At 42.6% G+C, this 144,179-nt stretch overlaps 1 protein-coding gene across 1 annotated transcript; it reads left to right on the top strand.

Moving 5' to 3' along the window:
- The first annotated feature begins 54,329 nt into the window (after positions 1-54,329).
- SHB (SH2 domain containing adaptor protein B) lies at positions 54,330-129,704 on the top strand. The gene is made up of 6 exons (XM_032206389.1): positions 54,330-55,043; positions 76,224-76,341; positions 95,647-95,862; positions 105,438-105,609; positions 109,884-110,003; positions 126,902-129,704. The coding sequence occupies exons 1-6, from the start codon at positions 54,450-54,452 to the stop codon at positions 127,083-127,085; spliced, it is 1,404 nt and encodes a 467-aa protein (XP_032062280.1). The 5' UTR covers positions 54,330-54,449; the 3' UTR covers positions 127,086-129,704.
- Positions 129,705-144,179: the final 14,475 nt, after the last annotated feature.

The raw sequence follows: 144,179 nt of genomic DNA, 5'->3' as shown, positions 1-144,179 counted from the left end.
TCTTCATTTAAGGGCTACATTAAAGAACATGACAAGATCAATGCCTAACTTATATAATATTTCCTGCAATTTTGCTTGACTCATTTTAATATAGTTGACGCTTCTCTCTCATATTGACTTAGAGGTTAAACATCATAAAGCTTCATGTCTCCATTCTGAAAATATCTTGGAATTAGATACTTTCTATGAATTTGCAGTGTTTTTTGTTTGTTTGTTTGTTTGTTTTCATGAAAATGAGAATAATATGGATTTTATAAAAAGCTACAGAAACAGGGAGAATTTAAAATCTGTAATGTAAATTTTTCACCCATACCTAGCCAAATCATATTTTCACTCACTTTTAATCCTCTGAATTTACATCCAATCAAGACACAGGATGGTCCAGTTTTTGTTTTAGAAGCTAATAGGCACAGCTGAAATGATAAGCTAAGTCTATATGCATGCTGCATTTTTTCAAGGATCTGGCAATCTGCCCAGTATTTGAAAGTCAGGGAGGATTTCAATAAGTAGCACAATAAGTAACACAGCATAATAGCACCAGCTACTTATCACTCTGACTTTTGGCAATCTCTCCTTCCTGGGAAAACTAATTGATAGCCAGCTATAGCACTCACAGCTGAGCTGGGGTAGCTTGTATTAAAATTCAGGCTAAAGCTTCTTAGCACATTAGATCACAGAGGGAAGGAACAGTATTCCAGTCCATAAACAGAGTGGAGAACAGAAATAAACATCAGAGGAGCATTCATCATTCAACAAGGAACAGAACTGTTGTGCTGTGCTGTGTGTACCAACTGACAGAACCAGGGAATAGAAAAGGTCAGCGAAGGCACTGGGCTCCTTATTGCATGGCAAGTGGAAGAACTGCAAATCAGAGAGCAGTGTTACATCAAAATTGGCCTTACGTGACATTATTACAGCTGATGAACAGCAGCTGGGACAAGACTATCCCCAAGAACATGCTGACATTAAATATTAACCAAAATACCAGTTCATCATGCTCTAACCACTCCAGCAAACTTCTGTTTACCCCATAGCACACGGACAGTCCTTTCCTTGGGTAGTTGAGCCAAATTTGGAATAGCTCTCTCTTTCATTTCTTACTAGCATAGGATAGAGAGAGGCAGGAAAGTAGTTTTTTACTTGCTTTGCATTGGAAATTTCAGGATAATCTTGTCAGGCATTTATTATACCATTAGCAATGTACTCATTAGCAGAGTAATAGTAAGATTAAAATCATGTACTTTACCTTGTTTTTTAACGGGGAAAAAAAAAAAAAAAGGCACAAGACTACTTAGAAGGAAAAATACAAGGATGCATGACTCCTAAGGTGTATCTCCAATTTACAGATGTAGGGCTCAGATAGCAGGTCATGGTTTAGTCCCAAAGAGTCACTTGTAAATTCTCCTTATATAGTCTCTTCTGAGTTCCATTCCACAAATCATCTGGAAAATTACTCCAGCACGCTGGAAAAGCATGAGAAAAGACATTATGAACGTAAAGGAGAAAAGTGTTAAAAAGCATTTGATGATAGCAACTAATGTTTCACCCTAACTGCACTTCACACACACACACAAATCTGTTCATTAATTTCCTATTTGCACAACTTCAAGGCTTTTCTTGAGAAGTTAATCATCTAGTCAATGGGTCTTAAATGAAGGCAAGTATCTAAAAGTATCTAAGCCACATACTTTAATTTCCTACCACATCCAATCCAGTTGCTGAAAAGACTAATTTCATGCTGGACACAAGAGGGTATTGCAAGTCACAGGTGAGTACTAAGAATTCAGAAAAAAAAAAAAAAAAAAAAAAAAAAAAAAAGTATTCTGCTGGAAAAAGACTTTCTCATTCCTGGTCTTCTCATTCCTGATATTTACAAAATCTTGTCTCCATTGAATGGGCAACCACATAACCCTGCCACCAGCTGCTCCAGCTGTGAGGTTATGCCAGGACTTAGCTGTTTACTCAGCTCTATCTGCAGTGCAGTGTCAGGATCCCTGGGAAGCTGCTGGGAACCACTCCCAGAACTACTTCTGCTTTTCATTCAGGAAGGTTCATGGTACTTTTCAGGGAATTCTTGGCTGCATGAAGTTTCTACAATCCAGCTCATGAGGCCAAGAAGATCAAATACCTTTGCCTGATATATATAAATTTTTAAACCACCTCCCTAGGCAACCTGTCCCAGTGCCTGACTGCTCTTTCTGAGCAGAAATGGCTCCTCATTTCCAACCTAAACCTCCCCTAGCACAACTTGAGGCCATTCCCTCTGGTCCTATAACTGGTTACCTGTGAGAAGAGGCTGACCACCAGCTCCCCACACCTTCTTTTCAGGCAGCTGTAGAGAGCAATGAGGTCTGCCCTGAGCCTCCTCTTCTCCTGACTAAACAGCCCCAGCTCCCTCAGTCACCCCTCACAGGACTTGTGCTCCAGGCCCCTCACCAGCTCCATAGCCCTGCTCTGGACACGCTCCAGGGCCTCGATGTCCTTCTTGTAGTGAGGGGCCCAAAACTGAACACAGTACTCGAGGTGCAGCCTCACCAGAACAGAGTACAGGGGGACGATCACCTCCCCGGTCCTGCTGGCCACACTATTCCTGATACAAGCCAGGATGCTGTTGCATTATGTTGCAATAATGCCTGGAATTATTGCCTGATTTTGCCAATGAAATAATATTTCTGCATTTCTTTTAAAAAATAAATAAATGGTTTTTGTTTTTTGTTTTTTTTTGTAAATGAATCACATTGGGCATGTCCATCTTTTTTATTTTATACTGCAAGCAGGAAGTTCAGCACGATATTCTCTTTCTTATATTGACTTTTAGAGTTATATAAAATGAAAAAGACTTAAAATTTTCTCTGGCCTGATTTGCATCTAGCCATCTTCAGCTTCCTACCTACAAAAGGGTATGAAAAAAAATAAGAAACAAATAACCTGAGGATAAGGGACAGCACCCAAGCAAAACACTCAAAAAGCTTGCCTTATTATTATTATTACTATTATCTGTATTATCTCTATTACTATTAATAATAATCTTATTAATTTTGTGCCTAATAAGTAACAATTCAGTGAGTCCTGAGAATCAGCTCACTTGCACAATACCAATCTATACTTTCAATACTTGCTTTAGTTTTCAGTAGAGTAGTGGAGCTCTGCTACTGATCAGCAAGACAAGCTGAAAATACCTATATCCATCAAAAATATTATTTAAAAAATGTACCTCCTGCAATGTTAAAGTTTTCCCTTCACTTCACAAGAACCAGAGGAATTCCTGTCTGGTGTTTCCATATTCATCATCCCTTTGATCTCCACAGCTGAACTTCCAAGACCACACTGAAAAAAAAAAAAAAAAAAACACAGACAAAACATAGTCTGAGACCTCATCACAAAAACAACCAAAAAAAGAAAAGCTTCAGTGCTAAGATGCAGTACTGAGAGATGGAATAATTCTCTAATACCTATGTCACAGGCATATTTTGTTGAACCCTTTCAACCCTGTTCAGCCATTTGCTGAAAAAGGGCCATGACCAAAAGACACAATTTTTAAAGACAATAGATAGAGCCTTAAAGCTCAGTTTTCAGAGGGATCTGTATAGACTGTGACCAGTGTGCGCTGATACATTACCATATTTCTGTTGCCAGAAATACAACATGGCTGTTGTGGTTCTCTGAAAAGGGACTCACTTTAATGATGAGGTCAGTACGCAGTGCATGGTGGGTTTTCTTTACTCTTGAAGGTTCACTGTTTCCCTTAAATGCAGCTTGTTATTTTTCTCTCTTTGTCAAGTTAAACTTACCTCCAGTGAAACAAACAAACAAACAAACAACTGGTTCTGGTATTCCATAAATTGGAGTCCTGGTTTCAGCTGAGATAGTTTTCTCCCTAGTAGCTGGTATGGTGCTGTGTTTTGGATTTAGGATGAGAATGATGCTGATAAAACAGGGATGTTTCAGTTGCTGTAGAGCAGAGCTTGCACAGTGCCCAGGACTGTTCAGCTCCTGGTGCTGCCCTGCCAGCGAGGAGACTGGGGGTGCACGAGGAGCTGGGAGGGGACACAGCCAGGACAGCTGGCCCAGAGGGATGTCCCATGCCATGCGGTGTCATGCTCAGCAATAAAATGGGGGGTTCAGATGGGGAGGTTGCCCCTGCTCAGGGTCTGGCTGGGCATCAGTCAGCAGGTGCTGAGCAAATGCATTGTGCATCACTCACTTTATATATTCTTTTAACATTATTATTACAGATTCACAGATTCACAGAATTTTCTAGGTTGGAAGAGAATTTCTCTTCTTTTTGTGTCCTATTAAGCTGATTTTATCTCAACCCGTGAGTTTTACCTTCTTTCTGACTCTCTCCCCCATCCCATTGCAGGGCAGTGTGGTGGTCAGCTGGCTGGTGGGGTAAACCACAACAGTTGGGTTCAGGATGTACAACTTCTAAGCACAGAGTATCTGCATTTTCCCTGAAGCCTGCAAGCATCCACTGAAGGACAAGCCAGGCGGCTGGCAGTCTGAAAATCTGGAATACAAGATCTGCTTTCCAAGCTCAGTTCCCATAGCCAAAAGTGGAAAAACCTCTTCTATCATTATCTCCACAAGACTGTGTTTTGTCTTCTAATAGTGTAACTTACTGCACTGCTGGCAGGCCTGGAAGCTACACAGTGAACACAAGCAAATGGGAAGTCAGAGTCTATAAAATACAATGGGAAAGTGAATTCCAATATACTCGATGTAATTTCTTAAGAGATCGATTAAAAGTAGATAGAGGGATAGGCAAATCAAACCAGTTGGTATATCTGATCATGAAAAATCTGCTTACTAGGAATGAATTGACTACAGATTCTCAATAACCTTCTCTAAAACCTGTCATCTGAACATAATTATTGGATATGTTTGGATGCAGATGCACGTACCAATTAAAATACACATCTGCAGCTTAACATTTGCTGGAGACTGAAAGAGGAAAGTAACTGCATATTTATTCTGACATACTAGAAGGATACAGAAGAATCCACATTGTCAGCACTTACATAAATGGCACATCTGGTATAACTTGGACAACTGCCACTGTAACATTCCAGTGTCTCATGAGCAGATTCATGATACATCTCAGGCTAGAACTGTGAGAAGAGTTAGACTCCTAGATATAACAGTTCAGGTCATGTTGTACATCTTTTGCTTTTCATAGCAGTTAATCTGTAATCTGATTTTTGATAATATGAATGTACTCCACATAAATTTATCAATCCAAAATCACATTAGCTTAGAGTTTCAGTTTGTTCAATGGAGCAAGCTCAGCAGTAAAATAAAACAGTAAATTAAAGAAAAAACTTGAGGTGATACAGAGAAATCATGTAACAGAACAAGAATGCTTATTAACTGATAAAAGGAAATGAAAGTAAAGAGGAAACTGATTCCTGGTTTGTTTCAACAAACAAGTCTGTTTTGGCTAGGCTGTTTCAAAAGTCATCACTCTGCATTTCTGTAGTTGAACTTCCTCAGGTAGTGAAAAGTTCTGCTGTGTAATGTTTCCTACCTCCTTTCATAGGAAATTCTGGAGCATCTTCAAATTACAAGCTTCCTAAAATAGGAAAGCATGAACTAATCAAGTAAATTAATTTAAATTGCACATCAAATGTACATGTTGTTCAACTAGTCAGAATTATATCAAAAGCCTAAAGCACAAAAGCATACATGTAGAATGAAAAATAATATATATATATTAATATTTTGCAGAAGAAAAGGGTGTTTGAAGCATAATTACTCTCAATTTTGTTGGGCTTTGCAGAGCTTTTGTGGAATTTAGACCTGGTAGACTAAAGCATGGGTAACTGGCATTATTTAACTGCACAGTTAATTCTGGGGAAAAAAAAAAAAAAAAAAGTTTGTAATAATTATTTCTAAATTTTATTACATTTTGCATTGCTATTACATAATGCTACATTATGTGTAGGTGTTCCAGAACTTTGCAAACAGATAGAAATTACTACTATATATTACAGTTCTATTATATAAATTTGTGTTTTACAGTACATATGAAAAACAGGTATATACAGCTCAAGTTATTAAAAGCAATAATTTAGTACTATCATGCTCAATGCCTTTGTTATGAGCTGCTTGTTATTTTACCCAAAAGCACAGTCATTCATAATACAGAGCACTAAAATTACTTCTCTCATATTTCTTTGTAGTGATACTGTGATGAATGCTATACAGCTAAGACAGCACTACAGAAATAATTGACACTAAAACGTTGCCTGTGGGAAGCTTCATTTGAGAATTCAAGAATATTTTGTAACTACTAATTAATAATTTTTGTGCCAACAGCCATGCATATTGGTTATATTGCTAACATAGTTTTTAAAGAAGGTAATAAATGCAGTATTTTCTTACACAAATACACTTCAGTAATCTAGCAACATTCAGTGGTTGTCAGGTATTGATGAGAAAGAATCCAGTTGTCTTGAAAATTATGTCAGTGTTGAAAGGAAATAATGACCTCAGTTAACTACATCTCTCGTACCAGTTTAGATAAAATGAAAGAACAATTATGTAATTTTTTAATAGAAAAGGAGGTGCTTGATAACTGAAATAAAAAAATGTTAGTTACTATCAGATATCTGAAATTGATAGAAGGATCTGTTCTCACTTTTTTAACGGTTTCTGGAAGCATTCAGTTTTAATACAAAAGAACAAAAGCATGTTGGTCCTTTTCCTTAGGTTTATATAAATAATATCAGTACTAATATACTAATAAGGAAAACCCTTTTCACTGTTAAGACAGTCAATTGCAGCTTGTCCAAAGGGGCTGTACTGATCAATAAACTCTTAAAATGGAAGAAGGCTCAGCAAAGATGGGCAACAGCACATTTGTATTGTGACTGAACTGTGCATAGCAATCGCTGTATTTTGCTAAGTGTACTTACATTTGTATTGTGATTTCAGTGTATTTTGTGTCACTGCTAAATTAGGAATCCCATAGAACATCAACTACCATCAAATAAATAAAATTGGTATTAAACTTTACACACTCTATGCATGAAATATGTAAAATAACTTGGTCAGAGTACAGGGCTCTGACAAATCTCCAACACTGGTGAGTTTCAAGGCCAGACTGTCTGAAGTCCTGAGCAGCCTAAGCAACAGGCTTAGGCTCATTCTGCTTTGAAAAGGGCTTCAAAGAAGATTTGTGACGCCCTGTAGTCTATTCCAACCTGAATTGTTCTACACGTCCATGATTCTAATGGTTTAGTCCTAACAACATTATGGTACTTCATCCTAAAAGAAGGTACATACTACAAGAAACTCAAATTTTATTCCTCTTCTCCCCCATTTAACTTTATTCCTTGACAATCTTCACCTTCAGAGAAATCTGGTTAGCCTTCCACTCTCGGCCCTATGAATATACGGAGGAGCAGCTTTGGAAAATTTAGTGCAGAAGGTTTTTAACATGACATCTCATTTTGCATGAATTTGAGTGATTTGCTTATAAAACAGAGAATAAGCAGATTTTTCTTTTTCAGATGTTTTGAGAATTCCAAAAAAAAAATGAAATGAAAATCAGGCATTATAGGAAAGGTTTTTTCTGTGGAAGAAATATAATTTGTCAGGGGTAGAAGATTTAGTTCTCATCAAGCTAGTACCATGCATCATCAGTTTTAATATTTATGATCCCATTTGCAGGCTGGCTCCATATCTGGCTTGTGCATTAAAAGGGGCCATTGGAATGAAGCACTTCATCTGACATTATTCCAAGTAAAAAACCGAATAAAGCCTGTCCCTGTTCTTAGGGGCTGCTCTATCTCTGTGTTGCCTCTTGCACTCTCTTTGAGCTTTGCTGCACAGTAAATTTTGTCTCCGCATTTGAAAAGGATGTAGGACAAAGCTCATTCTAAGCTCTCTATTGTAATTTCAGGTCCCACGGTTATGGGAATTATGATTAAGATCAGTCCTTCATTAATTTTATTTCAGTATAATTTTTCTGCTTAAGTCAAATCTGGACTCAGTGTTTTCAATGACTGAGAAAAGGATGAAATACATAACTTTGTAAAAAGAAAAAAAACAGAGCTGTCAAAACTATGTTTTAGAATTAAAAATATATATAATTTTACAACTTTCATTTTTGCTTTAGACCTTTAAAGTCAAACAAGTGAATAATCTTCCACAGAATCCTTGACCCTTCTAGACTGTCAATGAAAGCGAAGGAAACAAGGCTTGGGAATAAAGTATAGGATTAAGGAAATAACATCAGTTAACACAAATCTCGCAAATACTTAAAAGTGTGCTTATGTGAGAACCTTAGTCTTATATTAAATAAAGTTTCTACTTTGTGCGAAAAGATGAACTTCAATGCACTCTGAAGTATGAAAGGTTCAAAGAGAGAACAATTTGTTAACATTAAAGATTTATAGTACAGATACATTAAATTAAAATTAAGAGTCTAATTCTAAGTGCTAGGGTCAGAACAAATGTGAGGAAATGAGGCATCCAATCTAACAGTTTGAATGAGGTACAGACCAAAATATTAAGAACAGTTGAAATCCTATTGTTTTCTGCAAGGTACTCAGATATTTCAGGTATAGCAGGCAGATTGATGTTGTAAGGTCAAAATGTCTTTCCTTGATATTATGGACCATGTAGTATTGGCCTTTGTTTCAAAAGTTTTTCCCCAAAGGTTTTCATGAATTTAGAACAGAATAATAATTCCCGTGGGCAGAATTCTGTGCTGCCACTTGCCAGAGGGACCAAACCTGATCATTCAGTATAGATTTCAGGTAATGCTGGAACAAAGCTGGCAAAAGCCTTAAGACACTGAAAGCATGCACTAGGCGGAAAGCAGGCAAGCCCTGCGGCAAGCATGGGAGCCTGCCAATTAGCAGCTAAACAGTGATAATGTCTATACATTTTGTCTATCAAGCTCCCACACTGCAATCAAATTTCTCATCAACTCAAACACTTCAGGCTCCACAGTGGGCACTGAAGTACTGCTGTGATTTCACCCTGGCAGGCAGCTGAGGCCCTGGCACACAGCTGCTCATTCACTCAGCACAGGTGGGATGGGGGAGAGAATCTGAGAGGTAAAAGTGAGAAAAGCTGTGGGCTGAGATAAGGACAGCTCACTAGGTAAGCCAAAAGCCACACACAGAAGCAAAGCAAAACAAGGAATCCATTTGCAGCTTCCCACGGGCAGGCAGGTGCCAGCCATTCCCAGCAAGGCAGGGCTCATCACATGCAGTGGTTTCTTGGGAAGACAAACACCGTCACTCCAAAAGTCCCCCCTTCTTCCTTCTTCACCCCAGCTGTTACTGCTGACCATGATACCACACGGCATGGGACATCCTTCTGGCCAGCTGTCCTGGCTGTGTCCCCTCCCAGATCCTGCTGCATCCCCAGCCTCCCCAGGGCAGTATGAGAAGCGGGACAGTCCTGGGCTCTGTGCAAGCACTGCTCTGCAACAGCTAAACCTCAGTGTGTTATCAGCACTGTTGTGGCCACAAATCCAAAGCACAGCACCATGCCAGCTACCATGAAGAAAATTAACTTTATCTCAGTCAAGACCAGGCCAAGAGAGAAAGAATATAGTGTCCAACAGCAGCACTGTCTGGCATAGCCAAACTTAACTGCATTAAAAAATAAATAAATAAATAAATGATATGAACCAGGTTCCAAATGCTTTTTTTTTTTTTTTTTTTTTTTTACCAATTCTTCCCTTGTACAATGTGATACTGTTTTACAAGAAATGATGAATTTGGTATCTTAAAAAAAAAAAAAAAAAAAAAAAAAAGAGAGAGAGAGAGAGAAAAAGTTTGCACTTAATGTTGAAAATATCTATCATTAGGTCTAATTTTTTTAGATAGTTTTAGATAGATTTTTTTGAATAGTTTTCAGCTCTCTGATGAAAGATATTAAGAAATTACATTATGAAGTTACTGATTATTTATGTAGAAACTTCCAGTGCATTGAAATATCTTTTGATCAGCTTTATGTCCTCCATTTGATGACTTGATTAAAATCAGGTAGAAGCAGAGCACAGCAGTTGCTTCCAGCAGCTGACTACCCCTAGACTGCTCATATTTCCCTAGATTGCCTTTTTCCATTGGGGTGCCCACACCACTCCCCCACTGACAGTCAGTATTTGGGCTCTTAATAGAGCATCCATTAGATACAGCATCTGATCTCTTATGATAATCCCTGTGACCCATAAAGGGACAATGGTTCTCTAGGTCCTTGAGGGAATTTTTTATCCAACTATGCTTCATTTTAAAATTATCAGCCTTTTACTGTTTCAGAGGCAATCTTATGTCCCCTTCCCCCCACCTTGAAAGGGGTGGCAGTCTATGTTGGTTTGAGGAGACTTCATGGTCTGTGTCATCTACAAACAAACAATGGTTCTTTTGACTTGTTACTTAGTTTTTCATATGTGAAGCATGGAATCAATCTACTAGCTTGCAGGAATTCTCAGAATGTGCAAATAACAGGGCATTGCATTTCTTCTTATTAGAGTAATTCACTTTGAAGATTGACTTCTGTAAGCTCATTCTTATGTGACTAGGAAAAAGAGTACAACATCACCAAAAAGGAAGGAGAGTTCAGGCCTATCAAAGTTGCCTGAAACTGTTGCAGATGGTAAAAATTTTTGGAAGGAAGCCTGCAAACAGTGAGGAGAAACTCTAAAAAATTAAATTGTGGTCTGAAGTAGAGAAATAGACAAATCAAATGGAAAGTAAAGTAACCAACTGATAGCCTATACCAGGAAGTTCATTTCAACTTTGCCTTCTCAAAGAAATTTCCATTACAATATTTACATTTCTACTTTGCCACTTGGATAGAATTTTCATCATAACTTTCTCCTGTGACTAAAAATAGCAGTATTTATTGCAAAGAATCAGTATAGGTTGGTATACAGTATGAAGAATTTACAATATGACCGATATAATGAATTGTTTCATTGGTATCTATCTGTCACCTCTCAAGCAAAGCCAGAATGACGAGGCTCTGAAGGCAACATCAAAGTAATTGGACTTTTGTAAGCAGTGGTAATTTCACTGCTAGTTTATGATTCTTGGATCACATGCTGTCAGTCTGCCAGTTGAGACCATGTCACATCTCAAGCTTCACAAAAGCTTCAAAAAAAAAAAAAAAAAAAAAAGAGACACAGAGACAGAGATAGGATTATTTTCCATATTTTCCAAACTTTTTATTGGCAGAACTTGGCAGAACTGACATAAGATCACAATACAATATACAGGAACATGCAAAATGAGTGTGGGGAGGATAATAGCAGCTCAGTACAACATGCAAGGAATTGTCCAGCTGGATGTGTGCTGACTAAACAGATAAGTGAAGGCATGTCTTGAACCCTAAGTGTTTTCCTTCCATATGAAGTTCCAAAAATTCCTAAGTATTTTCCTTTCATTTGAAGTTCCAGCAATGTACAGCACCAAAACACACTATAAGAAGCAGAAAAGGTTGAAACTGTCAATTCACACATGGAAACACATGTACTGGTATAAGGTATATCGGTGGTATACTGGTTTCCCACAGTCTTACACTAAAGTTATTTCCCTGTAACAGAATGATTTGCTGATGGACACATTTATCAAACTTATTCACAGCCTCCTTTTACTACCTAAAGTTTCATATTATCATGCTGTAAATCTGGTAGTAAAAGTACAAGTAAATTCAAGACACTTTTTTTTTTTTTTTTTTTTTTTTTAATGAAGAATTCTCCTGAGGAAGAATGGCTGCTATTATCTTTTATAAATATTCAAGGTATCTCAATTTTTCATTTCATGCTCAGTAGTCAGACTGTACTCACACAAAAGAGCATGTCAGATAGTTCAAGAGACAAATTAAGTAATAATTCATATGGAAAATTTCCTACCTTATTAATTCAGCATCATCTTTGCTGTTTGCCAGAGCCGAGTAGGTCTTTCTCTGTTCAGCAACAGATATGGACAATTTATATGTATTCAAAAGAAAACTCCAGCCAGCAGCTGAGTACACACTTCAAGGACATCAGAGGCAATGTTACTTAGCAGAAAAGACAAAAAAATGAAATTTCATTTGGAGTTGCAATAGTGTTTTTGATTGCTGAACAGTGCAAAAATGTTAATCATAAGGAACTAAATCTTCTGCAGAGATTATGTAATTGTAATGTAGGGGAATTTTGTGCATTCTCAAATGTCATTGATGTTCTAGTTTTAAAATAGTCTTGTTATTAATATGCATGTCATGACATAAATGTACGTTAGTATTTCACAGATGAATTTATATCCTGAAATTACACAGTGAATGGCCATGATTCTGCAAAAAATCATGATTTTGCCCAACCTGACACATTTCTCAATTCAGTTATAATTCCCATTGCATGCAACACAAGTGAAAAAAGGACTAAGATACGAACAAATGTAGTAGGGACCACATGAAAAATCTGTTGATGTGTATCAACCACATTAAGTCATAGAATAATGTAAAAGATTCAGCTGGTTTTCTCTTCCCATTGATACATGAGAGAATATGGTAAGAGCAGTGATGAAAGATCAACAATCATCTGTCACATATATTCAGAAATAATGGGGGCGGGAAAAAAAACAAAACTGTACAGAAACAACAAATCCTGATCTAGCGGTCCAAGTAGAACTCTTCTTCTTTGTCACTCACTTGAAATCAGCAGAACCATATGGACACAAGGGCCTGCCATCCTGGTGCAGCATTGCAATCATCCTGGGCAAGTTTTTCAGTACATAAACTGATGCCTTATCTGTGTTTGCTGAACACTTTTCACACAGTGAGTCATACCGGAATTAGAAAGGAGTTTCAAAGGTTAGGTTAAGTCTTCTTAAAGCTGAAGGAAGTAAAAATATCATCTACCATTTTAGAAGATGGCAGTTCCATTTAGTGGGAACAATTAATTATCTGTATGTAGGAAGGTAGCTATGAAAATATCATTCTATGTTATTTCTGGAATGGTGATAAAATGAAGTCTCCTGTTATATTTTTCCAATAGTAGGGGCAATAGGACTTTGTAGGTAAGCAGCATATTTCAACAAAAGGTTATTGATTTACTCAGTAAGTCTCCATCTTTCAAGAAGGACAATGCACAAGTTCAAGAACAAGACGAGCATTCACATAATGAAAAGAACGGAGTAGGAGGAATCAACTGTAACATATTTGTATGGCGCTGCTGTGGTGTAACACCTCTTGTGTGTTGTCAGTTATTATAAAACCAAACCCAGAAATTCTAAAAATAAAGAGTTTGTCTCTGATACTGAGTTAAAAAACTACAATGTGTTACTAACATGGCACACCTCAACTGGGCATCTCAAAATGGGAAAGAAAGCCTCAAAGTGAAGAATGGGGAACTATACTGAATAAATGTATGTGTAAATGTATACTCAAGAATACATGGCTTTCCAATACTGCTTCATTTCCAGTAGAAAAAGATTTTCCATACATCTTACAGGAAACTACTTTTCCTCCTCAGTTCTAAAAATTAAATCTCAGGGTAAAGTAAAAGAAACATAAGCAAATGTAAAAAGAAAAATAAATCATTTATTTAATCTTCACACCATCTTCCATCCACTTGCTCATTTGCCTTCTCGATACAAGGAAGATATTGAAGGCGACATGCAATCTGCAGAAGATCTGAAGGAATCATTCTTTTGGAAGTGAAGTCCTCATTATTCCAGGTCTTCTTGTCTATCACTGTTTTAAAATACTGCAGCAGGTAATGTTGTACATTCTACCTATTGTAAGCACATTTTTGGATTTATTACAGGCAACATTTTCTGAAGTGCAGAGAATTTGCAGCTACCACAAAGCATCAGCAAAAGCAAATGCAGACAACATTAATGGCTAAGTAAACAAATGAGCTAATACATGTATAAAATGTCATATGTCCAGTGCAATATAAACCTGGAGACTTGCTGCAACATCAGAAATACAACTTCACTCCACCATGGGGTAAGACACCTTCAGATTGCTCAGACCTTTCTGGCTTTATAAGTCCCCTCGATTTTCACTGGAATAGCTCTACACATGCTTGGCAGTAGGCCTTAGACAAACCTATGAGAGTACCTGTAACATGACAAAGGTGAAATACATTTACTGTAGGAAAACAGAGTCATGCTACATACAGAAGAACATGTTATTCTCCTAACTGTACACAAACTTTATGTTTAACTAAGGAGCAGCTATTAGATGAGATTCTTTTGTATGCTTTGGCTCCTTTGCAACACACTAAAGAAAGTAGAGCAGCTATAACCTACCTTAAGAGACCAAAGCAGCAAAACAAAGGAGTCAGAATGTAACAGTGAATCTATCAAAACAGCTTAAAACCTGAAAGATGCTGATGTTGCCAAAAAGGCTGGTAGCCCTACAGCCACAGTTGCTATTTACCACATTGTCTTAAGGAGTAATGCCTTCAAAATAAGCTTGAACCTAATTGTCTTTCCAAACATGTTTCTGGTAAAGTTCTTATTTACAAACTTCATAACAGTTAGAGAAGATCTGAGATCATGGTTTTCCCTACCAAACTGGAAAAAATGCACTGAATCATAGTATTATAGAATGGGCTTTATTGGAAGGGACCTTAAGGACCATCCAGTCATGGGCAGGGATAACTTTCACTCGATTAAGTTGCTCAAAGTCCCATCCAAACTGAGGCTTGAAGACTTTAGAGAATGGGGATCTACAGCTTCTCTGCACAACCTGTTCTGGTGTCTCACTATCATCAGTGTGAAAAATGTATTCCTCATCTCCAATGTAAAGTTACTCTCTTTCAGTTTAAAGCCATCAGCCATTGTTCTGTCACTACAGGCCCAACTAAAAATTGTCATCTTTCTTATAAGTTTTCTTTAAAAATATGGGAGGCCTCTGTAAGGTCTCCTGAGAGCCTTCTCTTCTTCAAGCTGAACGTCTCCAGCTCTCAGCATGTCTTCATAGGAGAAGTGTTCCAGAACTCTGATCATTTCTGTGGCCCTTCTCTGGACCCACTCCAACAGGTCCATGCTTCTGTTGTACTAGGGACCTAGAACTGGACACAGTTCTCCAGGTGGGGTCTAATGAGAGCAGAATAAAGGGAAAGAACCACCTCCCTCAGTGTGCTGGCCACACTGCTTTTGATGCTGCCCAGAATACACCTGGCTCTCTGGGGTGCAAGTGCACATTGCCAGCTCATACCTAATTTTCATCCACCAGTACCCTCAAGTCCTTGTCTGTAGAGCTGCTCTCAATAAATTCATCAAATCTGTACTGATACCGGGGATTGCCTCAGTGAATGTGCAGAATCCTGCTCTTGGCCTTGTTGAACTTCATGGGCCCACTTCTGAAGCCTGTCAAGGTCCATATGGATGGACATACTTTTGTCACTGGTGTATCAGCTACACCAGTCAGCTTGAAATCAGCCACAGCTTTGCTGAGGGTGCACTTAATCCCATTACCTACGTCATAGAATCTTTGAATATCCCATATACTCTCTTTGTGGACATTAGTGGCACCAAGATGCTATCTCAGAAGCTTTTCCTGTGTCTGTGACTTCTCGGTCACCTTTCTGTTAGGTGTGGAGGCAGTTAGGATAGCCCAGAGAAAAGCTATGGTACAGCATTCCCACCCTATCACACGTGGTTGCAAACCAACCTCTGTCACCTCCTCTGGCTGCATCTTGCATTGCCATGTCTTCTCTTAAAGCAGTGCTATCCCAGGAGCTGGAATAGTTGGGGAGTAAGACAAAGTTTTTCTGTGGAGAGGAGAGTCAGAGTCTTGGCTTTTGTGTCTGGGATCCGGCTGTTCAGGAGATATCTGAGCAAGAAGACTGTGTGGCCCCCATGTGGAGGTCTTCTCCACAGCAGAGAGCTGTAGCTGGAGATCAGCAGTGGGAGAAGGAGCGAAGTGCCATGTGCTGAGTGGGGCATTGCAGGTAACCAAGATCCCAACTACCATTTGCAGTGGAGTTACTGGAACTCCTCCTCTCTTTGTGAACATTAGTGGCACTAAGAGGTGACCCCAAGACCTTTCTCCACAGCTGTCAGTGCTTGGACTGCCACAGAGCTCCTATCATCATTCACCACAGTCACCATCTGCTGCAGATTATTGCCACCTGGAAGTTTATCAGGAGGCATTACTATCTGGGGCTAAACACTGTGCAACTAGCAGAGCCCTGTCCTTCCAAAGAACACATCAGGTGGCAGCAGCCACCTTCCCATAAAAGCAAATACAGCTCCAGAACAGGGTAGACAGGCTCCAGGCACCAAAGAACTTCAGGTCTGAGTGGCAGAAAAATGATTCCCACTTCACCAAAATGAGGCAAACATACACATCACACACATCATTTTAATGAGAAAAAGGAGCCCTGGATGGCAGCAGCTAAGCTTTTCCCTCTCTGGGTGTCAATAAACACTACTGGTATATCCCCTAACACCTGTATTTCCTAGGATACGATGAAGAAGTACACTCCAACTCCAGCAAAAGCAACAAGAACCACTCTGAGCTGCACAGGAATGATAATGCCAGGGAAGACATTGCTTACTTCAGTAAAGACAAATGTTCATTGCAGAAGAGCTCATTTTGTAGCTCCTTTATGGGAAGGGAGTGCTGCAGGTATTCAGAAGCAGAACTAGTACCACCCAAAGGCATTTGCAACTAGGTGAACATGAGTGGGTTAACAAGGAGCAGTCAGCCTCGTGGACCAAGTCAAACGCTTTCCTGAGAAGAGGAATTATTATGCAGGTAGGAAGGACTGGACTTTGGTCCAGTCTCCTGCTCAAAGCAAGGCCAACTAGATCAGGATGCTCAAGGCACAGCCTCTCTGGTCCTGGTCTCATCTTTGATCACTCTTAGCATTAAAATATTTTTCATAAATCAAACTTTCCTGTATCATTGTGTCTGTCTGTCATCTTTCATGCTATTACTGCCTATCTTCATGAAGGCTCTGCCTTCTCTACATCTCTTCTGTGCCTTCACCTTGGGTAACTGCAGGCAGCAATAAGATTTCCTGTTCACCTTTCTACATCAGGCTGAACAAATCCAGTTGTCTCAGTCTCACTTTGAACATCCAGTGGCCCAGCACCCTTTCCCCCTTCTTGGCCTCCATTGGATTCACTCTGTGAGTGGCCATGTCTTTCTAACCCCAAGCAGGGCACAATATTCACATATGTTCTCACAAGGGCTGAGCAGAGAAGAAGAATCACTTGATTCTGGAATTTATTCTGGAATTAATCTGCTAAGAGAGCCCGACCAGGGTGTGGTTGTCCTTCATTGATGCCAGAAGTTCATTGCTGACTTACATAAAATTGGTTGTCCCCAGGCTGCTGTTCCCTACAATGTTATTTTTTCTCTGATGTGTCTGCATGGGCGATGTGTCCCATCATCCAAGCAGTTAATAAAGGCATTAAACAGTGAATTTTGATCACCTAAATATTGATCCCTGAGGGCATACTACAGCCTTCCTGAAAATGCATGTTGTGGCATTTTTCTGAGCTCACAGAGGCTGCAGAGCTGCAGCGTGGGGCCTCCGGCTGCTGCCGAGCGCGTCCTTCCTGCAGTTCCCACTCCTTCAATCACGGCCCGGCCGCCACCCAGCGGCTGCTGCAGGAGCGTGGTGCACCTGCAAAAAGAAGCTTTCCCACGTTAACCACCACAGCAACCAAGCCCAGAGGAGTTATAGCAGGGACTACTGTGATTTTTATTATTGTTGTTATTTTATTTAAGCTTAATGTTAACTTAATATTACCATATTCCATTTTGTCTTCATGCTGAGTTTTCTCATTACTGAATCCTCGTAATTTGGTTATTTCAACAACAGCAACAAGGAAAATGGAAACCAGCCTGCTTGTCGTCATTCCAGATTTTGTAGTTTGTCTCTCTGGCTGCATTTCTCTTTTCCTTTCCTTATCTTAGTTTCATACTTCCCCTCCTTTTGCCACTGACTGATTTAAATTGTAATTGTTAGGAGGTAGTAGGAGAACGGGATCAATAATGGCAGAAGATAAGCAAGAATTAGGTAGGTTAGTTGAAAGGCAAATAGGTCATATTAAAGCATTGGATTGAAATAAAACATTTCATTCTGTGTGAAAGAAAAAGTTGTTGGAAGTGGTTAAACGTCTCTGACTAGAAACTCTTTAGTCTAGAAACTAGTCTCTGACTAGAAACTCTTGGGGTAGAATACTGCAAAAGCTGAAAGCAAAAGTCTGAAATGTGAGCATTTCAATGATGAAATATATTATTAAGACTGAAAGTATATGGATAAAAATAAAATAAACATACTATTGCTGTTGTTGGTAAAGAGGAAAGATGAAATATTCCTTTTATACCATTGGGATATTTTACATATAGCAGTAAGGGATATGGTTTAGTGATGGGAGTAGGTCAGGTTTGATGGTTGGTTGGATTTGATGATCTTGATGGTTGTTCCCAACCTAAATGATTCTATGACTCTATGACTGGAAAAGATCAAACATAAACAAATCATAATTTGGTTTGCACTTTGGAAAGTGAAACAAACACACGTGTTTTAATGGGAGAATGATAATGTTGGGTTTTAAGTAATTTTGTCTTCTTGAGACCATCCTGGCACGGTCTCACCCAGCCCACCTGGTGTTGGTGGGGTGAGCCTGACCATGCAGCCCCCTGAATAAGGTCCCTCCCAGCTCTCGGGAAGTTCTGGCTCAGGCTGCATGCTCTGCCTGGAAATGCTGATGCTTTCTAAGCTGGAATGAGCCAGGCTGCTGGGCTGCAAGGAGAAAGCGCTGGAGAGAATCCAGTCTTTGCCAGCCTGGAGAGGACTGGGCTCACCCAGCTTGGCCAATGGGGGACCCCTGTCTGGGGCAGAATATGAAGAAACTGCCACAGGCATCAAGCCCCTGCCCAGGCAGTCTGTCCCCCCTGACTCCCTGTTCCTGTCCTGTAACCCCATCCCTGAGTGTCCATGGGCACAACTGGGAACTGTGTAGAGACAGCCCTGGACAGGGTGTGCAGGACAGAAGGGAGATTGCCCCAGCCCCAGACCGGTATTTACACTGTCCCCAGCCCCATTCAAAGTCTCTAGGGCAGATATAATCTGGGGATCATCAGAAGCCTTTTGCCCTGGGAATACATATCCCCCATGGGACAGAGTTCAGCAAGGTTGTCTTGAGGACCTATGTCCAGCTAAGTGGATATAGATGCAAAACTACCCACACCAGGCTGGCCTGAGTGCCATTACACTTGGAAGTGGACATAACCCTCCAACAACAACAGAGGTATGACTGGGAGAAGATCCCAATCTTGTGAGAAGAGTGGATGGGGAGAAGACCTCTAGAACCTGCTGCTTTCCAGGAAACCCAGGTGTCCTGCTAAACCATCATGTCTGCTCTGCTCTAACAGCCTGGCTGTTTTCACAACACTAAAAAAAAACACATGTTTTTGATTCTTCACTAGCTCCTAAGGCCCTGCTACTTCAGCAGAGAGATCTTAATTGTTTAGACTCACACCCCTACACCCTCCTTCCCACTTTGCATTGTAGGGAACCTGGGTGTCTAGGACAACCTGCTCTAAAACTTAAATTCCTTGATATTACCGGTGGAAAAGAAACCACAGTGTCCAGGAACCCCACCCTCTGTTGGATGTCCTCAGTCCACATGTACTCTACTTTCCAGAGAAACCAGGTAGCCAGGATCTCCCACCCTACACTCTTGTTTGCACCCTGACTTTGTTACTTTCCCACTATTGCAAGGAAACCAGATGTTTCAGATCACCCCATTCTATGGAGACATCATCCCACCTGGGACATGACTTCCCTTAAACTGTCTAACGGAGAGTGCAAAGCTCTTCTTGACAAGGCCATGAAGTTGTGTGCAAGAAGAAAGTTCCTGTAGCAGAGGACAATTGTTTAGATCTCATGTATGGGGGTTAGGTGGCAAAGTTTTGGTAGCAGGGGGACTGCAGGGGTGGCTTCTGTTAGAAGTCTAGAAGCTGCCCCATGTTAGGTAAGGACCAGTTTCAGGTGGCTACAAAGTCTGTTTTTTCCTGTGACATTAATTGTTGAGTGATCTCCCTGTCTTTATCTCAACCTTTGAGCCCCTTTCATTGCATTTTCTTCCCCCTTCCCTTTGAGGAGTGGGACTGAGAGAGCAGTTGTGGTAGAACTCAGCTGCCCAGCAGGGTAAAATCCCCACAATTCACTACTCCAGTCTCCTGTCTTGAATCACAGTTGTTCCATAGTACTGCCAGTTGTAAAGAGTGGCAGCCTGACTGTAATGAATAAAACAGGGGAGAACAACACAGAGTTGCATCTATAATTTAGAATCTCTAGAAAGTATCTATTTGAATGCAAATAACCCTATCATTGCTTAGTTATCTTGCAAGTGTTTCTCAGTGTATTTCGAAATACCAACTGTAAGGTCCTGTTAAATGCACCTGAGACTGCCTCCCACCTTCAAGATCAAATGTAGCTTAGATTTCACAGATGTAAAAATACACAGGTGTTAAAGAACCTGTAAAATAAGCTGAACACATACAGAGTGTTTTTTTCCTTGACACGGTTTCTTGGTTTCCAGCAAGTAGAGGTTGTGAGTTTCTTTGGGGGTATCGAGAGTTAATTCTGTCATTTTCAGCTCGGAAAATTGATTTTCAGCCTGAAAAATTGATTGCAGGTACATATTGAATTATAATCCATTTCCTCTGCCCATACATTTTTTTTTTTTAATTTTTCTAGGGTTATGATGTCTGTAATAGGTATTAGTGTATACTCCTAGAGGTAAGTAAGTAAATAAATAAATAGAGAAGCTGTCTAATAAAACTCGGGGAAGATAATGAGGACATGAATAACATCATTTTCTTTTGTCAGTATAAGAAAATGTTTGCCTTATACTGAAGTAGAAATCCAGCAATTTAATCACCATTAAAATTTACCTGTGTTAGCTCTGATGACAGTGAGGTCTAAGGTGGATTTGGTTTGTGTTGAATTTATCCAAAGTTTTTTTTGCAATTTTGAAAGTTTTTCCAAATTTTGCCTTTGATCCAGAACCAAAGGAGAGCATTCTTCTTTCTTTTATCTCACTGACTACACTGACTACACTTTATCTCTTTGCATTCCTCTTTCTTTTATCTCACTGACTAGACTGGAGAGTTTTTTCTAGACACTGCAGACAGTTCCAAGAAACACCAAGGCTGTAGCAGCAGACCACTTTTACGTAAGCTCGAAAGACCACATATAACAGCGCTTTTGTGGTACTTTTTCCTATCCAGAGATAGGAAATTATTCCATGCTCGACCAGCAGGTGGAACCAAGAGATGGCATGTACTGTCTCTCTTATATTTAACTGCAGCATTAGTGAAATATAATTATCCAGGTCTGTAATCAAGAGAGGAAATGCTCATGACACTCCTTTGTAGGGCTTTTCATTCCTTAGTAGGCTTTTGTTGCATATTTTCATTATCTAGTTTCTGTGTGAGACTATTGCTCTCTGTAGGGTCTGCTCTGCTGTCATCTTTTCTTTCCAAGCCCCCAGCTCCAAACAGCAACAAGGCTGAGCTGATTCCCAGTACAGCATTCCCATACTACACATACATATAACGCTGGCCACCCAGAACACCACAAAGCACAGAACACACACAAACAGCATCAACACACACGCACACTCTGGAGCACACACAAAGCTCACCATCACTCCCATGGTCCTTCCAGCAAAGTAAAAGCACAGAATTACTGCATGGACTTGTAGACCTCTGTAAATTAAAAGATTATAGCGAAAGGAAAAGAAGTTTTTAGAATGGGCAACACATATTAATTAAAAAAAATAAAATAAAATAAAAAATAAAAAATAAATTAAAAGAGGAGAAATTGCCCATAGAATTAGAAGCTTTGCACTGCTGTTCAGTCAAGCTTATTTCTATCTTAGTTACTTGTATTTATATATATATACATGCATGCATTCATATATGTTATATTAATGAGGATATCTTGATTTCTTTAATAACAATAGAGAAAAGTGCACATCAATGGTTGGACTTGATGATCTTGATATAGCTGGACTTGATCTTGAAGGTTTTTTCTAACCTAAATGATTCTATGCTTATATGAATTTATGACATTCATGGCAACATTTTTCATTCAAAATCAACAACTTACTTTTTATTTGCCTTTTCATTTATGAGTTCAGGTGAGTCATAAGCATCATCCAGAAAAAAAGCAAGACTATGTTAAGAACATGATTTTCAAAATATCTAATTTAAAAATCTTGCTAAACTTAGTCTTGGCAGTATTTTATATAATTTATACTGTTGGAACTGTGAAATATTGTAATGTTGCTATAATAACCAACAAGATTATGGAATTCTAATATATGCTTGAATTTAGACGGCATTGATTTAAATGTTTCCATTTTATGTAAATAAAATGTAGGCAGTTGTGAAAAAATATGCATGTAATTTGAACCTGAAAATAACAAAATGTATTTTTTATATTGCTTCTCCATCCTGATCCACAGATTCTCATGTTCCTTGGTCACTTCTTATTGAATATTTTTTTTTTCTAAACTGAACTAGAAGAACTTTAGGTGTGGTAGAACGACACTAGCTAGAAACTAAATGCTTTCCTAGTCATTCACACAATCTTTTTCCCCCCACTACATTAGGAGAGAGAGTCAGAAGGGCAAAAGCAAGGAAAAAAAACTCGTGGTTCAAGATAAGGACAGTGTAATGAGGGGGAGCAACGAAGGACTGGAGGGGAGAAGGAAAAATTAATCAAGCAAATGAAACAAAAGCAATCATTTATCACCTCCCACCAGTACACTGATGCCTAGCCATGGTGTGGTGGGTTGACCTTTGCTGGTCACCAAGTGCCAAGCAATCCATTCTCTTACTCCCCCTCTTCAGCAGGAGAGAGGGGGGAAAAAAATGGGCTGGGATGGTGGACCAGAGGTCTCTGTTGCTAGCAACTGGAGAGACCATTGTGAGAGAAAAGAAATGCAAACCACTGGAGTAGGACCAGGGGACAGAGGACTCATGTCCATTTTGTCAACAACTGGAGGCAGTGAGGATGTGTGAGGGTGTGACTGTTAGCGAATGTCAGGTCAGTCAACCTGTTACTGGGTGAAGTGGCCTTGGAGCCAGGTGTGTGTGTGTGTGTGTGTGTGTCTTTTTTTCAGGTTTGGGCCCCTCACTACAAGAAGGATATTGATTGCTCAAGAGTGTGTAGAGAACAACAATGAAATTGGTGATAGGACTAGAAAACAAAACATATGAAGAGCAAATGAGGGAATTGGGGTTGTTTAGTCTGGAGAATCGGAGGCTGGGGTGAGACCTCATTGATCTCTACAACTGCCTGAAAGGCGGTTGCAGAGAGGAGGGCATTAGTCTCTTTTCTCAGGCATTTTGGAAGCAACAGCAAAATGCCTAGTTAAAGTTTTATCAGACAATAAAGGGCAACCCAGACCTCAAAGCCTACCATTTACAGCACTTAAACATAGTTTCCAGTAGGATTTCAAATGTCAGGGCATGCAATTGGCAGCAGAGAAGGGTGAAATTCATAACCTAGAGAGGAAAAGAACAAGGTAGCCTGTACTTCTCTTTATCAGAGAAATACTCAGGAAAACATTGCACAATGGATAAGCATACAAAAGACCTCATCATAAGTGCATTAATGTTGATAAAACAGTGTTTACATTAGCATAAAAATAGCAGCAAAGACCACCCTGAGTTTGGCAGTACTTCCTTTCAATATGTTCATCAATATTCTCATTTAGAAAAAGCTGGGAACTGCCAAACTTCAGAATCTCTTTCAAGATATTTAGGAACAAAAAGTGATCTCAAAAAAACCCTCAAATTTCAAAAGGCAGATAAAAACAAACAAAAAGCAACAGAAAAACACCTCTTAATCCTCATTTACAAAGCCTTCCATGAGACATCAGGCTTCAAGGTAGATGATAGCTTCAGTGAAACACACTGAAGCCTAGCAAGTATAGCAATACAAGAAAGTGTCATGACAAGTTTAATCTAAACTGCCACACTCATCTATAGATAGTTCAGTGGCAGGGCCTAAGTATGGTATGAGTCATAACTCACATTATTTCCTAACTTGTAGAAAGTGTGATGAAGTTTTCTCCACTCATGGCCCAAGGTAATCTTACTGACTTAGCAACAGGCAATTTGTCAGATCACTGAAACACTTCTGGAAAAGCCCAAAAAGCCCCCACAGTTCCCATGAGGATGAGGTATTTCCAAAATCACTAAAAAAAAAAAAAAAAAAAAAAAAAAAAAGAGGAGTTTGGATGTGTAGTGGTTTTCCATGTTTCTTTCTTAAGTAGCTTGGAAATAATGGATAACATGGATTATTGTCTTTAGATAACATTTTAATATTTTGAGATTTTGTTTTAACCACATCTATCAATTTCAGCTAGGTGATGACAAGCTGAAAGCTATGTCATTTTCTAGTTTTTAATTAACAGAATCTTTCTCTACCTTTTTTCTCCAGAAAAGACTAGTTTAAAAAAAAAAAAAAAAAAAAAAGTACTTTTTTCTCTTTGTGTTGCTCTGACTCTTGGATTACTCTTCAGGAGGAGCAGCCTGAAATTAACACAACATTTTTGAAGTCTGCTGTAGCCCATGTAATTTCCAATGGTAGGGAAATGAAATATAGTGTTAGTGTATGGTATTCCTCAGTAAACCCAGAAATGGGTGTGTGATATTTTTAGAGATACACGTGAAAGTGAAAGAATATAGATTCATATACATACATACACATAAATGCAGCAAGAGAGAGAGAAAAAAATGGAGAAATCATTGTTTTTAATAAAAATACAGCAATGCTGTTGATAATGCCAAGCTGCAGGTAATGGACAGATTGGTAAAATATTAACTAATTAATTTTACTAAGAGAACTATACATCAGTATTTTATTTGTGTGTATGTGTGTTTAAGTAACTTACCTTGACATAGTTACCCATTGTTTCCCCCGATTGATTTTTTCTTAATAAATTAGAGAAAATGAGTGCTATATATATTTTTGGATGTTTAATATAAAGCAAGCACTTTATATGTGTTATATATGTGTTTATATGTGTTGTATGCTGGTTTATCCCATGGCAAAAATCACCTGCTCATCCTTACTGCCTACATTCTGGTTTTGCATCTCTCTTCTAAGACAGGAAGGTTTGAGGCTGTTGAACAGGGCAAACGTAATGGAGGAGACAGATACATCTCCTTTCACTGCAAGAGTATTCCAGTACTGCTGTCCATAGCATTTGAAACAAAGACTCTTTGTTTTTCTTGCTCTCCACTTCTCACCTGAAAAGATAATTGCAGGTTGTTAAATAATATTGCCTAGCCCTTGACTAGTTACAAAGGGGCAGGTTTGGGACAACACCTTAGTGTCACAATTTGCATCATTAACAGATTATTACAAATTGTGGTCAGCCAGCTCCAGACAAATTCTCAGAGGAATGAGTAGCACATACAGGCCTCCTAGAAAACACAGCAGTGACAGGCATCACTCCTTGACCACAGTTATGTGACAACTTTTCCTTGCAGAGTTCACTGCCCCACTGAAATTGCTGTAAAGGCTTCTGTTGAAACAGAAAATGTCATCTGAACCATGGTGGTGGATTGATCTACAGACATTCAGTACAAGAGTCCACGCAGTTTGACTCTTTTAATTCCAGATGGTGAAAAAAGTCTGGACAGTTGAAAGTAGCAGAAGTGTAGGATAAAGGGTTATGACTGTGGTAAGTTTGCCATGCACAAGTGACACTGTATTTGTAGTTAAAAAGTGCTGCACTTCCCTTACATTTACTACAGAAATAGAGGTGGTAAAAATATCAGAGATAATACTGATTGCATTTTATATGCATTTATACATACGTATATATGCATATGGATGTACCTGCATACATAAATATGAGAAGTTTTACACTGAAGGTTGATTGTGACTATGGCAAAATTTTCTTTGCCTTAGGTGACTTTTAGTGCTTTCTGGCCTCTCCCCCCTGCAATTGCTTCTCATGACACCACCCCCATCACAGCATCAGTGCTCCAGGACCAGTGTAAATATGTGCCTGTGTGTATATTAATACACATATCTACATCCACACAGAGATATATATATAGCGAGAGGCATATACCTAGGTGAATATATATAACTGGAGGAGAATTTTGAGTATCCTGCAAAAACAAATCTCTTTTTATTTTTCTCTAGGAACTGTTACAGTCAACTTCAACTAGTTGATGTGATGGTAGATTCTTATTTCACATAATAATTTCAGTAAATGACAAAAGTTAATTGTATGAAAAGCTTGCACACTTTTTCTTTGTTCTTTTAAATTATTGCCTGTTGCCTGACTTGAAGTGCATGAAAGCTCATACCTCATGTACCATACAAAAAAGGAAAGGAAGAAGGGAAAATCTCTCCTCAGTTATATTGCTTTTCAGCCGATTTTTGACATTTCACTCAAAGAAATGATTGTTCTTGCCTCCAGCTTGCTCTGTCAAGTATCATGCAGGAGCACAGCTGCGGGTGGTAGAAATAGAGGTGTTTATAATGAACTTTTTCCATCCTTCATATGCATTAACAATGATGCTTCCCAGAGTCATCCTGGCACTCAGAAATGTTATTTCTTATCTCAAAATGCCACCCACTCTTGTGGTTTTCTATTGGGACTATCAATCTTCTCAACCACACTTATTTTTTATGCCGTGTGTGTAAGTGATTTGTCAACAAGTTTGAGTTATTTATTATGTGTAGAGTTATGATAGGTGATGGAATTAAAAGAAGTCATGCTGTATGTTACAAAGACGAAAGCAACAGCAGTTGCATGCATGCAGTGAAGGCGTGCTGGAATGTTCCTGCTCCCCAGCAAGCTAAGCAGATAATCTGTTAAAGAGAGAATTTCCTAAGTAAATGTGTACATGCATACAATCAGCCTATCTCTCCTAGTCCTCTCAAATGTGTGGCACAATCAAAAAGCAGACTTTATTCTGAAGTTAATGTACACCTAATGCAGCATACAAGACCTATCTATTATTTGCCCTCAGCCTCCCCTTTGTCCTTACTCAGGCACTCTATGCTCATGCCCACCTTGGGGCAGCCCATTAGGCTCCAGCCCTGCGCAGAGTGGCTGGCCTGGGTGATGGGTTTTACCTCTGCATTTCTCCTGCTCCACTGTCCCTCCTGTCCTGGCATCCTTCTGGTTCCTCTACCAACTCTCCTCAGAGCACAGACATTGAATGCCAGAGACCTAATCTGAAAAGGAGTAGTTGTTTAATGGCACAGGTGTTATTCACAGACCATCTGGGTAGTCCATGTATTTGTGAGCTTAGGAAACTCATATGGAGTGGGATATGATATGCTTTCTGATGCTCAGGACAGAGAAAGGCTTCCAAGCTCAGTGCTGAGCCTCTTGGCCACACAATCAGCACCCAGACTGACATCGTAGGTTCCCATGTCTAGCGGTAAGACCTGCAGGCTGTGACAATCACTCACGGGTCTTCCCCACTCACAGCAGCGAGAGGCACAGGTGATGAATGAGGTTGCAGCAGAGCTCCTTCACGCTTTGTTTCTGACACAGTACAGCACGTGGAGGTCCCACACTATGCTCCATTCTGTCCTGAAGAACCCACACGACAGGATGTCTTCCTTCCAAAATGACCAGTCATTTTGTTCTGAAATATGGTGAAGTGCTGTAACCCAAATAACTTCTGCAAAGCACTTACTTATTGCTAGTGTTGTAGAACAGTAAGAATTTTAGCATACCTAAAATAATCCTGTGGCCATCAGCAAAACATAGGTTACAAGATTAAAAGGTGGGTAGGTCCCAGATTGTGAGCAGCTAGTCTGAGAAGCCTGGTATAACACATAGAGCTTCTCCCTGAACTCATTCCCATTTGAAACAATTTCTGAAAACAAAGCAAACAAAAACCAACAAAAAAATGTCAGGGTGAATTTTCAAATAGGAAGATGTTGACATTGTCATAGCAAGGTGCTGCTAATGGTTATGTGCTCCTACAGTTAAAATGGCTTGCCCTCAACTCCACTCAAATTTCTTCTGCCTCAGCGTTCACATGCATATCTCCTTCAGATTTAGTCTTTATGATAGCAACAGAGCCCAGTTGTCTTTGTGGTAGGGAAAATGATTTTTGTCTCTCCAAAACAGGCTCATTTTTCACATTAATAAAAAATAATAAGATTAAATTGACTGTTGCTCTGTCTCATGTCTATTTTCAAGTTCTGCTCAGGTCATGCTAAGAGAAACAGTGACAAGCTCAGTTCTATAGCTGACATATAAAATACTGATTTCTTTTGCTTGTATTTAACAGATTTTCATGTGTTAAGATTAAAAACAAACAAACAAACAAACAAACAAACAAAAAAACAACTCCAAGACAGGTAGACAGGTTCATTTAGAAAATAAAAATAAAAAATCCTCCTATTCTTGAAATTATAATCACAGCATGGCAAAGCCTAGAATAAGTATTGCCTTACTTACTCTGTAATACTATTTTAATCAAGATGGCCTCAGTCATTAAGAAACTACTACACATTTTACTGGAACGCAATTACTATTGCTGCTGCTGTCTTTGCTTCGCTGTAATTTTTGTGTGTAATTAAGCTTCTCAAGTATCAAGATGAGATGTTTTCTGTTAGTATTCTTTCTATCTCAGTGGTTTTCTCTTTCAGTAGAAAGATTACTGGTATTCCGGAGCAGCAAATCTGCCACTGATAAAATAAATAAATAAACTGAAAGTATTCACTGGGGATACATGGCAAAGTTTTAGTATCAGGGGAGCTGCAGGGGTGGCCTCTGTGAGCAAAGCCCCATGTCAGAGTAGAGCCAGCTCCAGCTGCTCCAAAAGGGACCTGCTGCTGCAGGTGAGTGAGAGGGAAGTTGTAGTGGAGCTCAGCTGCAGCAGAGTAAAACCACTACAACGTAAAATCAAAATTTCCATCTTCAAAACTTTGTCTTCCTCAGAAAAACTGATAGGAAAGAAGAATCTAAGAAAAGCTTTGCAGAAAGGTATGTTTTCTGATAGTTCTGTATCTAGTATAATTGTTTTTTTGCTGCTTTGTACCAACCTGGGATTAGCGAAAAACCCTCACAATTTTGTTGGGCCGCTTTTTGTCAGTCATGTATCCCGTGCTGTTCATTGTCTGGATGAGATCAGCTGCCAGACTGTCCGTACTGAAATTTTCCACGGAGCCCTTTGTAACCGAGGTAAGGGGAATGTAAATTTTGGGCTTTAACTTTTGGTTGTGCCTACAAAAACAGGCTTTATGAAATACATTTCTGTCCTTGAATACTGTTGTCCTTTGGGGACAGGTCATCTGGACCACTGATAGGAATCAATATGCAAGAAACATTAATGTGAATGTGAAAAATAAATATCACTGTGAATAAATCAATGTGTGTCTCTTTGTAGCAGAGGAAAACACATTTCAAAATGTGTTTTTTACACTTCAAAAACATTAATTTATTTCTAACAATGGCTATTCAGGTTCTTTTATAATTTTGCTCTTCAACTCACTCACTCCACAAACTTTGCTGTGCTAGAGGTATAGGAGAACAACAACAGTAAGTATTACGTTCTTCTGGTGCAATGTTTTGATTGCAATATAGCAAGTATTGAAGTCTCTCACATTCCTCCTTTACCACAAAAGCAGAAAGGAAGTGCCAGAACAAACACAAACTTTCTTTCAACATGGTGCACAGGAACAGTTGCAGTGACATTTGTTAATTCTGTCTTGCCAGTAATCATAATTACTTCCCACAAATAGTACTGTGCACTCTTTAAACATTACCGGTACACATTTTGTAATGCATTTATTTTCACTGATCCAATAAAGTAAATAAATGAAGTTCCTGAACAGTCACTGAAACATTTATGCCAGCAGCACATCTTTCTCCTAAGCATGCGCAGTTCAGGCCACTGCAGCGAGCATTTATCTTCCAGACATTATCAAATCTGTCTCTGCATCATTCTAGGTAGTGTAGACCAATAATCCTATTTCACAGAGTAGAAACAGGAGAAGAGGAGCAAAATGCTCTGAGATGGACAGGGAGCTTTTAGGCAGAGGTGGGAACAGATGGCATATATTCCACAGGCATTGAGTCCCCCCATATTGCAATAGCTTGGGTTCCTACTCATACTTGAGACATACAGTCCTTCCCACTGTCACCAGGCTGGTTTCTGCTCTGCCTGGGACCCAGAGAATAATAAGCCAACTTTCAGGAGAGGAACTGGGCTTAGACCTGAACCTGATTTTACTTTCCACTCTGTATTGCTCTGAAATTAGCTGTGACTAGATCCTAGATTGCACTTGCTCACAGCTCTGGTACCAACATTGTGCTTGGATTTTGTAACAATTAAAGCGATAACAGAAGTGATTTTGATTTTTGGAAGATATGTTCAAGTATCTTTGCCAAAACAAATGTAAATCCACCTATGTCCCTCCAGTCATTAGTACCCGGGAGTGAGGCTTTGTGTCTTTTTCTGTGCTTTGATACAAAGAATAAACACTTCTCTGTACATGAAGGACCCATCATTTGCCTTGGTACAGCAGAAGTGAGGCCACATTTCCATCCTGAAATAACACTAGACTTTTATTTATTTATTTATTTTTGTCATTGTAAAGGCTTTTAATTCCTCAGCAAAAGTAGTTTTTCCACCAGTATATCTTGTTTCGACTCTTTCTGAACCCAGATAATTGGCTTATGTAGGCTTTTTCTGGTGATTCCAAGTTAACTTAATCAGTCAGATCCTCTCTAATAAATAAGGTTGAGCCCAGTCCCATTCAAAATTAAAATGTGCTTTTATTGTACACTCGGAGACCCTCTGCGTATATATTTAACATATGAGGCACTGGACCTTGACACATATATTTTGGCAAGAGAGTGTAGCACATCTCTGAGTTGCGTTCCCTGAGGAAGACACTTGAGAGGCTTCTCAGGCATGTTATTTATTCTCTGATAGTTGGCAGGGAAAAGATGCCTTACTTCTGTGTTGCTTCCTGTCAAGTCCAGTGCTGAAGAAGCCTGAAGGAGCTGTGCAGGTCTCAGACTAATTTTTCAGCAGAGTCATTGATTTTAGACATGGTAATAATGAAAATGCTTGAGAAAAGGTGGCCAATCCAGAACACACTTGAAAGAAACACAATAACAAACTGTTGTGAATTACAAGAGGGTTCTCTCACATTGTGCATCTCATGCACAGTTAAAACCATTTCACATCCTGAGCAGCCACTTGGCTCTGTGGTGAGTGTCTTAAGCCAGGACAAGCACTGTCTTCTCCATCTCAACCTCCTACTCTGCTCAAGCAGACTGGGAAAGTTTCAGCACTCAAAAAAAAAAAAAAAAAAAAAAAAAAAAAAAAAAAAAAAAAGGAAGGACCTTGCTAATTCAGCAGTGGCTCAGTTTCTGAACTCCAGAGACTCCTGCTTCAGTCCAGCAGTAATCTTCTCACTGGCTTATGCATTTAGGAAAACTGGAACACAACATAACTCTTTGACACAACTAAGGTAAAACCAAAAATTCCTATTCCCATTGCACCGTATAACAGAATCCTGTTGGAGAAGGGAAAAAGTACTTTTTACCAATGATAGCCTTTGCTGGAAAATGTTAATCTGAGGGCAGAAGGAATTGTGGGAGAAAGGAAAGAAATTCTACTAGCTGAGGTCATCAGACAATATACTCACAAAATTCCTGATTAATTTCCAGTCCTATATAGAGAGATTGGCAATAGCAGAATATTTGCTTTCTCCATCTACCTGGATCTAGTTTAATTTACCAGCATGTTTAGTACTACATGACTCACAGGATGAACAAAGATTGAGGAATGAGAACACCCAAACCTGGCAGCTCTGCTCACCCATCCCCATGCAATCAAAAAATATTATTGCTTAATCCATGCAAAAAGATTTCCTGTGGGGGAGGAACTGTCGGCACTTTCCCATGCTTCCAGCCTTGGCGTGCAAAAGAATTATTTCAGAATTCCTACAGTCCCCAGTGAGGGTGGCAGATGGACTTCCTCCAGGACAGTAATTTCCTATTCTGCATTGATAGTACGAGTCCTTGGTGGAGCTGTTGCTAACCGATGCTCCATTGCTAACCGATGCTCCATTGCTAACCAATGCTCCAGACCCTTGCAATGCATGACAATGACAGTGAAAGCTAATGCTTAGCTCTGATGGGACAGGGAAAAAAAATAAGTTCTTAATAATGAACAATGCAGCATGCATCCAAGTTAAATGAAGGCACAAGTGCAGAGATTTGATCCATTTTCGTTTTGGCAGCAGTAGCCCAGATTTTTCTGTCAGTAAAGATAAACCTCAAATTATGTCAAAAAAAGATAAACCTGGGGAATTTCATTCCATGTCCATTTTCATCTGTTTACAGTTTTCCTAGAGATGTTTGTGTGAATGAGAGAAAGGCCAGGACCATACCTGTGGAGCTGATAAACAGCTGAGGGCATCTGAACCCCCTGTCTGAAGGGTTATCCCTGATTAGTGAAAGACAAGGCAGTTGTCTTTCTGAGGGGGAATGAATGTCTTGGATACCTTTTTGTGGATTTCTGACAATTCTCATGAAGAGAAACAACATTATCACCACAGTTCAAAATAATAAGCACCGTGATCACTTAAAGGAACCTGGTCATTGAGTTAGGTTATCACACATTCATCTTAGGGTAATTCATTAAGATTTAAATAACTATTTTCAGTTCCCATGTAATATCTGGGATGAGATCTGAGAGATAATATGAATTCTGCTGTTTCAGTTGGTATGGTGACTTTGGTCCATGTAGAATTTGTTCCTCAGAGATGGCCAAAAGGGGCAATTTAATGCCAGGAAAGCTCTTCCTAAGGGCCTGAAACCCATCCCAAAAAATTCTGCAGCTAGTGCATGAGCAAACACATTTTAGTTTCTACTCTGTAGGATGTTTTCCTGGTTCCAGTATCAGTATACATAGGTAAATAAATAAATAAATACTAGGATTAAACAGAGTATCTAAAAGCTAATTTCAAAATAGGGAGACGTGGGAAGGACCAGCAATCAAGTGAGGAAGTGGTGAACCAGATAACCAAGCAAAGCGTGTGGAGCAATGTGAGCAGCTAGGCTCTTCTAATAAATAAAACAAGGTTTGAGAGGACACACTCCAAGTATATGTGCATAAATAAGGAAGTGGCTACAGAGCAGTACTTTGGGAAAAACTCTCATACCTTGTCTGTGAAACCAGCATCAATGTGTGCCTCTCTGAAGTTTCTGTATGAAGTTTCTGTCATCCATGCAGTATGAGAAATAAGTATTCATAAGAGTTAGAAGAAATAAACAGAAGAATGAGAAGTTTATGTGCAGTTGCAGGGTTATAATGACATTGGACTCAAAGATTCACATGGGTATCTCACATTAATTGGAGTGGTGCAGCGAGTGGATATAGGATCTTTATATCCCTTTTTTTCTGACTATGTCATTTCTCATTTACACAGATTACACAGTTCTTTGGGTTTGGGATTGCTCATAAAATAGAAATCAGGGTCACGGCTACAGCTGCAAATGGGAAGGTGATCAACATGGAATAGTTATCTGCTGCCTGCGCAGTTCTGAACAAAAGTAATTAGTGTAGCTCTAATGAAGGTGAGACATGAAAGAGGGAAGCCACCAGCTGAGACACTCATGTCACTAGCCACAGGAAATACCTGCTCAGGAATGAATCAATGCTTTCAATCAAAACAAAACTTTGGTTTGCCATGCAGAAACTTCCCTGGATTAAGGAAAAGGAGATTCAAAAGGGCTCTGCCAGACTCTTCTGAATCCTGGGACACTCCCAAACTTTTCTGCCCAAATTACCACAGTGGATATCAAGGAAAAGAACAAAGACCAGTAAAAGATAATTGGTTGACTCCCAAGGTGACTCATGACAACAGAGATATCCAGGCACAGACATCGGGAATTCACTGTTCTACCAAGCAGTCATTGGGCCCAAAGGACCTCCAAACAAAAACAAAAAGAACTTCTGCTCTGCCTTAGTGGTACTTGGATTTTGATCATTTATGTGCTAAACTTAGACCCTAACTGAAACATTTGTAATAATAAAACAACTTGGTGATTTAAAGAGAAGGACAAATCTTGTTCACAGAATCCCTTTTCTCTATATAGCACAAAAAGCATAATTCATTTCAAATGCTATGGAACTTCTGCAAGATCCATAAATCTGTTTTCTTTATTGTTTGTAGCCAAATAGAACTGTACAATCAGAGAATGGTTTGGGTTGGAAGTGACCTTTGAAGATCAGCCCGTCCAACCCTCCTGCTGTAGGCAGGGACAACTTTCACTAGATTAAGTTGCTCAGAGTCCCTTCTCAACTGAGTCTTGAACAATTCCAGAGAAAGGGCATCCACAACTTCTCTGTACAACCTGTTCCAGTGCCTCATTATCATCAGTGGAAAAAATGTATTCCTTATCTCCAGTGTAAAGCTACCCTCTTTCAGTTTAAAGCCATCACCATTTTTCTGTCACTACAGGCCCAACTAAAAATTGTCTCTCCATCTTTCTTATAAGTTTTCTTTCAATTTTGGGAGGCCACTGTAAGGTCTCCCCTGAGCCTTCTCTTCTTCAGGCTGACCATCTCCAGCGTGATAGGAGAAGTGTTCCAAACATCTAACCATTTGAGTGGCGCTCCTCTGGACTCACTGCAAGAGGTCTCTGTCTCTCTTGTACTAGGGACCTAGAACTGGACACAGTTCTCCAGGTGGGGTCTGATGAGAACAGAATAAAGGGAGTGAGCAGTGTGCTGGCCTCACTTCTTTTGATGCAACCCAGAATATGTTTGACTTTCTGGGGTGCAAGTGCACATTGCCAGCTCATATCTAATTTTTCATTCACCAGTATCCCTAAGTCCTGCTCTGCTGAGTTGCTCTCAATAAATTCATCAAATAATCTGTACTGTTACTGGGGACTGCCCCTACCCAGGTGCAAATGCCCAGTGTGTTGCAATGCTGAGAACCCCTAGGGACCCCAATTGCAAGAAAACAAGCCACCAACCCAACAGCCTCTAACTCAATAATGGTACCTAGTGTTGAAGCACAATGCTGTCCTCCAGCAGAGGCACATTCCTGTAGAAAGTATGATTGCAGAGTTGCAGAAGTCCATGTTCTAGTAACAAGTAAGATACCACCAGTCCCTGCTTGGCTTCTCTTCTTGGTGCTGTGGTGAGTCAATTCACCCACATGGGCAAACCTGTTGGCCTCAGGACATTCAGTGAGCACAGTCTTTCATCAGGGATAATAAAGAACATTCAACATTGGTCAATATATTTAATTTTATTATTATTATTATTATATTTGAAACTTATTGATCTCTAACATCAGAGAGGATAGAGAACAAATCTACCTACATGTCATGTATTGTTTGCCTACAAGATTATTAAAACATTTTTTGAAAACCAAATGGAGGAAAGCCTTAGATAAGTGTACCTCTTCTTTCTGAATCTCTTTCACATACTCATCTGTGTACCCAAAGAGGATCTACACCTGTGGTACCTAAGTCCACGTATATGCAGTCAGCTTGCAGTTGCATACACTTGAACTTCAGCTTTGCTGACTGACAGATCAAAAGATTAAGAATAAGTTAAAAAGATTTTATTTTGGATTAGAGAGGGGGAAAATCAAGTGTGGTATTGCTCCAATACAAAGGATTAAACAGCTAATGAGAAAAGGGCTTAGAAGTGCAGAGACTTTCATTTGATGTTGTTTGCCTCTTTTAGTCTGAAAATGAAATTTCCCTGTTCATCAATAACAGTGTGCCAGGGAAAATCTCAACAGACGTGAGTCATATTCATTGCTTTCTCTGACCTTTCAATACTCTACAGAATGTTAAAGTGCTCTATTTGAACAGTATTAACTATTTTTACAGATGCTGAAGTTAGATGATTACAGCTTTTTATCCTCACTACTGTATTTTGTTCCTCTTACTCTGGTCTTTCCAGCACACAGAACCACTGTAGGACTTCATTCTTTAGCAGCTTTATAAATTTCCAGCCAGTATAACTAAAATAAATAAACAAAAGAAAATAAGAAATAGATAAAAAACAACAAGCAAATATATGCTGCACTCAGATAGTAATTTAAATGCATAGGATAACCAAGATTCCAGGCCACAGGGGTCAGTTGTGACAGCCCCTGAGGGAAGATAGAAGTCATACCAGTGCATGTAAAAGGGTTCACACAGTGATCTCTGGACCATAGGGAGATTAAGGTGTGGCATTTGGCTTTGATGTTTACCCAACAGTAAGTGACAAAACAGTCTTCAGACACATCTCTGAGAGATGGAGTAGATCGCAAACCTATAACACCTCTGCCCTCTGTGTAGATACCTTCCAGCTAGCAAGTTCTCTGTGTAATGCTTTGACATCCGAGCTCCTGTTAAGGCTTCCCTCCCGTGCAGAAATTACAATGAAAATACTGGGTGTTAAGGCAACTTCACGTGTGCAGAACACAGAACACATTCAGTTTCCTTTGAGGAAAATGATTCATCTCTACTTTATGCATAATGACAATTATCTATAGTCAGCCTGCATATTATTACGGCTCTTACTTAAGGAAGTATGTTTTTTTCCTGATCCATCATAGCATTACCTGTATTAATCACGTATCTGGGAACTCTCCACTGACCCTACTGTGATAACAGACCAGAAGGGACAGCTGTGGAAAATGAAGGCTGAGAAGTCTTTCCAGTCAAGCTGGAGAACCAGGGAGCCATGGTCCTTTTCCCACATCCTCGTGGCCAAGAATGCCAGCAGTATCTGGGCTGAATTCAGAAAAGTGTTGCCAGCAGGTCAAGGAAGGGGATCCTCTCCCTCTGCTCAGCCCTGGTGAGGCCAACCCTGGAGTATTGTGTCCAGTTCTGGGCTCCCCAGTACAAGAGAGACATGAAGCTACTGGAGCGAGTCCAGAGGAGGGCTACAAAGATACATGTAATTAGAGGCCTGGAGTACCTGTTGTACGAGGACAGGCTGAGAGAGCTGGGCCTATTTAGCCTGGACAAGAGAGGCCTGAGAGGAGACCTCATCAATGTATATAAATATCTGAGGGGAAGGTATTGGGAGTGTGGAACCGGTCTCTTTTCAGTTGTGCCTAGCTACAGGACGAGAGGCCATGAGCACAAACTGAAATACAGGAGGTTCTGGATGAATATGAGGGGGCACTTCTGTGCTGGGAGGGTGACAGAGCACTGGAGCAGGTTGCCCAGAGAGGTTGTGGAGTCTCCTTCTCTGGAGATATTCAAAACGTGCCTGGATGCCATCCCGTGCAATGTGCTCCAGGTAATTCTGCTTGGCAGGATTACTTAATGGTAATGGTACTAGATGGTCTTAAGAGGTTTTTCAACCTTGGCCATTCTGTGATTCAGTGCTTCTGTGATCATTACAGTCACTTCAGGACTGTGTTTGGGTGGCTGTGTGACCCATGCCGTAACGCAGTACAGCAGCTCACTATCACGAAAGTTTTTCTAGAGAAGGGGCACAGACTCCATTTCCAAAATCCAGTAATCTTCAGTTCTCTGGGTATGCCTGTGAGAGATAGGAATGCAACCTGCAAGACCCTGTCTCCAGTCAGAAGTCTTGTGTCCTGCCTACTACAGATGACTTTGACTTTTCCCTGCACAGCCAAATCAAGTTCTTATCACTAAGTGTTCAGTAATTCCTGCACACTGGTGGTATCAACCAGACTGGAACTGGAGGGGAGACACAATATGATGCCACCACACAGAGGTGAGAAATTCTTATTTCAAATTCTCTTTTGCATGTAGTTTTATCCCCTACCATGTCTCCTAGCTGGGCATCACATCAGCAGTAAGCAAACTCCTTGTTATTTTAGGTTGTTTTTATGACATAAAGAGTAGGGGAACATTAAGGGGAAACTGAATTAAAAGTCATTTGTTTATTTAACTGAATGATAGTAGGCTAAGTTTGAGACTTCTGAAAGCTCAAACCAAGCTCCAGAGTCATTTTCAAGACTGACAATGAGCTGTCTAATTTATAAGCCCAGGTTTTGAGGTGATAAAGTTAAAGCTTTGTCTTCTCAGAGGCATCCAAACCTCTCCTGTACTTCTTCCATGTACAAGCCTCAGCTTCGTGTTTGCTCAGCTTTGCAAGGCCCCAGAAGCCCAAGGTAACAGGTTTTGAGAGCTTTTGATTTCAAGGGAATAAAGTCAAATCTCAATCTTCCTGAGGATGCTCAAACTTCTCTTTCTATCTTTTTGCTGTGAACTCAGAACTTTTTGCTCAGTACTCCCTCACTGAGAAATAATACTCCCTTGCCTTAGCTTTGTACTCCCTGACTGAGAAAAATCAAAGACAAATTAGGAAAACAAACAAAAATTCCTCTTGTCTGGATCCTAAAAGTCATTACATTCCATGTGCCATGATTATAGCACGTGACTGGGAAAAACTGTGATCAATTTGCCCAGCAGTGGAATTGTTATATTTATCCTAAACAACTGTAATTTCCAGACATAGGAACCTTTGACATGGATAAATAAACTTAGTTTCACTATTACTTGAAAGAAAATAAATAGATAAAAAGCGATTCTTGGGTTTTGTGGTACAAAGAACAAAAAAAAAAATCACCATCAGAAACCTATCATAGCTAGCTTACAGGACAAAATGCAAACAATGAAGAACCACTGAAAAAGATGAAAATAAGTTAAAAAGAAAAATAAAAATCACTTTAAAACTTCACATCTAAAACTTCACATGGCACTTACATCTCCATACTAAAGCTTAGTATTTCACGTCCTTCTCATTTTAGACATGTTTTCAGGATGGATAGATGTTTTTTCCTGTAAATATGCAGACATAAAAACTGTTGGGAGGGAAAAAAAAGAAAAATAAAAAAAAAAAAGAGGTTTCTGGAAGAACATATTTCTGGATGTGGTATTCCTCTTACACCAGATATCATTCCCTTGGCACATTTTAACTAATGCAGAAAATTCACGCAGCCCTACAAACAGACCCAAAGTGTTGTTGTGTCTATCACCGCCAATCCACTGGGGTTGTAGAGTGGAAAAGCTTTGGTTTGAAAACTAAATTGTCAAGGATTTTTGGAGACACATCTGAAATGTCCAGCTATGTTATCTCTCCCATTAATTAAATATATAAGAAGCAACATGAATAGAAATTATGGGTTGTCACCTCAATGACATTTTAATGGGCAGATCCATGTGACTGTCTCAAACAGCACTCTCAACTCCCATACAGTCAAACCTAAAACTGGCAGATATCAGTCTTCTATAATATTGCTGGGTGTTACTGAAATGTGCTAAGACTCTCCACAGGCCCAAAAGAACATTTTCCAGAAACCATCACTGAAGTGTGTCACTCCTTGAAAACAGGAGACTGGATCTACATTAAGATGTGTCAGCAAAAACACACACTTTATCTGTGCTGGAAGGGACCTTATCAAGTTCTTGTGATGGCTAATACTGTGTTAAAGTGCAGGGACCTGTTCAGCTGGATCTGCACTTCCCAGGGCAAAGGGATCATGCCACCTTCAGACACAACGCAGGGTGTATCACCTGTCACAGCAGAGCTGAGTGATCCATAGGAACATCTTTTGATCAAACCTTGACGACAGTACAATTTACAACTCTGCAAACAGACTTTGATGACCCTACTGATATCTACAACCTCTTGATTGTTTTTAGAAATTGTAGCTTTGTTTGCCCTGGGATTTTGCATTGTGTTTTTATTATTACTGGTCATGCACCAACCTGTCAGAATTGTTGTATGATCAGGCCTAAGGGAATGAAGAATTACAAGGGTATATGGCTCAAAGGCCATAACATACAGCCTGTTAATTTGACTGGCACTTTGTACATTAGGATGTTGTGGTTTTTTTTTGTTTTTTTTTTTTTTTCCTGGCATGTTAGCACATTCAGACCTCTTCTGGAATAACAGGGAAAACTTACCCAATGCAATAAAGTACAAAATGCTCTGTGAAAAATCTACTTGTTATTTGATGAACAGGCTTCCACCAGATCTCTCAAGCATTCATCTCCTGACTAGTAGCATCAGAATTAAAAGAGATGGGTAATGTTTTGTGTAACACAATTTCAGCCTTGAATTAGTAGTAAAACAAGCATCTCAAGAAGCCCTGCAAAAGAGAATGACATTAGATTATGTGTTTTTCACTCAAGAAGGTATCCATGTATTAGTTAACACCATTTGCTGTACAAATGCTGACCAAGATCAGACAATTGAAATGGATGTATATAATATTCAAAGTAAACTTCAGACAATGTATGAAACACCTGGGGAAAAACTATTTGTCTGTTGGGGAAGGCTCCCAGACATGGAAAGATGGTTAGGAAAAACTATATAGGATAGCATTAAAGCATATTTTGTTGAGATTATTAACTTTGGTGGTCATATATTGGTTCAGTTGATCTTACATTGCAGCAGTGGTATGGAAGATTATTGAATGAGACACAGTGCAAGCAGAGACCAGAACAGTGATGCTGAATATATTAAAGGATAAGGAAGAAGAAAAGGAAGAAGTGCTTGGACTCATGACTATAAATGATTAAAAAATCCAGTGTCAAGAACAGGGGGTGGGTCAGCCAGCCCATGTGGTGTTTGGTCCTGGATTTCCAGGAGTCATGAGAAGGATGTCTGTAGTCTTTCTGCCATACTCTAGATCTTTTGCAGAAAGGTGTTTTGAAACTCTACATCTTAAAAAGTCTCAGGCCTATGCAGGCTTCAACTGTTAAAAAATATTTGTAACTTGTGGTCTTGTCAATCAGCACTGTTTACTTAAAGGAGTGGTTTATTTGCAAATTTTCAACAGGGAAGTATGGATTAAGACTGTTCTTTTTCTCTCTGTTTTTCTTGCAGTGATTATTATCACTTTATTTTTTTTTTAAACTCATTTTTATGACAACATCAGGAGATGGAGTTTATTTGGTTACTTCATTTACTATTTATTTACATATGTACTGCACTGTACGTGTATTGTATTATACATGTATTTACATATACTCGATTATCCTTGTGGGTCCCTTCCAACTCAGAGTATTCTATGATTCTACTGCAAAATAAGTGATTTACTCTACCTCCGGTATTTAGGGTATGCTTTGACTTTTCTCTGTGATTCATGCCACAATGCAATGGGGAAATTGCACTGTTTCCTTTGAAAGGAAAATGCATTTTTTTCCCTCACCGGCTCTTCTATTGCTAGAAAAACATCAATTATAGTATTCTGATTACAGGAACAGTTATGCTATTGTCATTTTGTAACTATGTAAGAATCGTTCCTCTCTTCTTGACATCATAGGACAATTTGGAAAAGCAGCAGATGAATACACAAGATTACAATGAGACAGAAATTTCTTGCATTCAATGAAAACATAAACAGGCGGGCTACATTATCATTAGCAGAAAATTAATGGCAATTAAGGACCATAATGGCTATTCCATGCTTTGTCTCTAGCAGGTTAATGGAACACAGATCCCTGTACCTCTTACACAATAACCATCTGGGCTAACAATCAGGAGTTCAAAGAATATTAAGCTCTGGCACTCCCATTAACGATCCTTTATCGAGTTAGTGTAAAAGACCAAGTGGCATTTCACAAGGAAAGGAGTTCTAAAAGGGTGATAAACAAACTGGTTACCATGTTAAAGGTCCTCCCAAGTCACTATCCTGAAAGATAGACATGCTTGTATTCATTCCTGTTCATTTTGGTGGCAAGACTTGTCCTTCGCAGCAGGATTCTGTCACTGGAGGCTCACACATAATATAATGCTTTTTCTGTGTGTCATTGTGAAGAGGTCTGTGTCAGGAACCTCTGGGGGGGACCAGAATCCAGCCCCGCTTTATAATCCTCTCAAGATCTCCTCTTTTACTGACAGCAAGCAAAGTCACAAGCCCAGCCACTACTGCTGTGCTGTTAAAGCTTTTGGGCATGTAGTCAGTCAGCTTTTCGGTGGCCTTTGAGGCGAAGCCTTTTGCTGGGATGAAAAGAGGTGCAGTGTGATGCACACCATGCCAAGCGTCACCCAACCCATATGTTGGGTTAGGCATAATGCTCTAAGGATATACTGCAGATGTATTTTCTTTAAAATAAATAAATAAATAACATTGGATGGCAAACCTGTATTAAGCACTTAATTATCTGCCACTAAGAAATCTTCTGGTCAGGTATGCTGGGTTATTGAGGTTTAATGTTAAGGTATATAAAAGGTAAATGACCTGCCTGCAAATTGACTGAATTGAAAACTGCCCAGGTAGCCAAAGCATAAGTTAGAGTGCTGTGAGCCAGATCATCAGCTAATGTAAATTACCATAGGCCTCTGGTCCGTTCATGTTACCTCCTTATCTGCTTCACTAGAAATAAGCCTGAGTACTTGCTCACAGTTATTTCTCAGGAACTGTCTATATAACTGATAGAAAAGGGAAAAGCTTTACTTATGTTGTAACACAAAAGCAAATTCTGCCAACCAGCAATGAAGAATGACTGACAACACAATTTGTTTTCTGGGATTTGTGCAGCATTTGGCTTCTGGAGGAGATCAGAATGGATGAGAAAGAAGCATTCCCCCTTCCCACTGTCTCAGACATAGTCTTTCTCATTGTGTCTAAGAAATCTTTAACTTCCTTCATGAACAAGAACAGGCCTTTTTTTGGACTTATTACTGATGTATGGATGTGATATTAATGCCAAGCAGATAGGTCTCAAAGCTGTTACTGATCCAAAATTGTCTGCTTTCTTCATTTTTTTAAGCTTCTGCTGTCTTCTTTGCAGTGGTGGATAATTGCCACACACACAGAAAACTAATGCCTCAATAACTGAAAACATTCTTGTCCCTAGTCAGAGCACTATATCAATCAGAATCATGTCAGGAGAGGTCAAAGTATAAAGAGAGGAGACGAGAAGAAGAATAGGCATATGCATGTGGGAGCACTTTCGCTGTGGGAGTTCCTGGGTCTTGAGCAATCTATTTTTGGAGTTCTTAAATGCACAACCTTTTTCACAGCCTCAGCCTTGGCTCTGAACATGTTACTTTCTCTCTTTCCCACTCTCCTTGGGAAACTATATCTTTGAATATCTTTGGCAACATGGTGACAAAAAAAAGGATAGAGGCTGCCTGTGCTTGGATTTCAGAAGTGCAGAATGGCATTACCATCCAGCAAAGAGTGTCAGCTGATAAAATCTATTAGCTCTACCAGTTCTGATGGGAAATGCATATACAGCTTTTCCTGCTTTAAAAATAAAGGGTCAGACAGCAGGGAGTTCAGAAGTCAGGAAGCATCTATATATTGAACATCCCCCTTTTCAGGCCCTTATGTTACACATGGAGTTGTCACATTTTCTCCCTTGGGCAACAAATGGCACATTTTGTGTGTTTGTTCATGTGGGGAACAGCAGCAAATTATATTTTCCTTTATTGCTGCTTGCCATTCTTCCAGCAAACATTTAGCAATGTGAGAATAAATGTCTGGAGTAGTGTGGAACAGAGATTATCCTCCCCAAGACTTGCAGTCTACAGAGAATGCTTCCCTTCCAGTTGACTTTGGGAATTTCTGTTCCACAGTGCTCCCCACTCTTAGAATACAAGTGGTTGATCATTGGAGAAAGCAAAGGTAGGCAAGTTATTTCCTGCTTAAAAACTACAGAGTGCATGTAGGCTCATCTCCTGCTAGTTTCTCTCCACAGAACCTTAAGTCTCATGGGTAATGACAGGTAGGAATAACCCTGCTTCTGGCAGGTCTGTGCCTTAAAAGCAAATGGCTGTTAATACCGACAGCTGGAGTTTTGCCAACACTGTGACATAATAACCAACATAATACCGATTGTCTATTGTTTCATTGCATAATCTTTTCTAAGTGATTAGGCTATTTAATGAAGTATGATCCTCCGGAAATCTTTTGCAATCACTAGTTTTGTTGCCTCAGTTAATTTCAGAAGCTGTCCTTTATGTCGAGTTGTTGAACAAGAAAGTCTGATCTGAATTCCTGCAGAGTATAATTTGCCCTTGTTAAAGGAAAAGTACACAAGTTCCTTAAAAGCCTTTTATTATTATTATTATTTTTACACAGCCACTGTTTTTCACTGTTCCCTATTAAAAGAGACCACAGACACTACCTGACATGCCTAGACATCTTCCATTTGAACTTGTAGTGAGTATTTTAAAGAGAGATACTGAGAGTCATCAACACTTTTTCTCCAAATAACTCTTTTCCCAAGATGGATGCACATGCACATGCACTGAACACAGCAGACTGTTATGAGGTCTTCAGCAGACAATCAGTAGACACTGTTCTCTCCAAGGACAGGCCATAAATACTCTTAAAACTTTGGTGAACTCTGAGGGCTTCAAGGGTCTCTGCTAAGCCTGCAGTAATAGTGTGCAAAAGGATAACCTCATTTCAGTGAGTTACAGTTTTTGGGTGAGTAACATTGTTTTAACTGAGAAGTCTACCATTTAACTGCATTTGAACAATCTGGCTGTGTTAAAGCTCTTTTTATGGTTTACAAGTATGAAAAATGCAAATCTGTGTCTGGATTAATAGTCAGGCCAATAGTCTTACATTGTATAACATGGCCAGGATTGGGCATCCATAAGCCATCAGACGCTAGATAAAAGTAAGCAGTTAACCTTGTACAGAGTCCGAAGGAATAAAACCTCTGATAGGAGGGCGTTGATTCAAGGCATAGGAGTCATATTAAAGGCATATTAAAGGAAGAGAAGGCATATTAAAGGCATATTAGGAGGCATATTAAAGGAAGAGAAGTGCTTTAGTTTTCCTAGAGCATATGCCTATGTACAAGCCACCAAACCATTTTCTACTTTTCTGGAATCAGAATTTCAGGCCTCTGCAGTTGCTGTGCACATGCTTTCCTGGTAGGAGCTTGAATATTGCAAAGCACCTTGGTGCTACTTGCTTATGGATTACCCTCCTCTCATGTACAAGCTGAAGCAGAAAGGTCCTCTGCTAAATAGAACTGCAGGAAAATGTTGGTATTGAGAAGCAACGCCAACGTGGTGCAAACAGGAGCCACAGAGATGTTTTCTGTTCCAGCTGGGTTTGTGGACATGACTGAAAAGCTGTGAATCAGTGAACGCACTAACGGGAGAAGGGTTTGTATGGACTTTGACATCAGCATATCTTTCTATATGTGACTAAAACCACAGGGCAATGTCCTGTCATATGTCATGCCACTGCCAGTCTGAACTTGCTCAATCCATTGAAGTCCACCAGGCCGGACAAATTAATGGCAAATGGCTTTTGCTGCCTCTTATAGCAGCACCTAATCAGGATTGGCGGGAGAAGTATTCTTCTTTCTTAGATCCACAATGCACAGGAAATGAACAGCAAAATCTGCAGGCCCATCTCCCAGCGGAGGTATAAAGGCAGATGTGTAGCCAATCTATATAATCAGCCTGGAGAAACTGTAGTCCCTCTTTCCACGACAACTGAAAATAAGGTGGCACAAGACCTCAAGAATCATTAATCCACTCTTCTACTTGAAGGAAGGCAATGTTAAAATGGGAGCAATAACAGAATATGCCATTTGTATTGTAGAATTGGGTAATGCTAGAATTAAAGTTGCATGCAGAAACTTAACATAACAACTTACTTGAAGGTGTTATAATCCAGCCTTTAATTACAGAATTGTGCTCTGTGTTTCCATAGAACTCAGACTTTGCAATGGCTGCTACGTGTATTTTCTGCTATTAATTCTCATTTTTCCTGAGGTACTGAGCAGTGTTTCTGACCAACACTTTCTCTAGTCTTGGTAAGGATTTTCCTGATGCTGTTAACTGTAGAATGCCTGGGCCATTGCATCCTTCCCTATGCTTTATTAAGAATTTCCCTATCTATTGGAAGAAACCTTCAATTTCTTCCACGATGACAGTACATGCAAGTTTATAAAATTAGATTAACTCTTATATAAGTCTGTCAAGAACACTGCAGAAACTTGGGCTGTGAGGAGTGTTAAATCCACAGCTTGCCGAAGAGATGCACAGTGAAGGAGAGAAGAGGAGGGTAGAATTTCATGTCCAGTGTTTTGAAACGCTCAGAAATATCAACCAAAAGCAGTGTGTACCTTCATGCAAGGTAATGTTAGCAGTTGTGACTGAACAGACCTTCTTACGATGGACTCAACAGGTCCATACTCTGTAACTCTTATATCATACCTGACAAATGAATGAGAAGAGAAATTGGGGCAACAGCTCTCCTCCTGTGTATTTTGGTGCAGTTAAAAAAAAGATCTGAAATTACCCTCCAGCTACTTGTAAGTGGTGATGCTCTGTTACCACCTGATCCTTCTGTTAGCCTAAGTTCCACATTTCAACAGCAAAGATCCTCCAGTGAAACTGCCTTAAGCCTGGCTGGAAGCAAGCAGACTTTCCCGTTTTGTAACCATTCATTAGCAAAACTCGCACACCAGTGATTTGGGACAGCTAGTCTGTCTCCCTCCAAAGATAGGTGACACATTGCTCTGTTGCCGAGGGAGTAGTTGCATCTGTGCACCTCTGCTTTCTCCGGTTGTTTCATATCCCTCCCTTGACATCTGACTAGAGTAGGTATGGCTAAGCATAGACAGAGGTCTCCAGGCTTTACTCAAGGATCTTCCTGAAGAACCAGAACTTCCTGGGAATTAATGCCAGAGTCACATTTCTTCTTGCATTCTGCAACTGGTCTTTTAAGGTAAATGTTGTGGTTAATAACTGGTTGGTGCTGTTTCAGACCACAAGAAAACCCTACTGAGTTGATTGCATCCTGAATCTGTGTTCTTTAACATTGTTTTTTCCATAAGTTGAATGGTCTGACACTGGTTTACTACTCTCTTTTCTAAAACCTAAAACCTTTTACATGCCAATATCATGTGAATGATGTTCCTTGCATGCAAGATATTGGATTTCCTCCCCCTTCACAAATCCTCCTCCAGCTTAGTTCACTGTAGACTGCACATAAGCAAGCTTCTGATCTGCGTGGTCAGGCCCTGCTTCTGAATGCAGTCATTGGAAGGCCTCTGCTCTATCAGCTGGCCTGTCTGTCCTTGTACAGTGGACCTTTGTTAAAAGAACAACACTGATTAACCTGGTGAACACACTGCTGCAACATATTTTGTCCGATTTACTTGGGCTTCCTGTCATGCTTTCCCTCCTCCTATGGTGCTATTGCAGTGTGTTGACTACTTAGTAAGCTAAATTTCTATCCTCTCCTTTAATCTTAAGAGCACATTTTGATTTCTGAATTCCATCTCTCAGCCCTTTTTTTCTCCCCATGGCTTCTCATTTGTGCCATTGCACTAGAATAACATGGCTCCACTCCTCCTTTTGAATGGTGAGGGAATAGTTCCTACCCTCTGTATTCACCTTCACCAACACTAGAGGCTAATGTCTACAATGCATTCACTAAACCACATACATGGCCAAGAAAATTAAACAATTTCATAGTATTGCACACATTTTCTGATGAAATGGAGATTTAGCTAGAATAATAATGAATACATAATGCAGAGAAACAGGATAATCTATTTTTACCAATAACATATTTCGGTGCAAACAATTCCTGTGCCACTACAATGACAAACTGTATTATGGTGTTACTGCTTACTCTGCATATCTCCCTGACTGAGCAATAGTGCACTACATGAGGTATTGTTGTCAGAATTTGGTGTCCAACACATCTCTAGTGCTTAGGGGTGCAGCTGACATCGGGGATTGTCAGTTCCAGCATTCGATCTTTGCAGCAGCCACATATATATGGATTTAAAGGGGAGAGATGTCAACAAATCTGGCTTCCTTTGCCTCCTTTTTTTTTTTTTTTCCTCTTCCCCCTCCCACCAACAGTTGTAAGTGGGTGGGCAAAGCTTAGGGATGAATAGCGTGGAAGAATTGAGACACATTTTTCTTGCCTTAGGCTAGACTGGTATATGTTACAAGTGGTGTGCAGTCATAGCTGTGGTAGCTGTGTTATCCTAGAACTAAAACCAGGATAAAACTGTAGCTGGAATTTTGAGATACGGTTAATTAGTTCTTGTTTCTCTGTCTGTCATTGAGGGGGCACACTCTCAGATATAGCAAAGAGTGGCCTTCACTGTCATCTCCAGTATGGTGCAAACGGCAGCTTTTTTACATGGACTGAATACTGCACAGAAAACCCAGTACTCTGCTAGGCAATACACGGTCTCATTCACATTGTAACCACAAAGGTGCTCCAGTAGAGGTGATGTGTTTTTTGGCTTTTGTAACTCACCAGGCTGCAGAGAATTCTGGTAAGTTCCTTTGAAAACAGTGTGGTCAGGAACAGCTAAGTACCTTCAAAGCCTGAAGTGCATCACTTAACACGAACACACGTGCAGAGCCCATGGATCAGTGTGAAGATAAGGTTTGGGAGGTGAAGCCATGCCTCATTACTGTTAGAATTAAATGGAAAAGATAAGGTAACTGATTAAGCACAACCTAAGGATAGGATTTAGTTAGACTTTTGAAAGGCTTCTGATGCTGTTTCCCACAGGAGCGTATAAAGGAAAAGAAGTAACAAAATAATAGTAGTTAAAGTTCTGTGAGGGATTAACCACTGGTTAAGAGGTTGGAAATGAGGAGAAGAAATAAATGGCCAATTCTCACCTCTGAAGGAGGTTAATAACAGCATGCCTGTGGAGTCTATGTTAGGACTGCTGATGCTCACTAATAATTACCTGGAAAAGAGTCTGAATACTGAGATGGCAAAATACATGGATGACTTAAATTTATGTAGGATACTCACAGCTAGTGACTAGTTTGAAGGCCTCTCAGAAGGATACAAGAAGACTAGGTAAGTGAGAAGCATGGACAAAAAAAACTACAGTCAACTGTAAGGCAGAAATAATGGGAAGACTCAATGTAGCACAACAGCTTTGAGTTCAGTAAGAATAATGACAACTCAGCAGGGCAGCCATCAGGTATATCCACCTGGAAGATCTGCCTGCTGTGCCAACAGAGGTTTCCAGGTCAGAACATGTTCTGTCGTATGCAGCAAAGGAGCACAGGAGCTGGGGAGTACATGCAAAGGAGAGGAGCTTTACGGGAGCACAGAATAATTTAGGTCAGATGGAACCTCTAGACCCTGCTGGTCCACCCTCCTGCTCAAAGCTGGGCCAGTAAAAATCTGCGTATTTAGGGTCTTCTCCAGCTGAGGTCTCAATTTTTGGCAATGGAGATCATCATGCCTCTTTGGGCCCCTGTAGCAGTGCCCAGCTTTCCTTCACTGGGCAGAGGTCCCATACCTTCCATGAAGTTGTGTGCAGCACTGGAGCTCAGAGCAGAAGCCAGAAATTTTGAGATCACTGCACATTACAAGATAAAGCAGGGAAATATCCTTGCACCATAGTGGCAGAGCTCCTGTTTACCCAGCCGAGTACAGTTCACACTTGAGCCATTTAACACTCAGCCTCACAGGCTGAACAAGGCCTCAGCCAAATTTTACAGCCCATGAAGAATCCTCTGCTGCTGCAGCTACATCTCTGTTAGACCTGGTTGTTTTCTGAAGGGTTGCTGGGACTGGAAATCTCAGTTCCTCTTATTCCAGAGTGCCCATGCCCAAAGTATTTCTATGATGCAGCCCATAGTGGTCACCTGGGCCAGAGATTTTCAGAATGCTTGCAAACACACTGTATCTTAATGATAGATGGCTTTATGAGCTGCTTTTGCAAGTTCTACAGAGCATCTATAGGTGACAAAAAAAAAAAAAAAAAAAAAAAAAAAGACTTCAAAATCTGACCTTGCCCATAAGATACAAGAAAAGTAAGGATAAATGGGTATGAACCACACTGGCTCTTGGAGGAAGAGATCATAAAAAAAAAAATAAAATACAAAAGGAATAACAACTGCCTTTCTTTTCCTGCAGCATGACAATGTGGGAAGAATTGGTTTACTTAAATAACTATAACATGATGACAGCATGAGCACTCCCACCTACTCAGGAGTAAATCAGTTTCCACAGGAGGTCTTTCTGGAAGGCAGAAATATCAGATCTTCCAAGTAATTCCACATTTAGCCATACACATACACAAAAAATAAAATGTTCAGAATTTTGATGGGATGTGGGTCCAAACTGATCCAGAATCATTACCTGAATGTGGTGCAGTATGCACAACTAGGAGAAATCCAAGTGCATTATGGATGCTACACACCCTTTCTGAAATAGCCAACATTAGTCACCAAGAAAGAAGCATATCAAGAATGAGAACATTTCTGTGTTTTGTGATGGCAGTTCTTAACATGTTGAATGCTTGTAACTCTTTGCCTAGCCCAAAGCCACAAAAGCCAGAATCATTCCTACCTTCCAACCCTCTTGTGGGTATTCCAGTGAGAAGACCCGGTCAACTTAGAAAAATAATGGACTTGCTTTCTTGTATAAAAACAGAGGAATTATGTATAGCAACACTGCTTGCATGTTTATTAATCCAGAAAGTTACTTGCTCCGCATGTCCCTTGCTCTTTTTTCCTCTTTATGTTAATTAGAAATGCAATTAAAATGTACAGCATATTTATTACACATGGAAACCAGAAGCATGTGAGGAAATAAATGTCTTGTAAATTCCCAAGAAGTTGCTCCTTAACTTCATTATTTAACTAAATTAATATAATTAGCAGTGTGCACACTTAGCACAAATGTAAAATAATATACGCTAGCATGTAGTAATATACATGAATCAAATGCCAGCTCTTCTTTTGGTCTCAGTGGCAGTAAGAATCTTGGTATTACTCATTCTCAAAGTTGGAACAAACTGCAAACCCTCTCCTGGTGTTTCTGCTTCGAGAGACGAAGAGCCAAGCAGAAGCAGAAAGTTGTCTCACTGCTAATCTTCCATTCTCATAGCTGTAAAAATGAATCATAAATAAATAAAGAAATAAATACAGAAGCTAACCAACCAGGACTCATAACCCCATTGAAAGAGCTATGAAAAGATGAAGCCTGGTTCCTCCAGAGAACCATGAGACACACAGCTGAGACCAGGAGTGCTGCAGGTGTACGTGTACACCCTGCATAAGCAGACTGGTGCTGGAAAGCACCCAGGGGGCTGTGGTCCTTGCCAGCTCAGCTTGGTTCAATCTCTGAGACTGGTATGCTCAGCAGGCAACAGAAATATTAATCTCATTTCTCTGCTATGCTGTCTGGCAGATTCTTCTGTTTTCATTCACACAAAGTGTCATCCAGGTTTGGCTTTTCCTGAGGTTGTCCAGTCTCCTTATCTTTCCTATTTGCACATACTGATGAGATCTGATGGTAGATAGATTAAAAGAATCTCTGGAGCATTAGATAAACTGCCTGGCATTAGCAGCATTTGTCTCACTTCAAGCTGCCTGTACAGGCAGCGTAGAAAATGTAGTTCCTCATTTAGCCATAAGGGACAGCTGTGGGACTGAGTCCAGGGTACTCCTGGGGCCTTCACGTCTTTCCCATGCTTCCACTCTGGAGCCAAATTCTTGGTGGAAAGACTGGCAGAACAGGAATTAGGGAGTATTTAGAGAGCTAGGCTTCTGAGTAATGAGGTCCTTGGAGTTTTAAAGAAATTGAAACCCGTCTTGCTTCAGGACAGAAACTCACACTTGCATAAGGTCCATTCCTAGAAACAGCAACTGCTGGGAGTCTTTCAGCCCTCAGAAAGACCCTGCTAGTAGCCAGGTGAGAAACTGGGCACTTCTCAGGGTGGATCTCAGGATGAAAGGCTGCCCTGAGAAGAGCAGCAGTCAGACAAGGTGCATATGCTGACAGTGCAGAGATGGGCAAACAGCAGTAGGAATGTTAAAAGGGAAATGCTTCCAGTTGCCCAGACTGGTAAGGGAGCAAGCTATGCAGCTTTCCACACAAGCTGCAGGAAGTCCTGCCAGGAAGGAGTTATAATTGAGCCTCTGTGTTCATAATGGGGGAAGCTCTGTTCATGGGAGGACACTGTAACACACAGGCAGGCTTATCTTGAGCAAGCTGCTCAATGTGATGACCAAAAGCAAGGAATTTCTTTGCATTCCAAAGAAAATGATGCTTCCTGTAGTGTGCAAATGTTCCAAGAGCAGGGTTAAAATGGCCCACAAGACCAGGGAAAAACTTAATGTGAAAATCCAATCCATCTTTAATTAACGCGTGCAGACAATTGACTTTGTTCTGCCTTCAGAAATCATGACTGGAGGTGGGCGTGTCAGGTGTATTACAGGCATGGCTCTGATGTTGGACTTTAACAATGCAAAAATGCAAGCAGGGCACTGCACAGTCAACTTGTAATGACGTGTTGATAAGGGCTTCCTCTCCTCTCCCTCATTCAGAATATAAAATACAAGATAAGAAGGCCCAAATGATTACAAGCAATAATGCCAAACATGACTTGTTCCTTACAACTTTGCTTCCGTCTCTGAACACTGTAAAACATTGCCTTTCCCATCTGTAAAAGAGGCATATGTTTCAACTCCAGTTTCAGGCCACCCCTCTGTGCAGAGAGCAAGTTCGGACCTCTGCCTGAGGTAAGCACTTGTCCATGGCTCCTAATCAAACTGGATGGTTTTCTGCAGAGCTTTGTCCTGTATCAAGAGAACGGAGATCTTGAGCTGCAGATCCCCAGCTTGTTCACCTCTGCATTCACAGACTTGAGAAAGCAACAGGGAGGCACTCCTTTATGTGAAAGCATGGGCCTGAAAAACCCTGTCATCATTTTGAATGGTTTGAACTGAAGGGATGAAAAGGGTGATCCCAAAGGGAGGAAAGGATTAACCAGCTTCTTAGTGCTTGTGTCGATGGGTCTCAATTCTGGCTGATGGAAGCCTCCCAGACATGTAATTGGTGAGGACTTTACTCTTTTTGAAGCTGAATCCCACTCATGCAGTGCAGACAGAACAGAAGAACAACAAGAACCTCCTGTCCCAGATTAGTACCCACAACTGAAGAACCACCAGCCAAGTTCTCACCTCGGTAGTTCTTTGGTCTGATTTATTTCTTTCTTGTTGCAGAGGCCATAGATGAGCCTAGAGTGATCAGCCTAAGCATATTCCTATCTCCATTTGCATATCCACTCAGTGCTTCCAGCTTTCTCCAAGGACAGACCAAATCATTACAGAGATGAGTACTAAAGATGAAGGTAATAGCAACACAGCTAGGCAGAAAAAAACCTTGGGAGAAGCTGCTACAGTTTGGGCAAACGCAGCACGTTAGTAACAGCAATATTAACCGGTCAGAACCATGGTGGCCCAGAAGGTGACAAGCCCTCCTGGCAATAAACCTGCTCAGCAGGGTGATTCACACAGGTTTCATCTCCGACTTACTGTAGCCCTTATCTAGCAGCACACTTGGGAAAGGCATCTACTGACAAGACTACATCCTGTTTGCTTAGCAGCACCTGCCCTGGCCATCAGCAGGGCTTGGTGCCCCTTGCTGGGGGCGCGGCCCAGGACCCCATCCTGCTGAAGGGAAGGAGCACACCCGGGCAGTGGGACTGGAGAGGTCAGAGGTGGTGCAGAGATGACGGGAGGCCACCAGGGCCCAACGTACCCTGGGGCACATCAGGCACGGCATTGCTGGCTGGTTGAGGGGAGGGATTGTTCTGCCCTGCCCTGTGCTGGTGTGGCCTCACCACGAGTACTGTGTGTGGTTTTGGGTGCCACAGTATTAGAAGGGCGTAAAGCCATTAGAGAGTGTCCAAAGGTGGGCTGCAAGGATGGTGAAGGGTTTAGTGGGAAGATGTATGAGGAGTGCTTGAGGTGACTGGGTGTGCTCAGCCCCAAGCAGAGCAGGCTGAGGGGAGGCCTCATGGCGGCCTGCAGCTCCCTCAGGAGGGGAGCGGAGGGGCAGGCGCTGAGCTCTGCTCTCTGGGGACAGTGACAGGACCCGAGGGGACGGCATGGAGCTGGGACAGGGGAGGGTCAGGCTGGGGGTTAGGGAAAGGGTCTGCACCCAGAGGGTGCTCGGGCACTGGCACAGGCTGCCCAGGGCAGTGGTCAGGGCAGTGAACTTGGGGGATCTCAAGCACCGTCTGTGCAGACACGTGGGCTGATTTTGGGGTGTTTCCGTGCAGAACCACCAGCCCCACTCCACCATCCCCGCCCCCCGGGTGCCGCCGGCCCCGCGCCCCGCCCCGCCCCGCCCGGCCCCGTCCCGGTGGGCGGCCCCGCGCAGCCGCGTCCCCGCCCGGCGGCGCGCTGAGGTCAGCCCGGGCCGCGGTGCAGGCGCGGCGGCGGCGGCGCTCGCGATAGCCGGGCTGCGGCCGCGGGGAGCCGGGGGCCCGCAGCCCGTCGGGGGGGGACCCGCGTGCGCGGAGCGGAGCCGGAGCCGGAGCAGGGCGGAGCGGAGCGGAGGGCAGGGCAGGGCAGGGCAGGGCAGGGCAGGGCAGGGGGCGGCCGGTGCCTCGGCGCCCCGCCAGCCGGCTGCTCCATGCGTGCGGCGAGCGGAGCGGTGGCGCAGGGCGGCGGGGGCGGCAGCGGCCGGCGCTGAGGGCCCTGGCGGCGCGGCGGGGACGATGGCCAAATGGCTGAACAAGTACTTCAGCCTGGGCAACAACAAGACCAAGAGCCCCCCGCAGCCCCCGCGGCCCGACTACCGGGAGAAGCGCAACGGGGCGGGCGGCGCGCCCCGCCCCGACGGGGCACCGCACCTCCACCACCACCGCCAGCACCAGCACCACCAGCACCACCACCAGCACCACCCGCAGCAGCAGCAGCAGCAGCAGCAGCACCCCCCGCACGCCTCGCCCGGCTTCCCGCAGCGCCACCTGCGCGACGACACCAGCGACCTGCTCCGCGCCTACCGCGCGCAGAAGGAGCGCGACTTCGAGGACCCCTACAGCGGGCCCGGCTCGTCCCTGCGCAAGCTGCGCGCCCTGTGCCGGCCCGAGGAGCCCGGCGAGCCGGCCCCGCGCCTCTTCTCCTCCTCCTCCTGCGGCGCCGCCAGCCCCGCCGCGCCCGGCTCCCCGCACCTCTTCCGCAGCCAGAGCGAGCGGCGGCCCGGCACGCCGCCCGACGGCAGGTACATCTCCCCCCGGCACCGCCTCATCAGGGTGGACATCGGCGAGGGAAAGAGGACGGGCCCCGAGCCCCCCGCCGGCAAGGAGAAGGTGGGTGCCGAGCGCCGGGGGATGGGGAGCGCCGCGGGCGGGTGCCCCGAGACAGCTGCACGGCCGCTGGGACCTGTGCACAGCACAACTTCACTTCATATATATATATATATATATATATATGCACACACATATATATATACTTCATTTCATATATATATATATACACATATATGTACTTCATTTCACATATATATATACACATATATATACTTCATTTCATATATATATATACACACATATATACTTCATTTGTTATATATATATATACTTCATTTCGTACATATGTATGTACACACATATACACTTCATTTCATATATAGATACACACATATACACTTCATTTCATATATATATGTATGTACACACGTATACGATGTATTTCATATATCTATCTATCTAGATAGATAGATATATGAAATGAAATTTTATCCCCGCTGTAAACTAGCTTGTGAAACTGCAGAGTAATAACCCCCCCCATCACAGGAATCCCAAGCATGTGCTGAATGTTATCGGTTCGGGCGATCTGCGTGTACACGTTGGTTGGGAGTTCATAACTAAGGCGGCTGGGCTGAGTGGTAGCGCATCCCCATGACAACCCGATAACTCGTATCCTGCCCAGGTGGAATTCTGAGTAAATCAGCTTGTCGTGGTGATGATACGAGATTAAAACAGCTATTACGTAGCCTGTCTTTTTACACCTACCTCCTGACTGGAAGCGACTTGTTTCTGGGAAATGAATCAGCGTTAAGGGTACGGTTTCAGTACATTCAGTCTTCTCGCAGTTACCTGTGCTGGGGCTACGCATCCAGTCTGAGGCAAATACTTTCAACAACTTCATACTTCAGGGAAAATAACTGCTTGGGGCAAAATGCTTCCAAGTGCAGCTGCTGTTCTTTTTATACAAAGGTCTTTTTATGTAAAAAAAAGGGCGGTTATTTTTATCTTTCTATTTCAGAACCTAGTGAAGCAATTTTCAAATCAGAAATGACATCCTCACCCAACGTGCTACCTTGTGTGGTTGTGAGCGTGTGCTGCTCCAAGCCTTTCTGCGTGTTCTGAAACTGGTTTTGAGCGAGCAGCCCACACCTTTTTAAGACAAGGTGATTCCCCAAAAGATACAGAGTGCTCATGCCATAGCCACGTTCTTCCTGGCTTTGAGAGAGATGTGCAGGAGATCTTTACTCGTCTGAAAAAGGCAGGTGTGCCTGTCCCTGCCCTCTCCCCTCAGAGCCGGGTTGTGAGGAGCCGCGCACCGTGCCTCCTGTACTGTTTGTTTCCTCCCAGCAATGGAAATGAGATCGCTATCATTTCACAGCCCTGATATGCAAGGACTGACAGGTGAACCTGGAAAGCAGTGCCCTGACGGGCAGGCAGACAAATGCTTTCGTTTCGGCAAAGCGAACCCTGACAGAACAACTCTGTCACTTGCTGAGGGGAGGAAAAATGAGGAATTCAGTGAAGAGTGTGGTGCGTTCAATGGCAAATAAAGCAGGTGGAAATAGCCTTCCTACAGAAGGGGGACAGTAAAGAAGGTGACAAATGAGGGGGGGGAAAAAAAGACAAAAAACATTTAGAGGTCAGACATTCAGACAACTTGATAAAAATGTTGAAAGCACTGAGAGGGAAAAAGCCCATGACTAGCATAGCTTAAGCTGGAAAGTATATTACAAGTGAAAGAAAATATAGTTGCAGAATAGGTCTGTCATCTCAGAAAAGTGTTAATGTTTAACAATCCAGGAGTGTTTGGTAAAGTCTTGCGGTCTGTTCCAACTTCTCTGGTCTTTTTTTCTTTTTTGAACATGCAAGGATAAAGTGCTGTTTTCCTTTACAGGGAAGTATCTTTTTCAACAGATTCAGTGAGATTTTTTTTTTAAGCTTTGTGCCTGGTCATTGTGTGTTAAACTTGCAAGAGGTACTGGGATGGATAGGAGACTTTTTAAGGTGCTTGTTTGGTGTGGTTACACATAAAGGACAAATGGCAAAGTATAAATAACTGCAGACTGGTTAGTCTAAATTCCCAGGGAGAATTTAGAGTGTCCCAGTGTGTCAGTAGCAGGCAGGCAGGAAACTTTAAGGCAGTTTAATTTCCAAAAGTCTGAAAGCAAGGGCTTTATGTGAGTTCTGTACTTGCATAGGAACAAAAAACTTAGTTTCCATGGGATCTACCTCCAAAGTTTGTGGTACTGAGATCTGGATGCTAGCTAAGTGTGAGGGCTAAGGCCATTTGCCTTGGAAGCTGTCCCTCTATTATGCATGAAACAACGGCCTTTGTTATGTTGCAGTTGGCTGTGAACATGCAGTTTGAGCCTTTCAGCTCCAGCACAAAAGTGCTTATGCTCCATAGAGCAATATTAATATCTGTATGTTATTAAAACATTTTAGTAAGCATTGAGAAGATGTTTGTCTTACTTTCTTATCAGGAAGGTCTGCATTTGATCTTGCAGGTGGGAACAAGTCATATGTATTTAGCAGAGTCTTGTAGCTGGTATTTTGGGATGCACTGAGAAACACTTGCAAGGTGTCTTAGCACTGTTAGAATTATCTATACCCAAGTGTATATTTTCTGGAGATCCTAAATTACAGATGGACATCTGTGTCATATTCCCACGTATAATCCCTTGCAGCAGGGTGTCAGGCTGCTGCTCTTTACAACAGGCTGCACTCTGAAACAATCTTTCTTTCTGCATGTGGCTCCTATTGACATATGGTTCTGTCTTTGAGCCAGAGGTCTGGAAAATAATACTGGTGGCCTCTGGCTTTGTGGTCCTGCGTGAAAGGTGTGGATATGACCATGCATAAAGGCAGCAAGCTGTGGTTTTTTTTCATGCATCTCGGACAGATAGAAATGTATTCTTCCACATACATCAGTCTGACGATCCAGGAACTATCTGTCTTAAGAAAGGTAAGGTACTCAGTTGTTACCCAAACCTGTGGAGTCCTTGGGATTTTAGGGCTGTTCCAGGTGATGTGGTGGGTTGTTTGGTTACAAGCATGCCTGGCTTCTGCAGCGTGCTGCAACAGCTGCAAACCATCTCAGCCCTGGAAACTATCCAGACTTTCAGACTTTTGGACAAAGAAAATTGGAGCAGAAGGGATTTCGAAGCAGTTGGACACATGCAGATGGAAGGAGTGAGTGGTTGTCTTCTGAGAGAGCGTGTTGTGTATACCTTTGCAGTAAATGGGTCCAGAACACGCACAGTGCCTCAGTTACTGGCTTCAAGTAAAAGCCTGGCTTGCCCCTTCTGAATGCAGATGTAGGTATTGAATCATTTACTGGGAGACTGCAGCTGAACACGTTCCACATGGCCTCGTGCTGGAAAAGGCTGTTGCTGTGGTACGAATGCCTCTAAGGGAGCTGGGCAGGAGTGTGGACCTTTGTTCAGTTTCCATCCCCTTCTCTACAACCTCTGTGTAATGTGTACAAACCATGGCCCCTCCTGACCCTCAGCAAGCAGGAATACATGCCTGCAGCAATCTTTTATGTGTGCCCTGTCTTCCTTCCACAGGAGAACATGGAAGACTGGTATCTGTCTGTGCTGGGATGTCACCCCTCACCCAGCACATCGGCACTGCTGCTAGCGACAGAGACTCTGAGCTGTTCTATGCTCAATTTCTGTGCTCGTTGTGTGGTACAAAGTTCTCATTCACTTTGGACTGAGAGTGGGATGCAGAATATTAAGTGTGAGGTTGAAAGTTCTAGGCAAAAGCTCAGAACAGACACAGTTGTTTTCTAAAAATGCTTGTGTTTGTCTTTCCTTGCATTGTCCATCTCTAAGCTCTCTAATTACATCCCTGGTCATTGACACTTTGACCTTGATGTTGTGTCCCTGTCCTACTCCTGGACATCAGGAATTAGCATGTGTGCCCATCATCTTGGTGGCTCTTCAGTGTGCTCTCTCCAGTGTGTCCATGTCCCTCTCGGTCTGGGGAGCTGGACACAGAACTGGACACAGAGCTCCAGCTGTGGCCTCACCAGTGCTGAGTGGAGGGCAAGGACCACCTCCCTTGACCTGCTGGCAGCACTTCGACTCCTGCACCCCAGGATACCATCAGCTTTCTTTGTGGCAAGGGCACCTTGCTGGTTAGTGTTCAGCCAGCTGCTTCCCCCAGTTTTGTTCTGTCTGCAGACTTGCAGAGGGTACTCTGCCCCATCATCCACATCATTAATGAAGACATGAAACAGGACTGGACCCCGGACTGACTCCTGAGGAACTTCGCTAGTTAGTGAACTCCAACCAGCCCTTGTGCTGCTGATCACCATCCTCTGGGCCTGACATTTATCTCGTTTTCAGTCCACCTCACTGCCCACCAAGTCCATACTTCATCAGCTTCTTCTGGAGAATCTTATGGGAGACAGTGCCAAAGGCCTTACTGAAGTCCAGGCAGGCAATATCCACTGTTCCTTCCTCACCTACCAGGCCAGTCATTTTGACTTCTTAACCACGGTTTTCAGTTCTAGCTGGAGAGAGGAGGGTAAAAGAAAGAAAAAAAACCACAAACAACAGACAAACAAAAAAACCTCACTACTCATAGCTGTTGTGGCCTGCAAGTAGTTGGGATGTTTTCCGTTGGAGGGATGGAGGTCAGCTTAAAGCGAGGAGCTTGTTAATCTTTAACTCTTTAAAAAATAGCTGTGGCCTGTTTGGCATGGATGAAAAATACCTGCAGAACTGCTTTGTTCTCTGTAGCTGAATTCTGTGCTTTGATGTCAAATGGTAATGCTTGCGTTCTCATATTTTCTCCATGTGACTTTGCAAAAATACTAGATGTCGGATTACCAGTGACTGCAATCCCCAAAGTACCAAAGTGTTTCGTAGGCTTCACATGTGGGAGTGACAGTGACCACTGATGGACTTCAGCCACCTACAGCAGTTGTTTAGGACTGCGGACCAAAGGCTGCTGAGGAACTGCAGGAGGAGCACGTGTGAAAGATCACCGCCCCCCTGGAATGCAGATCTCTGCTCTTCTGAAGCGTTTCAAGATCTATTTTAATCTTGCATGTTTTAAACAACAGCGTTGTCTAATCTTCAGAGAAGAGTCACAGCAGTGTGCCAAATGTAGTTTCAAAGATCGGCATGCACCGAGTGCGATAGGAACGGCCCGGAGCTGTGCTGCACACCGTGTGGGTAGTTCCCTATCTGAACCTTGCAGAGATAGTGAGGTTGTAGCTCAGTAACTGGGACTCATGGGAACTTTGTCAGGGAGAGGTTGCATTGCAATGGGTTCTCTTCAGGTGGTCTGAGAGTGGTGTCTCTCTATTTTCTTTCTGAGGGATCTTTGTATGTCTGTCTTTAAATAAAGTTTTATCCTCTCAGATATAACCTTTCTTCTTTAGTTTCAACCAGTATTGTTCCAGCAAACAGATTTTTGTCCATTCTTCTGTGTAATCCCCCATATTAATTGTTCAGCATGACACCCCATGGCATGGGACATCCCTCTGGCCAGCCAGGGCCAGCTGTCCCAGCCGTGTCCCCTCCCAGCTCCTGCTGCACCTGCAGCCTCCTCCTGGCAGGGCAGCACCAGGAGCTGACAGGTCCTTGGGTTAGTGTAAGCACTGCTCTGCAACAACTAAAACACCAGCATGTCGTCAGCATTATTCTCCTCCTAAATCCCAAACGCAGCACCATACCACTTACTAGGAGGAAAGTTATCTCTATCCTAGCTGAAATGAGGACAGTGTAGAAAGGAGTAAATGCTTGATTAGTGTTAAGCTGACTGGGATGATGTCCTGCCATTCAAGGAGCAAGCGCTGCTCCAACTGGCTGTGGCCAGTGTGATCTGTGGCTATTTCAGGTTAGAGAGACATTCCTCTGCCTCAGTCTCCAGAGTTCCTCTCTTGTCTCCCATCCCCTGACATGTCTGCATTAAAGGAATAAGCTGGTCAGCCACAGTGCTTGGCATGATCGCCTAGCCAGAGATCTGTAGGACATCCTGAAGATTGAAGACCCTCTGCAGCTGATATAAAGCTTGAAGTTTATTAGAGAGCTCTGACAGACGTGCATCTCTGGCAAAAGCAACGCAAGGTTACTGAGACCGCAGCAGCAGTGAAGAAGATGAGCTGAGTGATTCACTAAATCCTGGAAGAAATTTTCCTAATGGGAGGAAGAGATAAATTACTTGAAGATTACTTCAAGATGGTTGAGAATCAGAAGCTACAACGTAAGAGCAACTGTGAACTGTCAAATGCTCCTAGGCTGTGGGAGAAAGGTGGAAAGTGACCCAGGGCGCTCATTGCATTTGGTGCTGGGATGAACGAGTTGTCTCCGAGGCATTAGACAAATGCTTTCCATTTTTCCCTCCCACACTCTTGTCATGAAGCGCAGACAGGGGAGGCTGGGGAGAGCTCTCTGGCTGTGTGCTGCAGCTCCCGGGTGCTGTGTGTAACACCGTGCTCTTCAGACCCGTGGGTGACTGAATTGGCCTCTTGGTCACCATGGTGCTGATGTACTGAAAGGTGGACAGATAAGTCTTATATTTTGGGTTCACTGAAGTGCAAGGGTGTAGCTGAAAGGTTTCTGGCCTTTAAGGGTGATGGAGAGTATTGGAGTGTATATGGGTGCTGTTGAGTTGGATTTGTTCTCACATTTCTGTGTCACGACATCAGGATTTCTCCTGCGCTGGGCAGCCCCTCTGGTCCAGCTCCCAAAGAGCTACAGTTAGTGGTTTCTCAACCCAAGTATTTATCACATAGTGAGGCTGTGAGACCTCTTTGCTCATGAGTAAATTCTGCCACCTAATTATTCTGACCCAGAGAACTTGCCATGTTGCTTTTTGGAGCAGGTCTTGTTTCGGGTTGATGCACCCTGTTTGAATGACACAGGGTGATCCCGTTCCATAAAGAGCATCTGGACGGCACACATTACGCTGTGAGTGGGCACAGCTGGAAACCTGTACTTACTGCTTCTGTCTGGAGTTGGGTAAGTCACTTATCCTTGCCAGGGTGGGTCAGCAGAGGGTCTCACCACATGTACCTCTGAGCATGCTTGGTGGTGTACGCAGCTGCTCGATGCTGAAGTCATTCTGACTGCTGCTGAGGCGTGGGGAACAAGACTGTGATCTGCAGCATAGAGGAGGGAGACGTCAAATCCAGGTGGGATTTGAGTTTGAGTCCTTCAGCTGTCATGTAGGGACGCTGGCTCAGCAGGGTGTGAGGTTCGTGTTAAGGTTATTTTTCCCTGGTTTTCTGTGGACTGAGCTCTGAGGTATGTCTGCTCCATGAAACAGGCTTACAGACTGAAGAGTGATTTTCCATCCAGTGTAATGCAATTCATTGAGCCCTGAGCTGTGCAGGAGCAAGGTGATGATACAGAGTTTGCCACCATCATTGCAATGTTGGGAAAATTGTGGACAGAATGATTGTTTGCTCTTTGGCACAAAGTATGGAGAAGCTTTGTGGTAAAAGGCAGCTGCAGCTGGCTTGATGTACCCAGGCTGTGCTGATCATCTAGATGTATGATCATCTAGATGTGGAATAGCACTGTAGGGTGGCTCTTTTGCAGCTGGGAAATCGTGTTCAGGGTCTCCTGCCACTCTGAAGCTAGAGCACCTACTGTGTTGGAGGAGTCCACGTGCTCCTGATGCTGGAGGCAGGGTAGAAAGGGACAGGAGCTGTTTGTGGTGGCAGCTGGAGGCAAGGCTGGAACAGGCTGTGTTCAGAAGGGGCTAGCTGAGTGCAGACCAGCGGGCAGCAGGATGCTGGCTGTGATGCTCTTGGCAGGGTGATAGCCTGGAGCTACGCACCTGGGCTTCTGTGAGCAAGCAGGAGGGCACACCTCTTCCTCCCTGGTGCTGAAAGAGGAGCTGGATGGTGCTGCTGTGACTCAGCAGGTCAGAGCCCTGTCCCTGAGAGGTGAGGTGGGCTGCAGGGCTGTCCCTGGAAGGGTATCACCTTGCAGCAGCCTTCCAGGTCCTAGCACAGGCCTGCCCTTTAGCAGCTTGCCTCTGTGTGTTTCACAGTTGGTTTGCCTCTTACTGATTCTGTGTAAATTCACCACTTAATCTTCCTATCTGGGGATTGCTGTGAGGATGTACGCTGGAAAGCCAGCTGGGGGAGAGAGGGAAGAAACTCATTGCTTTTATATGGCTCTGCTGATGTGATGATTTTGACCTGGTTCCAGCAGCTGACAGAGCATGGGGACAGAAGGAAAAAGCTGCGTGCTGCAGATGCAGTTGGTGCTCTCCCAGTCTCTGTACGTCTTTGTGTCAGACAGGGGAGGCCCTGAAGCATTCCCTGCAAAAGTTTAGCTTGCCTCTGCGGCCAAGCACTAGCTTAGCGTGGGTATTGGAGGAATGGATAATATTAACAGTAGTTGTGAGGCCTGTCCCTGTGGTTACACTTTTGACATTGCGTTTTTATGTCGAGCCAGCAACTCTAATTAGTCTTCAGACTGATAAAGCTAATAAATGTGGGAGACAAAGAAGAGGTATGCAGGTTAACCTCAAACGGTAGTAACACAGTCTGCATAAAGCTAAATGTAGCTATCAGATGGTGAAAGAAAAAAAAATTGCCTAAAAATAGTGCAGTATTGGAGTTTGCATGGAGAACAAAAGGCGGCAGGTGAGCAGTCAGAGTGCCAGCAGCGGGTTCATTGCCTTACAAGTTCCAGCTTCACACATAACCAAAAGATACGTGGTGGATACTACGTATTGCTTAGTGAGGCTTTCTTCTAAATTGAATGAGTGCAAAGCGGGGATTGGGGCAAATGTCCAGAGCAGTCCATCAATATAGCACTTTTATGTCTTCCGTCTTAATGGGGACTGTAATAACTGAGTGGAATCCAAATGCATGCTCAGTGACATCCTCTGGTGTACCCAGCTCCTGTCTGATCTCAGGCTGCTGCTGGAGTCTACCAATTACACTCATCTTCTTCCTTTGTTTTGCCTCAAATGTAGGTTTTCCTGCTACATATATTGAGCGCAATGTTATGATATTTGCATAATATGTATGTACATAGGTGTACATAAGTATATGGTGTTTGTATTATATAGCCATAATTATTGCTTGTTGTTTTATATGCATACATATTGCTGAGAAGGAGGCTGCAGGACTTCCAGCTCTGGAGCACTTCAGAAGCTGTGTGGGCAAGACCACGAATAGCGTGGTCTGGCTTTCACATGACCCCTGCTTTGAGCAGAGCAGGACAGTGAGCTTTGGCTCTGATTTTAATTGTCTTCAGAGGTCTCACAGAACCTAAGCCTTTGTTTTTGTTTTAAGTCTGGTGTTCAAAAACTGCCCTGGAGCCTGAGCGCTGCCAACAGACTTTTGTAATGTTAATACAGTGCATTCCTGTAAGGACAGCAGTGCAGGATCTAAGGTGCAGCTCTGTCAAGCTGGAGTGTCTTTTCCACTCTGCAGCTGAATCTTTGCGGTAGGTGATTGCGGAGTTAGTCTGACGTGGTCTTGAAGTGTACAAGCATACCTTCTTCTGCAAAAGCAAGAAGGAGTGAATAGGGCTTTGTTCAGATCAAGTGCATGTGTATACAGTTGGGCATGGCTGGGTGAGTCAGTGGGAGAGAATGATATTGTGAGGACACTAAAGCAGGGTTGAACACTTGCTGATCAGCAAGAAGGAAAAAATTGTGCTTTCTTCTGTAGATTGCCCCCTGAGTTTTCACGTGGGTGTGTACAGGAGCTGAGCTGGGTAAGTCTGCCTGTTAACACCGAAGTACTGAGACAGCAGCATTGCACAACTGTTTCTACATTTGGGCCACTATAAATGCAGCTTCCTTACTGTTGTGTGACAGCACAGATATCATCTGCATTCTTCCCTTAAACTGCTCAGATAAGGAAAGAGGTCTGCATTACAGTTACTTAGGCATCTAGCTTAAGGCAGACTTGTGAGCAGTGTCAGCATTGGGACTGCTCTAATGTAATGCATATGTGGAAGGAGAAACCTATAGGCAAAATGAGGTTAGGCAATTTCTTGTGATTTAAGGGACCTTTGAATGAGAAGGCAGACACAGCAAGAACATGTGTGGGAACTTAGGTAAATGTCTTTTAGCCTGATTAATGAGAAGGAAGGTCTAGAAAGGAGAAAGGCGAATCTGTTTATTTTTAATTGTTGAGTTCTCTAGCAAACTTCTGCTTTACAAGCTGATCTTCTTGTGGTGGCCAGCTTGCTGTTGTAGAATAGGCATTTCTTCAGTGGTACAAGTAAATACGTCTTTACAAGCTCCTTTTTTCCCCATGTTCCCTGACACTGATCAGTACTGGGAGGGGAGACTTTGTGTCTCTAAACATCTTTGTACGTGCCCTTACCTAGCAATGTCTTGGTGCCTGGTTCCCAGACATTCACACAGAGCTGTGGTCAGCACTGCCCCCTGACAAGGAATATGGTTTCTTTTCTTCTCTTTGCTTCCCTGTGTCACTGTGACTGTATCCCATCACTGAGCATATGCCAGTCATTGCTGTCCAAGTAGCGTAAGTAATAGGAAACCTGGCAACTGAAACAGTGTATGATGGATTTTGGTGATAGATAGCAAAGGGGCTGCCATCCAGGCCTTCCTGGCTGTGTCACTGTTTCCATATTAATGGATTGCTTTACTGTGACACTTATGGAAACAGATACAAGATGTGATTTTTGGAGCAGTTGTGCATCATGCAGGAAGTGTAGAAAACTTTGGGACAAAGCTTTCTGCTAACAGCAGTGCATGAGGTAAATCTTACAATCTTTTTTTAACCTGATATTGCAGAAGGAACAATACTGATTAACTGCTGTATCTATCCATCCTTCTGTAACTTTTGGATCTGTTGGCAGGTGCTGGAAGGTACATTTTCAAATCTAAAGTAGCTGAGTGGATGGCTGAAGGAGGGACTCTTTCCCTGCTGAAGGGAAAGCAGGTATAACTCCTTTTAACCTTTCAGCAGCAGTTTTTGGGACTGTGTTGCCCTGTATGAAGTAGGGATACACAGGAACTACAGACACATGGGATATGGGCAGCCTGGTCCAGCGGGTGGCATCTACACCCGTGGCAGAGGGGTTGGAACAAGGTGGTCTCTAAGGTCCCTTCCAACCCAAGTCATTCCTTGATTCTGTGTCAGGGAACTGCGGTCACTGCCTGGGCAGCCAAGGGCACACAGGGAGGGAGACAGGGAGGCAAAAAGAGCTCTCAGGTTTGTCTCAGGTTGTCAGCAGTCGGGTTCTGTCAGTGTGAGGTGTAGGTTAATGCGTTTACCTGAGCTTTGTAAACTGCAAACAGCAGTCTTTTGTGAGAACGAAGCCTTATGCATGAGTGAGTAGCCCTTGAAATGTTGTTATTAAATGCTGGTTTTTGTACTTTTTTTCCACCAGCAGTCCACCCTGTCTCAGAAAATTCAGAGCTACTTTTCCAAATTCGAGCTTTAGTTACGTTTTAGAGAAGAATACATTCCCCTCTGGAAATCAAAGCTATGAATGACACCTGAGACATCTTTCCAACATGCAAGTTGAGGAGTAGAAGGGAAGGCTCTGTACACAGCACAATCTGTGGAGCAGTCCTCTAGTATCATGACCTAAATTTCTGATTCCTTAGTGAGATATGCAAAATCCTGTTTTTACTATTCCTGGTCTAATGCCACCAGGATGGTGGAGATCCCTCTGCTGGCTCTTGTGGGAATTCAGCCATGCAAAGGTCACAGACTTGGGAAACATGCACATCCATTGAACTTTATTTTGAAAGAAGGCAGTACTGAAACTACAGGGAGAATTACCTGAACATGTTTGGGAATTTGGGGTTTCGTGGAAGAAAGCAGGAGTGCAAGTTTTCATTGGTTTGGAAAACAAATCTGGATGAAACTTGGCAGTTCCTCTGTATGCAGGCTGAACTTCATCTGGGTTTCGTCATCAGAGACCTTTCTGATGTGTAGCGCCTAAGCATTACATGAAAGTACTATGTTTACAGAAATATCTGCCTCGGGCGTGTTTGTGATGTGAGAGACCTGGAGATCCCTTGGGGACAGGGAGAGAAATTTGGCTTTGTCAGAAATTTCTCAGGGTTGTAAGAAGAAACAAACAAAAAAAACCAAAACGGCATGTAATGCAAAGTGACTGGTCTTTTGTGACCAGGTTTCCAGAGAGGATGAAGAATTTTCATTGCGCTGTGTTAAGTTGTGTTAAACTGTGGTGTTCCCTGACACAACTTCAGAGGGCTCGTCTTGAAGTGAGAGCTCCTGCCCTATCTTTGCTGGCAGCTGCACATTCTTGTCTGTGATATTGGTGGATTTAATTGCCACTCACAAAAGCTGGGAAAGGAAGGCTACGCAACCTGTCTTTTTTCTGTGGGGAGATTTACTTACAAAGTAATAATGAATCTCTACCCAAAAGGGTCTTTCATAATAATTCTCCCAACGGTTCCACTAGCAGGAGAGGTCTTTTGTTTTCTGAGCATTGCTATTTGTCATAGTTTCTTTTGGATTTGTCCAGAATACTGTGTGCATAACTGGGATAGCCACTGTTAGTGGCAAGTCAATTAACAGACAGCTTTGTGCTGACGTTTGCCATTTCCAGGATAGCTTTTTGTATCTTCTTTCAGTTCAAAGAAGGGTTGTGCTTCAGTATGCCAAGTTCTCGTTTTTGTTGTTGTTTTTTTCTTGTTCCTTTTAGAAATGTGATTTTATTTAGATAGATACCTGTAAAATTATGCATTTGTGCTTGTTCTTTGTTTTCTTCCTGTGGCTTTATATGCAATTCATGTTTTTGCATATGCAAAAACTCCTTTGTGTGTAGCATAACAATATGCATGTATGTAGGTCTTACATGGTGTTTTTAAGACTCTAGAGGAACAAAGATAGCGATGCTTGCATCTTAGTTAATACCCTAGTAGAGGGATAAAACTGGATTTCATCTTGTATTTAACTTTTGAGTTTTTCCTCTTAAACAATTCTGTATTTGCTAATTGGCATCTTAGCTGGTGCTATTGTTACGAATTTGTCAGCTTTCCTGGTAATTGAGCCATGCTCATTTTCTTTCGCCTTTGAGTTTTACCAGAGTGCCTGTGTGGGAGAACTCCTCAGAGTGTTCCCTGTTGATGTCTCTGATCTAGGAAGGCCAAATACAAGTTTCATTTAATTTTATATCAGTGCACTTCTATTCATGTTTTAGAGTTTCTTTTGCTTGAAATTAATCATACAATAGGTATTACTAGGTCTACATGATTGAAAACATGTTTATGTTTTTCATCTCTTTCTGTTAGGCTCTGGAAGGTGATTCATATGATTGATATTTGCCTATTCAAATTTATAATTTCTTTCTAAGATGTCATTGGCTATGTTTCTGCATTTTGTCTTTAAATTGTCTGTGGTTTTCTTTCCCTATATGCCATTCTTCCAAAGGCAAGACTGATTCATTTTCCTTGGAAAGAAAGCTGCATGACATCAGATTAACTGCATGTAGATGGATTACTATGCAAGAGCGTTTTGTGGAATAGTGGAAACGTAGCTTGCTCCATTTGAATGATTGAAAGCAAAACTTTTTTTTTTGTATGTTGTTGTTGTTTGTGTGCATATGTTTGGAAAAAGCCTGTAGGAGAGTGAAGTATGTGTCAGTTACATACCTTGCAGTCTGCCCATTGCTCAGTAACTGATAGGGTTGTGCCAAGCCAAATCCTGGTGCGGTTTCTGAAACAGCAGTCCAGGTGGCTTTAATGTTGAAGCCTGTCTTCTGCTTGGTATCTGGAACACAGGCTTCACAGACCTTGTAATGACAGGGTTCATGTGTTCATGTGACTCAGCCCAATTTTCCTCCATTGTGCTTGCACTGTTAAGATGCGTGGTCTTTCTTTTCAGTGACAGAGGGGCCAGTCCCCAGTGTCTCTGAGTCCAAGTTGTTATGCTCCAAACAGTATTTCCATTTTAAAAGCAAAGATGGCTTTACTAGATTAAATCTGAATTTCAGCAGAGAATGTATAGTAGTAACGTGTGCCTCCTGATACAAGGAGCCGCTTCTGTCTCCAGAAAGGTGAGGACATACAAGTGCTCAGACCAAAAGTGCAGCTTTTTTGCACCAGAAAAACTCGGTTAGACTTCCCAGCCACTGAGATAGTAACTGTTCTGCTCAAATTGGTGTTTCTGGAAAATAAGCAAGTGTTGAAATAGAGGAATGCCTGCAGAATAAGTCACATGCTTCAGGATCAGTTGCTGTGAGATGTGCACAGAAATGCTGTTCTGTAGGGTGGAGGGGGTTTGTTTTTATTGAGGGTTTTAGGTTTATAAAGGTTTTTTGCTGTGTGCTCTGGTTTAAAGGTGGAGCAGAAAGTTCTTGCTCTAGCAACCCTGGCACAGGCCAGGCGGTAGCCTCTCATGCAGGGCCAGGCTGGTGATAGAAAGAGATTCCACCGTCTGCTGACCAGCAGACTCAGCGAAGGGTTGTATCAGGCCCTGGGTATGTCCAGCATGTCCAGTTGGGAAGAGCTGGAGGTAGCAGTACCTGTAACACCGCTCGGGATGAGACCGAGGCCTCGGCCTGAGCTGAAATGGAGCTGTGAGCACAGTGTGTGGATGGAGGACCCAGCTGAGGCTGGTCAGATATGGAGGGTATGGGTATGAAGGCTGGCCACCCAAACTGGTGGGCTCAAAGTCCCAACAGTTACAATTTTGCTCACCTCTCCAGTAGCACTTCATAACCCCTCTGTTTGATCATCCTGTGTCTTGTTTCCACAGCTAAAACCCTTGGGACAAATGGTGCCCCACTGAAGTAGTAGGGTCAGTGTGAGCGTGTTGCAGGGCAGAATGGTGTGGAGTAGCAAAACAGATGTGTACCGGGCCTGGCTGGGATGGAGTTAACTTACCTTGCAGAAGCCCATACAGAGCTGTGCTCTGCACCTGTAGCTAGAACAGCAGTGGTATCACTCCAGTGCTGTGTCTATTGCTGAGCAGTGCTGGCACAGCACCAGGACTCCCCCCAGCCACCCAGAGCCAACAGGCTGGGGGTGGGCAAGAAGCTGGGAGGGGACATCACCAGGGCAGCTGACCTAAACTAACCAAGGGGATATTCCATACAGTGTGGTGTCACACTCAGCAATAAGAGGTGGGGAAGAGGATGAAGAGGGGGGGCTCTCATTGTGAACATCTGTCCCCCTGAACAACCACTGATGCATATTGCTTCCTGGCACGTGTTCGAGTATCACTTGCTGATGGGGAATAGACAATAATTGTTCTTTCTCACTTTGCTTCCTCATGGCCTTGCTCATTTTTTCTTTCTTTTCCTTTAACTAAATTATCCTTATCCCAACCGATAAGCTTTTTTTTTTCTTTATTTTTTTTTTTAACCCCAGCATGTTTTCTCTGCTTTCCCCCATGGCTTACTTTGAGGAGGGTATTGTGTGAGAGCAGTGTGGTGGTTTATTTGGCCGTCAGTGTGAAACTACAACCACCAGACATTGCTCAGAAGAGTCTCATCATGTTCATGACCAAAACCAAGTTTTTACAACTCTGGCTTAAAGTGTCTTATCTTTACTAATGGGAAGTAGTGAGTAATGGCAGAATGGCTTGGGCACTTGAGGTGAAGTGTAACGGATGTTAGCAGCAGCGTTGTGTGGCACAGTGCAACAGGTGTGCTTTGATCTCCACAATAGATCTTATTGTGTTAGGAAACACAGACTCTGAAGAGAAGTTAGAATGACCTGACTCTTAGCTCTGTCCTAGGCTCTGTCCTTGGCTGCAGGTGGTTCTTGTACTTGCAGATCTCGCAGGTGAAGTCTGGAAAGATTACTTCTACATGTTTTTGTGATGGCCTGCTGTATGGTAGGAATGGTAATGCCACTGAATCCTCTAAAGCTATTTGTAAAAAAAAAAAAAAAAAAAGCTATTTGTAAATATGGGTAACTAATTTGCATGATATTTGCTGTATCAAAATTATTTTTAATAAAATACCATTTGACATTAAGCAGCACAGAACCACTTTTGAAAACAATTTAAACCTGTGCTTAAGGTGTTCTTTTGGTTTGGTGGGATGTTTTCTTGTTTAGTTGTGGTGGTTTGGTTGTTGTGTTTTTGTTGTTTGTTTTTTTTTTTTGTTTGCTTGGAAATAGTATCCCATTGTCAGAAGCTACACAGGATTGAAGACTTGCTGTGTTTCAGGAAAGCTGGAAATTTGACAGTGATGTGGCCAGCTGTATATTGCCAGTAGGGTGACTCACTTTAAGCTTTTATCACCTGCTTTTCTGACAAAAAGAGGCAGATAACACAAACAACAGGAGCTGCAGCTTGGCATATATTTTTTTTGTTGACTGTCATAGCATGTTTGCTTTCAGGAGGTGGAATGTCCATCTTCTGTTGCATGGTGGTAGACTAAGCTGTAATGGTGGGACTGAAGTGAACTAGATTGCTACTCAAAATAAGGAGAGCTTTTCACTTCCCAGTCTTTTTCTTGCTTTTTAATTGTGTATCTAGAGCAGAACTATCAAAACTTTTTGGTAGTTTATAGTTTCACCACTGAACAGCATGCAACTTAAGTACTGGCAAATGCAGCAAATTGAGACATTTGTAATCCGAATGGCTGCCTGCAGCCATCTGGGGGTTTCCTGATAGCTGTGATTCCTTTTGGCAGCTGGGACCCATGTGAAATGTGTCTGGATTTAGCAAAGGGGAGAGCAAAGTTAACTATGTCCCAGTCAGGTCAGATGCTGTGTGTGAATGCTGTGCAGCCTGCTGCTTTCCTCAGTGTTTCCACGTAGCTGTGTCTAGGTACAGCATTAGCTCCTGAGTGTCCTGGCTCTTTGAGACTTCTGAGACATGTTATTGGTGGATGATGGATGCCTGCCATTCTCTTCCCTCTCCTGTCCTCCATTTGTCAGTCGCTAACATGAAGGACCATTCTAGAAGCCAGTCAAACAAGTTTATCCATTTGCCTTGGAAGTGTGCTTAGCTTGAGATGTGGATGTGTGCATGCAGGTCACAGGCCAGGGTCTCCTGTGCTGGCATTGGCTTCTGAACTACAGAAAACAAATGGCTGACCAGTTTGCTGGGCAGTGGGTGATGGGTTTGTATTGAGCTTAAGTGTTCTGGTGTCATGGAGCTGCAGGGGTGGCCTCTGTGAGCAGAGCCCAGCAGCTGCCCCATGTCAGAGCAGAGCCAGCTCCAGACGGCTCCAAAAGGGACCTGCTGCTGGCCAGAGCTGAGCCAGGGAGTGATGCTGGGTGGACCGCTGGGAGAGCAGATATAACAAAAGGGAAAAAAAATGCCAGGCAACAGCAGCTGGGAGAAAGGAATGAGAAATGAATGAGGACCAGCCCTGTAGCCCCCAGGTGAGTGCCGCAGGAGGGCAGGAGGTGCTGCAGGCAGGCAGCAGCAGTTCCCCTGCGGGCTGTGCAGGGAGAGGCCCCTGGTGGAGCAGGCTGTCCCCCTGCAGCCCATGGGTCCCACATGGAGCAGATCTCCACGCTGCAGCCCCCCCATGGGTGGAGGAGCCCCCGGTGGAGCAGGTGGATGTGACCTGGAGGAGGCTGCGGCCCATGGAGAGCCCCCGCAGGAGCAGGCCCCGGGCCGGAGCTGCAGCCCATGGAGAGGAGCCCACGTGGAGCAGGGGGTTTGGGGGGAGCTGCCCCCACCCGTGGGGGACCCGTGCTGGAGCAATACAGGGAAAGGTGGGTCTGGTTTGCTTTTAGTTTCTCACTTGTCTAATTTATTGCTTATTACTAACAGCATAATCTCCCTATGCTGAGTCTGTTTTGCCTGTGATGGTAATTGGTGAGTGATCTCCCTGTCCTAATCCCAACCCTCAAACACTTTCCATCACATATTCTCACCTTCTTCCTTTGAGGAAGGGGAGTAAGAGAGCAACATGGTTGAGTTCAGCTGCCCAGCAGGTTGAAGCTCCTGTAAGGTTGTTGGTAGAAAAACTCCTGACACTATAATCCTTGTCTGAAATGCTAATGAACCCCGGTGAATATGGAGGCACTTTGGCATATGGAAAGGCCTACTCCTATATGTGTATGGAGGGAGAGGTGACAGACAGCATGGTGCTCTGGGATCTTCTTACGGCGTGGAGGTGATTCAGACCACAATCTGCAGAGCCCCACTGAACAGCAAGGGGTATGCTTAGTGAATATCATCTAGTGAACAGAACTTGCTTGTAAAACTGGTAAGCAGGTGCTTGATAAGATTGGCAGGAATGTTCACAAGGAGAGAGTATTTATTTATATTTACTGGTGTGAAGCAATGTCTGGTTTGCTCTGTGTACCATAGAAAACTCTTCTAGTCAGAACCTTGCCTTTCATCAAAAGATATTGTCCATTGCCTTGATAAGGATCACATGGGTTACCTGACCTCTGCTTGGACAGCTGGTCTGTGTCTCTCATAGTGAAGCGACACTTGCCTGAATATGTACTGTCTCAGTGGTCTGTGTGCAGCATAGAGGTTCTAGTTCTCTACTTGGAGAACCTAAAAGCCATCTGGATGTGGTGCTGAGCAACCTGCTCTAGGTGTCCCTGCTAGAGCAGGGGTTGGAAGAGGTGACCTCCAGAAGTCCCTTCAGATCTCAGCCACTGAGATTCACAGTCAGTGAGTTTCAGAGTGGAAGTTTTCTCTTCTGGGGCTTGTTGTCAGCCCAGCACACCAGGCTGCTGCTTAACCATGGGCTTTCACAAGCATAATGCATAGAGGCTTGGCATATGAACTTAGTAAGGTAAAAGTCATTTCTGTAGAGATGGCACAAAGACTTGCATAGTAGAGGTGATATTCCATAATGGGATTGTGGAAAGGAGTTTAGAAATTTACATGGGGTGTGTCATAATAGAACTGACAAGCATATTAATTTGAGGTTTAATGGCATTTTGAATGAAGGCTTCTTTTGGAAAGAAGTAGAGAATTGGTAGCTGTCAACGAGTATAGAAGAAATCAAATGCTCGTATTGGCCGACTGCTGTACGTAGGCCGGGAATTTATAAATTTTAGTATAAATGGAAACTGTAACAGTCACCTGAGAAGTTTTCTTACAGCTGATAGCTGTAGAGCTAATCATACTACGGACATGCATAAGGACAACTCAAGGAGAGAGAAGCAGACTGCTATTTCTGCCTGCCTTACTTCTGAAAAGTGGGTTGGGGATACATTTGTGGGTTTTGAGGGGAGTTTTTTGGGGCCATACTGGGGAGCAGGTTTTCTCAATCTGACAAAGCTGATAGGTGACCTGACTGAAAACATAATTATGGTGACCTGTACGCAGTTCCTTAGTGCTTCTGACGCTCTTATTCCTCAGAATGAGAGGAACTTGCACTCCTGCACAAACTAGGGAGGTTTGCATACCAGGGGATATGGTAGCAGGGTTTATTTCCAGCTGCAGTCAGATCTGATACAAATCCACGGATAACTTAATATATATAATAATGAATTAATGTGGGTATATGAACCCTCTTACAAATTTTTGAATTGTTAGAAAGCGGGCTTTGTTTTGTTAAACCTCTTCTGAATACCAAGTTAGTTTCTGTAGTCTTTGTGTTCATGTTAGATATTCTGAGCTCTTGACTACGTTGCCATTATGCTTAAAGCAAATCAGTCTTGATTTTTATCTTGTTTGACAGCATTTTGTCTGTGTAATTTTCGTCCCATTAGATTTTTGGCAAACGGGGAAGAAGAAATATCAAATAGTTGTCTATGCAAGACTGTTTTTTGTTTCATGTTTTAGCATAGTTATACTAAGGACCGTCAAGAATTACATGTTGACATTTGTAATAGGAGAGCAGCAGGGAGCCCGTGCTACCATCCGTCAGCTCTTGACAGCATTGCATCAGAAGCCTAAATGGATGGGCATTTCAGCTGCAGGGCTTTTAGAGATAAACCTCTCCTTTTGACGAGGAGAAATTAGTGCTGCGTGATGCACATTGTTGTCTTTGTCTTAAGTGTGTGCAGCCGCTGACACGTCTCTGACATTGCAGTTGATTTGCTGCTTGGGCATATGTCGCCGGGGCTGGGGGAGGGGGCTTCTCTCTTTTGGGTTAGCTCTTTTTCACAACAGTGAGACAAGCATTTTGGTCCCTGTGAGAGAGAAAGAACTATTTTTTCCTCCCTCTATTATCCTTGTCAGTCTGGTGGTTTCGTCAAACGAAATTTCCAAGCGTTTTCAACTTTGAGTGGAGGAAAGCACCCTCGATTTTTAATTAAAATATCGATCCAAGACAGTTCGGTATCCCAGCTGTTAACCTGTAACTGTAGGATAGCTAAGCCTTGCTCTGATATTTATGCCTTTGTGGTCAGTGATAACGAATACGACTTCTAAAATGTCCCTTTGGGATGTGCTTGAGAGTGGTGTTTTTTGTCTCTGTCTGGTGGGGCTATTCTGGCAGGGGGAGACAGAGCAGATGCAGCTTCAGTCTTACAGCTGGCAACGTACTCCTACTTCTTTGTTAACAAAATTGGAGCTGTTGAAATAGCAGTCTGCTGTCAGTCCCACTGGTGCTGGTCTTAAAGGCGTAAAGTGAATGATGGGACAGAAAGAGACGTGATTTAAAAATCCCTCAGAAGGAGACCTGACATTCAGGGCAGGATCCTTCAGGCTTTCCCTGTGTTGAGTGCAGGACCAGGCAGGGTCCATCCCAACAGAATTGTTTTATGGTTCTGAGGTGGTTCTGGTACTGAGGGACAGAAGCCTGCCTCTGCTCTCTTTGTTTCAGACTCCTTTGCCTGTCCTGTCTTACATCAGTGCTGCCCAGTAACTCTCACATGAGGAATCTTTTCTTTGCTATGGCACCTTTGTTAGCTTTTAGAAACCAAGATTATCTCCTACCCATCAGTAATAGGAAGGGTTGGTTCCTATCAGCAGGTAAAATTGTTAGCAATACTTCGGGTTGTGTCTCATAAAGCTAAAAACAGGGGATGGAGTTTGTGCAAGTGAAAGTGTGCTTTTTTTTTTTGCCAAGCATTAGCAAATTTCCGTGATGAGAGTTGCACTGGATTGAATGTGCTAAGTGATGAGACCTTTCTAATTTGTCCTTCCCAATTATTCCATGTCTTCAGCTAATGGTAAAGCATTTGACATAGCGCCTGCCTTTGTGAGATCCTTGAGATGAGCAGGGTCAAGCACGTTTCTATTTCAGCACCCTATAGTCAATGAACTTTAGCAATTTTGTGCTCTGAACTCAGATTGTACTTCAAAGATGACATAGGGTGCGGCTGTGTGAAATGTGTTTTAGCTGCTAGGGTATTACTGTCTTCTGGTTTAGATGTCTGACTTGAGATTCTAGTAACAGTTATTTTCCTGTCTTTCAGGTCTTGATAGCAGACGACTACTCAGATCCGTTTGATGCCAAAAGTGAGCTGAACAAAATGGTAAAAGGGGAGAATACTGGCTATATGGAACCGTATGAAGCCCAGAGAATAATGACTGGTAAGAAAATAAAATTACACATGATATTTAATTGCATTGCAGTTCACGTGGATATTAACTGCTGTGAAACAGAAATAGTACATACATTTGTGCAGATCTGTTTTGCATTTATCAGATTTCTTCAGCAGTTCCTTTTATCCTCATTATGAGGTAAAAATCGCTCTAGTGCCTTGCTGATTGTGTGCTTTCCTTTTCAGTTGGCAGCTCTGGCTTTGGGCCCTTATGAAAGATTAATCAGTAGGGAGAGACGAGGCTGTTGGATGCAAAGATCCTTTTTCCAGGAGAGAATAGTTAATGTGTGGAGGAACAATCTGTGAATGCTACTTAAATCTTGTTTGCTTACCAGCATTGGTGTTTTCATCTTAGAATTGTTTGGCTCTGAGCAATTAGTTCTCAAATGATTGTAATTTTTAAGAAATGAAAAAGCCTGGAAGTGAATGATTTTAATAAATGGTCAATCTGATGCCATGCACTCTGTGGTAGAATTTGGTTTAGTCAGGCTTGAAGTGTCTTTTACGTAGTGTCATGAAAAATACTGTCTTCCCAGATTTGCAGTTACATTGATTGGACGAAAGCAATCTTTATGTAAGGGTTTGGAAAGGCTTTTTGAGGAAAGGCTTGACTTGAGGCAAAGGCAGAAGCAGGCTGAGAACGAATGCGTGTTTATAACAAGTTGTTATCTCCTGGCAGCCGTCCACATCTGCTGGCCTGGGCTGATACTTTTAAGTGTCTGTCCCCTCTATGCCAGACATTCAGAGAAAATCCCTCAGAATCCAGTTGCTGGTGTGTGGTGTGCTTAAAGTGTGGTTGCATATTTGCCATGTGCCTGTTCTGTGTGGGGGTTGGATGTCCCAGTATAGATACCATGTATGAGGGAGGTCCATGATCTAACTGTCTGACATGCTGTGTATCCTGGATGGAGTGAGATCCTGGCCTGGCTGCTACCACGCGTGTCTGAAAACAAGTACAGATAGCTGAGAAGATGCTGATTTCTAAGGATGCTGAAAAGAAGATGGAGTAGAGAGAAAGAAGTTACCTGTTAAGAAGATACTGGCATTGCCCATAATACCTGTATACCATATCCTAGCAAGAAATAGGTGAAGAAAGATTGCAGTCAAAGGAATGAAGGAAGAAACAACCCAAGATAACATCAGTGTGACTGGGGTTCCTTGTAAAGCTGCTACTCCAAGTTCTGACTTACTGGGCTAACAGCTCAAAAGGCTTTTCTCTCTGGAACAGCAGTATAAAATCTTTTTTTTCCCTTGCAATGACTGGGCTGTCTCTCCAAGTGTGTTGTATGATATTTCCATTGCTTTCCTAAGCATGCTTTCAATTCTTATTTTTCCATTAGTCTCAGTCTAGAGCCACCTTCTGCTGTGATTTTGGGACACGTCACAAGAACAGGCAAAGCGAGCTGTGTTGACATGTCAAGTGTCATTGCTTGGGTCTGGCCTGGGAGATGTTTCGTGCTTAAGAGAGTTCCCCAGAGGAGCGGTAGCTTGAGCCACTACATTCCAGAAGTGAAAGGATGAGACCCTGCCAAGCCAGGGTGGTGGTGCCTGTGACATCCAGGCTGCTCTGGATGTCATCCATTGTTCCCAGGCAGTGCTAGTGGAGGTAAAAAATAAAAATAAAAATAAAAATAATAATAAAAAAAGGCCTAATCTGAGAGTGTACTCCCATCAGCCTGCGCCGGGTGTCAAATGATGCAGAAGGCTCTGTTTATTTTCTGTGGTAATCCTGTACCTGAGAGGAGGAAACGTTCCCCAAATTCATTTATATGGGTATATTGGAGAAAATCTGGGTGATTTTCTTCCCCCCATTAAAGTCCTTTAAGACTGTATCACAGCCATGTGAGCTGGAAGGGATGGTGCCTTTCCACTGTCTCCTGACAACTGCATGTGTCAAGTCTTCTCCTCCAAGTATCTCTGCTTCTCAGAAGGAATTAATCGATGCTTCAGACCACATGCAATATTTGCAGTCAAATGCCAAATCAAGGCAACACAGAGTTCTGTGTTGGACCACAGACCTCATAAAACTTACCTTTGAAGAAGGATCCAATTTTAGATCATCACTCAGATGGAGATGTCAGCCTTTCAAGGTCTGGTAAGGAACGATAGCTACAGAGATGAGATAAGACTGCATCTGTTGCCCTTTTTAATTTGTCATTTGGCTTTGAAGGCAGCCTCTTACCTCCATCTCATGATTTTTGAGTACCAGGTGCCTGACATGGCATATGCCTTCATACAAAAATTAGCTTATTTAAATTGTGAGGTTGGTTCAAGTCTCAAACTAATTTGGAGCGACCTTACCCAAAGTGTGTGTAGATTTTATTTATTTTTCTGAGCGAAGAAGCAGCATTGTCATTGGTTTGGAAGCTGACATAAGCAGACAGTACATTGGTGCTTTGATTTCTTAGAGGCCGAGCTCACAGAAATACCTCAGCTCTGTGTCCTGCCTGGAAGTTTGAAGGTACACATTGTTTTCCTTCAGCTTTCTTAGGCATCACCTAGCACTGGGCCAGGGACCTCTGCCATTGCTTAGGGCTCTGGTCCCCATTTCATGCATCTGCTTCAGGTAGGAAGGGAGAAATCCATCCTCTTATGTCACACTGCTACAGGTTTTGGTGGGTGGCATTTCTGAAAATAGTCACCTTCCCTGAGAAGTAGCATGTCGTGTGATATCCCTCATGTAGCAAGCACTGTGCTGGGAGCAGACGTCAGAAGACAGTCGTAACACTATGGATAATATACATGCTGTGCCTCTCTTCTGTTTGGGTAACTTCAGAGGCTACTTAAGGCTCTCTCAGGACAATCAGAGGCAGATGTTTGAGTCTGTGGAGGCAGGAGTGCCATTCTGTCTTTGATGCATTTCCTACATGAAGTTAGTTGCATGGTTGTCCTGGAACAGGGTGCGTTAGGTCTTGTAGGTGGGATGTATCAACCCTTGAGATTAGTGGAAGTATCAATGTGTGTCCCTTCGAGTCAGTCCTGAATCAGCACAGCAGCATGCTGCCAATGTCCCTTGAAGACCAGAACATCTAAGTAGGTCATCTTCTAGATGTAAATGAAAAGCTGAAGTCTCCAGGATGTTGTCAAATCTGAAAGGAACGTGTCCTTCCCCATGCAAGCCTGGTGTGTGTAAAACAAATTGATCAGACCAGCTTGTGTACGTGCTCCAGGAGTGGGTGACTGCAGCAGGAGAAAGGTGTGTCCTTGATTTGAAGAGCTGAAAGAGATTTCCAGAGATGCTTTAGAGCATTTGGTTCATGGCACAGAGATTGCTGTTGTCTCGTCGTCTTTCCTGTGTTCAACATGTGCATCAGCCTAGCTGATGATATATCTTCACCATCAGCAAAGCTGTGCAGGTGAACATAAACTAAGCAAGTGCCTCCATCCAGAGGGACCTTAATAAATATGAGGCTGCACCAACAGGAGCTTTTTTTGAGGTTAAACAAGAGCAAAGGATATTGGAGAGGATTCCAAATGAAAATTTCTTGCCTCTCCTTTTTTTTTTTTCTGTGTATTTATTATCCTGTCTCTGTACACATCATCCTGGCTATGCAGCAGAAGAGCAGTGAGCAAATTTAAGTGGCTGACTCCTGGAGATTTTGTGCTTTGGATGCAGAAAGGGTGCAGCCAGTGCTAGAAGCACAAATGCCTTTGTGCATGTTGCTGCTTTTTTTTTTCTAGATACTGCAGTAAGAGTCTGTGCCTGAATTGTGGCTGAATCTCAAGCGCATGACAGGCAGCCTAGCCAGAGCAAGTGCATCTGTCTTAACTGGGAGCTCCCCATGGGCATGCTGGGAGCAGTAGGTCTGTCTTGCTGCAGGCTATCGCAGAAATGCTGGGAGTGTGAGGAAAACAGTATTCCCATGAACCTGCACCTACTTTAGAAGACCTTGGGTGTCAGTTTCCCTTGTAACTGGAGAGGCTGTTTTTTTGTACAGACATGTAACTTCATCTGAATAGTCACTATGGCACATTGGTGGTGAGTCAGTTCTTGTAAAATCATTCTTCCTTTACCAGGTTGCCTCTGGCATGTTGTTTGCTGGCGCCAAGTATACAGTTGCAAATAATGCAAAAGGAGTAATGATAATTATGTTGATAAATATTCGGCCAGATACATTAGCATGTAGAGCAAGAGAAGTTCAGAACAAAAATTTCTGGCCTAATGAAGGTCACTGAGCCTAGCAAACCAGCCCGTGGTCTCTGGGCACTGTAGTGGCTCTGCAGTTTAAGATTTGCTGTCTGCTTGTACTGGAACACAAGGAACAGCTGTAGCCAGCACCTAAGAGTCATTGCGTTTGGCCACCAAGCTTGACAGTTGGCATAGTTTTGAAAAGACTTTAAGCTTGTTCCCTTGTGCCTATATTTGTGTGTGCTCCATTTACAGATTCTGTTTGAAGATCTAACATTTGGCTAGTCATGGCTAGATGTTGGCCCAAAATGAGAACTTATCCATCATCAGCCCACTTCGTACGATATGTTGGATTCCTCACTAAAACTCACGTATTTATTGTCTCTTGGCAAATGGTGTGACCACATGTTGGTCGTTCTAGCACAGCAAGATTTTTCTTCACATGTGAGGTGGGAAGAAGTGTAAGGTAACTTCATTCTTGAAACTTAATGTGTGTTTTCTCTTAGTTTGCAGAGATTTGAAGAAGTTCAACAGCAGATCGAGGTGAGCTTGTGGCTAGCAACAAAATAGCTTTATTTACTTGTCAGTTCTGTAAAAGACTGCACTGAACATCTTGGAGAGCTCTTCCTTGAGCTAAGAAAGGGATATCTGACATGTCTTGAGCATACCAAGGTTTTGGAGCATGATGCTAGTGTTAGCACGTGTGTTTATAGAGCGTGGCCCTCACGTGCTGCTGGCCTGGAGGTGGTGCAGGACTCCCTGCAGCCCAGCAGCAGAAAGGAGACCGTATGTTCTCAGCAGCTCTGCTCCTTCTTTAAAGCTTGCTAGAGCTAAAGTTAATGAGAAACCTCCTGGGCTCCAGAATCTATTTGAAGTTGTTTCTTGCTTTGTTGGGAATTCGGACAGAGATTTCATTCAGCAGTTACTTAGAGGAAAGCAGATGACAGGGAGGAGGCATGCCCCAAGAATCCCCCATCTATTGTGTAATGGGAAGCAATACAGAGGAGGACTTCTTCCTTTCCACTAGTTCTGATGTGCATACATTGAGGTACGACTGAAATAACGCTGGAGCTGCTTCAGCGTGAGTCCTCACCTCCTCTCAGAGCAGAGCGACAGATCTGGCATATGCTGTGAAACTGCATCACTTCAGGTTCCTTTCCAGTGGCCACTGGGGATACTTCGCACCCTGTTGGTGACTGCAGGGAGATAAGGGCGGAATGTGTGGGGTCTCATTTCTTGTGCTGGGAGGGACTGTGATGTGTTGTGGTTGCTAAAACTGGATGCATAACTGGGGGTGGAGACCAGCTGTACATAAAATGAATAGCATTTCTCTATATTTAACTCTGTCTCCCCCGCCTGAAATGATTTAAAGCATTCTTCCTAATGTTTAAAATTATAGTGCTGCTTGCTGCTCTGGTTAGTGCATACAATCTTACAAATGTATGGAGGAAAAAAAAAAACACCAATAACAATGACAACAACAACAAAACACTAAATTTCTCTACTCTGTGCAGCTGAGTAAATGTAAATATATCCTTATCCTAAAAGAGCATCCTCTTTTGCCTCCCCATGCTTCCCTTCCAGTCTTGGTCTGGAACTGGAATTAGGAGGGGATCAAGTGTTTTGCTATTCCATGCATCAGATTTATGGGCCAGGACTCAACACTGGAGTCAGAATTGCAAAGGTACCAAGCCTGTGGTAATTTGTTGCTCCTAATTTATAGTAGGGAATGAATGTTAAGCTCTGATGCACAGGGTTTTGTTGCCTTAGTTTCAGTTCAAAAATATACTGCCCGAAATAGGTTTAAACCAAGATTGAAATAACTTTTTTTTTTCTTCTGTTTCTACGCTTTAATCTTCTCCTTATGAGTAGATGCAGTCTGGAAACGGACTAATGGTAAGACGCGAATCACAAGCCTTACTTCAGAAATGTAAATTAACTTCTTTGGGGTTTCTGTCACTTCCCATTAATACACAACCATTTGCACAAAGTAGGAGGAACAAGGTATCCCGAACTTTGGAAAGGTATGTCAGCATCATTACAGACTGAGAGTACATGTGGAAGAAACTTAACTCTTGACATTTACTTGTTTAGTGTCTGATGAATCTGGCTTGTGTTCTTCTGCAGAAAGCAAAGTGAGAGAGTGAGTGCTTGGGTGGCTGGGGAAGACAAGCCATCAAGCTCAAAATGCTACTAAACCCATGCCCTCAGTTTGAAAGACTCCCTGCATCATGTTCTGTTTATACAAAGCACTAGTTTTAAGCCACTTTGATCAAAAGGGCTACTTAGACACAACCTATTTGTTTTCCTGATGTGAGCAATGGCTGTAACATACGATGGTGCTTCTTGCTTGGTACCTGTGTGACTTGAACACGGGTCTCCCCACTCCGTCTTCCCCTTCCACCTCACCTTCTGACAAGTTGCAGATTTTCAGTCAGCTTTACTTCAGAGCGGTGATTCTTTTACATTGGATGTGAGCTGCAGGGATGCTCCTGGCAGCAGTGCGAGAAGCACTGAGGTTCCACGCAGCCCAAGAGCACTGGTCATTTTACAACTCTAGCAGCTGGTATTTGAAAAATACACAAGAGAACTGTGACCCTACAGTGAGAAGAATTGACGAGGCCTGAATTTACTGGAAATCTTGGAAATCTTCTGGCTACAAAGATGAGAGAGCTTTCATGACTGGATGGCAGGAACAGAGCCTGTGTAACCTCTCCTGGCCACGTCGCTGGCCCTGCGTAGAGCAGCAGATTGAACAAGGTGACTTCTCGAGGTTCTCACTTGTCCCACACCCTGCGACTGGCCTGTCAGCTATTCTGTGACACTGAGAAACAGCTTTGGGAACCAGGGTATTCCAGCTTATGGGATATACATCTTTGTTTGGATTGAGTACATATTCAGCTTTGCTACTGCACTGCTGTGCTCCTAGCACTGATCTTTTTGAACGTAATCGCTGGAAAGACAAGACTGGTGTTTGCAAGGCGTAAAGAAGCAACCTGCTGAGATACAGCTTGAGGAGAGGCTGCACTGGGCCAGCACATGCATGCCTTCACGATGTTGGTGGGAACTCTGGCAGCTCTCCAGCTGGAAATATGAAGGAAATGTAGCTGACTGGTGCCATTCTGGTCGGCAGAGAAATGAAGGGAGCACTGTAAGCTCTCCCTGTAGGCTCTGGCTGGGAGGGATGTTACCCTGTACTGGCTGGAGGACATCAGTGGTATATCTTGCTGACTTCTAAGGTCAGCCCGTGATCTTCCTAGCGAGATCCTGGTGTTCTTCTGGAACAGTTCTCAAGAGAAAAACAAAGGGCTTGTTACGTGAAGGGTCAGCAGCTTGAGAGAGAAGCGAGCTGTTGTGGTTGAGCATTACAAGGTTTTGATAACTGGAGCTGGAACAGTGATGCTCAAGCAAAATAGGAGACTGGCAGCACTTCTACATCTCCTTCCAACAGTCCCTCGACTCACTGAAATGATCCTTCAGTTCTTCATTGTTTAGTTTTACTATTATCTTTCTACTTGAAAAAAAAAGCTACTTGAGAAGTGGCTTTTAGCAAAAGGAAGCGTGGTTACTAGACTCGAAGCCCATGTGAAAATGTGTGAGAGCAGCATTTTCATAAGTACCTTAGTACCAGGATTACAACTCTGGTAACAAATACCTCTACTCTAGCTTTGACTTTCTTTAAAAACAAACAAAAAAAGTGGTGGACATTACCTGTGCTATGAGGTGAAAAGGAATTTGTACCTCTATCTCAGCTCGCTGTGCTGAAGACAAAGGTCTTTCTTGGGAGTAGCTTTTTTTTGAAGTGTTGAAGTTTTTCTTTCTCAGAAGTATTCTCTACTATCCCTTCATATTATATTCTTTGTCATTCCAGTAACTATGTTTTTTCACTATATTGTACAGAAATGTTAAGCCAGCTTAGAGCAAAACAAATTGGTACGCTATGTACTAGTTAAGCATGTGGTGAAGATAACATAATACTTCTTGGAAGATGATATCTCTTCAAATTGTAATATTTTGTCATTTACATGCCTAGCTTACTGGTAAATGGATAGTTGTTTCTTTTTTTTTTGCCTGCTGGCTTTTTGTCCAAACTCTCAAGTTCTGTAGTGGCAAAACAAGAATGGCATATTTAGGTAAATGGAGTCTGTTCTGACATCAGCTGTTAATTTGCATCTTTTTTGGTTTTGCAACCCAAACCAAAGGAGATTTTCTTATCCTTAAAAGTAAACGAGGGTTGAAGATTCAGACAGTTCTTCCTGCTTGCAACAGAGGCTGAACGTCTTGCTGCATCAGTGTACCAGCTTTTTAATACGGCTTCACAGTAGTGTCATAAAATGGGCTTATAACTTCAGCAGGAACTGTTCAGAAACCCAGCCTTTGTGCTCTGTGCATTTTATGTGGGCTTGCAACACAACATACAGCTTCTTGCCCTGTCTGGTTTCTGTCTATGAAGAGTTCTGCTTGACAGGGTTCTTTTGGAGGTGCTAACGTACCTATGCAGGCTCAGCTGTTCACTGACACTGTGGTTGCTAAAATGATTAGAGGCTATTCTTTGCAGGAGCAGCCTGCCCTTTCTAGCTGGGGGCAGACAACCCTCTTAGGTTTTTGGTCTGTGCTGATATGCTGCTATGTGCACTTGTTTCTGTCATCCCTTCCAAACAAAGCTCTGGTACCTGGCGGTGTGTTGTGTTACCATGACTGGATTTCTTGAGCACTATCAACCTGTGTGAAAAGAAGATGGGGATACTCGAGCTTGGTGTGAACTTGCTCTTGGTCTTGCCTTGCTCAGTGTTGTCACCTGTCGGTGGCACGGAGTGGAAGAGTTGGCATACAACTTGGCATTATGAAGCAGGATGTAGGTATGCAAAACTGGTGCCATTATAGGTCAGACTAGCAATTAAGAACAAACGAGGCAAACTCTGGGGAAATAAGTCTTGCCTCGAGAAAATCAGGACTTGTTTTCAATTCTGCATACATTTTCTGTGGAGTGGAAAAAGTGAAGGTCTGTCAAATTGTTGCATCTGTCTGGGATGGACTGCAAAACAGTAAAATATGATGACAGACCTGAGCCCTCGTGAGCTTTTCTTAGGTGCTGGAGCAGTTGTTAAGGCCATCATGCAGCGCCAGGTGAGCAAGAAGGTGTTTGTTCTGCTGCATCAATTGAAGTAAAAAGAAGATGGAGAGAAGGGACAAAATGTCTTTCAGATCTACCATTGCTTTTGTGTGCCCTGCATAGGACTTACTGCAACCAACACAGCTTCTGCAGTGGATGAGGTTTTGTGCTTTAAGAATGCTTGCATGCACGCTCGTTACTGGTGCAGAAGCATGTACTGGAAAATAAGAGTAACTGGAAAAATTATCAGAAAGTGTTGACTCAGTCATACGCAGCAAGATCATGGCTGGAATGGATTTCTATAACATGGCACTTTCTGACCTGACCTCAGTGGAAAATACCAGATGTTACCCTTCATGATTTGTGATGCTTTTGTTACAAAGAGGGAAGAAGAGAGCTGATTAATGGTGTTTGCATGACTGTGGTTTGGTTTCCCTAAAACTGGGGTCTGTTCTTAATGATGCTCTGCTGAATGCTAGTCAGATTTATTTGCTGCTGTTAGATATCTGTGCAAGCACAAACGCTGTTGAATGATGATGTGATAGACTGTATGCTTTATAGCATTTTGTCAATAGCTGCATGCATTCAAACACCTCTTCAGGTTCTGTATTGTTGTATGAATGTATTGTGCCAAGGGGAAAAAAAAACACAGTACCACAATAGTAACAGATTTCTTTGTGACTGGTCTTTCAACTAAAAATCAGTATCTAATGAGGGGTTGTCTGAGCAGCGTGACAACTACAGATAAGTCTGCAAACAAGCACGAGGTAGTGGGTAAGAGCAGCTGGACAGTGTGGTACCGAGCTCTTGATGTTTGGAAATGCTGGGGACTGGTTTCTCTTTCCATCAGTCGCTTGCTAGGCTGATTCAATGGGTGGAGGAATCACCTGCCAAGGGGGTGAGTGGAAACATTTTCTCAGTATTTTCAGTGTCCATATCCCTGCTGCTTTCTCAGTGCTAGCAAGTTAGCTGTCTTTTACTTCATGCAAGGCCTTGGATTAGGAGAAGCAGAAATCCATGATGGGTTGTGATGACACCAGAGAAGTGTTCCTGGTCAGTTCAGCTCACGAGGAGGTAGAAGTCTAAGCAAAACCACTTCTGTCTTCACAGCTGAACAGCAAATCTAGCCCCTTCTTCATTGTGTACATTAATGACTCCTGTATGCTTGTGCAGGTCTGTGCTGGGCATGGAACTCACTGAACATTCTAACATTTGTAGTTACATCTGAAGCCTTTTGCTTTCAGCAAGATTCATTACAAGTCCTCAGGTACTGATCAGAGCTCCTGGACTGTGCCAGTAGCTCAGTTTGGGTGACGGGGCAGAGAGGCTGCAGCTAGAACAGCACTATCCTTGGGAAAGCAAGCCAAAGTGGGCAAAACTGTAAATGATGTTTGTAGCTGATCACTATTTTTTTTTTTTTTTTTAGTTTTCAAAACTGCACTTAATCACTGTGGCTGTTCTTGCAGCACATAGGAAAAAACAGACTGTTTGGTATGCAGATGCTGTGTGGCTTTTAAGTCCTGCCAAAGGAGGAAACGTGTGACGAAGTACTGATAGTGCCTGCTCTTGCTGGAATCCTGGTCAGAGGGAAAGATCTCCTGCAGTAGATATCACTTCCAAAGCTTTGGCTCCTCTTTGTTTTCAGGGTGTTTTTATGAATAATGACTAACAGGGAGAAAATAAATTCAAATGGAAGTTAGTCATCAGGGGAGCTTCAGGCTATATGTTTGAGCTCGCGTTTCTGTTGTGTTTTTTTTTTTTTGTAAATCACAGTTGACACAATCATGCACAGGCTAGATATTTCATTTGAAACAATGTGTAATGCACATTTCTGTGAATCTGACCGTGCAGCCTCTGTGTCCTTGGAAGAAATCTTCTCCAGGAGTTTTTGAGCAGTAGCCTTTCTCTCAGTGCTGCACTCCGTATGGAGAATGCTGTCAGGTGGCTAAAACAAGATGAGAGCGCATCTCATCTGGCTGAGAACACACCTTGTCTGGCTTTCGTTAAATCTGAATGGTTCTGGCTACGAGAATCTACTGTCTCTGTCTGCCACATACTTTATTTTGTTCCTGTGAGCAGCGTCGTCCCCCCTCTGTCACTGGTCAGTTAGGTCTGCAGGGAGGCCTCCATCCACTTCGCGCTTTTTCCCAGGTAAAGCCAAGTTTAAAAGTTAGTGACATCTGGACAAAGGAGTTTTCTTAAACCTCCAAATATTGGGAACAATTTACATATTTTTTTCTTGATTAAAAAAAAAAACAGCTCACTTTTGCTCACATTTGGATATATCTCTATCTATAATATATATACGTTGCAATATCTCCTTGAGCGTAGATACATATTTATGCCCACTAAAACGCTTGTTGCTCAGTGCTTGCCTTGTTCCATGCTTTTGAGTAAGCTATTTGCCTGTCCAAGTCTGCTTATTGATGAGATTCAAGACAATATCTCTCTTGTGTGAAGGCACTGAGCTGCAGCTGCGTTATGAATGGGTTCTCCTTCCACTCCCCGCACCTCTCAAGGTGATTCCTGTCAAGGGATAGGACGGTGTGGCTGAAGAGAGCTGGCAAGGGGCTTGTGAGCACTGGCAGCAGCCGTGAGCTGCAAGGCTGATCAAACTGCAGGAAGCAGCAGTCACGTTTGCTGCACAGCTCTCTGCCCTGACACCGGGGAGTGTTAACCTGTTTAAAATACCCACCACGTTGGAATTAAAATGTCCTTCAATGAGAATTGATTCTGGTTGTGCTAGCCTTAGAGCATTCTGTGGGGGGGACACTGTGGTTTGTTTCACGGGGCAGTGATAACCACGGTGCTCACAGCTGTACATGGAAATACCAGTGCTGTGCTCTGCCTGCATGCTCTGTGCCCAAGAGGGCTTCCACCCCGAATAAAGAGAGCATCCTTTCTCCTCTTTTAGGTCTTTCTGAGAAATGTGTAGTGAGTAGCTGGCTGAGCAGCAGCAACGCACCTCTGAAATATGCAGTCTGCAGAAATTTTGAATTTTGAGATGTCAGATGTAATTTTTAACCACGGCTCATTTAACAGAAAATGGGATGTTTGGGGGGTGGGGGTAGAGTTTGTAGAATAAACTTCTGCCTTCAGGGAACTGGTGAAATTTAATTTTTAATTTCATTGCATCTGCCATAAAATAATTGTGTATCCAAGGGCAGTTTTCATGTGCTTAGGTAACGATACTGCTGCTCTTCCAATCCACCAGGATTTAGGCTTTCTTCCTCTGTGCCTTGTTTTAAATCAGTGTCCCTCCACTCCCCCGGGTATCCCCCAAAGAAGAACACGTACCTCCTGTTGTCTTCAGCAGAGTATGTTTGCCTGTTTTATTTTGGAGCACAGTATCTGTGAAGGATATGGATGCTTATTGCTGCTGGTTTATTGATACTTGGGACTTCTCCCCTCTTGCCCTTGCTCTGACCCGCAGAATACTTCGTCAGGGCTGCTGGGATGTGAAGGAGCTCCACGTGCCTTTCCCTGGGGGAAGGAGTCACACCTGCAGTCCAGGAGGATTTCTGTCATGGCGCAAGCTGTGTCAAGCCATTGCTTTTCACATCGAGGGATTACGCCAAGCTTTCAAACCACAGCAGGAGAGCAAACACCTCTTGTTCATCCCTGGAAAACAGCTCACTTCTGAGTCATTTGGCTTCTGTTTAGAAGGAAAACTGAGGGAAGATCTTTCCCTATCTAGCCTTTCCTGCAGGGTAAATGGGATTTTTAAGCACTGGGAAGCAGTTGCTTCAGTCCAAAAGCAAAACAGCCCTCACAGTTAACGGGGGGTCGTTGGTGCTCCCTGCTGCCCAGCAGCTGCAGACATCAGTCTGGACCTGGGAGCAGAGCAGAAAGCAACCTGAGTTCTGGTGGTCTGGGGTGAAATTTGAGCAGAGGTGAAACTCAGCTTCTGTTTTGAATAGACGTTGCGCTGACACGGTGGGAACTCTGCAGCCTCGGTTCTGAAGTGTTTCCAGATGATCTTACTGAGATAGGCATGAAAAGAAATGTTTATGGGGAGGCTTGGGAAAAAAGCAAGCAGTTGGCTGGCCTGTTTATGGAGGGGGAAAGGAAACAGATTCAGTGGGAGTAAATAAATGTTCTTCTGTCAAGGTGATCTTTGCATTAGCATCTGTCTGACGCCTGCGGCTAGTCACTGGCTGGTGCATGGCCTGGTGCAAACAGCTCGCTGACCTGCTCAGAGGTTACTCGCCCCTGCAAGCTGCAAGAGCAGTGTGTGCAGAGGGCAGAGGTTCAAAAACAACTCAACAAGGCTGTTCCCTGGTGAAGAACAACATATGACAACGTATTGTCCACAAGTAGGCTTTGTTCCTGAGTTATGTTCTCAGGTACTCTTTTTTTTTTTTATGAATTGTGGTGCTCTTCTAGTTATCCCAGGGCTGTTGATAGAAACCAGAGTGCTACGGCAAGCCCCCCAAACACCTTGCAGGCTGCCCTCTGGAGCTTTTGAGCATGAAATGTTCAGATCCACGTTTTGAAAGTTGTGCTGTGACTATCCCAGATGAATACAGGTTAGTCTGTTCCCCGGCTGCTGAGTGCTCTCACTATTTAGGTCCTTGTGTTTGTACAGCAGGAGACTGAGATGCAAACAGCGGACCAAAGCAAAGGATTGTTGTTTGCTTGCTTCTAATTAAATATTCAGACCTTTCCACTGGTAATTGTGTCATTTTTCTGTGTGCCTTGAAAACTCGATTCCAGGAAGATCTGTAATTTCCCGAAATAATTGCTTCAGTACTAATAAGACCTTTTGTAGCTGGAGTTATCCAGGAGGTTTGAGTGGTACAAATGTACCAACATCACAGTGGCATTCCTCCAGGCTGGTTTTAGTTTGTTGTGCCAGGCTGCCTTCTTGCTGTGTGTAAGCAGAAAGCTACATCCAGGTCGCTAAGACTGAAGCTGTTCAAATGCTGACTTTTGGGAGGAGGGGTGTCACCGTGTACAAGAGACCCACAGTCTGAGTCCAGAGAGAGGAGGACAGAAAGCCTTACATGTGTGTTCTGTAAACAGCTCTGTCCTGCACAGTCCTCCCCCAGCACAGTGTTTAGATGTTTCTGTGCACTAAATGAATGAACGGTCTGCTGTGTTTAATTCAGATGGCTGTGCATCTGATCAAAGTCAAGTGCGTGCGTAAAGGGCTGAAAAATCATTGCACGTTCACTCAGCTGACAGCTATTGATCGGGGCATGGAGCATTGCAGAGTGTTTTGTCTCCTGCTCTAGGACAGAGGGCGAAGCTCTATCCACCAGTATGAGCTTAAATTCTGCGGTGATCTCTGTACTGGTGACTGGATGTGAGTGTAACCACAAGTGCTCTGCAGGGTCCCAGCAACAGCTTTCTGTCACCTGTCCTGCTCCCAGTCCTGTCAAGGACAAAGGTTGTTCAGAGCCCTTGCACTTGGTTTGCAAAGTGTCAGTGCTGGCTTTTCAGAAGCTGGTATGGCATGATTGCAATACCATTTCCAGTGTGTTACATTCATAGTCTGATCTGGCTCACTAGAATAAGATTTTGGTGGTAGAGAAAACAGCTGCGGGTCTGTTAGGACAGTCTAATTACACTATAAGTCTCTCAGTGGGGCATGAAGGCATTACTGTTTGCTGTCAGAGTGTTAAGGAAGCTCGTGTGCCTTATGTTGTCACAGATGCTGCGAAATCCTTGTGTGTAAAATGTTGAAAAGCTTTTCCTGTAGAAGAGCAGGGTTGGAAAAATCAGGGGATTCATCCGGTTTCCTGCTTTGTCTCTTGCAGGCTAGAACCAGGATTAGCCAACATGAGGACTTATCCAAAGCCCAGAGTTCTGGTTGCCAGTGCTTCTTCTGTCCTCATAACATGTCTCTAAAGGGCTGCAGGGGAATTACCACATCTGCCTGAACAGGAGGCTCCCTTTTGGCATATCGGCTGCAGGCAGGCAAGATGTGTTTCTGCCGTGACGCAGGAACCTCTGGTTCTACTGCCGTCACTTACAGACCTGCCCAACGGAGTCTTTAGCTCGCTGCCTCTCACCAGACAAGAAAACAACAATTTTCTCACAAGTGCTTAATGTCAGGGAACCTTCTTCTTACACAGCTGTTGCAGGAGAACTCCTGCGTTTTGTTTTACAGTTTCTGTAAGCAAGTAGCACTGCCTTCAGAATTTCTTTTGCTTTTCTGCATAGCTGTTTTCTTGATAACATATCCCCCAATTCTCTCCAAGCTCGCCTCAGGAATACAGTGCACCAGTGAGTAATGCTGGTGGGTTACTTAAGACTATTAAAAAGTTTACAGCTGGAAAGATTGCCATGAGGTTATCTGTGTGTCAAGTGGTGCTCGAGGTTTCTGTACGTGCATTTTTGTCAGAATTGCTCACCATCTGGGAAGAAAAACGTGAAGTTCAGCCATCATCCATCACAGGAACTTGTCCTCCAGATGTCTCAATTTCTGGACCTTGCTGGTCAGGTTCTATGTTTTATAAAGGTGTCCAGGCTCCTGGGGCCTGATTCTGTTATATAATGCTAATCCGAGAGAATAAGAATTACTTGTGAGTGTCTTCCAGCCCGCTAGCGAAATTGGCTCTTTCAAAATTTCAGTTGCTTCTTTTTCTACAACCTAATTAACCAATGAGCATAATTCCATAAAAAGCACTCCAAATATCAGCAGTAAGAGGATAAAAAGATAGAATTAATAAATCAGGATTTCAAAGTACTAAAATGTGAACTGAGAACAGTTATATATAACATATATAACTGAGAACACATATATAACTGAGAACTGTTATATATAACAGATACAAGTCTTCCACACTGTGTTCTTCATGTACTTTTCATTGCCATTGCTGTTTTCACAGTGGAAAAATATGCTTGACCTTTTACGTGCCCAAAGTCAGCCTTCAAATAAAGTACAAATAATACAGTTTTGGACTCCCTGGTCAGTCCAGTGACTGTTTTAGTACTCAGAGCTGTCATTGTTAGAGGTTGCATGGAAACTTTATTCTTAAATATTCAAGTCTGCACTGAGCTATCAGTGTCTAATATTGTTTGTGGTACAGTATCAACTTTGCTGCCTGCTATTGAAAGCAGCTGTTTTATATTTAACTTCAGAAATTTTACTGTTCTGCATGAATGTGCTTCCAATGTATTACATAAAAGATGGACTTGCAAGCAAATTTACAGGAAGCTGTAAAAAGACCATGTATGTCAGTCAGCCTGTGTATCTGTGTGTATGTATCTGTGTGTATGTATACTCTCTCTTCCACTTCTTCAATTTCCTGAAGTTATGGTCTTTTGTAGAGAAAGTTTTCTTCTTTAGAATCAAACATTTGACGTTTTTTAATTGTAGCCCCTGACCACAAGGCATGAAATAGTAGGTTACAACCTTCTATTAGGAGGTCATCTTTTCTGTGCAGACTGATGTTCTACTTCTGTGGGTAAAAGAAAAATGTTGAGCATAGGCTCCTCTATTAAAATAATCTTACACTCCAGAAGCCAGTGGATAAACTGTGTTTAGCACTCCAAAATCAATATAAAATCTCTGATTTGGTGGAATCATGCCTTTGTTCCTCAGTAGCGTGCTCTTCTTGGTAGAAAACTGTCTGGCTTCACAGTACAGAAAGAGAGACAGGCGCAGGCCACATTTGTGGCTTAGAAGCAATGCAGTGCATATGTCCAGGAGATTTCAAGAGAGTATCAGCAGTGTGTTTTTCTTAATGTGAAAGTTTTTCTTAGTGCAGCATGATGTCATTGAGCAAAATTATCTTAGAAAGGTAGTTGAAACAAGGACTGTTTTATTTCTGGCAGGTCAAAAGCACACGTCTTTTCAAATAACTTACCCTTTAAGGTACTCTTTCCCAGGTTTTCCTTGTATTTGAAGGTGGTGATGTGGTTATCATTTGTAACTAGGAATCATCCTGACCTGCCTTCTTGTATTTAGATCATTGTCTTTAGTGTAGGTTTCATCAGATTTACTTGTAATGCATTAATTTATTTTTTTTTTTCCAAGCAAGAAGGCCATTGACTTCGTGTAGATCTTTCACTGTACTTTTGAAATAGTTTGGACCAATTGCCCTGATACGCTGTTCTTGCTGATAAAGGAATTGGTGAATGACCTTTTGATTAATACACTGATGGGGAGAGCTGTTCTAAGTCTTTGCATCATTTGTAGGTGTTTTGTTGTATGCTTGTTTGTTGGTTGGGGTTTTTTTTTGCTCAGGTTCTTTTTTTTCTGTTCAAGCAGAGTCAGCTAGAACAGGTTCCCCGTGAATATGTCTAGTCAGGTGTCTAATATCACCATTAATGGAAACTCCACAGCCTCTCTAGGCCACCTGTTTCAGTGTTTGACTGCTATCAGAGTTTAAAAAAAAAAAAAAAAAGGAAAGAAAAAGGTTGCATTGATATGAAATTTCATGTATTTTTATTTCTGCCTGCTGCCTCTTGTCCTGTCACTGAGCACTACCAAGAAGAGTTTGGCTCCATCTTCACTCTCAGCCAACAGGTATTCCTTTACACTGATAAGACCCCTCCTATGATTCCTCTTCTCCAGGCTGAACAGTCCCAACTCTCTTAGCTTTTTCTCATTGGAGAGGTGCTCCAGCTCCTTCATCATCGTTGTGGCCTCACGTTGGACTCTCTGTAGTGTGTCCATGTCTCATTCACTGGGGAGCCCAGAACTGGACACAGGTGTGGCCTCACCAGTGCTGAGTAGAGATGCACTGTATCTCTACTGTGTATGTCCAGTTTGTTTAAATCTTCCCTTAGGCCCCGATTCTGATCCTCTTCCACCAAGGCTAAGTCTCCCTTGGTCCAGACTTTCTATCTGTTCTCAGGGTCTGGGGTTCCTGGAGCTGATCTTATTACTGAAGACTGAGGAGAAGAAGCCATTGAGTATCTCTGCTGTTTCTTTATCTTGTGTCACCAGGGCAGGGACCCTGACACACTTAGCCATGGACCCATATTATTCCTAGCCTTCCCTTTGCCACTGATGTAGTTTCTTCCTGACCTCACCAGACAGGAAAGCCAAAGGCCACTTGGAATCTTGTGCAATCAGATGCTGTCTCTGTATTCATCCTGGGTCATCCAACCCTGCTTCCACCTCTTATACACTTCACAAGTGTCTTGACTTGCTCATATAAAACTCTTGATAATGGTTTAGCATAATGACACGCCTGAAGACTTCTAAGACTTTTTTTCATAGACAAAATGTGAATAAACTGGCATGTTGGAAGTAATTAAATTCGTCACTGAAGCTTACCAACCTTCTATGTTGTTTCTACACAGGATTCACAGGTAACAGCTCGCAGAATCCCAAGGCCTTCTGGCCAAGGAGAAGGCCTTCTGGAGGTCTTCTGCTATGCCCCGAGACGTAGATGGAGTGACCATAGCTTTGTCTAGTCAAGGCTTTGTAAAATCCAGGGAATAGAGAAACCAGAATGGCAATGCTCTGTTCCCTTCTGTTGAGCTTCAACCTGATTACTTTTTGACAAAGTCTGTGTTAATTTAAAGGAATATGTGTTCCTTAATACAAGGTGAGAAAAGGTCCATTCAGCGCTGCTTCCATTTAATGTTCTCACTGTTGTCCCAGCTCATTTTCTGCTGGTGTTGTGCATTCTCTAGAGGTAACTCAGGTAACTTTTAATCAGCTTTTGTAATTACACTCTGAAATTCATTTTGGTTGGTATTTGAATCTGAGTTGTATTTCTGAATGATCTCTAGAAGACCTAACTGCATACACAAATTTCAGCATTCTTGGGGATTTTTGCACAGTTGACTGTAAGAGTGCTTTACAAGGCTGATAATTATTGTGTGTTTTCTCTAATCTGGCTCTTTCTTTGCCCAGGGTGTACTGATGGAGGCATGAGACTCTGCCATGGTTGTTAGCTAGAGCAAACTTCTGCTTGCAGACAGTTAACCAAATGCAGAAGTAGAATTTAGAAGTCTTGTAGCAGCTTGCCAGCTGTGCAGTTACACAGAAATTAAGTAGTGCATGGAACTTGAATGCTCTAAAATTATTAACTGTGATAAGGCATATTTGGTAGTGATACTGATGCAATTTTCTTTCTTGATAACAGAGTTTCAGAAGCAGGAAGGCACGAAGTCCCATCAGAAAAACATGCAGCTCTATGACACGCCCTATGAACCAGAAGGCAGTGGTGTGGAATCTGATTCTGAAAGTGTGGTGAGTCAACGTTTACGAGAAAGCAAATTGCCACAGGATGATGACAGGCCTGCAGATGAGTATGATCAGCCATGGGAGTGGAATAAAGTCACCATCCCAGCTCTGGCAGGTAGGAATCCTAGATTCTGACCAGAAAATTCTCTCTTTCACAGCATATATGTCTGCCTTTCGGAGAAGTCAAGTGTTTCTGCACTTCTGAAGGGTGAGGGGTGGGGACAATGGGGGCTGGGGAGAAATCTGTCAAAAACGTTTGTGGGTAGTCTCAAGTCCTTACCTGCTGCAGAAATGTGGAACGTTGCACTTACTGATTTGCTGCTTCAGGTGAGCTGTTGTCAACCATCTCAGCGCTTGGTTCATGTTACTAAACCCCCTGTTTCTATCACCCCTTAATCTCACCCCTATTTTAATGAGTATGATGCAGATAGTGTTTATTGTTGAGTGGATCTATGATGAGAGTGATGCTTTGCAAGGTCCTTAACTTATGGGCCACTTCTTAAAGGGGCAGGATGAAAAGCAGCATGTGGTAACACGCTTCTCCTCAGTGATGTTTCTTGGTGTTTGTCACTTGTCATTTTCATTCCAATCGTGAGCATTCCTGTGGATGTGTAGAACTTGTTTTCAGATCGATACTTTTGTATGGCTGAGTTTCTCCCACATAAGAACTTGTCAGTCAGGGAGACCTCACACAAAACTACTAGCTCTCTCTGCAAATATCTGTGCTTGGTGTTGGTTATTTTCTTCTTCTTAGTCCCTGATGCTGCTTCTCAGAAATGGCTAGGGGGCTTCGTTCACTGATGAGGTGATTCTAGAGGCCAAGGGCTTCTTTTATTGGTAGAGCTTCAGTGTTTACAGCAAAGCCTGGCCAAGTCATGGTTTGACCATGTTCCAGGAAGCTCCTATGGGATGCTAGTCATACATGCTTTATGATTTCCCCCTCAATTATATGTTCCTGTTAAAAGCTGTCTAGGAGCAGGGTTGTTCCCCTGCCTTTTTAGGGGTCAGCTTGGCTTCCCAAGAAGGCTTGGGAGGAAGAGCTGTATGTGGTGAGGACTGTGGGTGTGAGAAAAGACAAGATATGTGGCTCAGGAATCATGGAAGAGTACTGAGAGCAATGTTTAGGAGCGGTCAGTGTGGATTTACCGTGGGTAAATCCTGCTCGACAAGCCTGTTTGATTTCTGTATTGAAACTACTTGATCCCTTGATGGAAGGAGAGCGGTAGGTGTCATCTGCATTGAGTTCAGCTTTCAACGTGTTGTGCTGTGGCATCCTTGTTTTGTGGTTTGAAATGCTGTAGCTTAGATGGGCGGACTGCTAGATGAGTGGAAAAAATGCCAGGATCACTGAACTCAAAGGGTAGCGCTTAGTGATTCACACTCTTCCTGGAATCAGTTTACAGGTGTGATTCCACATGGGACCAGTTCTGGAACCCTTCCTGTTCAACATCTTTATCAGTATAATCTGGAGGAGGAGAGGGAATGCACGTCATCAGGTTTGGAACGATGTCAAGTGGAGGGGTGAAGAGCTGCCGTGCAGAGCGTATGGGACAGGCTGGAGAAAAGGGCTGGCAACGAGCTTGTGAAATCCATCCAGGACAAATTCAAAGACCTGCACCTGGAGCAGACTAACTCCTTGTGATGAGATAGACCGAGGCTGGCAGGTTACAGCTTCAGTGGAAAGGGCCTAGGAGTCCTGAGGGAAAGCGGAGTGAACGTGGCTGGCAGTGCTCCCTGGTAGTGATGAAGGACAGCAGCATCCTGGCCTTTGTAAAAAGGAGAATAGCCAGTAGGTCAAGCAAAGTTTCCCTTTACATTTTTGGGAAAAAACATGGAATGTTGTGTCCAGTGTTGTGTCCAGTATTCTGATGCCAGAAGGATGCTAATAAATGTTGATTTCAGCAGACAGGCACCAAATTGACAGGAAAATCCAGCACATGAGGAGATGCTGACAGACCTGACTGAGCTTGCTTGGCCTGCAGAAGAGAAAGCTTTGGAGGGATCTAATAGCAGCTTTTCAGCGCCTCTGAGGAGGTCTTCCAGATGATAGAGCTAGGCTTTTCACAGATGCGCTGGTGTGTGATCAGAAGGTGAGAGACAACAGGCATAAGTTGTATCAGGCCAAGTTCTGATGTGATACAGGGAAGTTTTTTTTCCCCTCTGTGAGGACAGCCAAGGGATATTTTGCAGTCTTCATCTTTTTAGATGTTTTCATCCCAAGAAAAGGGATGACTGGATACATCTCTGAGCAATCTTATCTGATCATGTAGCAGACCCTGCCTTGGCAAGGTTGGACTAGACACTTCCTAAGATCCCTTTCTACTTGAATTATTCTGCGATTTGGCAGTTCTGCGTGCCATGATATTGCCACACAGGAAAATTGGGAGTGCGTTCTCTCCACAGTTCGACAGGGATACTGTTTTGTAAACAGTCTGTTGTGACACTGCCCTTCTTGGGTGTTCCTGGCTTGATCACCTAATAGGTAGGTGGATGTGGGTGACACGAATGTGTTTCTCTTGTAGCACAGTGTAGTACAGCAGTGTGGACTTGTTGTAAGAGAGATTTCTACCCCTCAGCTTCATTCGTTCATTTGTCTTTGTGTTGCAATTCATTTTATGTTTGCTTCCAACCTAAGCTGATGTCTGCATTATCCATCCTGAGAATGTGGCTGGGAGCAAGAGACCTGGATGAACCTGAAGCAGCTGCCTTAAAAAGAAACCTTCTGCTCAACATCCCCTGTCTTCTTTTTGGGCTCCTATAGAAGAGAAGTAGGGAAATTTGGTTTCTGCTTTGTAGCAGCATGGTTTGCTTTGGCATGTTAGATGTTAATAATCTTTATAGGATTCCAGACTCAGTCAATTGCCATTAAGTATATGCTAATGGTTCTTTGGAGCCTGGATCTAAGCCACCATCCAGTTCTGTTGCATGCTGTGCAGGTATAATGTCTCTCCCCAAAGAGCACGAACTCCAGCACAAAAGCCTAACCTGTTTATGTGGCTTCCAGTAGGATATACAGATCTGCTGCTGAGCCCTGCCACGTTGGAAGCAGGCTTCAGTTCGGGCTTGCCTGAGCTGACTCATCCCCTTTGCTGAGCCAGTTAAAATGCTGGCAAGAATTGTGCTGGGAGACTGTCTGGCTGGGAGATCCTGGCCACGGCTTGGGATATCGACTGTGTGTCAAGATAGGCTAGTCAATTGGGCCATACTCAAAGGAGGCACGTATCACTAAATGTCCAGTGCCACTATGATGCTTTTGCAGATGCTGAAAGTCAGCCTGTCGCCTGTGTTTAAAACCTTCTGCTTTGGGTTTAGGCTCTGGGACTCCTTTTCTGTTCCAGGTACCACTGTCACAGCTCAGCTGAGTCTTTTTGTGTGTCCCTGTGATGGCAGTAATGTTGTCTGTGCCTAAAGCAAATGTGCAACCTCAGTCTCACAGCTGATGAGCCTTGCTACACTGCAGCACGGTCCCTAGTAAGCCTGTTAGAGGTAGGGTGTCTGCTGCCTGGAAGGATCCACAAGCTGCCCACAGTAGGGGCTGCAGAGTGACACCAGCAGTGAGTTTGCAGTAGGTCTTCAGCTGCTCTGCGTTGTCTTCCAGTGAGTTTCTCTGTTCTCCATTCCAGAGGGTTTCTGGCCCTCTGCCATTTGCTGCCATGTTTGCACCTTGCCTTTCTTTCTTATTTTGCTTCTGGTATCATCTTTATCTGCTTTTCCTTCCTTTTCTCCCACCAATCTGCATCTATGCCTAGTCTCTCATTTGTCCTTTTCCTATCTAACACCTTGTCCTATCGTGTCACCTTCTTACATCTCCTTGGGATTTCTCAGCTCCTACCTTCAGACACCAGCTCCCTATCACCCTTTCCTAGTACCTGTGTGTACATTTCTGCCCACAGGGAAGGAAATTGCTGTGATTCATTTTCTTTATCCCCATCCTTCTTAGCCCTCTTGGCTAGTGCCATGGGGATGCCTGTAGTGACTACAGATTTCCTTGTAGATGCTCTTCAACAGCAACAACACAGTTAATTCTGGCTGGCTGCATTACCTGAGAGCCCTCCAGATATTTATCTCCATTCTCTTCACTGTTTGGCTGGATGCATGATCTGCCATTCCTGCCTGTGTTCTTGGACAATTTGGGAAGAGAGCTATTTTTGAGCAAAGAATATTTTATTTGAAGACAAGGGTAAATAAAGCCCTTGGACTGCATAAAATATTGGGAAGGAACGCATGTTTGAATGTGACCCTGAAATCTTTAGAGGAGGAATTCTTTAGGGCTATTTATTTCTCTGCATCTCCTTTCTGTGTTGTAGCCTAGCACAGAGTTTTTACCTTGTTGAGTTTTTCTTTACGTACTAGTTTTGATAATATTCCAAAGGCTAAGAATAATGTCAGAGTTGCTGTGAGCTTCCCACACAAGGATGGTAACTGTGTGCTACCCAGAGGTCATTTTTCTTTCAAAGTATGCAAAATACCTAAAACAGAAACTTCATTGTTTAGCAATGCTGAGATACAAGCTAAATATTTACAGTACAACTCTGTGGAACCAGGGCACATCTGTCTGCGGTGAGATCATACTTTGCAGATTTCTCAATTAGTAGTAATACAGCAGCCACAGAGGTGAGGTTACTGGCTTCAAAAGTTATTGTCCCAAGAGTCATGTGTGTGCATATGGAAATCTCAGATCTTACTCTTCATGCATTGTGCATATCAAATGGAAAGGCTGAGTTTAAATTAAATCCAGAGAATAAATGTATTGGTTCCTACCGCATTCCTTCTTGTGCACCACTTGGCGGTTGTGAAGTCTTTGAGGGCTCTAATCATCTTCACGCTCAACTTTTTGATCTTTAGTGGGTAAATGCTGAAATAGTCTAGAGTGTTGATTAAAAAAAATAATCTTAGCTTTGTCAATTTTTTTCTTCATCAGGTAGTCTTTAATTAGGATATATTTGAGTGTAGATTAACGAGACACCATCTACCCAATATTAGATTTTATGATTGGCCTGTGTGTAAATATTCTTCTAAGGCATTACATAGTTAACTTTTATGAAAGCACACATTGCTTTACAAAATTAACAGACTAAAAGGAAATTTAATTAAAAAGCATTATGATATGGTTGAATTCCTTATGGGCTCACATCAGCATGCAAAGTTCTGTTTTACAGTGCTGAGAGAGTAAACATTTTTAGATGAATTAGATTTCTGCGATGGGGTGTGTCATTCATTATAACTGAGTATGTCTTAGGTACCTGGTTATTTGCTACAAAGCAACGCATCAGGACTGGCTGCAAGCATAGATTCAAGCTGCTGTCTAACCGGTTCTCTCCTATACTTTTACTTGCTTGGAATTATAAATATTTAAAATAAGGGAAGAAGAGATTCAACTCCGAAGTTGGAAACAATGACATGTTTGCAGTGGAGAAGTACTGACCCTCTGCTGAGATATTTGAAGTGCTTTCCTGACTTTCATGTGTACTGTGGTTCTGTAATGTAGCTAGTTAAGCTGTGTGGGTTTTGCTCGCTTCTTGAGTGAGGTGGATTTCTCTGAAGATCACAACATTGTCTAAGTGTTATTAGAAATTACAGGTTCACAACTGAAGCCACCTCCTGCTAAAACTTTCCTATTTTAGAGGTTCATCCACAGGGAACAGTATGCATCTGTGATGTGAAGTGCAGACACAATGAGCTTTATGCAGCAAACGTTTTTGATTTGTTAGGTGATAGACTTAGGAAACAAGCCAAAATGGCAAGAAACTGTAGAATTATCATGGAGTCAATACTCATGCAAGTCTTTTAAGGAAAACTTTTGTACCTCTGCCATGGTTTCAAGATTTATTGGTGAAGTATGGATAGAAGCTGTCTGTCTCCAGCCTGGAGTCCGAGATGTGCCAGACCAAAAGGGTGCACAAACTGAAGTCTGCTCGGTCTGAGGGAGAGCATGTGTTTGCTGCAGCTCCCAAGCGCTGGCTGGTTCTGGTGTCGTGCAGATGCTTGCGGAGCAGGCTATGTATAGCCTTCCTCGGGGACTTCAGCTGTTCATTGCAGTGCTGAAAGATGTGTTTCTTTGTATTGGAGTGCAGCATCTTGCCTGTCTGAAGTTTTGAGTTGTTTCACAAACAGGTTTGGCTTTGTTTCGTTGGAGGCTGTACAAAGAAGAAAGCAGGAAGGAAATAATGGCTGAAGCTGAAATGCATTTTTGAAGGTTTTTATGAGATGTGGGCAGGTCTTGTTAGACCTCCTGCTGAGCTGGGCAAACCAGTTTGCCCAGAGGAGCTGAGTTTGGCAAAATAACAGGAACAAGGTAACTTTCTGGTACGTAAGTCTGTCTGGAAAAGGAGATAGCAAAAAAGAGAGTCCGTTTGGGAACTTCAAGCTGACCCTGGCTCCTGCTTGGGGTGTGAGAGAGAGCAGGCATTTCCTGGTGGGCATAGCAAACCTTTGGGTAAAGGAAATGCATGTGAAATCTGCACAACCAATCTCAGTTATCACTTAAGAAAATCAGTGCTCCTCTAGTACAAAGAGGGCCATCCGCTAGTAGCTTTTACTACTCAGTGTTGCTCACAGAGCCCTTGAGGGAGGATCTCCAGGTTCTGGACTTGGCCACTTATGCTGTGTGCAGCTGCTGTTGCACAGAAGGATGGTGCCCAGGGCACTAGGGACTAGGGAAGCAGGGTCGTTCTGGCATGCCACCCCAGTGGGGAAAGCCACCAGCTACAGGGCAGGAGAGGAGAACGAGGAAGAGTCAGGGATGCAGTTGGTTCCAAAACAGAAACAGCAGCATAAACAGAAATACCACGGCAATAAGAAACTTTCCACTCTCAACTGCATGGAGTTGAACTTCTGAACCTTCACTGTATGTACTACATCTTTGGTCAAGAGCGGATTTATAGTACCCTAAAAATCCATCCTTATAACAGCATCACATGGGCCAGTGCCTGACTAGATAGCATACTTGCCAGTTTTGTCTGCCTGGATATCCCTTTCAGGCTGCTTCTTCCTGCCAATTTAGTTCACAAAAAAAGAAATAGGGCAGGAGCCAAGAGACGTGTCTCAGCTCTTCAGACAAACAAAACATTCAAAAGCATTTGAAATGTAACTTTGTGCTATTTTTGTAGAACAGCTCCTATTTCCAACCCTCACCATGTCATAAAGATATCACTGTTTACTGTAAGAACTGAGTTTCACATTTGTTTTGTGAAATGTTTTTTTTTGGTGTCTGAAAGATGTTGCTCAGTCAGTAGCAGACAACATTAACTTCACAAGTATTCAGAGTTCCCAAATTACAGTATCCAGGTGTTTTTCTTACAGTTGAAACCACTATGCTGTTCATATGTGTCACTTGCAAGTACACACATGCAATGTTTCTCCTTGTTATGCTAATCAACCTCATTACTGGATAATGAAAGCTCAATATGAATTTGCATTTTAAAATGTAACCATACTTCTGCCATGTATACTTCAGAATGTGATTTAATACATTTGCCCAATTTTGGTAATAATTGCTGCCTGCCTACTTTGCCTCTGAGAAGAAGAGCAATTTGGAAGTGTTCTAAGTCATGAGGAGAGCTTGTAAAAACAGCCAAAACAAAGTGCTGTAGAATATTTTCCTTGTCCAACACATCTCTATTCTGTATGCATAATCTTTTTGAAGATTACAGCTCCTTCCTGTTGTACAGTTGCTTTAAAGCAGTAAGCACTGCCAGTCACATGCCTAACTGGCTGTGTTGTTACAAGTCGAGGTTTGAATGCATGTGATCTACCTGCTTTAGTAGGGATTCCCTGTAATTGTTTTTGCAACATTTTTCTGTAATGCTGCTGTTCAAATTCATACAGGAGCTGACTGCTATGTGTGTGCACTGTGATATTTGCTTACTGAGCTTCCTGATACAGGGAGGTTTGTTCAGCCTGTTCCCCACTAGATGACCTTAGCAGCAATAATCCATCCACAGCTGGGAGTGTTTGTTGCTCCGCGATGAAGAAGCAAACCTCAGAGGGCAGTGAGTGAATATGGAAGATGGTGTGGATAGCTCCTTTCACTGCTTCTGTCAGGATTCAATTCTTTAATTCTTTGAAGTTATAGATACGTAGAGTCTGTAAGTGTGGTTTTTATAGGAATGAGGATGCAGACCTCGTTAGTATGTGCTTTGTTAACAAGCCATATCGCTTTCCTTGGCATCACAGAGTTTGTGAGAGAAGACTTTAAAAGTGTGCTTTGCCCTTTTCATCACTTTGTACTCTAGCCTTTCAAGACAAAAGCCTTGTGGTTGCGTTATATAAGTAGAAACATTTTTAATTGATCACTGTTTGCCAGCATTTCTGATGTGGGTAGATGGGTGTTACCTGTCTGGAAGTACACTGAGATTGCTGTTCAGATGATCCATGTAAGCTGAGGCAAGCTGGGTTCGCAATGTTCTCACTTGCTTGTTGGCTTCATTGTAGAAGGTGACTGAAAGCTTGTGTTGTGGGTTTATGTGGCAAGGCTTTGGTGGCGGCAGGCTGCAGGGGTGGCCTCTGTGAGCAGAGCCCAGCAGCTGCCCCATGTCAGAGCAGAGCCAGCTTCAGATGGCTCCAAAAGGGACTTGCTGATGGCCAGAGCTGAGCCAGGGAGTCATGCTGGGTGGGCCTCTGGGAGAGCAGAGTTATGGAAGGGAAAAGACTGCTGTGCTAGAGCAGCTGGGAGAGAGAATTGTGAAAGTGTGAGAGAAGCAGCCCTGAAGCCCCCAGGGGAGTGCCGCAGGAGGGCAGGAGGTGCTGCAGGCAGGCAGCAGCAGTTCCCCTGCGGGCTGTGCAGGGAGAAGCCCCTGGTGGAGCAGGTTGTCCCCCTGCAGCCCATGGGTCCCACATGGAGCAGATCTCCACGCTGCAGCCCCCCCATGGGTGGAGGAGCCCCCGGTGGAGCAGGTGGATGTGGCCTGGAGGAGGCTGCGGCCCATGGAGAGCCCCCGCAGGAGCAGGCCCCGGGCCGGAGCTGCAGCCCGTGGAGAGGAGCCCACGTGGAGCAGGGGCAGAGAGGGATCAAGAAGGAGTGGTGGAGACGAAGTGCTACAGACTGACCACAGCCCCCATTCCCCCGTTCCCCTGCACCGCTCAGAGAGAGAAGGCAGAAGAGTGTGGATGGGGGGAAGGTGTTTTAAATTTCTTTCCTTTGTTTCTCACTTCTTTAGCTTGCTAGTAAAAGGAAATAATGTTACTAATTTCCCTTCTCTGACTCTGTTTTGCTCATCACAGTAATTCTTGAGTGATTTACCTGTCATTATCTCAACCCTTGAGCTCTTTGTATCATATTTTCTCCCCCTTTTTCTTTGAGGTAGGGGAATGAAAGAGCAGTTTTGGTGGAGCTCAGCTGCCTACCTGACTAAAACCACCACAGCCTATCTTCATTACTGCAAGGGGTAGTTCAACAGCATCATCTCTTGCAGAAGAAAACACCAATTGTTAATATAAGCATGGGTTATTTTAACAGGATTTGGAAGGGTATGGATTTTGTCGATGGAAAGGCAAGAGTTTTAGGGCTGTATTTTGCATAGTTAGAAACACTTTAGACGATGCATCTAACTTGGTAGGTAAACCACTGTATCTTAATGTTGGTGGATGCATGTTTATTCTCCCTGGGAAGTATGAAGCTTCTCTAAATGCTACAGCTATGTTGGTCCTTATTAACCTTGCCTAGAGAGGTAATTATTGTGTATCTTGCAGCCCAATTTAATGGAAGTGAGAAACGACAAGCATCTCCTTCTCCCTCAAATGACCAGCGCAGGCATTTAAGAGCACCTGGAAGAGGCTTTAAACCCATCAGACATGGCAGCCCAGAATTTTGTGGGATCCTGGGAGAGAGAATAGATCCAACTGTTCCACTGGAAAAGCAGATGTAAGTAAGCACAGCAATTGCTTTCTAGCTCTTTGCCTCCCCACTTACAAGAGCAGCAGATGTCCTAGATCCTGCTGTCCCACTCCTTTTCCTCTGCATCCCCTGCATTACTGCACACTTAAAACTATCCTCATTAATTCTACAAACTGTAAATAACATTTTTGGGGGACAATATAAATAGGAACCTCTCATCTCAGGAACAGTGAATTTTGTCTGCTAAATCACATGCAGTTATTTCACTTATAACCATGTTGATTACCTTGCGTTAGAGAAAGGCGGTATGTATCACATACATCCAAAATGTACTTTAAAGCTGCATGAATTCTGTGTCTTTATGGCTGCATATCATCTTTCTAGTATCTCAGACATGCCTTGTATTTCACTGTAATACTGCTCTAGTGAGAGCCTGATGAGACCAGTTACAAAACTTTACAAAAAGAGTGTTATTTCTATCCTGTGTTGTCAAAGCTGAGGATGGTATTTAGAATCAGCTTTGTCAGCTCCAAACTCGAGTTCTGGAGAAATTCTGTGGAATATTCCATATCTCTTATCCACAAGGGTGGCTTCTGTCCTGCTTCATTTTTACCCTTCTATGAGGTGTTTGGACAGACTGGCTTGTGTGGTGGAGTGACCCACTGTCCTGTATCATACTGGATGTGCAGCCTCAGAAAGGGGGCCAAAAACAAAGAAAAATCTTTGTGTGGAACAATTTACAGAGGGTACATTGATACTTGTGAGCACTGAGTCATCCAGCAGATTCACACAGTGAAGTCAGGGACTTGTCTTTAATCCTCAAGACAGTCCCACTCTAGACACTGTCATTCTAAGTTTGGTGGAGAATTTATACTCAAAGGAGAGAGAGGACGTAATTTAACATGGGTGTTAGGGTGTTCTCCGTCAGAATACTTCATCTCTGAATGGTACTGGTATTGGTAAGATCAGTGCTGAATCCTTTTGCACTTCAAATCCTTGGTCGGAGAGAATCCCCTGTCAGTTGAGTCTGAGAGAAGGTGTTTCCTGAAGTTCTTTTTCCTTTGATGTACTATTTTTACATGCAGTATTTGGAACCTTAAGCTTGAAAAAGAGATTATCTTCCACGTGGTATCATGTTACACCTACTCAACATCAGCCTTTGAGGCACCTGCTCATTGACAAAGGGCAGACTTGTGTGCAACACAGGAAATAGTGACCAATATTGTGAAATCACTTGCTGATACTACAGATAAATAACTAAAGGCTATACACTAGACTGCAAAATTTGGCCCTCAGACTTGAATACTTCCAGACCACCATAACCCCCCAAAAATACATTTAAGCCACTATGGAAAGTTAAGCATCTGTTAATTAACTTTTGACTCATAAATGGATTGTTGTGTAGATCTGTTATAGGGTAACTGCAACTTAGAAGTGGAGACTGCAGAGTTGGTTTTGTTTCCTCTAATTATTCAAGTGGTAGTCACAATATTATTTTTAATTCTTCATTTTGTAGGATCAAAACTGAAATGAATGTCCAGTTAACAGTAACTGATCAGAAAATTAATGAGTGGATTTATTGTACCTTTGATTATTCGTAATAGTTCAAAATGCTTGATTTTTTTAATAGTATGAGATTTCTTCATGGCACCATGCCATCTTTTCTGTATAAGAATGGAATCTCTTTTTTTGTAGAGAGGATCTACATGAAAAGTAGCGTGCAAATTAACAGGTGAATTTCTAATATGTCGGAACCTTCCCAAACAGGCAGAAATTCCAATGTGTAATATGTCAAATTACTCCTAGTTGCTTGTGATTAAGGAGTTTGTAACCATAAACTGAGTAACTCATGGACACAGGGGAATTGAATGAATTTGTTCTGCTTCCTCCACGTAACAGTGAAAAAAAGGAAAGTGTGCTCTGCCGTTTTGTATGTTCTATTGAAAGTGAATCCCTCCCTGCTTTGTATGCAAGGTCTGGTGACTTCCTGTTTTGCTCTGACCAATTCAGAAATGGAGTAGTGCTGTGCATCCTGTGAGCTGTAATAACTGATCACACCTACTGCATAACTGATACGGCTGTCCTGTTTGCAGTGGAGCTATGACCCCATAGCATCTGAAATCTGATCATAAGCAAAGCAAGAGATGTCAGGAAGAACATCAGTAAAACACCATCAGGATGCTTTCAATTAGTCTTGGAAAGTGTGTGATTACGTTTCAATTTTGCTTCTAGTTTTGTATTGTGTGCCTGTGCTTTCTGGGATATCTTAAAAGATATGTTTGTCTTCAGGCTGTCATGTCCCATGCTTTTGCACTGGTGTGTTTTACAAGTTGTTATTTCACAGTTCTGCGATCACATAATTCACATTTGAATCTTTGAACTTTCTGAACAAATACCTATATGTTGACATTTAAAAAATAGACACACCCAAGGCAAACAGCCCCGGTACAGTTGAAACTGCAAATTAGCCAGGAACTTTAAACTGATTGTAGCACCATGCTTATCTCAGTTAGCTGGAACAGGAGCAAGCCGAATGTCCCATTTACATGAGCATATGATTCACAAGCAATTACACTTCTCGATACTGCTGTTTACTCTCAGCTGTAGCCAGAACAGCTTCCAGGCATTGTTTCTGAATCAGATGTTCTCCCATCAGTTGTCTTCATACTTTGCTGTTTTTCTTCTGACTGTTTTGAAAGCTGGCTTTGTTTCCTGGAACCAACTCTGCATTCTTTTTCCATGAACCTCTCTGCCAACCGGGGATCACCAGGCCCAAAGAATGTACGAAGTACTTCTCTCTGAATATCAGACTCCATTTATCTCCCTGATTTGGGCTAGGTCATATTTTCTTTTGGTTTTACTTGGCCATTTAGGAAGAAAACAAATAAGAATGATTTATAAACAATAGGAATAGTTTTTAGCGTCTCTCAAATACATATTCTGATTGACTCTTAGTATTCATATTCTTCTTCACATTCAGAAGACTGCCTAGTCCTTAACCTAGTCTTTAAATTGCTTGTCGAGAAATACTCTTCAGCAGTAAGTAACTGATGAGGTACAGAGGGAATGTTGCCTGAAAACATCTACATCTGTGCGTCAGTGTTACTTGTAATGTGATAGAGCTGTCAGGGTCTCCCTTTCAAGTCTGTCTTGAATATACAATAGTAAAACCCTCCTTGTAGCTTTCTCTAATACAGACTTCAGTTGTAGCCAGGCACAGGATGAATTTTTCTTCTGAACACCAACTTTCATTTTGCACATTCACTAGCTTTGACAGCGGAGCTGACATTGGGTCAAGATAGTCAAAAGCATGACTTCTGTCAAAAGAGCCTCTCTCTTTATTCACTTTCCTCCTAGTTGGAATGTTTCTCTTAAAGTACGTTAAGCAGATAAATGAATTTAGAACAAATGGAAGGAAACTGTTTTGCACATGGCGAGTCAGTTCCTGGTAATGACAGGCAAAGAGCATTTCTGTGGCATGCATTATCCTGCTTAGGCAGTGTCATATCATGCTTCAAAGTGCATTTTCCAGTTGCACGAAGGGGGAGATCTCCCTCAGAGATGTGATTGACCCTGTGCAGGGCCAGGCACATTACATGGCTGGGGGAAGGGTCAAAGCATTTTGAATGCCAATACAAAAAAGCACATACTGAGAAGTTTATTTGCATTGGTCAGTTTAGTAGAGGACACATCTCTCCTTTCCCCATTCCCTTTCTTCCCTGCATACAAGGACCACATCTACTATGCAGATTCTCCAAGGATTTACTAAAAGCACTCAAAGTTGTCATAACCAAGTTTAGAACAAGTCTTTGTTAATCTTCATGTTGATTAAACAGACATTCTTATCAATTTCCTCCTTTCTCAATGTTTTTTTAAGTGATATTTTTCACTGTAAACTGTATTCTTCTGATATGGTTTTGTTTGCTTTTTTTTGTGTGTTCTTTATTCTTTTCTATGTAAATTGAAATACTGATATGTCGAAGGACTAAAATCAAGTAAATGTGTATTGTGGATCTCCTGCTTGCAAGATAAAGGTCATAACTTGCTGCTCTGGGTGCAAATTTCTTACAAAACTATGTACACCAGTTCTGTCACATGCTATCCTAATCTGATTTTTTTCTTTCATCTGAGAGGCCAAGTGGAAATGTTAACCTCAGATAAGGCAAACAACATGCTTTTTATCTAATGCATTAGATCTTAAAGATGTCTGTGTGGTATTAACCATTATTCATACCTTAAAAACAAAGTAGTGAAAGCAGTATGAGTTGGAAAATGTGTATTAATATCTTCTTTTTTCCTAGATGGTATCATGGAGCAATCAGTCGGACAGATGCAGAAAACCTGTTACGTCTATGTAAAGAGTGTAGCTACCTTGTACGAAACAGTCAAACAAGCAAGCATGACTATTCTCTTTCACTGAAGTAAGTACTTGCCAGTATACATAATATTTGTAATTTACAAGCCATAATTTCTTTGGTGCAAAAAAGAAAAATTATTCATTCTGTTGCTGTGCTAATTCAACTCAGAAGGGCACCCAGAAGGTTTGAGACTGTCAGCCCCCGTGATGTATAGTGACAGTCACTGAATTAGGACCTTAAATTTGGGTGTGTTAAGGGACTTTTAGTCTTCCTGTGATGTCTGCTTAACTAAATAAACTTGATCTTTTTTCTGGGTCCGATTTGAAATGCTCTGCTGCTTCTGCTTCAGGCTGAATTAGCAATTGCATTGTTTAGGGATTTTATTCCTTTTATAAAAGAAGCTTCACATATGGAAGGAAGACTTTGTGTGGTAGAGCTGGATGGTATTGGTACAATTCTTGAAAGTAAAAAACCTAGAATCAATGCTGGAAGATCTGCACAACTGGGAAGTGCTCATTGTTCCGGTCTCAGTGCTGTTATTTGCCTCACCTACCTTGGCTGATCAGAATATATTACAGATACTTGCTTCAGTGTATGCTCATCTGCATTTCCAGCAGAGGAAGTTCTCAGGCTCCCAGGTTTTCAGTGCAGAACAAGAAGGCCTTTCACCATCATATTGGCTGTACAAGCGCAAAGAGGACTGTTCCCTTGCTTTCCTTCTTCCAAGATAGGGTCTGATGTGGAACCTATCTTCCAAGTAGGAAATAAACAGACCTATCACATTTTACAAGCACTGCTCCTGATAGTTTGACTTTTAAACAGTTTCTTCACAGAGCTGTTCTGGAAGCACATTTTACTGCTTGGATAAAGTAATACTTGATGGTAACGCTTTCAGAGGTGGTGCCAACCTATGTACGTTCTTAGGTTCATTAGAAATAAGGGGCCATGTCTGCCCTACCCTGTTTTATGCAGATGATCTAAACAGTAGATTTCAGATTGGTTTTATATCCCCATTTTGGGCTTAGTAGAAGTGCATCTGTTAATGTAGTTTTAAATTCTGTTTAAATATATATTTTGTAGAACTTCTTTAAATCTCAATTCCTGTGTTATGTTGTTGTGGTCTCTCTGTGCTGAAGAGTCCTGCCTTGAACTGGAACACACCTGCTTTAGAAATGTGGTTCAGCTGCAGTTGACCCCTTTGTCATTTGATCTGTGTGTTCTCTAATGTAATATTTCTCTAGTTACTTGCAAGCACTGGAGGCTTGATGGCACATGCTTCAGATATATATAGGCTTAAATTTTCCTCTTCGTATTCTGAAAGTCTTGAAATACGGCTTTTGTTCTTGAAGCATGCCACAGTATATCACTTAATTCTTGCATTAGCATGGTGACTCCCATTATGTAACCAGTGCACAGATTTAAGAGAAAAAGATGAGAGCATATTCTTTTGAATCTGCTGCAATTCTTAATTATCTTTTCTTTACATCACCTTTCTCTTTATTTTCTCTGTTTTGCTAGTTTAGACATCTGGATGCTGGCCCTTCATGTCCCTGTAGTGTGTTGTATTTCAGGATTTTCTAAACCAGATTTCCTGATGGCACTTATCTTAAATCTCCCCATAATAAGACAATAAATAATAATTTAATAATTAAATAAGACAGCTCAATAATAAGACAGCTAAATAACTTAACTCCAATCTGCATTTTCTGTAGTGTAAGAAAAGTGGTTTTGGTACTTTCCAGCTCTCCTTCCATACATTTGTCAAAACCAGTGCCTGCCCTGGCCTCCTGATGCTGTCTACTAACTGTCTATCAGCTCCCTGTGATGTTGATCATTCTTCCATGGCTCCTCCAGAACCCGCAAAATCCTCTTAAGCCCATGGTATTGTACTTAGTGTTCATGTCTTGTCCATTAGCCATTTTTCCTTTTTTTTTTTTTTTTTTTTTTAATGAGCTCTTTTGATATCCAGCAAATGCAAACAATGTTTTCTCTCAAAGTATCTAGTTAAATAAAAAATAACATAATTTAACCATATATGCCAGTTACCATGAAAACTTGCTTGCTCTGCTAGCAATGTGCGTAAGTTTTACTTGCCATCTCGCTGACCATTACCATCTGTAGACCACTCACAAAGTTCATGTTCAGTGTTGGTGTTCACTGGCACCTGATTGCTTCTCATTGCCATAAGGTTCTCTTCCCTTTCTTCCCCCATTCAGGACACTAAATGTATAATTCATTGTTCTTTTTGCATCCCCTCTCAAGGAAGATGGTTATTTAAAAAAAAAAAAAAAAAAAAAAAAAAAAAAAGTAAGGCTTTAGATAGTTTTGGTAATGGAAGAATGTTCATTAAGCTCAAAAAGCTGAGTTATTAGACAGTTTTCAGGTTTCACTCACAATCCTTTTGAGGAAATGTTTCAGCCTGGTTTATCACTAGTTTTAGCTGTAGGAAACTACCCCTTCAAAGTGCCAAACATATGCTGCTATTTGGGGTTATGATTCTTTTACCCAGAGGCAACTGATCAGTCTCTGATGAGGTTATTTTGCACCCCTCTATCCTTAACTTGAGGTCATACAAATCTCTTCATTTCATTGCCATGTGATCTTACATCCTTATTAGCATTTGTCTTGCAGGACCTCTTAATCCCTACATCCTTTGTTGAAATTTGAAATGCAATGTTTATTGTTTATCGGCAAATATATCGTTTCTATAATATGCAATTTTCACCTATTTCCATTGAACTTCCTCTGAATTTGGCACTAGCTATGTTTCCTTTTTAGTATTTGTTGTTCTCCCCATTGTGAGCTTTAATTTCAAACTCATTTTGTGTTCTGGTGACGTTTTTTTGTTGTTGTTTGCTGTATATTTCCCTACCCATCCCGTCTCTGGGCATTACGGCAAATAACTGTTTTTCTTGATATCCTTCCAAGTGGTAGAATTCATGAGCATGAATAGAAGTGACTGTCATGTATTGCTGATGTGCATTCTGTTACATTGGGTGTCTAGTTTAAGCCTTCCCCTCTGTAATGATGAGAGATTTCAAGCCCATGTGTTTTTTTCACAGTTCTGTTGACTCAAGTGAATGGACTAAGAAGTATATCAGTGGGGCTGACAGTGCTCAGATGTCTTTGTGCTTGTCCCAGTGCCCCGTCTTTTAGTCAGATTTGAGACGATCTGTTTCACTTCCCATTTTCACCAGAACAAATGTGTAGCTCATAAAGTGCTCAGTACAAGGTGTTCATGGGGTAATTGGCAGAATTAACCACAGACACAATGGTAATCAGCTATCCCTTCCTCAAACTATACTGAGGAAACATACAACCTTGTTTATGCTGCCACAAGTACAATTAACTTCTTGCAGAAAAGAGCCCCTGGAACATTCAAATGCAAGGTTAAGTTATTAGTGGCAGGCAGATTTCCATCATCACCAATAGAACATGAGACTGGATCTCACATCACAAAAACTAAAATTGAAGTAAAAATAAAGGAGCTGCAGGCATCGTGCTGCTGGTGTGAGCATGCCTGAGGTTGTGTGTGGGTGCTTTATAGCAGTGTCCTCAGTAATGCCAAGGCTTTGTAACAATGTGCTTGTCCTTCTACTGCTATGCAGAACATGATATGTGTTGCTGTACCAATCCAGTGTACCATCCTCTTACTGCATGGGGCTGCATCAGGACTTGCAAAAGAGCATGGTAAAAACAGGCTTTGCTCACTTTTCCTTTGGCAGGCAGGTTTAGGGGTGCTTGAGGTCTTCTGGAGGTGTAAGAGACTTGTAAATATGGAGGCTTTTGGATGTTGCTGGATGTGCACAGTCAAATGAAGTTCAGAACAATTTCAACATTAAACTGCTGTTTCATTTTATTGGTATATTTATGATGAAATGGCAAGTCCTGACTGCACTGCATCTGATAGCACACTATAAAGATACATGATAGTTATCAGGTAAGCATGTTAATAAAGCAGTAGCACAAAATTAATTGTCACCAGGCATATGTAATTTTTTGTTTGTTTGTTTTCTTGCTTTCTTGTTATCAACTTGCAACCTTGTCATTTGTTACATTTGCCTATAATAATTTTGTTGGGATAAGGTTCTTGAATCATAGCTCTGGAGATAGTGAATGTGACAGTGGAAAAAATGAGCAGTTTTCTGTAAATAATTTGTGAGCATCCATGCTTGTGAGCATCCCTCGGCTTGTGCTTAAGCTTGCCATACATACTTGCCCCAGGTCCTGCTCTGGTATGGTCTGTGCAGTGTCCCTGTTTAGCATACAGTGTAAGGCCACTTTTTCCATGGATTGACCTCCCAGGAAGCAGTCTGAGATGCTAGGGTTAGAGCACAGGCCTACGCTAATGTGGGACTACTGGCTTTGAAGGTGACTGCAGTTGTTAAATATTTCTTGCCGTGATTTTAGTAAATTCATTGTCAAGTAAATTGAAAATGATTATAGGAGGTTGTGTCGGGATATAGACTGTCCTCAAGACCTACAGTTTTGTGATTATGTTCATAGTCATCATGTCCCATGGGAGCAGCAGCCAGGTATTTGATGTCTGTTTCTCGGAGGCTTTTGGACCACAAGTCTACTAGCCCTGTTTCCCCAAAACTGTGCCGCTGCTTCTGGTACCATTACAGTAACTTCTGTTTGATTTATTTATTTTTTCCCATGTAAGCTGCTTGCTGGATAATGTGTTACTCTCCACACTGTGCTATTTATTCTCTCTACCTGTGAGAGCATTTTCTTTACCTTGAAAATTAAGGGGTGTCCTGATTGCCAGCCATGTGCCATGGTGGTATGTTTTGCAGGAAAGGCTGGGGCCTTTATTGCTGACCAGAGAGTAGGTGTCATTTTCCCTGACATGTGAAGAAAGGAGGTTCCTTCTGCTTGCAGTGTGTTATTACCTGCACCAGAATTTACTTGAAAGTCTCACTGGAGGCATGTCTCTTCCCAAACGCTTTACAAGACTTTGGGAATACTCCATAAAGTTTGACTATAGCTTGATCTTTGTTCTTTTTGTTTCAGTATTACCTTGCTCCTGTGAGGGAGAGGGAACAAAATGCAAGTTACATTCACATTTGCCCAGCCATTGCTGTTATGTAGTACAACCATGTTCTGCTAGAACAAATAGAAAATAAGAGAATAATCTGGTGGGTTAATAAATAAATGAAACATTTCTAATTTGCAGGGTGTTGTCATGGTTGCAGTGAAGCAGCACGTTAATTTATCAGTAAAGTTTCCTTTTCACATATACATCAGTGCCAGAATAGGACACTGTTAAATAAAACTATGAACAGAGTGAAGGCTCAGTATTTTATTGCTATTGCCAGCTAAACAAATCTCTAATAATTCAAATGTACATTGGATGAAGTTGCAGCTGTCCAACTAGAACCACATACCAGAGCAACACATTTTAGAAAACAAGTATTGTCTTCCTCTTTCAAAAACATCTGCAACCTTTCTTTCCTAAGAGGATTTCTGTCAGTAATAAGGAGCTGCAACACAATATTGTCACAAAATGACAGTGAGGCTGGCATGGAGCATCAGTATCTTTTTCAGGCCAGCAGGGAAGGAAGAATAGCATGTTTCATACTTGAGTTATATCTAAGTTGTGAATGGCTTCATGGATGACTCTTGCAACATCTACATTTATCCGTGAGTCTCTTGCAGAATGCCTGCAGGCAGGAAAATGGATAGCAGTTGATAAAACTGATTTTATGTGGTGAGAAGGAATTTGTGTTGTGTTTTTTTTATATATTATTATTATTATTATTATTATTATTAACTCAGTGACAAGTAGCTAAATTACAGGTCTGGGTGAAGATATAATCTTGAGTGACAAAAAACCATGCTTAGTGGGGCAGTCTATCACTAGGCATACAGGGTAGGGGACCCAAGAACTTATTTCCATCTGTGTGTTCGTGCTTTATCCTATTATCCTTGCATATTTTATATGACTCAGACTCCCTGAGCTTGCACCTCAGAGAGGCTGGTTCTGGACTCACTCATCTCCTGTGGTACCTACCTCTTTCCCCCAGAAAGAGGGGAAAGATTTATAGGATGTCCCCATCCTATAAACAGAAGACAAACAGTTACTGGGTAGACTACAGTCAGTAACTCCAGGAGTGTCTATTTTGTCTGTCCTGGACCAACGTTGAATCCTCTGAGGCTATGCTAGGTCTCCAGGACTGTAAAACGGTGCTGGAAAAACAAACAAGGTATTTAAGTGTAACAAAGAAAGACTCATAAAATTATGGACGACTGTCTGAGGTATGGGAGAGAAGGGAGTACTGCCCCACGGCTGGGCACAGACCCAAGTAAAACCTGTTGGTGTGCAGTCATTGGTCTCCAGCCAAAATGAAGGGGTTCGTGTTGCAACAGGAGAACTGGGATGCATACTAGAGTTGCATCTCAGAGTCCAGCTTGATTGGGTATTTTCTGTGGGGATGCTCGGGTTGCCTCTGGGTACTGCCTTAGGCCTATATCCTCAGTTCAGCTGTATTGAAATGGAAGTTCAGGTGGCAGCAGCAGAGACCTAAAGAAATGGGTATGCTGTGACTGGTGTGACTATGTGTGGAATGTGGGAAAACAGTGCTGAAGCTGAAGGCTGTGGAGGTGGGCCCTCCAGTCTTGCTCTGTCAGTGCACTGGAGTAGATTTGCAAAATCTAATTATTAAATTTGTTCTTTGTCATCTAATTGTGGTACATCTTGCTGTCACTTTCTTTCACCCTTTCCTCAATTTTATTATACTTTAATGTTCTGAAGTGTATGTGGCTGTCTGTGGTCGGTGTCCTCCCGATACTCTGAGCATCCTGGCTGTGGTTCTTCACACTTGCTAACACGGGTTTGGCTGGTACAAGTATGGTGGCAGGCCTGAGAAGCTTCTATGTTGCTTTTACTACTTTTTTTTTTTTTTTTCTTTTTTCCCATGTGGACTATAAGCTTTTCACAACAATTTGTGTGCAGGGGATACAGTAAACCCTCTGGTGGGACAAATCTAGTGACTGTGGGCTCCCTTTATTTTTTATTGTTGTTGTGGGGGGTGGGGGGTTTGTTCTTCCTTTACACCCCTTTCCTGGTGTGCCTGTAACTGATAAAGCACACAGTTTCTATTCCTCAGACCATTAACCATCCTAACAGGCAGGCAGGCACATCAGGAGAGCTCCAGAAGCCCCAGTATTGGACAGGTATGTTATGTGAGCTGGAGGATGAGGGCACAGAGGTGATGATCTCTCCAGGATCAAGCAGTAGATCAGCAACAGGAGCAGAAGCGACATGATGTCTTATGGACCATCCACAATCCACTGCAATATGAAGAGGTAGTCAGTCTCCAGCTGGTTCTTACAGCAGATGGGAAAGTTGACATACATCTCAGCTCGTGATAGGGAGAGCTGAGAGGCAGGCAGAAGATCTGTTGACCCACGGGAGTGACTCCATGCAATAAAGTAGTACACATTTTTGAGGGAGAGATAACATCTATAGGGAAAACACTGGGGAAAATTTGAATTTATATAAACCCACATATGTACATATGAGTAAACTCACAGTATGTCCATGTTTTGTGCAAAGCATTTAATATTCAAATTTCAACTCCTGGCAAATTCTCTGATTTGTGTTGACAGCAAGCTCTTCCATGAATGTGGCTGACTTGTAAGATTATATATATGGTGATTGACTGGAAGAAGACTGTGAATTCCAGTGTTAAGCTTCTGGAACTGTGCTACTAGTGCTCTTGCTGCAAAATGTGTTTGTTTTTTTTTTTGTTTTGTTTTGTTTTTTTTAAAAAAAAGAAAAATGGCATATTCAGGGACAAATAATAAAATGGACCTCTTTGTGTAATAATGCATAAATCATTCACATTAGAGAATAGAAAGATGAAGATTTAATTTAGTTTAAAAAAAAAAAAATAACCCCATAGAAAAAGCTTCTCAAGGGTTTACTAAACTGCTAGCTACAAATGGTTCTCAAATGGAGAACTGAAACTGACCTTTGTAAAACGCAGTTCCAAACCTATTGGTACAGGAGCCAAAGGTACTTCTTGTTTCAATATCCAGGAGCACTGCTGCTTCCATTCTGGTTCATTAAAGCAAGGGTTACAATATCAGACTGGGTTGATACTGAAATCCAGTGAGTTACTTCTGTCTTCTGTGGTTGCATTGCTTGATTGATGACCCTGTGTTTTCCTTATTGTTTAGGCAAAAATGATTCTACTTAGCCATAAAAAATAGAGAAGTAGTTAATCGGGTCAGTGGGATGTGGAATTGCTTTGTGGTATGAGGTAAGCTCTAGTAACCATGTAGGTCTGTATCTTTCAGATCATTCTTGGGCAGAAGATGCAGCATCTATCCCCATTTAGCTGTTGCTCACATTCCCTAGGCATTCATATTCACTATTGTATTTTAGGTGTGGTTGTGCCCCTCAGTGACCTTCACCAGCATGTATGTGTGAGTCAGCATTTTTTCAATTCAACATTGCACATTTCTGATATGGAGCAAAAGGAAGAAAAAAAAACACTGATTTTTGTATTTAGATGGTGACAGTGATGTAGAGTCTATTGTGTAGCGTCATGTTGCCAGTTTTGAAACAGAGAGGCAGCTCTGCTCTATTTTTTTTTGTTTGTTTGTTGATTTTCGTTTTTTCCTGTCTGGCAAAAACAGAATAATGGGTTTTCCAAATTACAGCAATGTCTGGCAATGGAAATCTGTACAAGTATTATCTACATCTGAAAAGTTAGAAAGTGGTAGCACTTGCTCAATTTCATTTAATGTATCCAAATACTGCACAATGGAGAAGTCTTTGAATACCGTCTCCTCCAGCATTAGGAAAGCTTCATGTTCTGTGGTCTTTGAAGAGGGCCAGACACACGAATAGCGTGTGCCTTCAGGGCAGGAGGTGTTTGGCCCACTGATACTCTCCCAATCTTTCTGTAAACCTGTTTTTAATTACATAAGTCTAGGTAAAAAAACTTGAGACCCCTACTCATGGTGGCTGTGTCACTGTTGCCATTGAAACGCCCTGTTGCAACTCCTTAGTATTAGGTCTATTTTTTATTAGCATGTAGGGTGGTAGAAGAGGTGGAGGTAGATATATAGAGGCAAGAGGAGAGCCATCTCACAAGTATTGCAGGTGTTCAGGCACAACTCTTAGAGATACATCATGAACTGCATCACTGGAACATCTCCCTTTGTAAGCTGTGCTATGTTTCAGCCTTGCTCAATGAAATTCAGCCACCTGCTGGGCTCTAACAGCTAAAGCAGAAGCAGTAGATCAAAAAAGTGACTCCTTGGTGTACAGGGCACCAGCAAGGCTGTATCTGGACACTGCAGCTGGTGTAAGAACCCCACATAAAAGAGAGAAGTCAACATGGGAGCAAGTCCAGAGGCAGAGCCACAAGCACATAATGATGTCGTAGGAGTTTAAATAATAATAATAATAATAATTTGCTGGCATTTTGGTAGTATTCTGCCTTGTAATTGGAAGGTTACAAACTTGATACTCAGTTGTGCTGCCTGGCAGGGATAAAAGTTGACTGCTTTCTCTAAAAATGTAAGGGGCAAGAGCCTGTATGGGTTCATTTGGCTAGAGCTCATTTAGACTGCATGAAAACAGCTGGCGGATTTAGATGGCTGATTTCTATCCAAATACTGGTAAGTGTGTTGGAAGAGGAAATCCAGTGATTTGACAGTGAATGAAGTATGCCTGCTTGATGGGTGGTAATGGCTCCTTTTCTCTGGAATGAATGGTGGGTAATTTCAGAATTAGTAGTACTGCTGAATGTTTATTTACTGTAATAAAAGTCTCCAGCCTGGGGTCCTGAAGAGTAATACCATATGTTTTTGATCCTCCTGAAATCTGCTCCAATATTTAAATTTGTCTCAAAACCCTGAATGCAATTGCCTGTAGCCCTGTTTATTTGCTGGTTTTGAGGCTGTTCTGGCCACAGGGGATATGTGGTATTCAACCCTTTACAAAGTTTTATCAGGAACTCAAGAGGCTCTGCCACTGTTCAAGTGGTTGGCTTATGACAATTTTCTAAGGTTCCCAGTGCTGACATTTAACAGTTTCAGTAAGGATCTGCTTTTTCGAAGGCCCTTTGCAATGCTGTACACCACGCCTGCTCTCCATTTCCTGACTTACTTTTCAGTTTGGGGAAATGTGGCTACTTTTAAATTTTAGTTTAAGACCATTTTGCGAGTCAGCTAAATGGGCAAACTGTGAGTACAAGCAAGAATGGTCTTTGCTTTCTGTTCTGTCAGATAATTTCTGCATGGTCATTACCAGTGGGGGGAGAACAAAGCTGACCTCAGAGCCTTTTGTTTCGTTTGTGGAGGGTGGTGTATATTGATACACTGATCCCAGGGGCTTATAAACAGGTGCGTGGTTTTCCCTAAATGGCAGAAGAAACACAATAAAAGCTGTCGTCACCTATGAAATTTCAGGATTGATCTGTAGAAGAGATTCTGTTTTCAGAAATTGAGAACTCTGGACAGGTAATAGTCTTCAGATCAGTGCCACGCTTCATACCTTTTACCTAATTTAAAACGCATAAAATATTATTAGAAAATAACTGTTGTGACATAAATAAAATCCTAGTTCTCTCCTGTCAATTTAAAAGAGTTAGGGAGATTTTAGAGATTAGAGATTTTTCATAACTCTCTAAATAAGAAATTTAATAAAAGTATTTTAATATTTATTTCTAGACTGCTGTCAGTGTAAACAACTGATAGGGAGCAGGCTGTTTGCAGGCAAGAATTTTGCCACTTCTACAGAAGTCACAGAGTCGTAGAATAAGTTGTGTAGGAAAAGACCTCTTAAGATCATCTAGTCCAACCTTTAACCTAGCACTTCCTGGCACTACTACTAGACAGTAACAGTGGTTGCCAGATGCAGAATGACAGTGTCATGTGTTCTGTGCTTGAAAAATGGAAATAAGCCAGAAAAAAATATACCCAGGTAAGCCTCTTGGCTGTCTCCAGTAAAGGAATTTTTTTTTTTTTTGAAGTGATCACTCATGTAGAGAAAAAAAAAAAGCTGGATTTTGTATCTTAGAAATTTTAATTTATTTCTTTGTTGCTGTAGGTTTCCATGAAATGTCAGTTTTGTTCAAAGTGACAACATAGAATAAAATTTTGAAACAGAAAACTGTTTCAGGATGGAAAACCAAAACATTTCCAGCACTGCTACAATGCTTTTTCTGATGTTATTGGAATGCTGCTTTTTTCCCTGCCCAACTGACATTTATTAAAATGGATGCCTTGATGCAGAAAATCTGTTCTGACAAAACAGCACTTTCACCAGCAAAACCAGTGTTTGGAAGGCTTGGCCAGTTTTCCTGATTGTGAGCATGAATAATGTTTCATAGCTATTCACATTTTTTTGAAAAAAAAAATACTAGGTTTAGTATCCAATTAATATTTCGTGAATGCTCTTTTAACACAATTCAGGCATAAGATCAAACAAAGCACAGTCTGACGAGCTGTCTGCACAATCTCTGTTCCCATCCTCACTGGGTTTTGAAAACTGAAGGAAAACGTGTGGGAAAGCTCTAATTCAAAGTCGCTTGGTTTTATGGTTGTGTTACAAAACATTTTAAACAAGGTGTGACTATTAGTCATATATCAAGGATTGTGTCTGTATAAACACCTGTCCTTGAGACTTCCAAAGCAGTTTGGTGCAGGGGTCAGTGTCTAAGAGTTTTCCTGTTCTACAATTGAAACTCCTGGGAATGGTGGAAATAAGGAAGGAGTGAATATGGTTGGTAGTGTTGCTGTCACGTCACTGTCGCTGTTCTGTCAGCCTCAGTTGAACAAAAACTTGGGACGGAGCCATTGCAACATTTCAGAAATCCTAGCACGATTTGGAAGCCCCAGTGTTAAATGTGTTAAATGAGTTAAGCAAGTAAGGTTCCAGCATCTTTTGTTGCAGAAGTCTTGTGCGAGATCTATTTAAGGTCCTGGCTTTCATGAATGTGTGAATTTGGGATTGTCGTTTAGGTTCTGCTCATTGTGTGGCAGGCCTGGCAGGCTCTAATAGTTATTGCTTTTGAAAAAATTGAGAAATCCAGATTCCAAAACCAGAATGATTTACTATCAGGGACATATTTTGCTTGTACATGTAAAATTTAAGTGGATTCAAACAACACTTAGAAAACTAAGCAGAAACTGATTTACAGCCAGTTAAATCATGGCTCTTTTTCCTCATCTATCTCTGCTTTGAATTTTGCTAATCTCTCTGCTTACTAAGTTCAGGGCTTGAATTCAAAGGGCTTAGAGGAGGAGATGGAGGAGTATGACTTCCAGGTTCCTTTCTGAGCAGTGTTCCTATAATCTTCATCACTGCGCTAGCAGAAATAGCGTGGTAAGACAAGTGTAGACACATTCTGCCCATGCCAGTTACTGGGCACTGATTTTCTTCAAGCCAGGGCATACCAGGAACAAATGGGGAAGGATTGGATGTACAGCACAGCAGGATCCTTACTGGAGATGTGAACAGCTTCAACTACTTTTCACTTGGAAGTGCTTAATTGGAGGGCATAGTTTCAAGGTGCTAAGCTGGCTTTCGAATAGAATAGCTCATTTGGAAAGGACCTACAAATAGCCAGTCCAGCTGCCTGACCAGCTCCTGCCAACTTAATCTGTTCTTCACTCTGGAAGATGAGAAGTAGCTTGTTTTGTATGACTAGCTGCAACTAGTGATGGCTCCGTTGGCTTACTTGGAATAAGGAAAGCAGGTAACAGGTTCACAAGGTAACTTTTGGAAACTTAAAAAGAGTCAGGAAGGGAGGGAGGAAAATATTTGAAAACATAATCTCCAGCTCCTTAATGACTTTTGCTTTCATCCAGCAGTAAGCCTGGAATAATGCTCAGTTTGAAGAGTTCTGAACATGCAGGAAAGTAGTTGGGACAGAAACTAAAACTCAGCCCATCATTAACAATATGTGGATGAATGTTGGCTGCAAACCCTAGCAGTCAGCAAATCAGTCCATTGTCTGAATGCCGTCAGTCCTTTTCCTTTGTGAACATGCATGCACGACATTGCAAAGCTTTGAAGTCAATTTCAGATAGCTGCTGCTTGCCTCCTCTACTCCTCCTCAGCATCCATACAGAAAAACTCAGAAATATACTTCTGTCTGGGTTTTGCTTTGTGAAAACCTCTTCGGACTGGGTTTTACTCAGTGAAAAACATTCTGCTTTTTCAGGAGGAGAACCCAAACCCATATAAATACAAAGGTAGAAACAGACTGGCATGTGGGACTTTTTGTGCAACTATTCCACAAAAATAAATAAAATAAAATAAATTCTACCTGTATTTCAATCCACCTACAAAACACTACCAAGGGGAAGATCTGCAAAAGGAAAATCCAGTTTCTGACGTCTTCTAACTCAAAAAGCTGAAGAAGGAGCGTATGTGCTGATGGGGGGAAGACACAAAGGAGGTGGGACATGAGATAAGCATGCAGGTGGGGAATACCAGCTTTTCAACAATGAAAGCATTAGGCTCGCTGGCCAACTATTTCCTACCCATTTTCCAACATACTGCCTTGAAGAGAAAACCAGTGCCAGATGGAGGGATGTCAGAGATCTTACTGAATAATTATAGAAGATAGTTAAAAATGAAGATAACTGAAGGTAACTGAATGGAAGTAACCTGCGCAGTTTCTCATCTTCATGTGACCAGCTGAAAGATGAATCATTTGGGAAGTTCCACAAAGATCCCTGTTAGCAGTAATTTTAACAGAGGAGCTTTGGGGAAACAAAATCCCCTGGTGCGTCAGTCTCATGGAATTCAGCTTTCAATGGCTAAATGAGCTGAATGTCAGAGAGGGCTGCGGTGATGAAGTGGTGATATAAATGATGATTCAGTGATGGCAAGAAGAGGTCATTTGGTCATCAGCTTAATCCTCTTTCCCCACAAGTCAGTTTGCTTCACTATTGATTTTAACAACTGCAAGTCTGCCTCTCAAAAATCTGTAACAGACTGCTTGAAAAGGACGGATATGGGGTGAGATACCCTTGAGATTGGGTAGAAATCTCAGAAATTAGGGATGGAGCTTTTGGTCCTGTGAATACAAGTTTCATGTGGATTACATTAAGAGGGCTATTGTTTATGTAAGAAGAGAGTGGCCCCTCTACCTCCAGTCATATCAGTTTTGTATGCAAGGGTTTTTAAGTCATTCTACCATGAAAGGAATTGATTTAGTGTAAGTGTTGCTTGTATTCTTCATGAAAAATTCATCGAGCAATTACCAGGAAAAGTAAGAGGTGTAAGAGGTACCTATTAGCTGCAGGCAATAGGCACCAGCAGCTGCAGAATTACATGATGTATTATTAAATATCTCGCTTTTTAGGAGTGGATTGGTTTTGTTACTAAGGTCAATTTCATTAGCAGTATTTCATAGCCCTTTTGATCAAAAATTGCTTTTTGTTATGATAAAGAGCGACATCCAGCAGCGGTGTGTGTTGCATTGCGTTTCCTTTTCAAGATCACAGAGGTTAACGAGATGCGTTACCTGCTGGGGAGTTCTCTGTGATTGCAGTTCGCTCCTCAAACACGTTTTACTAAAGGGAGAAAAACGGGCAAGAAGGTTCTTCTTTTGATAAGAAATGGCGCTAGTCAAGCTGCCTTGTGCAGCATCGGTGTGAACCATAAACATGCTTTGGAGGAGTAATATAATCACAGAACCATTAGTGCTTGCCATACTTCAGCTGCTTTGCAGTGAAGGGGAAAACCAGCAGCACAAACACTCCCTTGTTTGTAAGCAAATGGTCTGAAGCTCTAACCACTGAACCAGAACAGTGCTCTAAAAGGAGTGAAGCAGTAAAGAGATGCTTAGCCCAAGAGAAATAGCTCCCAGCTGGCCAGGGCTTTAGTTGGATGATGGAGATGATCTCCACTGTGTCTGGCAAGACCGAAGGAAGAAGAAAACAAAAGTCTAATCCCTTTATTATTCTAAAACACAAGTTTATCAGAAGAAACTGTCTTCCCTGCTGCCAGGAGTCAGTACTGTTCTTCCGCCCAGGACAGGATAGCTTGTCTCCAGGCATTTTTGTCAGACTAGGGTGGACCTGAACACAGGGCAACAGCGTGTCTACAGCCCTGTCCTAATAAACTGCAAAATTTCTCTGCATACGGTTGCAAGGTGTTGTCATCGCTGCTTGGCAAAGATCGAGTACGAAAAGTAGGAGGTGAGCAACTTGCATACAGTCTGCATCTTGTAGTATCTGCTGTCACCCTGGTTTGACATCTCACCACCTTTGAACTTCTCAGATGTCAAAACCTGCACCCTTTCAGGTCTCTTTCATAAGTGTTTTGTGCCTTGCTTGAGACAGGGGTAGATTTTATTGTGCTTTCTTATGAAATAATTGCACAAAGCATATTTTCAGTTTCAAGAAAATTTTAGTTGAGAGTCATGAAGTTTACTTGAAGGTTACTTCTGATTCTTTCATCTTTTTGCTTTAATATCCAATACGTCTAAATGTTTCAAATAAAAATGTTGTTAAACTAGAAGCTCAGCTTAGTGATTTCTGGAAATATAAAAAATGGTAAAGATTAAACCATAGACTTCTAGAGGACTCTAGAAGGAAGTGGACATGTGGAGGTGTGTAGTCATACCCCCTAATCCTAGCAGGACTTGCCCTTCAGGTTGATGAGTGCTTTGTACAGGCAAAGGTAGAAAACCTGTAAGGATGGAAATCTGACCTCTCTGAGCCTGTTGTGGTGTCCTCACTGCAGGACCCCAAGGAGTTGCTTTCTTCCACCAGGTGGCTGCACTTTTGCCACGCAGCCCGGGTTGCAGCGGGCTGTCTTGGCTCCAGAGGCAGACTGCTGGTCCACGTTCTGTGTCTTGTCCACCGTGACATGGTTCCTCTTCTGGCACATCGAGCTGCAGCCTGGGTTTATTGTGTCCAAAGGCAGAAACTTTTTATGTGTCTTGGTCGAATTCCACAGGGCTTCTTTCCATAACTACTAGGTCATGTTCTTTTCCACTCACTTTCATGAACAACGTGGGAAATGGGCAAAATGAAGTGCTCCAGGCACTGTGTTCAGGACTTCAACCAGTGTGCCAAAATACACAGTCAGCAGGTGTCTTGAAGAGGAGTGTATTTCATTAAGTGTCTGTGTACAGGTGACAGGTGCCCCAGCATCAACTCTATTTCTTCTCAGTTGTGTTTTTAGCAAAAGTAGCCCGAGAAGGTCTCTAAGAGAGAGATGTTAGAAAAGTCCTGCTGACTTGCCCAGTGCAACACAGAACCTGAAGCTTCTGCTTTCCTTTTGGTAATGAAGGGGAAAATCAAACGGTGACCACTTGGCAGTGGTACCTTGTGGCACGGAGGGCAAGAAGGGCTGGCTGCAGGATGGGCTAAAGCCGAGGGGAAGCAGGAACGCCAGGGACAGAGCAACTCCGTGCAGGGAGTGAAGTTCCCCTTGCTGATAAGACACGCTGCAGCTTTCTCCTGTAGTGATTGTGTGGTGCAGGTGCTGGAGGACACCTGTGGGGCTTGGAGGTGGTGCTGGGGCACAAACCCAGCACCAGGCAAAGGCGTCCTGTGCCAACATGCCCTTCATGTGCCTCTGTGAAGAAGCCTTAGGCTTCTGATATGCCAAAACCAATGGCACCCTTTGGTCCATAACTGATGTCTGGTTGTTAGGAAAATTAAATGTTCATAGCAAAAGGGAGGGGTAACAGGATTACAGGCTGTCCTGTCGCGTGCCTCTGGGCCGGTTCCAGGGTAAGACAGCATTGTCCTCAGGTCCAGAGAGTGAAGGTGCTGAAAACAAAATACTGGATTAGGTTGCCTGAGTGTTGGACTGCCCTTGGGGTTTTGCAGGTAACAGTCACTGTCTTTTGGAGTAGTCCTGGCCTGTCACCTGGTAACTGTTTTGTTCTCCTGCATCATGAATGAGCGTGTTGTGGTGCTGCCTTACTCCCCATACACAATCATGAACTAACACTTCGCTTTTCTTGCAGGAGCAGTCAAGGTTTTATGCACATGAAACTGACGAAAACCAAAGAAAAATACATCCTGGGTCAGAACAGCCCTCCCTTCGACAGCGTTCCTGAGGTCATCCACTACTACACCACAAAAAAGCTGCCTATCAAGGGAGCAGAACACTTGTCACTGCTCTACCCGGTGGCTGTGCGGACCCTATAATACCCTAGTCTCACCCCTTCCTGTGGATGGGAGGTGAGAGGTAAGCTGGGTTGCACTAAATCCATAGCCAGAATTCAGTGCTTGAGTCTTTGATGGAGAATGGCTGCCTTTAGACTCGGGCATGTGGGCTATCTACGGAATTGTGTATGGGACTGTGTGTATGGTAACCTTATGCTGCAGCATGCCCCTAGAACTGTGCTTCTGTGTAAGAGAGAGAAACCTTACTTTGGTGCAAAGGGAACAGATAGCCTTCCCAGAGCTTCTCTGTGAATGAAAATACTTCCCAACAGAAAGTTCTTACTCTTTGTTTTAAACCGAATCAACAAGTTCTTCTCAGCTGTAAAGCACCAGCAACGTTTGTTCTCTTGCTACCCTGAGAAACTTCTCCATGTGAAAGAGTAACCTGCCCTTGAGGGACACTGGGGTGTTCTTGGTGGACCTGAGAAGGAGCTTAGCAGGCAAGTCCTTGCAGCTCTGTGGTCACTCAGCTTGGTGGGGTTTGTTTTTTAATGCCCAGAGTTTATGCCAACCCCAAAGTTTCATGGGGTAGTCAAATACAGAAATCCTATTAGGCACAAAATCTTAACAGTTTTGTGACAGCAAGTCATGATCAATTATTTATGAATAGGGAATATAATTAAAAAGTAGCTTATTATATATTTTTATCCTTTTTTGGTACAATAATAAATCTATAAGGGTTACTGTCTTCATTTGCAAGTTTCATTCATAGATGCAGGTGGCTAATTCTGTTTGGGGAAGTTGCACCCTGGTGTTTTAAGTAGTTGAGAATGAGTCATTTTAATATGTGGGTTAGTATTTATGCATGAGGGTGGTCAAAGGCTTTTACAAGGCTTTTGTAGACAAAATCTTCACTTGCTTATTTCATCTGGAGCAAACAGTTGTCACACTGAGGTAGCAGACTTACAAGTGTGTGTTACACTGCCCTTCCACAAGCTGGCCTGTACAGCTGTGCCAATGAGAATGGTGGTGTTCAGCAGAGCAGAAATTTGGCTTTCTAGTGTACGAGACATTCCTAAAACAAGGTCCCTTGACACACACTTTCTGGCCAGTGTTCATTTTCCCCACAGGCAGACACCCCCCCCCCCCCCCCCCCCCCATTGTACTTTATTCACTGCCAGCAAGAAGCGCTGCAGAAGCTGCTCTCTACCTCAGTCCTGCCAACTCGGTGCCCATCCACTTGAGAGATGTTTGGTACATGCTCTGTGTGCTCGTTGAATGCGATAAGTGAAAAACTGTAATTGTGCAAAAATTGGAACTGGGGATTCAATAGCCTGCTAGTCATCACTTTTGTGCCATCTCCCACCTATATCTAGAGTGTTGTGCATTAACCTATCGGCTGTTATAGTAGCAAACTGGTTTCATGCAGTTTAGGTATTCTACGGACTGCAAAAGGACTGTGAAATTGTGTGTTATTTAATTCAGCTTTCTTTCCTACTCTTTTCTTTTATGTATGCATAGGAGTGCAAATCTGAAAAATGTAATGGAGTAATCACTTACTGCCTGTAAAAGTAGTGCTTCACTGTATTGTCTAATCTGATAAGAACCTGAAGGATGTCACACGTAATGTCATCAGTGGTGAATGTTCTGCTGCCTGTCTTTTAAGCCTGCCTTGCTCTGTTTATGGCATCCAACACAGTTTGAACAGGAGCGGATCACACATGCATGAGGAGCCCAGTGTCACTCTGTGCCACAACGGTAGTGGGTCTTGCTGCCCCTATCTCACCCATAACTTAAAGGCAGAGGTTCTTACTGTGTTTTTTTTGAGAGAAGGGTGGTACAATGAAGTTTACAAAGAGACAACATTCCTCTCCAAGAGAAACCAAACATCCCCCCCCTTTTTTTTTTAATGTACTCACCTACATGCACTTTGTGTTTCCCTCATGTCTTCACAAGACTCTCACTCTCCCATTAACATCACCCAATTGGCAAGAGCGTACAGGCACTTTAAAGCTCATGTGTCGGAGCGGGAGTTCATGAAGGTGGCAGGGCTCACGCACGTCAGAAGTCAGATTGTATCTGCTGCAGTCTGTTCCTCTAACTGCGTGGCTCTGGCAACCCCCTCCTGCCTCCTGGGACAGAAGGATATCACTTTGCCTTTCTCACGTGTTGAAGTGCGTTTTTGAGAATCTGCCATTGTTGCTGTTCTACAGACTGGGCTTCTGTGGTGGAGGAGTAGGCATAATTGCTCTCTCTAACAGCAATTGGCAGCAGAAACCAAAATCATTGTAAACCGAGACCTTGCCCAGCTTCCTTAAGTACACTTTTTTTAGTTTGTGGAGAGGACTGTTGTACCAAATCTTTCTTGACACAGGCTGATCAAAAGTCAGTTGAAGCCAGCAGTGCCACTTTATTGCCGTCTGCAGGTTTGGGGTTGGGATCCCATACCTGACACAAATCAGGTCAATATGCATCATACAAATATGTATACAGTTTACTACGGTTTCAAGGATCAGACCATGATTCAGCAAATGGAAATCATCTCAGAAAATGTTGGTTGTCTGTGGGTAGGTTTTTTAATTATTTTTTAAAAAAACTTTTAGAAAGAAAGTACTCAGTAATTGCAGAATAAATAAAACCAGGATTTTGTTTGCACTGTAATGTTGTCTTTGTTTATTTAAGTGATTGTATGATATTTTTCCAGTGAAGGAATATTCTTCCTAGACTTTTTAATGTACATTGAAAATGCGGTGTGTTGCAGTGTGTAGTATTGCATATAGGTGGAAGATCTCGTAGTGATCATGCCTATATAGCACATTAAAATTTTATTTTAAAAAAAACATGAACATCTCCCTTTTCTTCCTCTAATTATTAATGTGTTCTCAGATTGTCTTGAACAGGGAACAGCTGAAGTGGCTTTTCAGAACAACTTATGCTTGTGTCTTAACTACGTAGTGCAAGTAGCTATTAGGCTATAGTCTGTTTTGGAGTCTGGGAAATCAGGTGGCTCAGTTCTGCCCTGAGTAATTCTCTGGATAATTGCGGCTCTGCAAGGGCTGTGCCAGAGCAGCACAGGTGCATGTATGAATGACATCGCTGTCCTGTTGCTCGAGATGCTCAGGGATGACATTACTGCTGTTTACAGCATAACGCAGCTGAATTACCTTCTGCAGATTTTAAAAGAGATGCTAATTAGGCTTCTATTTTGGTGAGTATCTTCAGCATGGTAAAAGGTCCTGAGCTGTTACAGTAGGCATGATTACACCTCACAGCTCGTTTCATAATTGGAAAAATCTTTAAAGTTTGTAGAGGTACAGCCATCACCATGGGTTCTGTACTTGCTAATAGCTTATCATCTGACTGTGAAATGAAGTCTGTGGAGCCAGGATGCACGGTGAGGGGCAGGACTGTCTGAAGTACAAAACACACACTTGTAGCTTCTCAAAGGACTTGGCCTGAGTCTGCGCTCTGAGGAAAAACATTTTTGGAATGACACATTTATGTACAGTTCCTCCCTATCCCCGTGAGGCTCAGGGTTTGCCCGTTCTCTTGCTCTCATGGCTCAGGCTGTCAACACAAATGTGTCAACACAAATGTGGTCATGCTGGTAGTGGCTGCAAAAGCCGTCTTTCCTCCAAGCTCAGATTCCATATTCACCCCTCTGCAATGCTAATCTACGCTCTGGGGTAATCAGTTGGTCCTCAGTGGCTGGGGAGACAGGGGATGGTCTGCCCTTCTCCTCCTCTGCTGCTGCTGGTAATTCATGCTGTCCTTGGGTTGTACCTGGCTGTGGTGCTGGAGCAGAACAAGCAATGTCTTGGGGCTTGTGTAAAAACAACACAAACTAAAAACACTCAACACACCGCTGCACTAACTCCTGGAGAGGGGTTATTTCATGGCTGTGAAACAAAACAGAAATGAAGCAGACCTTTCTGCACTCCTGGTCTCAGCAAAGAGGGAAGGGAACAAACAGTAGAGAGTCTCCTGGTTTTTGTACAGTCTTTCCCTTTTAATCATCTGAACTGATCACACATAAAACACTGCAAATTGCTTCTTTTTTATTTCTTCTAGCTGGAGTCCCTTGTAAGAAGGAAATTGCAGCAGCTGAACAAAGCTGGGTGTCTGAAATGAAGCAAGTAGAAGTCCTACTGAAAAAGATGCTGGCAGGTTGCATGAAACAGCCATGTGAAATCCCATTTTCTGCAGTATGTTATTGCTGGTCTTAGGCATTGAGTTAACTCTGAGAACCATGTACCCCCAATTCAAAGTCGCTGTAATGATCTCTCAGTGCTCTGGACCTTGCGGTTAGTTCAGTGAGAGGATCAATCCAAGCACTGCCTGGGTTTTGTCACGTGTCTTTCAGAGTCCCTGGGTTTCACTTACGGATGCTGCCGGTTCCAGGATACAAACAGAGTAGCTTAACTGCAGCTTTGCAGAGCTCCGTTTTCTTTCTAAGCTTAATACAGAGAATGTTATTACTGGAGGGGCACAGGTAACAGTTAGGTGCTGATACCTGCAGTAGTACAGGAAAATGAAATGTTGCATCAGTGCCATACTGTTGGTGCCTTCCTCAGCCCAGAGCAGCTCACAGTGCCTACCTATTACATGAAACTGATGTGATGTTTTTGTCAATGACTTCTATTTCAGGCGGCTGTCCAAACACAAAATACTCCCACAGCATAGACGTACAACGCTATCAAGCCTCAGAAAAATCTGAGGGCTCCTACTGCTATCCACACCACTCAGAGAAGCAAATTTGCAGGACTGATACCAGCACCTTCCCTCTCGTTGGTCAAGCAGTTTTGCCACCAGAAAGGGGCTGTTAACCTGCCAGCTAAAGGTCCAAGTGCACAGGGCCTGTATTCTTATTGAAGAATAAACCCAATGATTATCCTAGATCTGTCTCAGATATCCTGGACTGCCTCCTTCTGCCAGTCCACATGTTGGAAAGGACTGTAGCAGTTGATAAACTGAAAGGAAACCCACAGGGAGCTTGATGGGCATGAGGAACAGGCCAGCGTGAACCTCCTGGAGTTCAACAAAGGCAGTCCCACACCAGGATGCACTGACCACCAGGGTATGGCAACAAATAGCCTACCAGATCCAGGAAAGGTATGTATTCATACATTACGTGAGTGAATGCATGCCAAACAACCGAGCCACAGAAGAACACCACAACACTAAAGCCAAACAAAGTATAACCCTGGTTGCAATTATGAACCTGGACTGGCAACACAAAGAATTATCAATGGTCCAACAGGCCCATGAGATGGCAGGCCATAAAGGCCAACGTGGTATTTGGTGTTGGGCCTGGTGATTACATGGAATGAATCTGCATGAAGAGTTGCAGGATTGTGTACAGAATAAAAGATAGAGTCAGTGGGAGGTGGCAGGGGTTGGGCCTGGCTGAAATTTAGCTACAAAGGCATGGAAAAGAAAAAGGGAGTAATTTAAGAGTAAACAACATTTGAACGCTATGAAAGTTGGAAATATATCATGGGGAAGATGTGGAGGACCTTTAAAAAAGGCATACTGAATGCCAGTGAGGTAGGAGCCAAGTGTTAGATGCTGAGAGAATGTGGATGCACCAAACTGGAATCAGGCACTCTCTACACAGATCTGTAACTGGTATTGTCCAGTGTCACTCGGGAGACCTGGAAGAGACTTCCAACAGAGAGCCCAGAGAGAGAGGATTTGGGGAGAGACTAGAGCAACATCAGGAGACTCCAGGGAGACCCAAAGAGACCTCAAGAAAAACCCTGGGGAGAAAATGGGGAGATTTCAGGAATGCCTGGGGAGAAACGAAGGGGACCTCATATAGGGACCTGCACTCAGACTACCCACAGCATGGCTGGAACTGCTTTGCTGACACCTGACTTCTCTCCCATGTGGTTTTCCACACAGGGAATGAAAGTTGTCTCAGGAACTGCTACAGTAACCAACCCAACTTCTCTCCTGGATTACACAGACTTCCCTGCAGAACAGAGGAGTCACATCATTAACATCAAACATATCCATGACATGAGGGTTTTGGTGTCTGACTCCATTTAGTCTCCACACTGTCAGTTTGGTCTTAAAACTGCAACAACCAACCTTGAGTCCTCTGTTCCCTATTAATTATTGCTATTAGTTGTGGTTAAATAATTCCAGATACAAATATATGTGGTATAATTTTAATAAATGATTGCAATTGATAACCACATCAGTATAATAAGGACAATTCTGAACAGTGACTTCAAATGTCCAGGATGGACTCAGCTGAAGCCCTGGAAGAAGCTATCTATTCTGCTGCCTCCATCTGTTCAATCCATATATGATCAGCTCTGTGAGATTAAAATCCATTTAAACAACATCTTTGAATTTTCTGTTCATTCATAGCCTTCTTTCAGCACAAGAGAAGTCAGCTTCCCTATGAAATCAGCTTTAATGGAAAGAATGGCCTGTAAGCTTTTACCATCTGCCTGTTACATCCACACATAGGGAATGTCCTTGTTCTGCTGCTGTTAAGGCCATTTTTCACCCTCCTAAACCAACAGCTTGGGCAGCCCCTTTTCTTACTTCATGTCCCTGGGGCAGTCATCACACCGCCTGAATTCTTCTGGGCTCAGGCCACTGTGCACAGGCTGAGTTAAAGAATTTGACTTGCCTGCAAGAGACCCTGGTGCAAAGCCCAGCGTTAGCTCTTCCGCATATGGGATCTGTTGTGAGGAAAGCTAGGAGCACCTTCCCTTCAAAACTGCTTTTAAGCTGCTGGCTCCACCTGTGCCACATTACAGCTGGGTAGCATCTACATTAATGGCTAGTCTTGTACCTCCGTCATTCTGATCCTGACCGGCTGCCTTGGCTTCCTGGCTTAACCTCAGGCCTGCTGTGTCCCCATGGACCTGCTGCTTTAGCAGTGGACTGAGACAGACCCTGCTTGCTGGCTCAGCATCCTTGCTCCTTGCAGCATGTCTTGCTGTCACTCTCAGCTCCCAGCTCACTTTCTTGTATTGCCTTCCCTTGCTGCTCCCTGACACCTGGCTCAGCTATTTGTGTGGCCAAGTCAAGGATTTCACTGAAAAGTCACCCAGGAACCACTCCCATACACAAACACACCGAGTTCCTCAGTAATCTCCATAGTTCACATAGCTGGGATACCAGAAACCTTCAGCACCAACAGAATGAAACAGCCTGCAAATTCCCCATAACATGGACTTCAGAGCCACCCACCTCCAGCAAACAATTATCCGGAGGGGCGAGAACAGTTTCCTTCCCACTCACCCATTCAGGAAAGCTGTCACCCACTCCAGCAATGCCATGCAATGTGCTGGGGAAGGGATGGGAGCTAAGAGATCCTTTACTTTTGCAAGCACCACCATGAAAGAGGAACATCCCAGGCAGCTCTTGCTTCTGTTTCTTTTCTGGTAAACTAGATCAAAATCCCATAACTCAGCAAACAGGCTACAGCATGACTGTGGGGACGCAGGCAGCACCGATGTGAGGACATTCCTAGAAGCAGAGGCAGTCCTAGCAGGCAGAACACACACCATCACATGGGAGCTTTCCCCAGTAAATGACACCAGAGCTCTACTCCTGCCCTTCCTGGCGAGCAGCACCATGAGGCTTGTGTTGGGTCTGTCTGAGCTGGAGTCACCTTTTCCCTGCAGCAGCCCGCACAGTGCTGTACTCTGCACTCGTAGCTGGAACAGCACTGATACCACTCCAGTGTTGTGTCTATTGCTGTGTAGTGCTGGCACGGCATCAGGACTCCCTCCAAGCCCCCAAGAGCCAGCAGGCTGGAGGTGGGCAAGTGATGGGGAGGGGACATTGCTGGGGCAGCTGACCTAAACCAACCAAAGGGATATTCCATAACACCTGATGTCACACTCAGCAATAAAAGGGGGGGCTCTCATGGGGGAGGGGTCTGTTCCTCCTGAACAACCACTACGCGTTTGAGGCCCTGCTTCCCAGGACGTGGCCGAACACCGCTTGCTGATGGGAAGTAGAGAATAATTTTTTCTGTCTCTGTGCTTCCGCACGGACTGATTGTTTCTTTTGTCTCTGTTTTTCCTCCCCATTCCCTTTCCCTTTAATTAAACCTTTCTCATCTCAAACCTCGAGTTCTCTGTGTTGTATTTTCTCCCCCTTCCTCTTTGAGGAGAGGGGGAGTGAGAGAGCGGTTGTGGTGGAGCTCGGCTGCCCACCTGAGTAAAACCACCACAAGCTTCAGCACTTCTCTCATGTCCTGCAGACAGCAGCAGGCCTAAGAGGAATTTGGCTATCACTGTCTGCCACCCAGGACAATGCTGCAGAAACCAGTCACTGGTCACACTGCCTTTCAGGCTCCTGAGAAGCTGAACTATCAGCTCAAATGCGAAGGCATAGTTTGCTTCACTGCTACGTAGCCCTGTGAATCGAGGCAGCAGAGCAGGCCTCAGCTACGTGGCCTACCTCTCTGTCTAGCATGCAGACTCCTCTGGCTGTCCATAATAGTTTCAGGGACAGCACTACAGAGCTTTGCAACACAACCAGCTCTGCAGGCAGAGAGAGGAGGCCAGAAGCCTGGCTTGACTCTGCATTCCCTCACAAACCTCCTTCCCCTCCTGGTACCCAGCTACTTGCCATTAAGCTTTTTGACAAGCTGGTTGAACAACCTGGGCTCTTCACAGTTACTCAGCTCCAGGAACAGTATGGCTGACCCACAGGATTTCATGCAGAGACCTTTCTATTTGCACCTCGCTGTGCTAGAGCCAGGCTTCCCCCCACACGTGGTCATCAAACTTCTCCCCAGATCCTGGGCCTCCTGGGACTCCAGCCAGCCCTGTTGCCCTCCCAAAAAACAGCCAGGCCCTGCCGCAGGAAGCCATTCTCATGCCCTGGGAGAGGACAACAGAGCTGCTTTCTACTAGACACTGCTGCTCACCACTGCTCTGGTGTCTTCTGTACTTCACATAAAAGGTGGCCCTAAGCATGCTTGTCACTCTGGGCACAGTGACCGCTTCATGGCTGCATTGTAAAGCATGTTTCTGGCACTACCCAGTGTGCTTGGCACCATGTCTTTGGCACCAAAAAAAAGAGAAAATAATCCCCTGAGGAGAGAGGGAAGAAGCAAAGGACTATCAGTTACCCCAGGCTAGAGCAAGGGTTCAAGAGCATGGGTTGGCCCCATCTCAGCAGCGCCTGTCTCGACACCTGCCATATCAGGGAGTAATTGGCAAAGTTACCTCTGCCCTGGGCCCTGCTGGAAGGAGTGGCATGCCCACGGGCAGACAGGACCGCTTCCTGCTGCTTCAACTTTAACTTAGCGATATGGTTTAGTGGAGGACTTGTTAGTGTTAGGTCAGAGGTTGGACTCCATGATCTTGAGGTCTCTTCCAACCTAGACAATTCTGTGATTCAACAGAAGCAGGGCACAGTCCACTTTGCCCCGCTGCTGGCAGCTGCTTGCATTGAGAAGTGGATCTGGCGCTCAGGCAGCCTGTGCCTGAGCTTGGCTGCTTCTTGGGGAAGAGCTGCACAGCCCAGAGGCACCTGCTGAAAGCCCCTGCTGTCCTGGGGTGGGGTGACAGTGTCACAGGTAAGAACTAACATGTAAGAAGCTCTGGCTTTGAGTATTCTCCATCTCATGTCCCAGGCAGAGGCTCTAGCTTTACCCCAGCAGGACATACGCTCGGGATCTTTCTTATAAGGCTGTTGGGCTTCCCTGGTACCCGTGGGCCTTCAGTGCTAGCAATAACTTGATTTCCATTTTTCACCTAGTGTTGTTTAACCTGGCAGGCAGCCAAGCACCACACAGCCATTCGCGTGCTCCCCACCCTGACCTGGGATGGGGAGAGCACTGAAAAAAAGGTAGAAGTGCAAGAACTCACAGGATGTGATAGGGGTAGTTTACTAATAAATAAATAAATAATAAAAAATAAATAAAAAGTGATGCACCATGCAATAGTTCGCCAGCAGCTGACCAATACCCATCCAGTCTCCAAGGAACAGCAGTCCACCAGCCAACTCCCTCCAGCTGGTTTGCTGACCATGACACCCCATGGCATGGGACATCCCTTTGGCCTGCCCAGGCCAGCTGTCCTGGCCATGTCCCCTCCCAGCTCCTGGTGCACCCCCAGCGGGCCCTCTGGCAGGGCAGAACCAGGAGCTGCACAGTCCTGGGCTCTGTGCGAGCACTGCTCTACAGCAACTGAAACATCCCTGTGTTATCAGCATGATTCGCATCCTAAATCCAAACCACAGCACCACATCAGCTACTGTGAAGAAAATCAACACTATCCCAACCAGTGCTCCAGGACCCTGTCCCCCATCTCAGCCTCCACTGGACTTACTCTGCAAATAGTCACGTCTTTCTTGTGGTAAGGAGCCCAAAACCCAAAACCAGTGTTCACATATGGTGTAACAATGGCCAGACACAGAGGAGGAACCACTTAATTCTGGAAATTTATTCTGGAATTAATCTGCTGGCTACAGTCGTGCCAAGAGAGATCAACAACTGCATGGTTGGCTTTCACTGATGCCCAGGGTTCATTGCTGACATGTACAATTGGTTGTCCACCAGGACTCCCAGGTTCTTTTCTGCAAAACTACTTTATCTTCATTCAGTGCCATCCCTCTACCAGTGTGTGGCCTCAATCCCTTGCATGTGCATGACTTCAAAACTGCCTTTGTCAAATTTCAAGTGATTAATGCTTGGCCCATTCCTCCAACCTGTCTAGGTTCTGCCTGAACAGCAACCCTGCCCTCCATTTTTACTGCTCCTTACAATATTATTTTTTTCAGTGAAATGTATGCAAAGGCAATGTGTCCTACCATCCACGTAGTTAATACAGACACTAAATTGTGCTGGCCTAAATACTAATCCCTGAGGGCTTGGTCTATTCCTCGTGCCACTCATGCCCAGATACCAGTAGGACTTTGTACCACAGATTGCAGCTTTTTGCACCCAGTGGTCCAGCTAGTTTTCCATCCATCTTACAGCTTGTCAATTCCTGCATCACCAATTAGGCTGTAAGGATAGGAGGGAGACAATGCCAAAGGCCTTGCTAAAGTGTACAATGACCATTCATTTCTTTCCCCCTGCCCAGTGAGCCTGAACCATCTCATCTTAGAGTGACTTCCAAGGAAGCTTTCCCCCAAAACCTTCTTGAGGAATGAGGTGAGACTGACTGGTCTGTTGGTCCCTGACCAGACTCCACGCTTTCTTGAAGATGAGTGTGAGCTTTACCTTTTTGAAGTTCCTGCAACTCTTGATACAGCTGAGGTGAAGAAATAGTCTATGAAATTCTATGACAGGTTAAAAGTTTAGCTATCTTAATGTTATGTCTGTGAAATGCTGAAGAACAGTGTGCTAAAGGTATTCTGGAAGCTCAAACAACCTCCTTCCAGCTTCTCCTTGTTCTTCCTTCCTGTTTGCTTGATAAAACATTATAAAAATTACTGTAATTTTTCTGTTTTACTGATGGCACCAGAAACAATGTTCTTGTGTATTCTCAGTTTGTCTAGAACAATTCTAGTAATCTGTTATCTTTTACCTGTTAGACTCCTTTTTGTACTTCCCTGACTTAGAGGAGGCAGGAAACTGAGCAGGGACAAGTTCCGCTAGAGAGTGACTATATGCAGCGTCATGTTTCCTATTATAATAATTCCTGAGTTTATTTTTATGGGATAGAGACATTAAAATTGCAGTGATGAAAGTTTTCTGTTTATTTGTTCTAGAGAGAACTTCCCTGTCCAATCATTACAATGGCTAACTATTTTGTTTACATTCAGAGCTTATCTTTACATGGAGATTGTTTCAGGTCAAGTTCCACAAGCCAAAGAAACCATTCAGTACATAAGAAGATCAGCTCAGGACTGTTGACCTTGAAATGAACTTTGGCTCGTTTTGTGTCAGTTGAGTCTCTCTCTAGTTGTGCTTGTCCTTTTTAATTTCACCGTGTTAGCTACAATTTCTCCTGTTTCAACTCGGTGTAAATGAGTGCAAACATACCTTTGGTTATTTTGAAAAGTGCCAGACTGAATTGAAATCATACAAATTGGTCAACTCCCTTTTTTTGTTTTGTTTTGTTTTATTTTTGTTTTACTTGTTTCTTCTGTATTTTTTTGTTTGTTTGTTTGTTGTTTCCAGACCTAAGTTGCACTGAATGTGTTGTCAGAGAGCAGAAACACACAGGAACAACAAGCACAGCATCAGTCACCTTCTCAGCTGCAATTCAGAGAACTTCCACACCATCAGCTGTGCTGCGAGTTGGTTCATGGCATTCCTGGACACAGCTCTTGTCACCTTCATTTCCTCAAGATTCTGCAAAGTCCAAACCCTTTCCTGAAAATGCACTTTGTGGCATTGTTCAGGGCTCACAGAAGCTGCAGAGCTGCTGTGTGGAGCTGCCCTGTGCATTCTTCCTGCACGCAGTTCGCATTCCTCAATTTACAGCTATGCAGCCACCCAGCGGCTGGTGCATGTGCAGACCGAAGCTTTCCTGCTTTTAGAGAAACACCACAGTAACCAAGCCCAGAGGAGTTATAGCAGGGACTGCTGGGATTTATTATTGTTATTATTATTATTCTTTTATTTAAGCTTAATGTTAACAATATTTATCATGTTCCAGTATGTCTTCACGCTGCGTTTTCTCATTACTGAATCCTAGCATTTTGCTTATTTCAACAACAGCAACAAAGAAAACAGAAACCATGTTTAGCCTGCTTGTGGTCATTCCAGTTTTTGTCATTTGTTTCTTGGCTGCATTTCTCCTTTCCTTCCTTTATATTAATTTCCCATTCCTCCTCCTTTTGCCAATGACTGGAAAAGCTCAAATATAAATAACAAATCATTTGATTTCTGCTTTGGAAAATGAAACATATACATGTTTTGATGGGAGAATGAGAATGTTGGATTTTAAGTTATTTCATCTTCTTCAGGCCATCCTGGCATGGTCTCGCCCAGCCCACCTGGTCTTGGTGGGGTGAGCCTGACCATGCATCCCCCTCAATAAGGTCCCTCCTAGCTCTCTGGAAGTTTGGGACCAGGCTGCATGCTCTGCCTGGAAATGCTGATGCTTTCTAAGCTAGGACAAGCCAGGGCACTGGGCTGCAGGAGAAAGGGCTGGAGAGAATCCAGTCTTTGCCATCCTGGTGAGGACTGAATTCTCCCAACTTGGCCCATGGTAGACCCCTGCCTGGAGCAGGGCATGAAGATACTGCTGCAGGAGTGGAGTCCCTGCCCAGGCAGTCTGCTGTCCCCTGTGACTGTAAAGGCTGTAAACCCAGCCTTGTGTCCTTCTGTTCTCTGCCCAAATGTCCACGGGCACAACTGGGAGCTGTGGAGAGATGACAGCCCTGGTCAGGGTGTGCAGGACAGAAGGGAGATTCCCCCAGCCCCAGTCTGGCCAGTGTCCCCAGCAAGTACAGGCTGCCCACGACCTAGGAGGTGAGGAAAGCCGCAAACACTGAGCAACCCCTGATGTTCTCTGTATGGCATCAGCAGCCCATGTGGTGCAGCCCCATTGCCTCTGCATGCCTTTCTGCATGGCTCATGTCCCTGGGTGTGCCTATTCCACATGGCCTATCTCTGTCAGTGTGCCTTTGTAGAGGACTCAGCTGCCTCGGTGTGCCTTTCTCACAGCCCTGCTGCCTCAACGTGACTTTCTGCACAGCCAGAGTGCCTCAGCATGCCTTTGAACTGCCCTTGTGCCCAGCACTGAAAGGTACTTGCAGGCCCCCAGGCCAAACAGAGGGCACTCAGAGGCCCCGGGTTGAACAGAAAGGAATTCAGACAGTCCTGGTTCAAACAAAATGGCTCCTGGAAGCCCCTGCCGTGTATAAAATAGCAACTGGGGCCCCTGCTGCACACAGATGGGCACTCAGAGGACCCTGTGATGCATGGAGAGGCACTTGGAGGCCCCTGGGCCACAGAGAAGGGCCTTCAGAGGACCCTGGGTCAAACCATCAATGGACAACACAGAGAGGCACTTGCAGGGCCTTAATGTTTGCACAAAGGTGCCTGTGCCACACAAGAGAAGGTAAAATGAGGCTACTGGGTCAAAGAGAAATGCAATCAAAGGTCCCTGGCCTATACAGAAAGGGACTTAGAGTACCCTGAGTCTAACCAAGAAGAAAATAGAAGCCCCTGGGCAACACAGAAAAACACTTGGAGATCCCTGCACTGAACAGAAAAGAGCCTGAAGGCACCTGTGGTCAAATAGTGGAGGCAAGTAGATGCCCTACCACCTTAGGAACCTGGAGGGACCTGAGCCACACAGAAGAGTGTTCCAAGGACTACAGGACACAGAAAGGCACTTGAAATGCCTGGGGATGCATAGAAAGGTGCTGAAAGAAATACATATTGATTAGAGATGCATTTTGAAGCCCTTGTGGCATGAAAAAAGTAACCAACAAACTAATTTTTAGGCATCTGGATTGAATAGAAAAGTTCTTGAAGGATTGGAATATGAGTAGGACGTGTAGAGACACTACTGTGTTATTCGCAGAGAAGTGAAGGCTAGTAGAGTGGATTATCAGTTTTATATAGTTTACCTGTAAGCAGTCTAGCTAAAGAAAAATAAAGCTCTTAAGATGTGATACAAAATACCAGTAGCTGTTCTATACATCTTCTCCCAATGACAAGAGCTTCACCTGCTGCTTGTTTTCACTGTCATGTCAGGTAAAATTATATCTAAGTTTTACCTTAATGATTTCCACTCATATGCAGAAATCTATACCTTAACTGAAATGGTACTTGAATAAGCAGGCCTGGTGTGAGGCTGAGAAGTAGCTTGAGAGCTTCTGATGCTTGAGCTTTTAATGCGCTCCAGATATTCACAACAACTTGGGCAGCAAGTCACACTGTTCTTTTTTCATGGTGTCACTCAGGTGCTGGACACTCTGAACCACTTGCAGGGAACAACTTGAGCATGCTGTCTCTAGGCATCACAACAGAGAGGGCTCACCAAAGGGCAAATGTGAGGTGCTCATGTTTCTATAAATCTCTGGAGAGTAGTGAGATAAAAAACTCTGCTGAAAACACAGAAGTATTCGGTACAGTCACAGCTAAAGCTAGCCATTGAAAGGATTTCACAGTGCTGACGGGCCAGCAGAAAACAGCAGATGAAAATCAATGGCAGAAAATGTAAGATAAAGCAAATGCATTAGTGGGAAGGCCACATACTTAATATTATGTGCAATTCTGATTATTCATTCTTGAACATTCTCAAGAAAGTTATAATGCAGACATAAGAGGTACAAAGGAGGATGACGTGGGTTATCAAAGGTATTTAATAGATTTTCTACAGCTGGAAAGCCTTCAAGGTAGTCAACTGCACCATGAAAAGCAAACACAGACTCACAGAATGGGTTGGGTTGGAAGGGGCCTTAGAGACCATCTAATTCCAACTCCCGTTAATATTTTTAATCCTTACGCCATTCCAGGGGCTCTTTAGCAACCTTGTTTACTGAAGATCTATGTAGGAGCAAAACGTTACATATAAAATTGAACACTGGTTAAGGCCCATACTGAATCCATGCCCTTGTTTTGTCTAAGCCCTATTTATCTGTGCTTGAGTTTACAGGTACATTTGACAGTTACTGCAGAGCCTGTCTGAAGAAGGACCCTTACCACAGCCATCTGTCATTCTCTGTTAGGGCCTTTACTTTGTTACCTGTGTTCTGTATTTCTGCCTTTTATAAGGAGAGAAAATAAAAGTTAATGCTCACAAATGGTGAAGTCTCTGCATGGCTCTACTGAATCTTGTTCAGGTCATTTGATGAAAGATCTTACCTAAAATTCACCCAAAACAGAGGTGAGTAGACTAATAGGGCAGGATAGAACACTTTAGGCTACTTGATGTTGAACTTTCTTCTGAGTGTGACGAAGTAAAAATATTAATTGTCATAGGAATTGTCTAAACTTTAAATTTCCACAAGTTTCAATGTTCAGGCATAATTCACCAATTCACAGAGTTCTACATTCTTTAATTTAGCTCTTCAGTCTGCAGTGAATGAAGAGATTATAAACTTTTCCCTTCTATAATGGTTTGGTCTTTTGTGAGGTTTCAGAATCTGCTCTTCCCTTTTAAACTTTTTACGTTCAAGTAATGAAAGCACTTGCTTCTGAAAGCAAAATCTGAGGCTTAACCCTTAAGCTTAAACCTTCCTTTCACTTACTTGATATTTGTTGCCCTTGCGGGCCTAGTGTTAAATTTCTAATTTCATTGACTTAGCTTCTGGTGGAATGTTATCTAATGTACATATATAAGTGGTATAGCAATCTCACATACACAAAATACATTTTTTTTATCTTTCCACTGGGAGAAGTCTTAAAGGTAGCATATTCAATCTTAATGTTCTTCCCTCCCATTTAGACTTATCTAATCATTTCAGATGACTGGAAAAATCTGCTTTTTATTCAGAGAGGATATCAAATTCTTCTAGTAACCTCCAAGTTTTTGCTTTTGTTGTTGTTGTTTTTAAAGTTTTGAGGAAAAAATAATTTTTTGTTGTTTGTTTTTGTCATTTTATTGAGAATTCTCAGATTATAGTTGTCATATGAAACAGTTAGAAAGAGAAAAAAAAAAAAAAAAGACTTTTTTTAAATCTCAGATATCCACTGAAAATATCTTTATAAGGAAAGTTTTCATGTAGCACTGAAGATCACATACTGCTATTGATTGCAGTTATCATTTAAAGAATGTCACAATATTACAATTTTATCTTTTTAATAAAATAAACTTTTATGCTTCTCCTGTTTCTTGAATCTGATCATCCAGCTTTCCGTTTGTTTGAATTTCTATTTAAAATTGTAAAAATTTCCAAAGCTGGATGCAGTACTAAATCTACCAGTGCCTGCATAATGACTTTACTAATTCCTCATCTCTGATGGAATTACCCTACCCAAGGGATTCTAGAATCACTGTTTCATTCACAGTTTCTTTGTACTGGCAGTGGGTATCATGGGTAATAATAACAAATAATTCAACCAAACAGCTTCCACCTGGGAACAAAAATATGGGGTAGCTATATGCTTTATGATCTGAAATTTTCTTTCTCACCAGGTGAGCTGTGAAACCTATTCAGTATAATCCATAAAATATTCTATCCCATCTCCTAAGTGAAGATGTTCTCTGTCTTGATGTCTTTAGCAAAGATGATGAGAATGCA

Source organism: Aythya fuligula, chromosome Z (assembly GCF_009819795.1).
Source record: "Aythya fuligula isolate bAytFul2 chromosome Z, bAytFul2.pri, whole genome shotgun sequence".
Lineage (NCBI taxonomy): Eukaryota > Metazoa > Chordata > Aves > Anseriformes > Anatidae > Aythya > Aythya fuligula.
Note: the sequence above shows the minus strand (reverse complement) of the source record. Positions and strands in the feature narration are given on the sequence as shown.

Excerpts from the sequence above, each read along its gene's own strand:
- SHB (XM_032206389.1), top strand. The coding sequence starts at position 54,450 with ATGGCCAAATGGCTGAACAAGTACTTCAGCCTGGGCAACAACAAGACC. Across the intron at positions 55,044-76,223 it reads CCCCCGCCGGCAAGGAGAAG|GTCTTGATAGCAGACGACTA; the intron begins GTGGGTGCCGAG and ends CCTGTCTTTCAG. Across the intron at positions 110,004-126,901 it reads GACTATTCTCTTTCACTGAA|GAGCAGTCAAGGTTTTATGC; the intron begins GTAAGTACTTGC and ends CTTTTCTTGCAG.